This window comes from Aplidium turbinatum, chromosome 1 (genome assembly GCF_918807975.1).
Source record: "Aplidium turbinatum chromosome 1, kaAplTurb1.1, whole genome shotgun sequence".
NCBI lineage: Eukaryota > Metazoa > Chordata > Ascidiacea > Aplousobranchia > Polyclinidae > Aplidium > Aplidium turbinatum.
Genome location: NC_137472.1, coordinates 22373836 through 22518014, shown reverse-complemented (window position 1 = coordinate 22518014; position 144179 = coordinate 22373836). Strand labels below are relative to the sequence as shown.

Below are 144179 nucleotides of genomic sequence, written 5' to 3'. Positions count from 1 at the left end.
TGCTCGAGATGTTATTGTGGCGCAAGTTAGACGTCCAGATTTGCTATCATTTGTTGAAGAAAAAGATGAGTTAGATAGTTATTTGTTAAGATTTGAAAGATATGCTACAATAGCCAAATTGGAGAAGTCGACGTGGGCTACCCAGCTAAGCATGTTATTATCGGGACAAGCTCTTGATGTATATTCAAGACTTTCGCAAGAAGAGGCCATGAATTACGACAGATTGAAGTTAGCTCTGTTAAAACGATACAATTTTACCGAGCATGGATACCGTCAAAGATTCCGTGAGGCAAAGCCTGAAAAACACGAAAGCCCAGGTCAATTTATTGAACGTTTAAGAAACCTTTTGTTAAAATGGTTTGAACTTTCGGGGGCCGAACAATCATTGGACGGATTGGCAAACCTTATAGTTAAGGAACAATTCACAGATTCATGTTCAAAAGATCTGTCTGTTTATTTAATGGAGAGAAGTCCAAAGACTCTAGAAGACATAGCCAGTGTGGCGGAACAGTATTTAGTTGCTCATGATGAGAAGTTGTCGACTGAGGAGACGTTGTCATGCGATAATGACGAAGAGCAAACAAATAATTCTAAAGGAGGTGCTGTTCCAAGAGAAGTACGTTGTTTTAATTGTAATGGCTTAGGTCATAAGTCTGTTAACTGCCGGAAGAAGACTAAAAGAAATCATCAGGAATCGAGGAAGTGGTGCAATCGTTGCAATAGGCAAGGACACGAAGCGAAGGAATGCAAGGACAAGTCGTTGTCCCGATCCAATCAGTCTGGAAAAGATGAAGACACGGACGTTTATCGATGCGGTTGTGCGTTAATGATTCCTGAACCCACGCTTGGGGAGGAGAAACCGGATGAAGATGTTTGCGGAAAAATAATACCTGAAGATTACCTGCCAGTAGTAGATGGAAAAGTTGGAAACAAAAAGGTAAAAGTTTTACGTGATTCTGGTTCTACGGGTATAATAGTGAGGAGAGATTTGGTTAAAGATAATCAGTTAACGGGAAAAACTGGAATTGTGATGTCGATAAACAACACTTCAATCCATGGACCGTTAGCGAAGATATATATCGAAACTCCGTATTGTAGTGGGACTGTGAAAGCGTTATGTTTACAAAACTCTTTAGTTGATCTTATAATCGGAAATGTTATTGAGAGAAATTCTGAAGTTACTTGTTATTCTTGTGGCAAGAATGGTCACTTTGCTCGAGATTGTTCTGCAGATAATCAGCAACGATCTCACGATGACGGATATTACGAGCGCGAAGAACCGAGGAGAAGAGGCAGGCGACGACCATTTGGAGTTTGCTATAGATGCGGTAGACGCGGACACTTCGCCAGGGAGTGCGTTGCTGACGGCGGACATTCGGAAAACAGACGTTGCCGTGACAACCACTGCTACCGATGTGGGGAGATTGGACACATAGCCAGGAGCTGCCCTTTTGATGAAAAGGCTTGCTACAACTGTCACAAAGAAGGTCATCTCGCCAAGGACTGTCCGGAGAGGAGGTGTTTCCGATGTAGGAAGATGGGTCATCTCGCTCGCCGATGCGCTGAAGTTGTTGAGGACGTTGAAAACTTTCGCAGAAAACGTGACTATTGTTTTGAGAAACGCTGTCGTTGGTAGATCATGCAACGATGGACTTATGAGAACTGTTTTATTGAGTAATTAATTGTTTTGTAGTGTGTTTTGTATTGATTGTGTTGTTATATTGTTTGCAACAATATTCTAAGGGGGGGCGTATGTCACAATCAAGGTGCAATGCCTCGCGATGGCTTGCTTTGTATCTTCAACGAGCGTGTTGTTTTCATTATGGAATTTTGAGCGATGTGTTATTATCGGGTATTGACCTAAAGTAACCTCTGATGACGAAATCTGTATTATGTAACGTGTTTTCTACAACCTTCGGCCCAACGTGACATTCTAGAGACTTCTGTTGTTTACATCTCAATGCTACGTGACCGACGATGAGTTCGTGTGATGCAACACTACGTCACCTTCTCGAAGTTACTGGACTGAACAACCAACTATATAAATAGTGGTGTAGTTTGTGTAATGTTTTATTATTATGGTTATTATTATGGTGATTATTATGAGTTGATTATGAGAGTTGTGCTATGAGTTGTGGATTGGTAGTTGATGCAGAAATTAGAGTTTTTTGAGAAGCCGTTCGTTAAAGTTCTTCAAGAAGTCAGATTATCATTTCACTAGTAGAATTATTCGACATTTAATTGACTGCTTTTCGGTTTGACCCATTAAACTACGTCATTGAACCCTTCCAAGTCTTTTTCCTGGTAAGAGATAGAAAGAAATCGTGACAGTGACACTGATTAATGATGGTTGAATATTCTTTTTACATTATCGTAGTAGCCGTAAGCTTTCTTGGTCGTTGCCTCACTCGTGGCTCGCGACCGGGGCGTCTTGACAGCAGCGATGACAATGTGTTTCGCCCCCGTCTGGACTGTGGTGCCTGTAGGTAGCTTAGGCTTTGTTGCACATTCACTGTTTAGTTCGCCGTCCTGGGTACGACGTAAAACTGCATCCATCCATCCATTCCACCTTTCCTTAGTTAGCTTAGCCACCGTTCTTGCATGCAGTTATCGAATTAATTACAATAGCTCTCAACCACCTCTTAGTCCTGGGTAAGACTTGAAACTGCATACATTTCCTCAGTTAATCACTCCCTCGGTTAGTAGTTCTCTGCTCTGTAGTTGTCTTTAGGAGCTGCGCTTCCTCATATAGGCGTGCGACGCAGCACACTTCCTGTATATAGTACTTGTTATAATCCTTGTCTGACCACCGTCGTTTTGTTCACGTAGTGCCTTGTTGCTTATTTTTGTAGTCACTGTTGTTAGGATCTTGCTTGTTAAGGTGGTATCATAGCTGTAAGACGACATGCTGCTTGCGACTAGCTTGCCCGTCGCTTTCTGCCTTTTTGGCCTTGTCCTGCCACTGCTTCCGTTACTCAGTTGTCATAGATGTAAGCCGACATGTTGCTTGCGGCTAGCTTGCCCGTCGCTTTCTGCTCTATAGGCATTGTCCTGCTTTTGTTGCCCAGCTGTCATAGATATAAGCCGACATGTTGCTTGCGACTAGCTTGCCCGTCGCTTTCTGCCTCGTTGGCCTTGTTTCGTCACAGCTACTCGCAATCATCTGTCCACCGCTTCCTGCCCTGTTGGACTGGTTCTCCGCGCAGTCGCTTCGCATAGCTATCATGCTTTCAGTGTATCTATCGTTTGGTCCCTGTACCTGCAGCACTGCATACACACATTAAATGCTTCCGCAGTGCTCACCTGCTGTAACCGTTGTGTTTAGATTGTACCCTTGTTGTAGTTGTAATTGTAACCTAATTGTAACCTTGTAGTTGTAATTGTAACCTTGTCGTAATTGTAGGCGTCGTAATAGTAACCTGTATGTAATTGTAATTCATGATTGTTATCGCTCTCACTAACCGCATTTTTGTTGCACAGAATAGTCTTGTCACTGGTCGGATGTCCGCCGCACGAGACCTCTGCTTCTACCAATCAAGAGCCGACCAGCCGCTCTCTGGAATCAGAGGAACTGTTAGCTATCGCGCCGTGCGGAGGGGATCCGACCCCGTTCTTGTTTTCAGTGAATAACGTGTTGTAGATTTAATTTAAACATTACCGTGTTATATATATATGTAGCCTATTGTGTCTTGTACTGGTACATTTCTTCCGCCTCACATCCTCATCAGAAGTCAAACGGCTCCCCCCGTTTGCCTTCTTGCGGGGGTGTCTGTAGCGCCCTGCGTTTTCACTTTAGGTCTTTTCAATCTTCCTTAACGCTTGTTACCGCCTTGATATCATTGTTCTGTTGCATATATGTAATGTTACTCTGTAAGTCAACCAATTCATGTAGTTTGGCAAGTATGCTTCGGGCTTCCTGAAGTATGATTAGGAATTTGCTTGCCTCTGAAGAAATCGTTCGCCAATCAGCTAAAAGCATTCTTACAACCTGTAGCTTCAATCACATATGCGTAGTTTTCGTCTTTTCAACGTTATAGCTTACAGATGTTTCATTCCTCAGCGACTATGTATATCGCGTTTTGGCCGACCATTCGACAGACAGAGAATTTTAGTTTTGGTGTAAAGGATATGGTACTTGTAATCGAGAACTTTACTAGACCTTTACTGTAATAGATTTTACTTTACTATTCAACTATGTTATTCGAGACGATTCGAGAAGGTTCGCTATTATTTTCTGGTTGCAACCAAGCTGACTATTTGATTTCTGCAAGTTGAAGTTCTATTCTTTGAAAGTTCGGTGTTCTTAGTTCGCTATGTTTAAATTTCTGTTCTCCTGAAAATAGTGGATCAATTAATAAACGACGGAGCCTTGGAGAATTCAATCTCGTAGTCAAGCATTAGCTGTCAAGCCAGTTAGTAAATAGACAGTGTGAAGACCACCGTGTCCTGGTCATTCCTTGCCAGTCCCAATCTTGTTCTGCCCAGGAATGTCGCCGTCAGCACGGACGGCAGCATATGAGCGCGCGCACTAACCGACGCGTCCGCTACAGGCTATTAATAGGTCTAACCCGAAACATTAAAAGATTAATTAATCAGTACATACTTAACTTTAGGATGTCTTCTGAAGATTTGATTTGTGTGTCTGTGAATAAATAAATACAAAACTGTTGCCATTGATTGTCCAGACATTTCTTTTCCCAAATTGGTGTTTTGCATCATTGACGAGTTGAACTCTTCGCTAAGTAGTGAGTTACTCAGTCAAGGCCATGGATGATCCAGCAAAGTTTTTTTTTTGCTGAAATATATATAAGATTTCTTGTGGATTATCTGACAAATTTTATTATGATGGGTTATTTCATTACTATGAATAACAAATAAACAAAAGACACAAAGTTCCTACAGTACATGCTGCACATGCACTATGCAGGCTATAACTAGGGTGGATACAACTTAGGTAAACAGTGGGATAAACTATAAAACATAAGTTACTTACAAATAAACTGCTCCATATCAACTGGAACCAAGCTTATTTATAGACAAAATCCATTCTTCTTGTCTTCTTTTGAGCAAAAAGGTAAATGATTTTGTCGTTAATGTCTGGGAGACGAAAATTTTTTTCTCCGTTGAAATGACGGCAAGAGCATTTAGTGATTAGAGCCTTTCTTGATTGATGGTACTCCTCAGAAAAGTTTTGATTCTTTTTAATGTTGAAAAGCAGCGTTCAGGCTCTGCTGTGGTCATAGGAATGGTCAGGAGGATTTTTACCAGTTTGGAAATTTCACTGAAAGCATCATTTAAATTACTTTTCTGAATAAATGTCAAAAATTCAAATAATGCGGAATATTCATGCATGTCCGACCTGCTGCAGAATACTGCAAGTTCAGTTTCAAATTTTTCTTTTTCTATGATGACGGGATATGCTTCAACAGTTACTGCCACCTCATGTATGGGCAGTTTATTCTTAAAGCTATATATTGAAGCTTCCCTTGTTGAACAATTTTGCAGCTACTAATTGTTTGGTGAAGGAATATTTAGCCATTATGTCAACGCATTTGCAGTCACACACCTCCTTCGCTTCAGCCATAAGTGTTTTTGAAGAATTCTCACAGTACTTTTGAGTTTCTTATCACAGAAATTGCACTTTTGAAATTGCTTATACTTTCAACACATCAATATCTCGAAATTGCATTTGGTTGAAAATCACTTCAACATGAGGCATTATTTGATGAAACAGCTGCAACCAACAGAGCAATTTTTCGGTTGGTAAGTTAATGCAAAATACCTGTTGCTTCTGAAATGGTAGGCTATGATCAGTAGTTGATGTAGACTGTATTTCATCAAGGCAGAATTTTAAGGATTCCAAATGTTCATGAACTTTATTAACTGTTCGTATACAAAAGTTCACATTGACAGCACCACGTTGCAGCCTCCCATGTCATAACCTATCTTTCTACCAGTCTACAACTTGCTGCACAAGTAGCCTAGCACTTATAAACCATCAACACACAGCCTGAAAATAACAATGCGATGTGAAATTAAGGTAAATATGGCAGACCCTGCTCAGCAAAATGCTAATAAAAAATCTAGCCAAGTTGCGTTGTTCTTACAGTTAGGCTACACCCCAAGATTTTTGACCTTAACTTATTATCACAAGTAAACAATGAACCTAGCTTAAAATTTAAATAAGTAAGAACGATAATGATAACCTAGTCTAAGCATTATCTTTTAGTGTAGAAAGCAAAGCACGTTAGTCTAACCATGTAACAGCATCAGTCGCAGCCACCTAACATTGTGCTTGAAAACGATGAAGTCGCAACAATAGCTAGCCTGACAGGCAACTGCAAAATTTGCAGTTCGGAACAGGGTTGCCAGATCCAAAGTAGCTTTGCCTGCCAAATGTTTCATAAAAACCGCCCAAAAACTGCCAAATTTTTCAGGGTTTCAAAAAAAACTGCCAAAAAAACTGCCAAACTGTTAGTGTTAGTAGTTACTTGTCCTGTTAATCAGAAAGGTCATGCACCATACTATTTGGTGCTACATATAGCTCTGTCTGATGGTATATTGTCTTAATTTAACTTGATAGACCACTTAGTATGAATAATAAAACACAAACTGCATGTATCAAGCTAAATTAAAACAAACTTTCAAAGGTTGTATGCAGCCACATAGTTGGAGCTATCAAGCATCAACAAAGCGTAATCAGAGGAAAGTGATAAAAACCAATTGGCCTTGTAGTGCATGTTTTTACAAGTGGATGTGGAGCTATTCTGGCATCCGATGGGTTTTCACATGCATTCATAATATCAAACAGCTGTCTAAAACTTTTGCATCGCAAATATTCTGTTTGAATAAGCTTAACTGAAGGTGATCTACAGTGGCGTATATAGGGGGGGACCACCCCAGGCGGCACGTCTGGGGGCGGCACTTGCAGACTACAATTTTAGATTTTGATTATAATCTGATAAAAAAACGCATGTCATTTTCACATGCCATATATAATAGACTGCATGTACGGTACTGGTGAGGAACTTTCGGTACCAATTCAGCAGCTCAAGTCAACGAAATTCCTGGTAGGTTGCACAGTGACCGTGTGCTCTTCGAGACAGTAGCCTCCCGTATAGGTTTATAGCCTACCTGTATGTCAACGTGTTCTGCCCAGCCAGTCATTCATACACAGTACAGCATACCGATAGGCCAAATACGTTCCGGTTCAAATTTCTACAAAATCTCTGGCCTAAGCTATGCTTTCAACTCAAACGGTGCGACTGCGCATCATTAACCATACCCTGTTAACACTTACTATTGGCAAAAAAATAAATGTCAAAACCGCATCCCTCCAGCTGCCCGGTCCAACTCCAACTTTGGTTGGTGACTGGTGAGACTGGCCAGTGGCCTCTGGTCTGGAGCTTCCATTTCAATAAATCAGGAATTCGGAGTTTCCAGTCCATAAATTAAAGTTTTTTGATGGACTTTCATTAATAAGAGTTTTTGAAAAAACTGTAGTGGTGAGTTGTACCGGTACCGTAATAATTACAAAAAAATGCCAGACACAAAAATAAAAAATGCCAAACTGCAAAACGTAATTTTCTCCTGCCAAACGCTCTAAAAAAACGCCAAATTTGTGGAATTTGGCAGGAAAACGCCAATATGGCAACTTTGGTTCGGAATTGTGCAGTTTTAAAGCAACCTCAGCCAAATATGACGTCACCATTCCTGTTTGTTCTTCTTTTATAAGATCACAATTGCAGAGCTTGCAGTTCAGAGCTTCCAAATATAAAACTTGAAAAATCATAATAATTTTTAAAATTCAGAAATTATGAAACTTCTAGTAGGTAGGATCTATAGAAAAAAACAAACAAACGTAAAATTAATAAAAAAAAAAATTCTGAGATGTGCAGGGGGTGCTGCAGTTCTGCAGTTTCTATAGACGAGCCGCCACTGCCTTCTCTGCTGCATCATGCAAAATATGAGCACGGCAGCCGACTGAGATCAGATGCAATGTTTGCTCTTTGAGACGAAAGAAGACGTTGTTTTTTCCACTATGCTGTAATCCTCCAAAATTCACTGGTTTATTATCGGCACAAAAGGATGACAACTGTTTCATGTCTAGGTCATTCTCTTGAATAGAGGAGAGAATAAAGTTCGTGATCTGTGCTGAGGTCTCGTCTAGCATCGATCGCAGGTCAAGAAGACGCACTCGCACTCCAGCTTTGGCGTTGAAGAATCTGATGACTACAGGAAACTAATTAGACTAATTTTAGAATATTATGCAACACCGGATACCAGAGGAAACCGATCGAAGTTCTGTAATTGTTGAAAATAAGACAAAATAAGGACGCAAGTCGAAAATAAGGACATTTCTTAGAAATAAGGACATTTAAGTTTTCTAAGACCTAGCCCTTTAAAATAAGGACCAATTTTAGAAATAAGGACGGTATGGCAACCTTTCCTGTAACCCTAGTCCCTGGTAGTGTGTTCTGTGAAAGCAAAATGCTGTTGATCTAAAAATTCTGATAGACTTAAAATTCCTTCCTGCGTTTTTGTGTCTTTATAATAATAAGTGAGAATTATTGTCTAATTTGCTACAATAAGTAGGTATCCGTATGCAGCCTTTTTTTGCTTCTTTACTTGTGAAAATAATGTAGCCTACTTGGCCTAGTTTGGTAATTATTTTAGGTTTAAAATCGAAGCTACGTTTTAAACATTTTTTTTCCGACCACAGAAGGATTTCAATAATTTGATTGTTTACCCAGTTTCATATAGCCTACCCAGTAACGTTGACATGGAAATCACGTTTTTGTGCTCCTATTGCGACAACATACAGAGTACGCAGCCTACACTGCGATCACAAATGCAATAGCCTACAAGAAGAAGCAGCGAAGAGATATATATTTACCTAGTCTTCAAGACAGCTGCTGCCAGTGCTGTATTCGAGAGTATACGCAGTATACTCTCTGCTTTTTTCGAGCAACTATAGTATACCCTCTGGTTTTCCAAAGAGAGTGCGTAGCCTATATGCTATCCTTACTGATTCTTGACAACTACTAACTAACTATTAAACCCTTTGAAGACCAATAGTACACGGGTGAACTATGAACTTAATTCCGTACCGAGGTACAAAAACAATTTTGTACCTCTAGTCCAATTTTGATGTTGATAATTCATGTTATGGTAGTATGTAATTTGTAGGGTTTTTAACTATCTTTCTAGCCCCTTAGTGTAGGGTTCTGCCTAACTTACTGTCGTATGTTAATTTGTTTATAAAAATAAAATAAAAGGACAATTTAAAAGAATATTGAGAGACTCTAAGTCTCTATTTAAAAAAGATAATTAAAAGGATAATTTAGGCTTCTGGCTGTCTAGTCTAGGGGAGGGGTATGACCAGTGCTGTGTTAAGCCCTTGGTGGGCCCTGGGGCCAAAATAATTTTGGGCCCCTTATCGGCAAGCAGACTTATGATAATATAGTGTGTATTTTAACTGCGCTGATATGGAAAGGTGGTTCACTTCACTAGATTTTCTCACCAGTTGAGAAAACAATACAAATGTAAATAAGAGCAAACACAGGTCTATCAAGTCATAGCTACACCTTTGCTTGCAATGAAAGCCAAAAGTGTTAACGATTTCTAAACATACTGGCAATGGTCATGAAGCGTAGGGGTCATTCAACCCAGATCTTATATCACACAGTAGAAGTTAGCATAAAAATTTGACATGCTTATCACATTGAGTTCATACAATTTTTTATATCGAACAAGAATTGACAAAATTATGAGAATTTTAAATTGGTTAGTTACATTTGAAAGCAATTTTTTCCAAAAATTACAATTGGCATTTGAAATTTCACTAACCTATTATTTTTAAATGTATAGCCATAACATAGCAAAACAGTTTAGAAGTGCAAAAAAAAGTGAATTCACAAATGCTTTAACAAACAACATTTTAACACTTTCACCAAGTGGTAATTATGTTTTGCCTTATAGGATCACCGGGGTGGAGGCTGACTTGGTGACCTCATAAGGTCTTTCGCTTCCTTCCTCTCTCACTTTTATGTAATGTACCAGTGCATTTGGTGTAATATTTTGTGAAAAAACATAAACCAGTGATTGATTGATTAAACCACTCACCATTACAATACTTTCAAAAAGCTACCCAAGTACCCATTCAAAATGCTAACATGAAAACTCAAGTGTACTCAAAACTCAAATGTGCATAATCAGGAACTTTAGTATGATAAAAACAGTAGTTACCAATCTAGTGATATACTTTCAATTCACAACAGAACAGTGTTAATTTATAACAGCACAGAATGGCGTACATGGTTTATTAACTAGGCCTACTCACACAAGATACACTATTATTAGAAACCTGTTGTTAATCATGCTATATTTCACTAAAACATTTTTTTTTACTAATTGCTTTATTTTTGGAACATTGTGGTTGTTGAATTTAAGAAGCACAATTATTATGAGCAGCAGTTGCTGTAATCTAAGTGTTGAATTAACTTTACTTTACATGTAATTATTTTTTTCATATGCAAACACCATTGGTCATGCTAAAAACAGCTGTTATTGGAATGGTGCATGGGCATGAATGCTGACTTATGTAGATGAAGTTTAATAACTTTATCACATGTTGTAACTACTTCACAGGAATCACAGCATGCATAAGAAAATTACTATGAACTTTAACAAAACGGAGCAATATTTACAGTGCAACACTAGTTAAGAGATTTCTAGGTAAGGTCTAACAGCTTCATTACTCACTGACAACTTTGCAGTACTCAGAAAGCCTTTATAGGTTACTGGTGCTTAATGAAATGTTGTAATGCTTACTGCACAATAACTACTACCTAGTTAAACTTTTATAACTTCATAAATAACCATCAACCCAGCAGTGTACAGAACACAGCAGAAATATAACTTATAGTAAACACAGGTCTATCAAGTTATAGCTTCATCTTTGCTTGGAATGAAAGAAATGAAATATAAAGCAGCAACGATTTGAAATCACAAACAAAATCCTGGCAACTGTCATAAAATACTTATTATACTGGTATCTAAATGTATGCTGGTTACACTTGCCGATAGCTACCTCTGTAAAGTCAGGGATATTTATAATTACGGGATTGCAAATGCTAAAAATGAAATGCTAATTAATCTATGAGAAATGCTATTTTGTTTACTGTTTACAATTTTTTGGCAGTAAACAAAATATGGGAGCAAGTCTTTTAGGCGCAGACAGTTAGGCGCCGGTCAAATAGGCGTGCACACTGTGGCGTCTGGATATTTAGGTGCGGAGCACTGTAGCGCCCGTTCATTTAGGTGCTATGCCTAGTAAAGTATGCAGATTGTATCAGCTTGGCAGGTAAGGCAATGCTTTTCACACAAAATGTTATATTGAACAAAAAAATATGTCATGGCTTCCGTGAGTGACCGGCAATGCTTAAACCGGCAAATGCTGCTTAAAAACCGGCAATGCTTTTCCCACAAAATGTTATATTGAACAGAAAAATATATTGTATTTTAATGCGCATGTTCGGTATTTAGTTGTTGTTAGTCCAGGTTTGCGTCAGCGAAAGTTTTATCAATAAATTATTCAAGTTTCCAAACAGACTGAGTTCACTTTTAGTTAGGTAAGTCAAATAATAACTACGCTAAACATCAGTAAAAAATATTATAAAATAGCCTATATTCAAGCGGATGGTTGGTAGGCTTGAGTGAAGAGTAACTTAGTTTTCCGTCAAAACCCTGACTATGTTTAATAACCAGCGAAGTCGCACCATTATGCTTGCAGCCAGGGTTCACATGCCCTATAGAAATGTATTCATGTAGTAGAGCATTGTCTCATAAGTAGGCTACTCGCCACACGACCAATCCATCCCGAGTAGAAGTACCCTAATTGCGAAAGATAACAGATTAAGTAGAGTTCCATCTGGCTGCAACCGGTGTTCAGGATGAATAGCAAATATCCTGTGGAGATGTGCTAATATCAAGAGTAGTAGAGCGTTGTCTCGCACGTCATCTTCACACGCGCATTAACAAAACAATATATTTTTCTGTTCAATAAAACATTTTGTGTGAAAAGCATTGCCCTTTCTGCCAAGCTGATACAATCTGCAGACTTTACTAGGCATAGCACCTAAATGAACGGGCGCCACAGTGCTACGCACCTAAATATCCAGACGCCACAGTGTGCGCGCCTATTTGACCGGCGCCTAATTGTCTGCGCCTAAAAGACGTGGACCCCAAAATATGACTGCAGAAATGGAATAGGCTACAAATAAGACAAACATTTTTATGGCCTACATCTAAAGCCAGGTGAATTGATTATTACACTACTCAATGTCTGCTGTCCGCTTATTACTTGCTGACCTTTGAGGTCAGTTTTTGAATTGTTTGCCTTACTTTTGATGGTCGTTCTTCAGCTTGTGGCCTGCTGGTCACTTTATCTGGTTCTTACAACAGCAATTAAAGACATGGGTAAAGATCGCATTAAATGCTTCATGGTTTCTGGTACATTCAAGGTTTAACATTTGGCTCAACATAACTTTTGAAAAAAAAACTATGCAAAGAGCTTTGAGAAAAACATTCCCTTGTTTGGAACATCTGCAAAACTTTTGCAGCACGTCTGCACCATTGGTAATCATAGTAAACGAATGTACTTCAATGGCAATAATGGCAAAGCAAAGTTTGCTTGGTTCTGACAAACCTCCATGGTCAGCCATTTCAAAGAATTCCTCTTTGAGAGTTTTGTTTATAAATCTGAAATGTTCAAAGCAAGAATGTCGCTAGTTCAAACCAGACATCTTCTTTATGAAATGCTGAATGAAATCTTGGTACATAGCAATGTTACACCATTCTAGAACTAGACTACCAGTTGTAAACCAGTAACATTCACTTTGAAGTTAACTTAAGAAAACAAAACACCCTGTAAAACCAAAACGTTAAGCTAAAAGTGCAACAGCCTTAATGCAGCTTATGACACTTCAAAAAAGACTTTTACCTTGCAAGTTATACCAGTAGATGTAGAAAAATACTTTATTGTTAAAAGGGATATCAATAGACCAACCAAACTTTCAGCTAGTCCAGTATTACAAAAAGTATTTTATGTGTCTTGTTTAGTTATTGGCAGACTTCAAAATCAATCGTACCTCACTCTTAAAGTTTATGCTAAAGAGAAGCTAACCTACAAAACATGAACGCTTTCACCTTACTCGGTATGCTAAAGAAAGGTTTCAATCTATGCTTTTGCAAAATTTAGACAAGGCATTGCAATTAAGTTATGCAAATGTCTTACATAATTTTCCTATTTAGTGCAGGCCCTTAGGGGCAAAAATGAGCATCTTTAGGCTAAACGTGTTACACGTTGTTTTTTTGCATTTTTTTGTAGTTGATGAATCTAACTTCAATTTTAGTGGGTGCCGCAACTTTTTGGGTCACGTGATCACCCCCAAATCGGGGGTTCCCCCCAAGTCAATTTTGAGCTCTTTTTACGGCATTTTTATGCAATTAGATACATTATTTTTTTACATTTGGTCTGACTGCCACTACAAAATGCACGAGATAAAAATCACACAAAATTATGTTATTAATGACGTCATTGTGACGTCATGTATTAATTTTTTGCTTGTTTTTTTCTTATTGTAGTCGCTTGTTTGTTGTTGGTGTTACTTTTTTGGTTACAATAAGTTACCAATAGTTTTTCAACTGATTTGATTAGTATTGAGTGTCAGTACTAACATATTCAAAATGTTAAGGAATCCAACTTCCGGAAAGTGGTTATTTTCAAGATAGCTTCCAAGATGGCCGCCAAACCATTGAACAAAACAGTAAATTGACCATAACTCAGTCATCATATGACCAAAACATGTAGTTTTGGTGTCTATATCTAGGTTTTTATACCCTGTGAAGTCAATGAGACTATTCTCAGAATTTTTGAATTATCTGATAGCCTATAAATTCAATATGGCAAACCAAGATGGCCGCCAAACCATTAAAATAACAGTAAATTGACCATAACTAGGTTATCATATGACCAAAACGTGTAGTTTTGGTGTCTATATCTAGGTTTTTATACCTTGTGAAGTCAATGAGACCATTCTCAGAATTGTTAAATTATCTGATAGCCTATAAATTCAATATGGCAATCCAAGATGGCTGCCAAAACAATTAAAAATGTACAATAACAATGTATTGTTTATTAAACAACCCAGTAAATTTCTATCACAGGGATTTCTATATACAGGGTTATCAATATTTAGCGTTACAATCTATTTCATCCATCGAGGTTCTGGCTAAAGAGTCGAGAGTGTCGTATGGGACCATGTCAACTTTACTCCGAAAGGACCTGAAGATGTCTCCATTCAAGCATGTCAAGAAACAACAACTTTCTGCTCAAGTTGTTGATAAACTGCATTGTTGCCCTGGGCCCACAAGCACTTCAAAAAACGTCCCTGGTCTTTTCAGCAGGACTCTACACCATCACATGGGGCTAAAAATACTCAGGAGTGGCTTTCCGAGAATGTCTCGCACTTCATTCTCAAAGAGGAATGGCCCCCATCTTCTCCCGATCTGAATCCCCTTGATTTTGGGATCTGGTCATACCTTGAGAGCAAGGTCTCGGCCACTCACCATCAAAGTTTGGAAGCTCTGAAGGTGAAACTGCAGAAGGAGTGGGCCAAAGTCCCTTAGAAAGTAATTCGTGACACATGCAAGGCTTTTCCTAAACGTCTTCAACTAGTTATTGACGCAGATGGAGGACATATTGAATAATATTTTGTGTATTAATTCTCTATTGCTTTTTCCACAATAATACATTTGCCAAAATTCTAAATTTTCTTTCATTTCATAAATATAACCAATTTAAGTTGTAACGATAAATACTGATGACCCTGTATAGCCTATTTGTGTTAACTGAGCAGGCATAAAGAGCTCATACGATGTGGTCATGTAGACTCTTGACATAATCAGCGTAAAGAAAGCAAATGGATCAAGTATTACTGATGCTCATCGCTGTCACTCTCGATGTCATCGTCTGTAATTATGTGATTGCTGTATGGACACATGAACCAGTTTGGCATGGTCCACATCCAGCATGGTATGGTAGCACATATCTCCGGCAACTACAGTGAGGTGAACACGATTCGCAAATGCAGTGATCATTTTCAGTAGGTTGTCCGGGGCAGCTTTCATGTCCGTCATGATTGGAACCATCTGATTATTGTCTACTTTCCATCCCCAGTCTAGAGCATCCATACCATCTTCAGTAACCTACCCATCCTGACCATAATCTGGTAGTAAACTCTGAGGCAGTGGAATTTGGTAAAGGATGATGTAGGTGGCAAAAGTTCAGGGTGAACAAAGGATTTGGCTGTTTTAATTTTCTTGACCAATGTATTGTATCGCTGTGTTTCTAGGTTACTACTGCCATCGTTGCCAAACGTAACGGTCATAGCTTTGTTTCCAAGATGATGTGGTCTGTCTGATTTGGGAGAATAAAGCAATTTGCACATTCTTTGATTATTGGTTGACTTTTCACTAGTTTCTTGAAAGCGTCTTTTTCCCGATACCAAATATCCTTGACGTTGAATCACAACCGGTGAATGCATGAATGAAGAGGAGTTGTGAGCATAATTATGTCTGGTCCGATGATTGCTTTAAGTTTGTTGATGATGATGATGGCGTATGAGCGATCTTTCCAGGCTAGATTGGAGGGCAGGAAATCTTCAGCCACTCGGCAGTCTCGTCGTCCAGGATTCTCAGACCATGCGCACCGTGTGGAGGCCGGTGGGTTAGGCAGTGGTGGATGACATGGTCTGCGGTCTGTTCCGTGGCACCACACTCGCATTCTGATGAAGGAGCCAGGCCCCATTTGTGCATGTCCGAACGAAAGCGGCCGACGCCAGTTCGCAGGCGGTTAAGCCTGACCCACGCAAGCCTTGCGAGGGACATCCCTGGTGGACGGGGATCGGCGTTGGGTATGAAGTCACGGAGCGTGGAGGTGTGATTTTGCCACTCCGTGTTCCACATGTGGTTCGTCCAGTGTGCCGCACTTAAACTAAGCTCTTCTGCGTTCTTAAGGAGTTGTTGTGCGGCAGGCACAAAGGGGCGTCTTGATTTCAAGCGCTGCTTTATAGGTGGTGGTCTCTTGAGTGTTGCATGGAGGAGATGGTCGGGGTCCAAAGCGCGGCGAGCGAGAGAAATCGTGGCTCCTTTACGGCGTAGCTCAGCGGGTTGAATGCCTGCTAGGATGGGTAGGCAGTCCGTTGGAGTGGGACGCAGGCATCCAGTCACAGTACGCAGTGCGTCGTTAATGGCGGTATCAATCTGGTGGGTGTGAGAACTACGACACCAGACCGGCGCGCAGTACTCAGCGGTGGAATGAACAAGGGCTAGGGTAGCTGTACGAAGAGTTTTAGCACCAGCTCCCCAGCCGGAACCCGCCAATCGCCTCAAAAGTGCGACGCGTGTAGATAGTTTTTTGCGCAGTGACTTTAAGTGCCGGCGGTACGTGAGTGACCTGTCCAGGGTTATGCCGAGGTATGTAGGTTCGGCACAGTAGGGCAGGCGTTCCCCATCAATCTTGATGTTTATCTCACGCTGTGCCTCCCGGTTGTTAAGGTGGAAGGCCGCCGACACTGTCTTTGGCTTGCTGAGCTGTAGCTTCCATTTCTGGAGGTATGCTGATAGTGTTTGCATGTCTTGGCTGAGGTTCCTCTCCACTGACTGCCAGTTTCTCCACTGACTGCCAGTTTCCTGCTGAGTTTGTTGATGTCGTGTATCTTGGTTGCGTAAGCCTTTTCGGAGCGGAAGTAGAGGTCTTTAATGTCTGGGTCAGTGTCAGCATAGCGTAGTATCAATATTAAAAGGTCCGTGTCTTCACCAATTAAAGTCGTACTATGTCGATGAGGGCTGTCCATCTGCCGTCTTGACGATGTCAACATCTGCATCACCTGGAGCGTTCCTCACATTGCAGCTTCTATTCCTCAGTTGAGCAGAAGTTAATCCTTCCTTGTTGGAAGCTCGAGGCAAGAACTGCTCCTTCTTTCCAATGAACTTGGTGTCTACAGTAAAGTGAACAACCGGGTGGACGTTCATGCCGCGTCTTTGATGGGTATTGTCTTTGATAGACGGACCACCATATCCACCACAGACCACCGTTGCTAAGCGATAATGACGAATGGTAAAATCTGCATACGACTGTGCAATAGACCCATAACTGTCTCCAGTTTCAATGGCACTCGATGCAACAAGAACCCTCCATCAAGGACGTAGTGATCGGTTTTCGAGGCAGATTCTTTCACTACTTCATAATCAGCTGACATCACACTGCTGGCATGTTCTGTGATGGCAGTAGGTATTTGAGGCTTATCTTCTGCAAGAAACAGGGTCTGGGTGTTACGTGGCTGTCACAAGTAATACTCGTCTTCCTCTCAACTGGCCTGAGTTTTTGGGAAATGACAGCAACAAAACTACGTGATATCAACTGGTTCAACAAGCTGTGATAACTCCAGTCGATCCAAACTTGTTTACGATTGTTGTAACATCGTTAGATACAGCTCTTAACAATCAAACATTGGACATGTTTGAGGTTTCCCCATGTGATCACGAAGAGGCAGACACCCGTATGTTTCTCCATGTGAAACATGAAAAATCCGATGCCGTAGTCAAAACAGTAGATACTGATGTGGTAGTTATTGCAATTTCGTGTTTTGACAAGTTAGAAATCTGTAAACTATGGGTTGAATTTGGAGTTGGGTAAAAAACTCGCTTCATTCCAATCCATGATATTGTTTCATCTTCACCTCAATCTCCGATGATTTGCGCTTCTTTACCTTTGTTTTATACTAGCACAATCTGTGATACTGTTTCGTCTTTGGAAAAAAAGGCTTGGGATTGTTGGAAGCTTAATCTTACCGCAATGTGTGGCTTATTTAACTCTCTGAATTTCTCAAGCTCACCTAGTTCTATAAATGACATAAAAAAGTATGTCATAGCTCTTTAGGCAATAGTCCTACTATCACGGATGTAGATGAATGCCGTTATATGATGTTTACCAATGGTTGCACTATTGAAAAGCTGCAACCAACGTCAGCTGCTCTGATGCAACATACACGCAGAGCGATACATCAAGCTGAAATACGGAAATCAAGCCTCGTAAATGTTCAGCAACTACCTTCTCCTTTAGCTTGGGGTTGGAAGCATAATGATGCAAATCAGCTTGTTCCGTTTTGTCAGTCTACTTGTGGCTCTCGATGTTCCTGTAAGAAAAAATCCATAAAATGCACAAGTCTTTGTTCATGCGAGTACGAAACATGCAATTCGACCACAAAATATCCAATCCTCTCTGATGTTTCATCTTCAATCCACATTGACGTTTCATCTCCAATCCACACTGATCATTCAAGAAATGCTTTTGACTTTCTAAACTCTATCTTGTAACTTGAAAAAACTTGTCGTACACGAATTTTTTTAACATCAAATTACGTATGGTAGAAATTTAACATCGAAAACCGCTAGTTTTTTCATCTTGAATTAACAGTGTTAAGACTCTGACATTGCATCATCTGGGGTCGTGTATTAATTTGATTTGTAGATCATAATTAGGCCTACATATTATTTTAACTTTTAAAGTGGCATGACCAAAAGGGAAATTCACCCCTGGTAGCTGCTCTTCTGGTTATTCCCTTGATGACGTCGTTATTGCGTCATACTGTACTGGAATTATTGTTATTGCTTGCAATTGTAAAATTTTAAGCATTTGCAAAACTTATAATGAGAGTATTTGATCTCCTTTTTCGGAATAAACTTACCTTTGGTTCCTGAATTTGAAGTTGTCTAGTTTTAATAATGTAATGATGACGTCATAAAAGATGTAATCATGACGAAACTACTTTTAGGAATTGTGAAATGGTTTTAGTAACCGGTACTCCAACTAAAACCAACAGCAAACGACCAAAATAGGTTAAAAAAGCAAAAAAATATATGTGATGACGTCACAATGACGTCATCAATCAAATTATTTTGTGTTTATTTTGTCTCACTTATTTGTATGTGCTTTTTAAGTTAAAATATACAAAAATCAAATATGTAATTGCACAAAAATGACGTAAAAAGAGCTGAAACGTGATTTCTGGGGAAATCCCCGATTTGGGGGTGATCACGTGACCCAAAACGTTGCGGCACCCACTAAAATCAAAGTTGGGTTGATCAACTGCAAAAATATGCAAAAAAACAACGTGTAACACGTTTAGCCTAAAGATTCCCCTAAGGGCCTGAACTAATTTATGACAATCATTTTAAAATGAGCTGTCTACTTCGTGGTTTAACAGTAGCTTACAAAGTATGGTGATCCTACTAGTGTATAAAGTGGTTTCAGTTCAACAGTTGCCAACTCCAAAGTTCTACCACAAAATACGAAAAAATAAACAACCAAAATAATTAAAACACATTTATCTTAAACACACCTTTGTGGGAATTGGACCCGTCTTGACTTCAAGTATTCAATTGCAACCAACCTGTTTTATGTCAAATATATACACTACAGGTAATTTTACTAATGTTGTCATATTTTAACTTTTCTTTAAGATAATGTGGTGTTTTTAGAAATGTTTTGGTATAAGGGCCCAGCATCTTATTGGTACCGGGCCTAAATTATCTTCTTAATTGACAAGTAGGCTACACGCAGTAAACTTTAACAACTAAAAAACACATTGTTACTGAAACGCAAAAGTCTATTACCTGTGGGCCCCCTGAAATTCCATCACAAAATAACTACAACACATTTATTTTAAACACACCTTTGTGGGAATTGGGCCCTTCTTGATTTCAAGTATTCAATTGCAACCAACCTGTTTTGTTTCAAATACAAATGATTTTACTAATGTTGTCGCAGCCGACTTTAACTTTGATTCAAGATAATATGGTGATTTTTGAGATATTTTGGTACAAGGGCCCAGACCCGGCATCTCATTGATATTGGACCTAAATTATCTTCTCAATAGAAGTACACGCAGTAAACTTTAGCAGCTAAAAAACATGCCACTGACGTGCAAAAGTCTATTACTTGTGGGCCCCCTGAGATGGTGGGCCCGGGGGCCGGGCCCCCCTTGGCCCCCCCTTTGACACAGCACTGGGTATGACTTCCTACAAAAAAGCAAACGTATTAAATAGAATGAATCATTTTTTATTAAATCAAAGTTACAAATTTGCTATTCGGGAATTGAAAAATATCTCTAATCAATATAATTTATTGCGACCGGTGTCAGAAGAGCGACATTCCCCAGTCGTGAATTTAACCTTCTTGTTCTAAAGTTCAGTCCGTTCGCTTTGCAAGTCTAATTTCGACTGCCTGTCTTTTCAATTCCCCGCTTACTTCATAATATATCGGTAGAGCCTTTTGATCAATAATAGCTATCGTAAGAATCAAGGGAAAAGCTATACCGGTTTCATAGTTATGTCGCATTAGAAATACAGATGTGTTGAGCTAGATTCTGTGTGAGTGGCGTTTGTTAACAGGAAGCTTGACTTATGTTCTGTGAGAACGTTAGGTTTTGAATTTGCAGCATTGAAATGCATTTTGCAATAATGATAAATTTCGGTCAAATGTTAAAATATAATTTTGTTAGTTAAAACATGGTACATGTTACACACTTCCCTCCTTACGGCAAAATAACAGATAAATAATATTACAATAACTCGGTTATACATGATGCAATAATATACAGGTGTGTGGTTATAAGATATTTTACAAAGAAAATTAACAATTGTAGGCTAACAATTGCTAGGGGAAGACACATGACCCCCCTCCTTTCGTGGGATGAGGAGATTGGATGCACACATAATTTAACAAGTAGTCGATAACGTGATTGCAGGGATAACAGTCGTTTATCATAAGAGATAAGGCGATGTCTTAAGTTCCCTGGGAGCCATTTTGGCTTAGTAGGCTACGATATAGGCTACAATAATTGCAGGACTGTAATAGGCTACAGTAATTGCGGTTACAGGGGTAACAGTCGTTTATCATAAGAGATAAGGCGATGTCTTAAGTTCCCTGGGAGCCATTTTGGCTTAGTAGGCTACGATATACAATAATTGCAGGACTGTAATAGGCTACAGTAATTGCGGTTACAGGGGTAACAGTCGTTTATCATAAGAGATAAGGCGATGTCTTAAGTTCCCTGGGGTCCTTTCGGCTTAGGATGATATACACAAATTGCACTTGCAGGAGTAACAGTTGTTTATCATAAGAGATAAGGCGATGTCATGTTCCCTGGAAGCCCTTTGGCTTGTCTAGGCAAGACAGCAGTGGCTTAACTAATGGCTTGGGTACAGTTTTACCTCTTGTCCAGGAGGGATGCAGTTTCACCTCATGCTCAGGAGGATCTGTGAGTTGGGTACAGTTTTACCTCTTGTCTAGGAGGGATGCAGTTTCACCTCATGCTCAGGAGGAGCTATGGTTTGGCAGCTGCTACGTTGCTGCGTCATTCTTGATTAAGCATTACGAATCATTTTAAAAATAAAATACACGAATATACTAGGCTATATAGGCAGGTGAGTGTTCTTGACTGTCCATTCCCCGCGTCCGGGGAGATAAGCTTGACACTCATAGAAGCAACCATAATAATAAATTGACTTAGCCTATGTTCTGTAAGAACGTTAGGTTTTGAATTTGCAGCATTGAAATGCATTTGCAATAATGATAAATTTCGGTCAAATGTTAAAATATAAATTTGTTAGTTAAAACATGGTAAGCTACATGTTACAAATTCATGTTGTTCAGCCCCCATCTCTATGGAGATGCCTCAACGCGGTGTAGAGGTGAACCCAGGCTGAAAACTAGGCTCACTCCTAGAAACTCCTGGGGCTAATAGACACACGTAAAAGCCCCAACGGCAATTTTTTGGCGGAAGAGGGCAGTGTCTGACGGGCAGGCATCCTGTAAGGCGGGCCTCGATGGACAGAGCACCCGGCAGCCCGTTGCAACCAGTCCCCTGAAGCTGCACGTTTCAATATAATTGGACGACAGTGGACATGGAGCTGGCCAAGAGTGTGAGCGTAGCCCTCGCGTAGTCACGACCACCTTAAACAACCAAACAAGCGAATGGCCTCTGCCTCAATTTGGACTTGGACCAAACAAAGCCCAATGACGATGATATCACGAGTAACGAGAGCAGGCTTGGTAGAGTTGGAAGCCTCCAGCCCGGTTTCACACATTGGCGGCGGATCTATGATGATCGTCTCCCAATGAACTGCGTGACATTGGGTTCCGGTATCAATACCCGTGTCTGGGATGGCCTATCTAGGATTTCCCGCAGCCCACCCCACATGGGGAAGCCCCTAGAAAAAGTGGGGTAAACGATGTTTTGGTAGAATAAAGATTAACATTTTGAAAGATGTGTATTATTTATCATTTCGGCAAATCTGACAGTATACCCTGTGCTTTTTTTACGAATACAGCACTGGCTGCTGCTAATCTTATTCAGGAGCAAACGTTCTCACCACACAACCATGCAGTCGCTACATTACTATCAATTGTACAGTAGTTAATTAGAGTTTTATAATGTTAAAAAGTTTACTAAAAATTTAGACAACGGTGAGTAGGCTAATAAGTTAATAAAATTGTAGTAGCCTAACTAAAAAGATGGTATTTGGTGGTTCCACCTGCGCTGCGGTCAAATTTAAAATGAAAGCGTGTGTGTTGCAAACACATGTTGTGATTGTTTCTATTTCGACAGAAAGTAATAAATGCAAAAAATACAAATTCTGTTTGATTCTGTATTAATATATTAGTTCCATAACAAAGAGCAAAAAGCTGAACCAAATACAAACCTGGAGTGACCCTAAAGCATAGGGCAACTGGGCAAGCTATAGGACAAAAACATCAAGTAATAAACGGAAATGCTGCATGAAAACATTATAAGTGTACATAGATTCTAAATAAAATAATAACAAGTTTAGACTACCGTACCTACTTCAGTTGTTAACTGGACTCGCAAGTGAGTCATTCCAATTCTTCCACTTTGCTCAAGGAAACTTCTAAGGATCCGGTTTCGTCTAAAATCATTCGCTTCACACAAGAAGGATGGCCTGCGAAGTCAAATTCTAACGATCCAATTGAACAGTTCAGAAGAGTTGCTGATTCTCTAACAACATGTTATGATTGTTTATTGTATGGTTCCATAGTAGTTATTCCATTTAAACCCCGCAGTGATATTCTTTCTCTTTTACACGATCAAAGGTCATTTCGGCATGCAGCGCATGAAACAGCTGGCCAGGACGCGAAATATTTTTCCCACGAACTTCTTGTTACTTCGCATAGAGTTCGTATTAATACCGTGTGATTGCAAACGGACTTCGTGTCTGGTTCAGTGATTTCATCTTTTGCCTTATGTTCGTGAGGACAACGGTTCGACGCCCCATCGAAGTCGATTTTCTTTAAATTAATTTTTGCGGTGCACAAAAGCTTTTCAAAAAAAGTAGGGTTAATTCTTAATCAATTCGGAAAATCTTACTTTTACAATGACCAGAATCATATTCTTTTCTCAACATTTTTTTTAACTTGACTAGACTATAGGTGCGTCTCCAGGCTACGATTTTTTTTTAAGTTCAATGTTAGATTAGGACCTGGAGGGCGAAAATTGGCTGCTAACTTTAAAAACCACGCGAAAAAAATAAATGGGTAAAAACAGTTACGCGCGCCGCGCTGTAACCAGTAGGCCAGGGGTTCTCAACCTTTTGAGATTCAAGGGCGACTTAAAAAATTGTCTCAGTCACGGAACACTACTCCCCTTCCCTTCCTCCTCCCCTTGTAACGAACAAATGTCACTTATTGCTTGCTAAGTCATAAACAGCAGCTAGTATTAGAAAAAATGCTACATTTAGAGCTAGCCTTGAGCTTGCAAAATGCACATTTGAGCACAGCATATCCAAACGAGGTGTAATACTTGAAAGACTCAATCGGAGTTCATCTTCGACTTCAAGTCGTGAACGCTACTTTTGTTTTTATTGTAACCAGTGCAGAAAATCCACATTCACAAAGATAAGACGTCGCAAAAGGTAAAATTAGTTTTATAGCTTTCTGAGACAGTTGTGGATTCTCGTGTGAAGCTTGTATCCATAATTTCATCAAGCTCACTCTCGGATGCAACATATTCAAAGTACGGTAGTGTCACAGGTCAGTTCAAATAATTGGTTCAATTCCAATGTTGGTAACTTTAATGAATCAATGTGTGCAAGAAACGGACAGAAAACTCACGAAAAACTCTGAACGTTCAAATCACCTAAGTAGAAGTTAAATTGATCCTGCAGTGACTGACTATGGTCAGAAATAAAATTCATCAACAGTTGTTTATTGATTTCAGCATTTTCTGGTTTCTCAGTGAATTCGTACAAATTCAACTGATCAAACATGTCAGTTCAGTTCAGTTCAGTTGTTTTTTTTATTTCTGACCATCATATCAAAACAATACACGTCAACATAGCAAAGGTCAAGAAAAAGGTAGAAGCGACAAAACGCGAACGTTAAAACGTGCTTGTGATCGAAGTAAGTTATTGAGTTGAAAAAAATTTGGCACGGTCGCAACACCTTCAGAAAAATTTAAGATATAAAGGGAAAATAAAAAATAAAAAATGTTACAAAACAAATAAACATATATATAGGCTATAACTTTATTAGCCTACATAACTTTAGCTGATATATTGAAGATTTGTATGGACAGTTGCTATGAAGATCGGCCATGGTGCGTTATCAAGAGTGCTGATGGTCGTAAGGGGAACACGTCTTGATGCGTTTAGCTCATAGCAAAGAGCAAGGCAGGCAAAGAAAACCCCACAAAGAAATCCTACCACGGGCAAAGCCATTTCAAGCGCAACGCACCAGGCCTTGCACGACTCACAAAATAGATAGGCTATAACTTGACGACATGAAACAATGACAAAAACAAATAAATCAAACTAGCAAAAAACAACATCATCATCTTGCGGAAATTCAATTATACCCAGGGAAGTTATGTCTTAAAGATATCAAGCGTGCTTTGATAAAAGTTGCGTTGATAAAGCGATAATTTTAGACCCCTGTCAGCTAAACTCGCCACTTCCACACTGATCCAACGTTGGTTAACGTTGAATTAATGCAAAAATGACAGTCATCGCCAGCTGGGATGTAGTAGTGGTATGTCCCAGTAATATGATAAATTTGGGTTACCGTATGTTTTACACGTTAAACCATATTAAAGTGACAAAAAAATATCCAATTTGGCATATTACGTTAAAAAAATAGATAAACAATCAGACAATAGCATGACGATCCAGTCCAAGATATTGAAATAAAACAACTGGTTGGAGCACATGGCCACCGCTTCACCGAAAGATGGAGATTGGTCAAAAAGGATGGAAAACTTCTGCAGACTCTGTAGAACTTCTGTGGACAAAAAACACAAGAACCAGAAGGCCAGTAGGAGTACTTACAATCTTACTATTTTGCTAATAAATCTACAAACATCGGCTAATCATTGCTGGGCAATAAAATATATATATATATTAGTATGTTTGGTGCATGATGTAATACTTAGATGGGATTATTTCAAGGAAGATTTAGCTTGTTTATTTTTGATTTAAAGCCTTTTACAGTTTTACATTCATTTCTTATAGTAGTTGTAAGCTTGTTCCAAACTGTTGGCCCCATGTAGGGGAGAGTGGGGTTGGTTGAATCGGGGGTTGGTTGAATCACGGTCGACTGCGCTGAGACTAAAAGCATTGAACCGAATCAGATAACTTGTTTCGCAAGGCATGGCCATCATTTCAGCATGCTGCAACGCACAAGTTTCGAAGTTGGTGTTTAGTTGGCGATTTTGAGTACCCCCATATTTTATAGCTGTTTGTAACATTTCAGTGTTTTTGTATTTTTCGTTTAGCTTTAGTTAGATAGTGTGCAGATGAGAAGGTGAAAGTTATTTTTGTAGCCAGTTAGCTAAGTGTTAAGAAATCAGTAATGACGGCCAAGTTCAAACTCAGTATAAAATAGCTTTTACTCTTATTTTCTGTGATATCTTGGTGGGGTTGGTTGAATCACGTGATTCAACCAACCCCGTTATATTTTTACCTGATGAAATCATTAATCAGAGATGAGTCAAATAATCTATCAAATGAATCTACTAACCAATGTAATCGTGTTCAAACGTCTATGATGTCACAGACCATTGGCGTTGCTGATGAGTCACCAGCCTCGAACGAAAGCTCAATTTCTGAGGTGCAAGGTCTGTTAACCGCCACAAGCGATGAGGAACCGGTCAATACACCTTCAATCTCTCGTTCATGTAGGAAAAAACTCGTATTGACAAGTCCCGGAGTTAATTCAAGGCCATTCAGCTCTGAAATGGTGCATGCGTTCTCCAAGGCCCCTGTCAAAACAGGTAAAAGAAATGGAGGAAGAAAACGCCTCAAGTGTGTGATACTGACGGACACGCCAGAAAAAAAGAGCACAAGAAAAAGGAAAAAAGACGTTCAGCAGCTACTGCAGATGGAAGAGCATGGCTATGCATCCAGTGTGGAGAAAATTACAATAACAGTGTTGACAGAGAAGCTTGGGTGAAATGTATCCTAATAGGCTCATGAGCTCTGTACAGATGGGCTGTTTATTTGCACAAAATGTGTTAAACTGTTTTGCTTGTTTTTTGTGGAATGCTGTAAATACTTTGCCATTAAGTTAGTTTGTAGTTATTCGAAATAATGTGTTATGTTATACAAAACAACAAGGAATTCTTTGATATGATTTTATGAATGATTCAACTAACCCCACCATGTGATTCAACCAACCCCGTTGTCTCAAAAAATAGTACTTTTTTGAAATTTGCACCAATTTTAACTGCTTTGTAGTATCTATATGAAACCATTTTCATCTAGTAGAGTATATGTCCAAGTATCAGCATACCAATTTTCACTATGATCCGTAGTCTGTGGCGCCCACAAGCGGAATAAAACCTAAAAATGATTCAACCAACCCCACTCTCCCCTACCGTATTGATTGTTTGCAAGTGTTAATTCTGCAATATATCGGAATATAAGGAGAATTACTTCTTGTTGTTAGGCTACTTGATTGTTTACACATAAGTATATCATTGAATGTTGTGGGAAGCAGCTTTTTTGAATATTTAAACATGAAAGTTGCAATCTTTGTAGTTTTCATGTGGTTAATTGATTTTAAATTATTGAGTTCCATTACACCTTTTATGCTTTCTCTGCGGTCAATGTCAAATACAGTACGAAGAAAGTTATTGCATGTACGTTGTAGCTTTTGCAATGTAGTTTTGTTTTCATGACACCACGTTGAGATACAATATAATATCTGACTCTCAACTAGAGAATGGTAAATGGAGAGAAGTGCTTGTTTGTTTAGGAAAGGCTTAATTTTTTTTGTCACGCAGAGTGTTGATCTTATTTTTTGAAGCAAGATTTCCATATGAGATTTCCATGACAAATGCTCGTTTACAATTATTCCCAGAAACTTTATTGAGGCAACTTGTTCTATGTTGCTTTTTCAAATATTCAAGGGTGGGTGGTATGATAGTGTCTTGCTTCCTTGACTTGAAAATAATATATGTTTGGTTTTGGTGACATTTAGAGACAATCGATTTGTTGATAGCCATTGATCTATGCATACAAGCTCTTGATTTGCCGTATCATATACCGTAGAAACGGTTTTATTTTTATATATAATGGTGGTGTAATCTGCAAACATAATTGCAGTTCCGTGTTGAAGGCAGTTAGGAAAGTCATTTACATAAATCAGGAATAGAAGAGGGCCTAAGATAGACCCTTGTGGGACACCCAAAGATATGTTGTTAACATTAGAAGATAGTGTGCCATTGAAAACCACTCTTTGTTTTCTATTACTCAGGTAACTCATGAACCAGTCATAGGCCACGCCTCTTATTCCGAAATGATATAATTTAGCTAGCAATATTTTATGGTCAATGGTGTCAAATGCTTTAGATAAATCAAGAAAGATTCCTAATGCAAGGTGGTTGTCATTGAGTATACTAGTGATACTATCTATTAGCATTGAAGCAGCATGGCTTGTGGAATGATTTTTTTTGAAACCAAATTGATTGTTATAGAAAAATTTATGTCTAATTAAAAACGAGTATAATCTGTTGTACATGAGTCTTTCTAATATCTTTGAAAAAACAGGTAGTAGGCTGACTGGTCTGTAGTTGTTTGAATCTTTGCAGCTACCCTTTTTAAAGATAGGTATCACCTTCCCCAACTTAAATGAATTTTCCACTCGTTAAAGCATGCAGTATGTTGTTTGGGGTTGACTTTACAACTATGGATGGTATTTCATCGATGCCACTGCTAGTTTTTGCTGGCATAGCATGAATAATATTGTTTATTTCATTTAAAGTAGTTTGATAAATATAAAATAAATTGTCTCAGGGCAATGTCAAAGTTAGCTTGCAATAATCTTGTCTTCCAAAGATCAAGTTTTTTCGTAAAAGCAGACACTTTATCAATGAAGGTAATTAAATTTGTCTGCTTTCCTTGCAGCGATGAATTAAGTTTATTCAGTTGTTTAAAAATATCAGCCAAGTAAGCCAGAACAGCAACCTAAAAGCTATCGTTGAAATGAGCAACAAGCTTGGATTTTTTTCTCCAAGGAACTCTCTCACAGTAGGCCTATCACGTGACTCAAACAGTCTGTTAAAACACTTTTCCCCTTGAGAACTTGAGTAGGGGAGAGTGGGGTTGGTTGAATCACGGTCGACTGCGCTGAGACTAAAAGCATTGAACCGAATCAGATAACTTGTTTCGCAAGGCATGGCCATCATTTCAGCATGCTGCAACGCACAAGTTTCGAAGTTGGTTTATAGTTGACGATTTTGAGTACCCCCATATTTTATAGCTGTTTGTAACATTTCAGTGTTTTTGTATTTTTCGTTTAGCTTTAGTTAGATAGTGTGCAGATGAGAAGGTGAAAGTTATTTTTGTAGCCAGTTAGCTAAGTGTTAAGAAATCAGTAATGACGGCCAAGTTCAAACTCAGTATAAAATAGCTTTTACTCTTATTTTCTGTGATATCTTGGTGGGGTTGGTTGAATCACGTGATTCAACCAACCCCGTTATATTTTTACCTGATGAAATCATTAATCAGAGATGAGTCAAATAATCTGTCAAATGAATCTACTAACCAATGTAATCGTGTTCAAACGTCTATGATGTCACAGACCATTGGCGTTGCTGATGAGTCACCAGCCTCGAACGAAAGCTCAATTTCTGAGGTGCAAGGTCTGTTAACCGCCACAAGCGATGAGGAACCGGTCAATACACCTTCAATCTCTCGTTCATGTAGGAAAAAACTCGTATTGACAAGTCCCGGAGTTAATTCAAGGCCATTCAGCTCTGAAATGGTGCATGCGTTCCCCAAGGCCCCTGTCAAAACAGGTAAAAGAAATGGAGGAAGAAAACGCCTCAAGTGTGTGATACTGACGGACACGCCAGAAAAAAAGAGCACAAGAAAAAGGAAAAAAGACGTTCAGCAGCTACTGCAGATGGAAGAGCATGGCTATGCATCCAGTGTGGAGAAAATTACAATAACAGTGTTGACAGAGAAGCTTGGGTGAAATGTATCCTAATAGGCTCACGAGCTCTGTACAGATGGGCTGTTTATTTGCACAAAATGTGTTAAACTGTTTTGCTTGTTTTTTGTGGAATGCTGTAAATATTTTGCCATTAAGTTAGTTTGTAGTTATTCGAAATAATGTGTTATGTTATACAAAACAACAAGGAATTCTTTGATATGATTTTATGAATGATTCAACTAACCCCACCATGTGATTCAACCAACCCCGTTGTCTCAAAAAATAGTACTTTTTTTGAAATTTGCACCAATTTTAACTGCTTTGTAGTATCTATATGAAACCATTTTCATCTAGTAGAGTATATGTCCAAGTATCAGCATACCAATTTTCACTATGATCCGTAGTCTGTGGCGCCCACAAGCGGAATAAAACCTAAAAATGATTCAACCAACCCCACTCTCCCCTATGCATCAGTAGCTGCTCATGATCGATATATACACCTTGAGCCAGGACATGCAAACTCTCTCAGCCTATCTCCAGAACTGGCGACTGAAACTCAGCGAAACCAAAACTGTGGCAGCAGCTTTCCACCTCCATAATCGTGAGCTACACGTCCAGAACATCTCTGTCCTTGTGCCCCGAACCAAGATATCTTGGGGTGACACTGGATAGATCGCTCACATACCGCCACCATTTGGGTGTCACTGCGCAAGAAACTCACATCCCGCGCTGCGCTAAAGCGCCTGGCAGGCTTTAGCTGGGGGGCGAGGGCTGACACTTTGCGTATAGCAGCCTTAGCCCTTGTTTACTCTTCAGCAGAGTACTGTGCACCTGTTTGGTACCGAAGTGCTCACTGCCATAAACAGCGCCCTGCGCACAGTGACCGGATGTCTGCGTCCCACACCATTGGACAATATCCCCATTCTCGCTGGCATCCAACCTGCTGAGCTTCGTCGCGAAGAAGCCACTCTGTCCCTCGGTCGACGGACACTGGAGCCTAACCACCTTCTCCACCACAAGATCTCTGCTCTCCCAAACGAGCACCCCAGTCGACTGAAATCAAGACACCCATTCGTGCCAGCCGCTCAACTTCTTATCAACGAAGCTGATGTACAAGACATCTCTGTGGCTGTTTGGGCGGACCATAAATGGAAGTCAAGCGCCACCAGACTCTATTCGTTCATCCCCGACATACGCCCCATCGGTCTAACACTACCAAGACAGGCATGGGTGCGCCTCAACCGTCTCCGTACGGGCGTCGGGCTTTTCTGCTCAACCATGCACCAATGGGGAATGGCCTCTTCCTCCTCCTGTGAATGTGGTGCCGAGGAACAGACCGCAGACCACATCATCAATGACTGCTCCATCTTCAAGCCACCTAACGGAGTGGAAGGTCTGCGTGTCATGGATGATGAAACCAAAGACTGGCTGCTCTCTAGTAGCCTTCCAGTGTAGTCCGGGAACATCGTGAATCTGGGGTGGTAAAAGGATAGACCCTCGGCCCCAGAGGCTCACACGACGACGACCGCCTAGAAGTGCGACCACTCTATTCTTGATGCAGTTTCGCCGTACCCCTAATGCCAGTGGTTATTTTCCAGTGAGTTATTAAACCACCGCCAATTACGTACTAAACTAGATATCTTACTTCCTTCTTCCGCTCAGATCACGAAAACGTCGACGAGTCCTCCGCCTCGGAAACAAAACCGGAAAACAATTGTTCGATGTTGGTGATCCTTGGTATGCTTTGTACTTTGGTCCCAGGCAAAGCCGAAGCCCTCGTTGGGTTCCTGCCCGTCGTGGTGAAGCGACATGGGAATCGTAGTTTACAGGTTCGAGTGGACACTCGAGGTCCAATATGGAGACGCCATGTCAACCAGCTACGTCCGCGTTACATCTCGCCGGAAGACGGGGATCCAGGGGAGACTACCTTCACGTCGTCAGTGTGGATTGCCGATAGCCTTGTCTGATGAACATACTATACCAGTGGTCTCCAACCTTTTTAAGAAGCGACCCCAATTTAAGCAAAAACGAAATCAGCATTTACATGCGACCCCATTTTGTTTTCCAATACGGAGAAAAATATTTTTTAAGTAATGCTGAAACTAAATAGGCCCAATACGAGTAGGCTAAGTATGCACAATTACAGAGAAATGTGGCTACACAAAAGTATTCCAAATGATTGTTTTTAAGAAGTTTCACATAACACATGAACGTGATTTTACGAACACAAAATTGTCAATTTGTTTCAACATTTAATTTGCACTGTTAATGCGATGGTTTCAATTTGGTCAAGAACGTCATTGGACATAATCTTCAATCCTACGTTTTACTGATAGTGAAATTGAATTCAAGAGATTGCAAATTACGTTCAAACAACTAATGGTTTATCCATGCAGGCAGCCTGGATGATTTTTTTTCAAAATGACGTTTGAGTTTATTTTTCTTCGTCGATTCTTCTGCGAGAAATTTATGACACTTTGGTTTGTGATTTGAATCAGTAAAACCAAGTTTTAATGAAGCCTCGTCATATGATCTTTTTCTGGTATTTTTTGCTGCCATTTTTGTATAATATGTAGCTATACTTACTAGCTACAAATTACCATTACTAACTGCAAAGTAAACCGAAAACAGCCGATAAAATGTCTGCACACTACACCTGCATAAATAACTATTCGCTCGTTCTAGAGTCACCATGAATAACAAAAAGTTAATCTAAACTAGCATCGTAGTCTTTTTTTTTTCATTAATAAATTGAATATGGTGAGTTTTGGCGACCCCAGGAAAAGTTAAGACGACCCCACTTGGGGTCGCGACCCACAGGTTGGAGACCACTGTACTATACTGTACCAACGCGTCTTGTAATTGATGAATTGTTAGCAAATGAGAAGCAGCGGTGACAACAAGGGCAAGATTTGGCTGGGCAAAGTTCAGGGAATGTGGGGAAATGTTGCATGGCAGAAAATTTTCACTAAGGATGAAAGGAAAAGTATATCGGAGCTGTGTGCGTCCTGCAATGCTATATGGTAGCGAGGCATGGGTATTGAGAGAGAGTGAACTGGCAATCCTGAGAAGAACGGAAAGGTCAATGGTGAGAGCAATGTGTGGGGTGAAAACGAGAAGGGAAAAAAGGACTGAAGAATTGTTGGATATGCTAGAGATGAGAGAAACCATAGACCAACTGGCAAAAGCAAATGGAGTAAGATGGTATGGACATGTGATAAGGAGGGAGGAAGGAAGTTTTCTTAGAAAGGCACTAGATCTAAAGGTGGATGGGAAGAGGAAACGCGGCCGTCCAAGAAGAACGTGGAAACAACAAGTGAAGGATGAATTTAAAAAAGTCGGACTGAAGGAGGAAGATGCAAGGGACAGGGTGAAATGGAGAAAAGGGATTAAAACAATTGCGGCGCGGAAACAATCGGCCACCCCCACTAGTGGGGAACAAACCGACGATGGATTATGATGATGATGATGAGGGTTGAAATTTCGTAGCATAATCAATTTTCGACAACGACGTTTACAGAATTTTGCAAGATAATAATACTGGTAGAAACAACATCAAATAGCTTCAAAGTTTAAAGACTACTATTTTGTCATAAATTTAATTTAAAAAAAGCAAACGTTTGCATAACTGTGAGAACTAAGCATATAGCGGAATAAATGATGCTGGGTAACCGGAGGAATCGTCGGTAAAGTGGGATTATCATTAGAAAGTGCTGCCGAGCGGGTTTGGTGCTTGGGTTCGTGTGTAATGTAGAGTAGACTACATCATTTGCATTGTAGACGAAGAAATAAATTGCGGATAAGTTACATCAGAAACTATCATGACGATAAATATACGTAGCTAGCTCATAGAAGACATTTGCATTCTGCAGAATGTGTTCTTCAAAAAGTTAAAACCAAAGCAACCAAAATCAATAAACAAGTGAAAAGTGCTAAGATCTGCATTCAAGCTAACGCACAAATTTGTAAAGATGTGTATAAATGTAGCCTATATAGAAGAGTACGTTATGGAATAACCCAATACAAAGCTGTAAAAAATATTGCATATGAGCAACAAAAAACAACGCAATGCACATTACAAACCTCTGTAACTTTATGCCCACCTTGTACATAAGCAACTACGACAAAGCATTGAATTATATTGATTGGTATAAACCGACTTTACAAATTCAAGAAATGGTCTGTTTCGGAGACGTCATTTCATGGATATCCCATTACGGTGAAAAAATTCTCGAAAATCACATTTCTGTGTTGCATTTGTTTATTAACAAATATTGCAATGATAAATTCGGTGCAGGCGGTTTCTATGTTTATGTTCGAACTGTGCTACAGTCTGTGTCATGTGCTGTTATGCTAATTACGCTGGAAAACGGTAAACTTTATATCAAAAATACCAAACTTTATAATCTTCATACAAACAAATGCATTTTCAAAAAAACTTTTCTAAATAACAGAACATTTCACATATCGGTTTAGTAAAATAATAATATATCTTGAATGCATTAATTTAGACTACACGTTTTTCCATTGAATTAAAATCTACATCGCACCGATTAGGTATGTTTGTATTAAAGCAGCGTGATATTACGCACCGACTGGAGATAATTAAATTGCTGGTTGCGAATGGGTTAGTACAATCGAACATTCAACTCACTATAACAGTTTGAACATAAACATATAAATACAAATCTCTGTAACTTTATGCCCACTTTGTGTACAAGCAACTCCGACAAAGCATTGAATTATATATATATATACCGCTTGCCCCTAAATGATCTCAACAACACCTGTTAAGCAGCACGACGATGAGCAATTTAAAAGTGGGGGTTGGTATGTGATCATGCTATCATCCAATACAGCTACTCATATACGATTTAAACACTATTTAAACACTACTAGATTCTGTCACCTTCCCGGTGTGTTACAATATTGTTGATTGTGAAAAGTACATTAATTTGTTTTTTTTGTCCCAACCTGTTGATGAGGAACAATTAAATTATATCATAAGGTGGTGGGACACACCAAGTAGCGTACATACTGCAAAAGCACACGACGAATCAAGAAAGTGATGGGGCAGTGCATATCAAAAATGCAGTCAATATCAGCATACTACATCAAAACTCAAAAGCTGTCGATACACAACAAACACCACAGTCAGCCATAATCAAACACGAAATCGAAACGAGATTCTAGACAACTTTAAAAAAACATGTCAATCCAACGTTTTGTAACTCGGAAGAAAACACAAGATTAGTTAAGCCGATGCAAAAGCGCATCTAAACAATGCTTTTTCTGTTAAGTATTGAAAAAAATGCTGAAAATCAAATAAAACAGTTCATCGGGAATTGTTTTTTCTAGAAGATAACGATCAGTCAGAAAAGAAATATGATTTCGTCATTGAGCTTCATGATTTGGAGGATCATCCAAGGGCCATCATTCAGACTCATCAGTAGTCAGTAACAATTCTCCTTTCGGCTCTTGCAAAAACTGAAAGTGCATTTATATTACGCATCGTTTATTGCTATTACAACAATTGCTCACAATGAACATTGGAAATATGAAATATTAGCAACTTCAAATAGGATCATAAAATATAACGTTTTTAATAAAAAAATATATATCTAAAACTGCACGTACTGCACGATGAATGCCAAGACGTTTAAGAAATTTGCAAAGCTATACAATCCGAAAAAAAAAAGAAACTACAGTGCTGATTATGGAAAGTGAGAAAATAATATGAATTAAAATTTGGGCAAACTGTACAAGAAAATGAATAACACGAGTAATCAAACTAAAAATCGAAGCAAGAAAAGTTGATGCTGCTTATAGGCTGTTTGTGGTTATGGCAGACAAAAGTTTTCCTCTAAGAATTTTACGTCAGCTTTCGCTTGGCAGAGCCAATGATGCATCACTTCAGCAGCAAACAGTTCGAACAGGAATAGTGGTTGGAAATGCAAGAAGAGGAAGACTTAAGCAAACGTGAAATGAAACAGTAAAAGACGACATAAACAGCAAAGCTTAATCAATGATTTATTGTTACTGATGGAGAAAAGTTGAGGTTGCCGACGTTACCGTCCCTAACAACTAGACGACCCTGGTGATTCGGGATGATGTCCAGGACCTTGATGGCAGACGAAAACAAATGAACAGCCAATAGTTACATTGTTCATGGCTAGGCAACTACAGTGATCTTCAGAAAACCGAATATTTTCTTCGCTGTCATGCCTACCTTGCGAAGCAGTAATCCAGCTCCAATCAAGACAAGGAACAACCCGATGCCGAGCACTGCATAAGGTATGGCGTGAACAGTTGTGATAAGTGATATCACTTGAGACTTGAACATATCTGCTGTTGATGCGTCTAATGCCACGCTCTAGAAACAATAAAACAATAACAGCAATTGAACGATACACTGAAGAGAGAATCCGGAAACAGTTCTGCTTTCGGCAAGTTGACTGAGTTTTTGTTTCCGCTTTGAAAAGTAAAGATAAAAACATAAAGCTTTGGTAGAGAGTTTGCTTTGTTGAACCATAGAGAAACAAAACAAAGTAACTTCAGCGGGTTTAACATGATGTATTACATACACAGCGGTGGGATGGCGCAGCAGGTAAGGCGCTCGCTTTCCAATCATGCAACCCTGGTTCGACTCCCGGCTTAAGCTGGTTGTTGACAAACACCGCTCATCTCTACCCAGGGTGTAATAAATTGGGTGGGCGTAGTTGCTGAAGGAAAGGCGGCCGAGAGAAAGGAACTGGCCACCCTACTCTCGCTAGTGCCGAAGGCTTAGTATAATGAGAACCTTATCTTCTCATCCCCGATGCTTGGATCAAGTATGGGACTCACCTTTTACTTTTTATTACATACACAAATATAACATAGGCCTAATTAAAAATAAACTCTAACGTTTTCGACAAGTACGTGTGTCCTGATCAGGAATTATATCTGCAATACACATAAAATGAAAATTGTAAGGTAAATTTGACTTTGCACTATAACTGTATACTAACGACACTCCAGACTGAAAAGCGCAAACTGAACGAGTGACACAGGAATGATTACAAGTAAATTATACGGTGGAAAACAGATGACATGGGGTGTTCACTACAGGCATTTGACAAACAATTAGACACACGTACGTGTCGAAAACGTTAGAGTTTATTTTTAATTAGGCCTATGTTATATTTGTGTATGTAATACATCATGTTAAACCCGCTGAAGTTACTTTGTTTATTTCTCTATAAAAACATAAGATGAATACAAAACCATTCAGCAACAAAACTGTTGAGGCAGTTCGTGTGCTCGCTCGCACTTTCGCAAGGCTTAAACTTCTTTGGTAAAACATCACAGTAAAAAAAATAAACGTTTACCTGGTTAAGCCAAAGAGTTGGTAAGATGACTTCATTGACATGTTTAGTTTGTTCAACAAGTTCTGAACTTTTGAGATGTACGTTGAGTTGTAGACGTTTCATGGCAGCAAATAAAAATCCACTCATCTACAGAAAAAAATTTTAGTTACTTTTAACTGAAACGTTTTTCATTGATGAACTGCCTGATCAAACTATATATCAAAGTACAATATTTGACGATAACACGTACAGGTTCAATGTCAAGGAATGTTTCGTGTTCTTCCTTCACAGGGTGAACCCCGTTGACTCCGTTTTTGTATTGATCAGCTGCCAGATAAAAGTGAGGTGATGATAATATCACAGGCGCTCCTTGTTTGCATGGTCCAAGGTTGAGCACGCCAGAGTCAAAGCAGTTTTCTGCAACGCATCGGCCATTAGAGCTACTTTGGTAACTTTGCTATCAAACACCTTATTCAACAGTACTACAGTTATCAGAACTTGCGCTACGTCATCGTGACGTATTAACGGCATTTTTTTGCGAAAATTTTTGCCGGGTTTTGGGCTTTTTAATGGGCTTGTAAACTCATGTAAAACTAGTTTAAACAGCAGTTTTATACTTCAGACAGTAAATCAGCCTCTTTTACATAGATTCAAGTCTGGAAATGTACTGTACCGATGTATCGGTATTGGAAAAATTTGGTCGATACTAAAAGGACTTTGTGGAGTGGAGAATTACCAGGTCGTCCACATTATGTGTATTTTGCGGAGACCGTGGTTGGCAGGTCGTGCGTGTAGAATTGTAGATGTTGAAAAGAAGTGGAGCCAGGACTGATCCCTGTGGGTCGCCGTTTTTCAGATGTCTCAGTCTGCTTCGCCATTACCGGTGGTGAAAGTAAAGCTTCGACTCCTGACAAGTGCCATAATCATATGAACCATATTATGTCCGTCAGGAAGCATGCGAAGCAGCTTGCAAGTAAGGCCGCAATGCTATACGGTGTCATAGGCAGCTGTGAGATCTAGAAAGACAGCGCCACCTTCTTTTTTGCCTCAAAGCAGTCCTTGAGGTCTTGGGTCAAGAGTGTGACCTGATCTGGCAGTGGATTTACCCCGCCGAAACCCAGCTTGCTCTTTTGGAAGGAGCGGGTCGATGATTGGGTTGATGCGGGCATAGATCAACCTTTCAAGGATTTTGAAAGGCACACAGAGGAGGGATATCAGACGATTACTTGGGTCCTCTGGTGGCTTGTGAGGCTTAGGGATCGCAGCTAGTAAAGCTCTTCTCCAGATTTCTTGAAATTGTGAGGTGGTGCAGGCAGGAAGAGAGGAACCTACGTAACCAGGACCAGCGTGGCGAACTCTTCTGGAGTGAAATTTCCAGAGATTTTTTCTTCTTGTGGTGCTTCCACTCACCACAGAGTAGATACTTCCTTTGCGACAAGGCGGGATGCCCTGCGGTCCTTTGTCTTGTAGACTCCATTTTGCACTAGTTGGGAAGCGATGGCATTTGCAGAAATGGGGTACCGGCGATGGGAGTTTGCTGAGCGCCCAGTGAGGTTGTTGATGATGCTCCATGCTTTGCGGCTTGAGTGTGAGAAGTCGACGGTTTGGACGGCTTCGTACCATCGCTCAAGCTTCTTTGCATCCAGCCGCTTAAGTAGTCTGGTGACGGAGGTGTTAGAAGCAGTACCAGGTGTGCCGTTTAGGTAGGAGTGATAGAGGGCCTCACACTCATAGTCCCCGCATGGTGCGTAGCTGGTTCAATGGCCATGTGGTATTGTGGCCTTAGCCGCAGCTATTATGGCATTGCAGAAGTCCTGGTATGCCTCGTCTGCGTTTCATGTTTCAGGTGATTTTAACTTTGCAGTAGACTCATTGGTCAAGAGACTGTATTGATTCCAATCGACATTTTTTGGAAGTTCCATTGCTTCACCGGTGAACTCGGGACAGGGACCATTAGTTTTGGGGCGATGATGAGGGACGGCCGGTGTTGGGCCTGTGGGAACTTCTCAAGCACATGTCCTTCTTGAAGAAAGCTGTGGACACTCGCGAAGGCCAAGTTAGGGTTTGTTCCTGTTCCCCAGCGACCGTAGTGGAAACAGGCTGGTTCCTTGGGGTTGAATAGGAGGGCACGATGGTTTGTAGACTGTAGAGGCCAGTCATCCATCAATTATCCGCAGCTGCTTGTGTTGTTGTAGCCCCAGTCAGTGTGCTGGCAATTGAAATCACCTACGTAGAGACTGGGGGATTGTAGATATTGCAGTCTGAGATACAAATGTACACCAACTCAATCTCGGCATCAGTAGGAGATTGGTCGACAAAGGTCCACTTTAGGCTCTCATGCACAAACGTGGCAATGCAGTGCTTCCTGCTTAAGGTAGACCAGCTAGCGTGTAGCTGGGAATAGCGAGCCTATCTGCAGTGAGTCTCTTGGAGGGTCTGCTACTATTCGGTGAGAGCCTTTTCGGTGAGAGCCTTTTTCGGTGAGAGCCCTATTCGGTGATTTTTTTGAATTTTTTTTTTTAAATTATCGGGTACCGTAGCCTAATTATCATTGCCGCTTTTACATCGTTTTAACGTCGCTAAACGTTGAAATAAGACCCTAACCCGTAACCCCAACCCATAACCCCTTAACCTCTAACCCTAAACCCCTAACCCCTAACCCTTAACCTCTAACCCCTAACTCTACAACGGCAATGATAATTAGGCTACGGTACCCAATAATTAAAAAAATAATCACCGAATAGGGCTCTCACAGAAAAAGGCTCTCACCGAATAGGGAACTCACCGAATCGGACTCACCGAAACGGGCCATTCCGCTCTTGGAGGAGGATGACAAGTGCCCGGTTGGTATGGGCAAGCTGCTCCACAACTTTGATCTAGCTGGTTGTGTAGCCTTCTATGTTGATCTACAGAATGGTGGGGCGTCTGAACTTAGCAATTGCTCCTTGGTTCTTGCAGCTGGGCAGTGCGGGTGGGGGCTCTTTGTTGGCAAGTTTCGTTTCTCATCTGCTTATGTGCAGATGATACTCACAGGATGGGGCACGAGGAGCTACTTGTCGTCGATTGTTCTTATTACATTTACAAAATCCTGGTTTGTTCATTTAAAAAACTTTTAAAAATGTTCAGTCGTGGACGCCCTGGTGCTTCTAACCAGGATGTCACCTCGTAATCACCGAATGTTCAATTCTGCGTTCAGGCATACTGTATTTAAAAATTGCATTTAGTTTAAATACATAACCATGCATACATAACTCAGCAACAACACAGCCTTTAACATTATAAAAACCAAAACATAACAGCAAACGTTTTCGTCTATGCATCTAGCCCTTATCAAAGCCTTTAAAACAGTGGCTCTTAACTTTTTCCATAGCACCCCTTTTCAGAGATTTTTATGGCCTGGCGCCCACCATAATCTATGGGATGTACTAAAGATGATGAATGCCATATTTACGCAGAACGGACAAAATAGAAATTGGATGGTTTGTAATCAACTTTAAGCAGCTTAATGTCTGCAACAGGACAAAAACCCAATACTTTATTCAAAACATACTAAGCACTTGACTTCACCTATAACTATTGATGTATATCCCTAATTGCTCAATACACAATGTTGACAAATGTCTGAATACCTGGTGGGACGCAAAAGCCGGCATTCTCGGGATTGATTGTTGCATTGGCAAAAACCTCAGCAGGTAAGTGGAATCGCAAAGTTTTAATGCCTCGCACCGTTGTGTGATTAGCAAACTTCAAGTACATTGACCTAGAGATAAACAAGGGAGAAGCTTTTTTAACTAGTTCATCTACGAAGTTCCGCCAAAATAAAGTGATATATTCAGTATTCCTGCATGTTTTTGTTTACAGTAAGTAAAACAAGATTAACCTGTGAATCTTTCCCAAACTCATTACAATTTATCAAAACACTGCGCGAATGCGCGTCAGAGGTTCTTTCCTCAGTACCATAGGCTTTCAATAAAAATATATACAATACAGTATATTGAAAATACAGCAATCAGTTTCATAAATAAATGATTAACTAAAGCTTTGGTAGAGAGTTTGCTTTGTTGAACCATAAGAGAAATATAGAGAAATACGCAAACCAGACATACATTGGTATGTCAACCAGACATTTGTTGACAAGGGCCGGGGAGCACTTAAACCCAAACCTAACAACTAAAAGTGCAATTAAAGAGCACATCGCCTCTTGTGAAACGTGCACTGACAATGTCTCAATCGACCAATTTAAAATCATCTCTCGAGGCAGATCTGATTTTCAGACTAAGATCATGGAAGCCTTAAGAATCAAACGTAACAATCCATCTCTCAACCGGCAGTTATTCGCCTGTGGCTCATCGTTCCTTTTGTGTGTGTTCTAATTGTTTTGTCCAATGCCTGTAGTCTACACCTCACGTGATCTGTTTCCCACCACATAATTTACTCGCAATCATTCTCGTATTATTTGTTCAGTTTGTGCTTTCAGTCCAGAGTGTCGTTACAGTTACAATGCATAGTCAAATTTATCTTACGATTTTTCATTTTATGTATTGCAGATTTAATTCCTGATGAGGACACACGTACATGTCGAAAACGTTTGAGTTTATTTTATTTAATTATGTTATATTTTGTGTGAAATAAAGTATGCTAAACCCGCTAAAGTTAAAATGATTAACTGCTGATCAATCGCAATGTAACAATAGAACAATAATATATTTTGCATAATAACTGTCACACTATAAGTTAATACGGTATGGACAAATACGACTCAAAAAAAGTGCCAAAATTTTAAAAAGAAAAGCGGGGTTATTGGCTACTAAGGCTTTTCGGGGCCAACTTTTTCAAGTCGAAACAGAATTTCTCAGTCCGAGGAAAAAGAATCAAAACCAACCAAAAAACCACAGAAAATAACGTAGTAATTGAAATCACTTTAGTTACAGTTGCAGAAAATATGAGAAAAAGCAAGGACTTGTAGCAACTGAATACTTGAAATTAAAACTAACCTGCAGACATCAGTCGAATAGATGTACAGAGTTTGGGAGGAATCAACCTTTGGGTGCATGAATAGTCCATCTGTTGAGCATAATTAAAAGGATAACCTTAACACCAATTCAGAATGAAAAACGGTCCAAACAGCTGTCTGGAGTTAATCATGCTGGTCACAGTGCATCGCTGATATGCATATTGCACATACATAAGTATCAGCTTGTTGAGCCGAAAAGCCCAACAACATATCAAATGCAACTTTGTCTGATTTAAAATTATTCTTTTCATGTCTGCAAAAAAAATAAAAACATGATTAATAAGCCTAAACTCAGAGTATTAAACCCAAAGCAAAAAAGCTTAACATAGCTTGAGTTAAGGAAATTATTCATGATGCATTTGCATAAAATTGATAGGATTTTTCCAGGATATTACTATAATTGAAGAATGGTACAGGGAACGTGGAATACCACAATGATGAGTACACGGCATTCTGTCATGGCCGATTTGTCGCGAGACAACTGACTGCTACCGACCAGTCGCAAAAACATTTCACCGCAGGGTAAATCTCACAACGAGACCACTTCGAGCAAATTCTACTTTATTCTTGCATTGAGCAGATATTTCATGCAACATCTAGACCAGGGCTACTCAACTGGCGGACCGCGGTCCAAATCCGGACCTTCTGGGTGTTGAAGGTGGACCTCGGGCTTCTGGAAGAATAACCTCATTGCCACATTTTAGGGCCTCTTTAAGCAGATTTCCATTAGGGAAAAGCAATTTTTTGTGATTATCCATGGAGCTGGGGGCTTTGCCCCCGGACCCCCCAACGCTTTGCGTCTTCTCTGATGTGCGATCAACACAGCTACACTACAAAGAAACACAATACATTTTTTTCCTTTTTTATTTCTTTGATTCTGTCAGACAAAAATCCAAGTCGTGTTACATACTGCCTGAAAAGTGTTTCGGTGCTCGTAGGCTACTGGTCGTTTAATTTTCGTGGTTGCATATGAAATATTCACCGGACAGCAAAAATATTCAACTTGTCAAAATGGACCTTTGCTAACATTAGTTGAGTAGCCCTGGTCTAGACATTTCGTTGACCTTACAAATTAATGATACAGATTAATGCTTCTTTGTCACATGCCAGTGTCTTGTTTGACTGAGACCTTGCACATCTGTTGATATGTTTTAAAAAACAGCAACAGAGTTATCTTAAAACTTCTCCAGAAATGGTGGGTTGCTCATGTTTTTAATATTGGTATGGTAATACAATTTTTGTTACCGATCAAAAAATATAATTAGCCACCGAGTGCGAACGGCACAAATGATGACAAATAAAACTTTATAAAGCATGATTTACAATCGAGTAAATACAATATGCTATCAAACGTACATTAACATTGGTCTTAGTTGCTTAGGCTAATATTGTAAGTTAAAATTTTTCCTTATAACTCTTCTATATACAAAATGCGCGTGATGTAAGTTTCCGTCAACCCTTATTTTACTTTTGAACCACATAACGTAAACTGATATTTGGTGGCATAGTGCTATCATAATAAACAATTCTGGTAATTATTTTACGTGCAATCTGTGTGAATCATTCCCATACGAATAGACACCTCAGATGACTTGGGATTTTAAAAAGAGGTTATTTTATAAGGAAGACTTTTTATATAAACAACGACAAGACGTTTTAAAAGTGTTGAAAAATATATATTGCCATACGTATCCCTCAAACGTATCTTGCTTGCCTTTGGAAATATTTGGTTTCAAACTGTTTGTTGTTTCAAGTACATGTTGGATAACTTTTGCGTTACAGCAAGTGCCCAGTGAAAAAAACCGTGATAGGAATTAAACATAGGTGAAAAAAGTATCTGTAAAAAGAGAAAGTTCAACGGATAAACGTATAAATTCGTGCCAAGTAGTCTCGCGGTGAGGTGTGCCCTGTGACAAGTCAGTCACGGGCAGTTGTCTTGTGACAAGTCAGCTGTGGCAGAATGTTTTGATCACTAATTTTGCTTCTGTTGATGATTTCCAGTTCTTTCTATTTCTTCCAGTCAAGATTCGTTCTTTGCAATAACTACCGTACAGCTTGAAGCAGCAGTGGTTATTTTACACTGACAATGATGACATAGCTGAGTCATTCCATGTATAATCAACCAGGCCCTGTAATCACTACTCTTGGATTTTGATAATTTCAATATATGTTATAGACCTTGGAAAATCCTGAAGATTAAAAAAAAATTTTTTTAAATATCTCCAGGCGTTTTCGAGTTATTTAAAGTTGAATTTTTCGCCACATGGTGGCGTTTGGTTAGTGAGCACTGGTCACGCTACATGATTTTCTTTAATATCTTTATTTCTGAAGGTAGAATCATCATCATCATAATCCATCGTCGGTTTGTTCCCCACTAGTGGGGGTGGCCGATTGTTTCCGCGCAGCAATTGTCTTAATCCCTTTTCTCCATTTCACCCTGTCCCTTGCATCTTCCTCCTTCAGTCCGACTTTTTTAAACTCATCCTTCACTTGTTGTTTCCACGTTCTTCTTGGACGACCGCGTTTCCTCTTCCCATCCACCTTTAGATCTAGTGCCTTTCTAAGAAAACTTCCTTCCTCCCTCCTTATCACATGTCCATACCATCTTACTCCATTTGCTTTTTCCAGTTGGTCTATGGTCTCTCTCATCTCTAGCATATCCAACAATTCTTCAGTCCTTTTTTCCCTTCTCGTTTTCACCCCACACATTGTTCTCACCATTGGCCTTTCCGTTCTTCTCAGGATTGCCAGTTCACTCTCTCTCAATACCCATGTCTCGCTACCATATAGCATTGCAGGCCGCACACAGCTCCGATATACTTTTCCTTTCATCCTTAGTGAAAATTTTCTGCCATGCAACATTTCCCCACATTCCCTGAACTTTGCCCAGCCCAATCTTGCCCTTGTTGTCACCGCTGCTTCACATCCACCACTTCCATTTATCCGATCACCCAGATAACAGAAGTCTGTCACTGTTTCGATGCCATGGAAGAACTCATCATCATGGAATCATCATCATCATCATGGAATAATGAAACAAATGTCGAATCCAGCATTTTTGGGGTCAAGGAATTCGTTTAAGCACATAAAAAATCTATAACACACCTCCTTCATGGAGTAAATTAAGTTTTTTTCATTAATGTCAAAGTTCAAGTTTACGATGCAATTACAAAAATAGCAATTGCATTGGAAACATAATTTTTGCACTTTTGTGTAGCATGGTTCATGTATTTTCATATATCCAAAAATTGGAAACTTGTTTTTTGTGCTTTAGGAGTAAAGTTAGTTTTAACAGCAATCACTATTTTCATGATTCTTATAAGATATAAAATGCAGATTTGAACAATATTGTATAACTGGTCATACATTATATGCAAGGTTGCAATTCCAAGGCACCAACTGCCAGTGTTTAAACATTATTTACCAAAAACATTAATTACTGCCTGCTAAAGGTGCACTCTGAGAGAGGTTACAGTGAATTCGAGTTCCTTTTTGAACTTCAATTTGGCCTACTCCAAATTTGATTCTTGACCTTAGTATCATACCCAACCAAAGATCTGGCACACAACAGTAAAAGTTATTGCTCAAGCTAGTAACAAAGCAAATTGTAACAATCATTTGCATGCAAGATTGGCCCTTATTTAAATGCTTTATACCAAGTTATCAACCCCCACAACTTTTAATATCAGTGGCTTTTCCTCCTCCCAAAGCATAATGGGTACACCTTTAACATCTATGCAGTTTTCACACATTAAATGTAAAAAGAATACCTTAAAATGAAAGCAAGACAATACTTAACACAATATAAAATTACCCAGTCAATATGTAGGCCTAGTAACATAACTGTACAAAATTGTACATACTGCACCACTGTACAAAATTGTACATACTGTTCATAAAATGCCTAGCCTATGTCACCATACCAAAGTTAAAGAATTGTCATTCTCTATTGGTGTAGGCTTTCATCACTGTTTTTAAATCTTCTGCAGTGATACTGTACGATCTTCCAGTTGTTGTAATCGGTGCAGCAACTTTGCATAGAATTTGCTGGAAAGGAACCCAGCATACATCGTCCTTTGATGGCCAAAAAAATGTATTTGTGGGACCTGGTGGGTGCATAAACTTCACATGAGCATCCAACTGAGCACTGTCGACTTCGTCGATTAATCCCATCCACCACTTTCCATCATAGTTGCAAGCTACATAGTCATTCACAGCAACTTGCAAATCATCTCTGTTGCAATGTGAAAAGTAATGAATGCCTGTGAAGTTGTTATCATCACTTGTTCGCTTGTATCCTATTGAAGATTTCGAAAGGGGTTGAAAATAGTGGAAAGATCGTGTTCCAGGTATTGTGCTTCCTAATAAAAACCTTGATACCATTGCAAGCCTGTCCTTTTGTAAATCTTCTGAATGCAAAAACTCGAATGCAATTCCATTGATGTTGTCACAACAATATTTATAGAATGCTTGTGTGGTTGTAATCTGGTCAGATGTAGGTCTTTGTAAGCTAGCTCTCTTAACCAGTCGTTTAACAGTACCTCCAACACCATCACATGGAGATTTCCCGTGACTGGTTGCAAAAAAGGACCAACACGCTTCCAGGTTGAAATCACACTTGTGATGGCACAAATTCAGCATATTTTTATAATTTTTATATTGTCCAGCGCAACCGTCCGAGAAATATTCAACTTTAGTAATGGTGCTGGACAAGCTTGGAATCAATGCAGTGAGTTTGTACAAAAGCCCATGCACAAAAGCTGTGTCATGTGTTAAGTCATCTGAAACAAAGCAGAATGACTGCTGCATCAAGATGTGATCTTGCATATAATACACAACAGCGGGGTGGATTGTACATTGCTGCTGGTTCCAGTGATAGCTTTGTACTTCATCTTGGATTGTGAAAGTGTAATTCTCAGCGAAATCCAGCAAAATCACACAAGTATCATCTGTTAAAGAACTTTTTCTGGAGTTTAAGTATGTAGATTGGCATTTAGCTATGAATGAATGCTTTGTAAGATCATCCAAAACTCTTACAATTTCTTGAATCCATTCATGTCTCGTCATTAACACTGTGATAAGATCCATCCTGTCTGTAGACTTCCATTGTTGGCATTGGACTTCATCATCAAGTTCCTCATCATACTGTGCAAGAAAAAAGCCTTCTAGTGCTTGAGACCCAGGACATTGTTCACAACGATGCAACATGCACATTTTGTTCTCAGTGCTGCACACTATTTTGTCAATCAATGTTTTGTATGTTTCATTGTTGTTGGCAGCATCAACCAGAAGGATTGCATTTTGATGTTGGATGCACACACAGACAGAATGACTGCCTTTGGATGATACAGGGACACACCATTTGGGACGGAGTGAACAAAACTTTGAGAATCCAATCTTCAGCTCGGGATTTTTTTCACAAAATGTGGCATATAATTCCTTTAAATTGCACAAAATGAGCCTCTTTTGCTTATGAACATTTTTGGAAACACTTATGTAATCTTTAATTCCAGGCATTAAACGGGTAAATTCATCATTTTCATACATAGATAAAACAGCAGCTTTTGTGTCATCAGATATTTTGTTTCTTCCAGGAATAGTTGGTTTGGACAAAATCCCAACAGATTCTTTTTCTTTCATTGCTCGTTTAATCAAATACTCAGATTCACCAAAATAGGCAGCAGCTTGCTTAATTGACCATAATTGGGGTTTCAGTGTGAGGAGCATTACTTTTTCATTATATGAACTTGCACCAGCAATCTTTGTTTTGACATGTTCCATTAACAGATCTTGGTCTTTTGCTTTTTTCTGCAACAACTTGATCTCATTTGCAGTGATGGTAGTGTTTCCATGAATTGTAATATTTTCTTCTTCTGTGCCAATAACAGTTGCAAAAGAGTTTTCTAATTTTCGTGCCACCTTTGATACTTTATCTTTTGCTTTTAGAATACGCTGTCGTTTTGGTAGACTATGTGAAGGTCCAACTGGAGACATGCCAACAGATTGAAAAGTTTTATTTAACGTTTCTTTTGCTAAATCTTGGTGAAACTGCGATTTTGGATCACAATCAAAGCTGGAATTTAAGCTGTCAGAATCACTTGTAGATGGATTTGAACTTGTTTGTGAATCACCCAAACAATTATAATCTGTTTGAAATCTTTTGTAGCATGTCGCAAAAACGCGCCATCCAGGTTTAACGCAGATTGAGAGTTTTTCCATCTTTTTGGCAATTTCAAGTGTAATTAAAATGCTACCTTTGGCTTTCTTCTTGTGAGATTTATAAATGTCACAACAATTTTTGAACCTGTGCTGAAATCTTGACGTCAAAAAGATCTCTTTGTGGTGCATGCATAAATTAGTTACTTCCTCTGCTTTGTCTTTCAAAGCAGTTCTCCATAATAGCAACTCTCGGTCTGCAGAACATAAACTTCCCAAAGGTATCAATTCAATTTTCGCTGTGTAAAAAGTTTTATGACAGTCTTGCTGCAACAAAACACCAATAGTGCAACACTCCATTTATATTATAACAGATAAATGCTTTATTATTTTTCTAAATCTAAACAGAGTATTGTTGGTTAAAAGGAGGAGGCTATAACCATTATAGGCCTATAGATGCTACCATATTTTTTTCTGTAGGCAGGTAGGCCTATCCAATACATGTATTTCTAGCCAAATTGCTCATTGGTCCCTTATATCATTTTCAACTTGCAAAAAAAATATCTAAGCCATTTCATCAAAATCAAATTGACTCAAACTTGATATCATCAAATTGGGGCTTGCTGTTAAAACCAACTTTATTCTTAAAGCACAAAAAACAAGTTTCCAATTTTTGGATATATGAAAATACATGAACCATGCTACACAAAAGTGCAAAAATTATGTTTCCAATGCGATTGCTATTTTTGTAATTGCATCGTAAACTTGAACTTTGACATTAATGAAAAAAACTTAATTTACTCCATGAAGGAGGTGTGTTATAGATTTTTTAAGTGCTTAAACGAATTCCTTGACCCCAAAAATGCTGGATTCGACATTTGTTTCATTATTCTACCTTCAGAAATAAAGATATTAAAGAAAATCATGTAGCGTGACCAGTGCTCACTAACCAAACGCCACCATGTGGCGAAAAATTCAACTTTAAATAACTCGAAAACGCCTGGAGATATTTAAAAAAATTTTTTTTTAATCTTTAGGATTTTCCAAGGTCTATAACATATATTGAAATTATCAAATTCCAAGAGTAGTGGTTACAAATTTAAAACAAATTGGTTGATTATACATGGAATGACTCAGCTCTTAAACTACTTAACATTGGATAACAATGCAATAATTAAAGTATTGCAAATACTGTAATTTTGAGACGCAATGTACCTACTCGATTTTGGACATTTCTGTCCGGAAGCACTATGCATTAAGAGTTAACACTGATTACTTTTTTTTGCCACGAATGAGTTCTATTTTGTGGAAAACCACAAAGGCTTTGCCCAGGGGACTGAGTTGTAGCTTCAGACTGGTTTTGCTTGTAGCTGTGCAGTTACTTTCGTTAAGTCGTTGAATCCTTTTGTAGAAGGTTTGTTAGTTAACCTTATTGTGTTTAAGCTTATGTGAATTCTCAGTTGATTAAAGCTAACACCATTTGGGTGTCTGAAGGTGTGATACAACAGTACATTTGTGGTAAGTTTAAATTGTTTTGTAACCCAGAGTGAAAAGTCTCGTAACCTAAATTTGGACCCCTGGCCTAAACTACTCCGAGCACTCGACTACTTTGAAGTTGTGTAAAAGAATTCCGGTCTCAAGGTACTCGAAAAAATTTGGTGTCACAGGGTATACCATATCTCGAAAACCAGAGCTAATGAAAAAACACTGATTAAACTTTTCAAAATCAGCGCCCAAGTTAGGTTTAACATTTCAGACAACAAATCATGTGTTGACCAGTCTTATTAGTATAAAATTTTGGTAAATTTTAACGTGAATATTATTCCCGTATATAAAACATTTAAAGTGGGTTATTATTTTCAGCTTAAATCTGGGACTCCCTCCTGCTTGTGTTCAAATGTCGTGTACAAGTTCACTTGTTCGCATGATGCGAACTGTACAATACATTGATATGTCCACGCGGCATTTGGCCACGAGAGTGAGGGAGCACTTAGATTTAACTAATTTGAACAGAAGAAGTGCCATTAAAGACCATATATTCGATTGCCAATCATGTTTAAACAACAAACCATCCTTGAAATCTAGAGTTTTGCGTAAATGTTTCACCGAATTTGACACTAAAATCCACGAGGCTTTGCTAATAAAATCATGCAATCCTCGCCTCAATACGCAGTTGTTTGCCGCAAGTGCTTCTTATTTGCTTAACGTCTTTTCTTAATTCATCATGTGATGCGTGTTTGCCTCGTGAAATTAATCGCCATGTGATGTGTCTTTCTCCTCTGCTTTGCCGTTTCATTCTTATGTATTTCGTTTTCAATTCATTGTGTAGATCAGTTATTTATTTCAATGTAGATGTAAAATTTAAATTAATTTCAAAAAATCAGTTATTTTTTCGTTACTTGAAAATGGCTAACATGTGTATGGCCGAAAATGTTTGTAGTTTATGTTCAGTTTAATATATTATGTTAAATGCTGTGTGGTTGCTTGGTTTTATCTGTTTATAGTCTTATTATTACTGCATATTCTTACAGCACTAAGGTAACCGTCATAGTCACTGAGCGGTTTCTCTCTATTGAAAAAACTAATTTATTTTCACACGAGATAGCTCAATTTTAAACAGCATACAAGCAATTGCAGTCTGCTAGATTATTTTCAGTTAAGCTTATTTTGAACTAGTTGATAGCTACAAAGCTGATTGTACAAATGATGTGTTATTTGCCCTTTGTCCAGCCGACGCTGCCGCATACGTTAAAAACAATAGTGTCAACAGCAAGTCATACCCCAAACATTTTGATAAGTCATCATTGTTTGCAAAGATCTTTTTAGTGCGGTACCAAAATTTGTCAGCAAAACTGTTGTTTATATTGTCAACAAAAATCAATTGAACATGATCGCATTGGGTAAGGCCACAGCAAGATTTGATTGGTTGTTAAAAATAGAACCTTTGAGAGGTTTGTGTTGAGTTTCGCTTTTAGCAGCATGATCGTTGCTTTGTTGCTTATTCCACAATGTAGATACTAACGACCTGTTTTAGCCTGATGCTGTGATTGGCTGTGGTAGTAGCGGTTAGAACTAGCGTCGTTCAGAATACAGTTGCCTAGTCATGTGCTATGAAAAATGATTGTCGTAGCATAGGTCTTAAGTAGTGTAGTTAAAGTAACTAACTCCACACAAGCCTTTCAAAGCTTCTACTTTCAACAACTAATCAAATCTTTCATCTAATTCTTGCTACAGTTAGTGCGCTTAACAACCAGCAACTCACTGCTCAGCAGCACGATTTTTCACAAACACGTATATTACATGAATAATAATCTACTTAACCTTATACCAATAACTAAACTCTAATAAAAAATTCTTTCTTGTCTAATTTTCCATGATAAAACTCATTTGTATCCATAAAACTTTTTTTACCAAAAAACCCAGGATGGGTTGGGTTTTATTAAAAAAAAACGATTTTTTTGCAACCTTGATGAGGTTGCAAACTTTAGATCTCTTTGAAGGTTCGATTTCTTTAAGTCTTACTGTGGTCTATTCTCCAGCATGTTTGTGGGACATGAACCTTCACCGCAAAAACTAGGCCAAAATCAAAGCAGTTGAAACAGAGTTTGGCAGAATAACGCTCCGGATTTCATAAATAGATGCTAATGCAAATGCAGAAGTTTTAAACCGCGTAGAACAAAATAAGGAATTTTTAGCATAACCCAGTGGTTCCCAACCTTCTTTATCCAGTGGACCCTTTTAGTCGATATTCAAATCTAAATTTCCCCCTATAAATTTTGTTTATTAAAAATTCGTTTAGATTAATATTTTAATCTAAGTCTTGTAAGATCAACTAAACTTTCACTAGTAGGTTAATTAGCTTTTTAGCCTGCAGGCTAATATTCCTTTTCATACTAAAATAATTTAATTATTGAAGGACTTTGCTGAAAAGCATATTATTCAAAGAATACATTAAAAACATAATAGTCAATGCATTCAACAGTCTGTGTGAAGCTTGTAATTTTTTTGTTTCGACAACACAGGAATGTGGTGGAAGAGTATTGGAAAGAGCACAGCGAATATCATTTTCCACGTCCAATCTGTTTCTCTGTTTTGTTTTGCAAGAGCTGAAAAACCTGATTCGCATAGATAAGTGAAAGCAAATAGAAGGATACTTCGAATAGCTGTCTCTGCCACTGTGAGATAGGAATTACACATTAATGGCCAAAATACGATGATTGATTTTTCGCTGAAGAAATCTCTTGCGCAAGAATCCGTTTTGAGTTCTAAAAATTCATTCCTGCAATTTATCGGGAAGTTTTTCAATCAACAAGGTGAATGAATTTGGTATTAAATCAAGCTGTCATAAATATCACAAAAATATCGAATGAGTTCTACACACGAAATCGGTTAATCGAATCACCTATTTGCCAGACGTTTTGATACGGTTATACGATTGATTCGTTTAACCAATTTACTAAAAAAAAAGTTTATTGTGAATGGGCGTAATTGTTGGGAAGATGTCTGTGCTGACTAGGCTGCAACGCACATTACAACTGATGCTTCCTACAACTGTTTACAATTCTGGTTAAACTTTGAAGAATTTACTAGTTCTGTGTTACATAACACTATGCTGTATGTTCCAGCCAGCAAAACTGGTCCTTTTTACATTGAATTATCATCTGCAGACGTTGAAACAATGTAAAAAAGACCAGCTTTGCTGACTTGGCTGAGCAGGTAAGATCAAAGCATTTTTCTGCAAACTGGGGCAATCGGACTTCTTTTAATCTCACCGATCTCTGTGACATCACAGCGCGAACTTTGACGTTGACGTTTTTGATTCAAGCGTGCTATTTTTAGCTCGTACTAGCTGTGTAGTTTTGAGTATGGAACGTGGCCTACGAAAATAGTGGTATGGTAGAAAAACACGGCTCACACACATTGTTTTGAAATCGCAAAGTTTTTTTTCAAGTCTTTTGCGCTGTCTTGTAAAATAATTAATTTGCAATGTTCTTCAACTGAACGAAACTGCACAAATGAAATTATGCACTGCATTTTACAACAGTAGGCTACTTTTTTTCAGCAATTTAAAAAAAATTCTCCAAAGTTTTCTGGTAAAAACTTTTGGACATGCTTTCCAACACTTCCCTCTTCGGCCGAAATAATTTGTCCATGTCCATTCCTTGGAAGGCTAGTCGCCGACGGATGACATCAAAAGCATTTAAACTTCTTTAGTGTGATTATTCCTTTTGTGTGCTCTTCTGTTTTAATGAAGCCCAGCTGTGCGAAAATTGGTTCTTTGTAGTGCGATGTCTAGCACATAAGATTATGGCCTGGGATTACAGACACTTGTCTTTGTTTTGAGCGCAGGCGTCTGTCTCACCCTTGCTTCATTTCGCGTTTGAACATTGCAGATGCAGACAATAATGCGAAGCAAAGAAGAGACATTCTCTTTTCGCTAACGGGTATAATTTTACGATTAAATGAATGAAGTATGCAAACTAGAAGCAAATCCTGATGCTTTTATCTGACTTATTCTTTTAAGCGGTATTGGATTTGGTTTGGGATTTTAGGTTTTGATTCAAATAAACGATTGATACGTTTAAGCAGTATACTATTAACCGATTTCGTCTGTAGTTCTAATGCTGTGAGATGTTGCAAAATCAATTATTTTTCCAACTCTGAAAGAACTTGTTCTTGTCGTCAACAACCAGCACCGATGATAATTCTTTAAACATGGTAACATGTTCAATTGTTCATTCTAATTCTTCTCTTTCAATTAATTATCAAGCTAGCTGGTGAAAGCATCTTTAAATGCTGAGCGGTAGCCTACTCATCTGCTCCTGGAGGGGCCACCCAAGCCAGGCTAATCGAAAGATAGAGGCCAGACAAAACGTTGTCCCCTCGCGACCAGGACAGCAGAGCCTTCTAGTATCTTAAGACAATCTCCAAATGACAGTGACATAAATCAATCACACTCTTCCAACCTGCCTTGAGCCAGCATGGAAGCAGTACAACTTGTAAATTCACATGGTGTCAACATGTCAATGGCTCATAGATACAGATAACCCGTTGATGCGCAATCTGCTTTGAATGGAGATGGCGATTGAATATATACCGTATATTGGCATTTTTCCCTTGCATTTTCAGATTTAGTTTATTCAATGGACCAAACAAATCAACCAAATAAGCAAGGAATCTAATCATTCAGCAATGAAACAAATTCCAATTTTATTTCAAGGTCAAAAATTAATTTAAGCTCGTCTCTGAGCTCAAACACTCGCTTGGTTACGTTTCCTCTTGAAAGCATCGAGTATTTGTATGAAAAAGAGGTAAGCCTACGTGATGGTCTGCATCCATGTCAGTGCACAGTTGCTTAAATAATTGAGAGTTAATCTAATAATAATTTCCTCTTTAACGGTCTTGTCTAGGCCAACTTATTAGGCTTAAAAAGGTTTACAATCCTAAAACTAAATTCCCCCCTGGTGGGGAATTCCCCCCTGGTTGGGAACCACTGGCATAACCGAAAGTCAACTCAAATGTCTCGGACGATTTTAGGACAAAATGGCACGAATGCAAAAGAAAAAAATGGCACAAATTCCTTCTTGCAAACTAAATTACAACAAAAAATGCTAACTTGATAACAAACACATTTTTTTGTAATTTTTTTTCAAAACTTTTTTTTATTTTGCCATGTAAACATTGCATGGCTTGGCTTTTTTGTGGGAGGGGGGTTTGTGGCCATGCTACATGCCAGCTACAGACATATAATTACTACATAAACTACTTTTCAGGCATGTCTTAAACCTTTCAAGGTTTTGCCACCTTTTTTCGTTCATTGACGAGCTGGTATTTCGACTATTGTAGCTAGTAGTATCATTTTTGTTCCGGACGGGTTAATGACGAAAAATAAAATGATTGATGGCTATGCAAAACGAGATGGTGAACCTATATTTAATAACTATTCATATGTCCATCCAGAATGGCCAACTGTTCACATAATTTACACTAGGCATCTCCAAAGCGAATACTGTGACCGGCACCAGACAAGAACTATGCAGATGTCTTGCGCCTTGCAATGTAGTCGTTACAGAGGTTCTTCAGGCGTTGTTGTTCAACGTAGACCCTCTTGTGCCAGCATGGCAAAGACTCTAGCTTCTTCCTGCCTAAGTGCCTTATACACTTCCAGATGAAAGGGTGGCGGTGGTCAATGAGATGGAAGAAACGGCAGTTCCATCCCTCACACTGGTTATTCGTACTGGGGCAGCGGCAGCCGTTGACAGTTGCCTGATGCACATTCCAGACCTCAGGAGGGTAACGAGGAGTTACACGGGGAAAGTTGACCATGGTATCATCTTGATGACGTTGACGGCCAGGGCAGTAGGTGCCGCTGACATAGGTTGCATCAAAGTAACATGTCTATTAGATCTCCAAATTTAGCAAAGAAGGAAATGTCATTGTGCCATTTTTTCCTCTTTTGCATTTGTGCCATTCTTTCCGTGCACTGTCTCGGACATATCAGGAAAGAAGAATACGAAGATCTGTCTAGGCCAGTGGTTCTCAAAGTGTTTTTATATTTCTCTCTTATAAAGCCAAATGCTGCCAATTCCTCCTCAACAAAATTGCAAAAATGACGAAGTGCTTTCTGGCAAACGTGTGAATGAATTTTTCTAACATCTTTGAGAAGATGGTACTGCTAATTTGCATTCATCAAATGCTGGCATTTGCACAACAATCTAACCTCTTAGTGTAATTTATTAAGTTAAGAATCGATTTCGCTATAGTAATAGCATCTTCAGCTAGCACATGTAAAAAAAGAAAATTTGAAAAATACGTAAAACGAACAAATAAAGCAAACTCCGATGTTATCAACACGCATAAAAATTATATTTTAAATAGATGGTTACATAATATTAAAATCAAAACCTGCAAGCCTAAATCTTAACTGGTGTTCTCCCACGATTTCCAACAATATACTGGTACAAAATTCAAGAAATACATTAACCTGATCATCCGTCTAGTAAATTACAACAGTTTAAGAAGGCGAATACAAAGAAAAAACGCAATTTAGTTTCAGTCCATTACCGCAAGTTTATATCGATAAAGCGTCAATAAAGAATAAGTGTAAATGGGCATCCATCTAGTAAATTACAACAGTTCAACAAGACGAATACAAAGAAAAACGCAATTTAATTTCAGTCCATTGCCATAAGCTTACATAGACAAAGCGTAAAAAAAGAATACGTTTAAATGGGCATAGTTGAAGAATCTACACCACAGGGGTCGGAGGTTGCTGATGACATGGGATTTAAGTGGTTGGTCGAATCAATTTCTGTATGTTTATGGTGGCTTTGATTGTATGTAACCATTTATCTTCAGCGATGTCTAAATAATGTTTGCTGGGTTGTTCGGCGAAAGTAACGACAAGGCAGTCTGCCAGAGCTGGTTTCTTTTTGAGTTCAATATTGTGGAGTTTCGCATAATGTTTCAATAATGCTGCTTTGTCACCGGATTAATCAAAGTAATTAAAACTGTTCCAAATAGATCTATGTGTGGCCCAACGTGTGGAAAATTTTGTCATGGTTTGTCCTACATAGTGTTCGTGACATATGGTGCACGTTGCAATGTATATCCCGTAATTTTGGCAAGTTAATTTTTGTTTTTGTTTTTTTTTTGTTTGAGACTGTATGTTTTGTTGAGTTTACATTTAATAGAGGTGCATTCTTTTACCATAGGCTTATGCGCTCCATGGTTACCACACAGTGCACATTTGCCGCATGGTTTGGAGTAGCCATTGGTTGGTGTTACTGTATTCAGGGCAATTTTTTTGTATTTTGTGAGTAAATTTCCCAGCGTGCTTGGCTTTTTATATGTCATCATTTGATTGGGCTGTAGTTTTTTCTCTGCGTTGGTGGTCTTGAGTAAATTAGGAAAAGATGTAGGCCAGATTACTCTGTGGGCTTTGGTTGCATTTTTTTCTGTGGGTTTAGGTATTCGTTCTGTCCATTTTTCAGCAAGTTGAATTTTTTCTTTGATAAGTTTTTGGGGAAAATTTGATTTCAAAGCCTTGTTTTTAAGATGTTTAAGTGCTGCAGTGTAGTCGTGTTGTGTTTCATTCAATCTCCTGAGTCGTAGTGCTTCTCCATGTATGATTGCCTTGAATGTAGATGTGGGGTGATGTGATTTACCATTGAGGTACAAGCGATCAATAGCTGTTTCTTTGGTGTAGTTGGTGGTCACAAATTTAAAGTTCAAAGTTTTGCAAGTGCGGTGGTTAACATCTAGGAACTCAACATTTTTATCAGTTTGGGAGGTGTTGATTTCTCTGAAAGTAAGTTCCAAGTCGTGATTTTGAAATGCTGTAATTAAGCTGCGTTTTATCAATTCTGTGGTCTTTTGGCCAAATGATATCCACATTATGTCATCTATAAAGCATTTGAATATTTCTGCTTGTTTCAATGTGTTGGAAGCTGTTTTGATGACGTAGTGCATGGCAATGTTGGCGATTGATACAGAATGGTTGTCACCTGTTATTATACCCTCTGGTTGCTTATAGAAACTCTCACCGTTTTGCGTGATAACATTGTCAAGACAATACAACGTCAAATCTGTGAGTGTTTCTATTGCAATCCGAGGATATGTGGTGTGTTGATCTAAAGCATATTTCAGTGCCTCTTTAATTAATGATCTTTTGACGTTAGGATAAAGAGCTTTGACGTCAGCGGCAACTAAATGTAATTGATTGCTTTCAAGCTTTTCTGTGATTTGGGTCTCTTTGTCAGATTGCCATTGCACGAGTGTTTCTACGTAGTGTTTACTATCTCTACAGAATTCCTTTATTTCACTTTGACAAAAAGTTATGCTGACGGGTTTAAGCAAATGTTCAATTAAAGCGGTGATTCTGGATGTTGTGATGTGGCCAGATGCCTGTAGCAATCGTACAGAAATTTCAGTGACATTGATGGTTTTTAAATTGTCCTGTGTGAGTTTGTGTGTTTTGAACAGGGGGTAGGCAAATGCTGGGTCTTTGGTCGAAAAATATTTTGCTTTACTACCTGTAATTTTGGTGTATATCCCTTGTGCAGATTTTTTTCTTCCAATGGTATGGAAGAGTAAATCGTCGTCAATAACATTTAGTTCGTGAAGTGATATTATTTCCTTTTCACATGTTTGCAGGATCAAGTTCAGTTGTGCATCAATTCCTTTCTGTGTAATATCCATTTTTTTAAAAGAGTTTAACTCTCGTTCCAAGATTTGTTGGTAGTCTTTGTAATTTATTATCAAAATTTTCCCGTCTTTGTCCGCTCTGCAAATGACTATGGTATTGTTTTGTGTCAGATTGGTTAGTTTTTTTAAGCTTTTTCTTAATCCTGTGTCCAAATTGTTCTTGTGTTTAAAGTTATGTGTCACCATATCTCCTAGATTTCTTAATTTTGAAGTAGCCATATCCGTGTAAACTTTAATTTTTTCGTCAATGAGATCTGGGTCTGGTCGAGAGTGTTTTGTTACTTTTAATTTGGGTGGTATAGTTGTTTTTTGTTCTTCCTCTTGTTCGCCATGTTTTAAAACGTTGAACCACTCTACTCTTCTAATGTGTTGGTGCAAAGTTAACCATTCATTAGTTTCCGTTTTATGAGACCATTTGGGTGTGGGGACAAAATTTAAGCCATGCATCAGCAAGAGTTTGTCTGTTTCTTCTAATTGTATGTCTGATTTATTTAAAATCATTGTTTCTGCTCTTTTAAGACTGTCTTGTTTTCTTTTGAAGATCTTTCTCATCTTGTATCTCTTTCTATCTCGTTGGTTTTTAGAATTGGAATTTTGATGTATCAAATGTCCAAATTCTTCTCGGTTTCTTTTTTTGCTTATTCCAAAGCCATTGAAACCTTGTGATGTGCGTCGATTTTTCAGCTTGTTTAAAATTTAGTAAATTCCTTTTTTGTTCGTTTGATAGCGTCTTCCAATATCTGTTTGTTTCAATGAGGGTTTGTTTCATAGATAACATTTGATTTTGTATTGATCTAGTTTGCTGTTGCAAAAGCAAGTCGAAGTCCATTCCTTTTCTGTCATTTGAAGGTATAAGTATTCGGCATGTGATGCATCTTGCCAAAAACACCATCAAAGTTTGCAATTTTATTAATTTCACGCATTCTTTAAAATTCTTACTCCAGGTACTCGCGATTCTAGGTATATAATCAAATATCTTGTTTTGTCTGTTCATGCCGGAATCTGCTTTTCCTGAAGTCTAACTGAGGTGATTGTTGATCTTCTATAAAGATGGTACTGCTAATTTGCATTCATCAAATGCTGGCATTTGCACAACAATCTAACCTGTTAGTGTAATTTATTAAGTTAAGAATCGATTTCGCTATAGTAATAGCATCTTCAGCTAGCACATGTAAAAAAAGAAGAAAATTTGAAAAATACGTAAAACGAACAAATAAAGCTCCGATGTTATCAACACGCATAAAAATTATATTTTAAATAAATGGTTAATCATTGTCTGCCCCATTGGCTCAGTGGTTAAGCGCCCGACTCAAGATCAAACGGCGCTGGTTCGCTGTTGGGTGTGTCCTCAAGCAATGCATTTCCGAACTGCTCTCTATTCAGCGGTACCTAGTGGATGAAATAATTCCTCGGCAACAATACTTCAACACCTATTCGAAACTCCATTCTGTCAATGTCGGTGACCAGACCTGCGCCAGTGATTCAAAGCATCTACCAGTAAAGAAGCTTTCCCAGTCCAAAGATAAAGATCAAATCAATCAAGACAAATGGGATTCCTGGCAAAATCTATGAACTCAGTAAGTTTATCTACTATGCAGTCGCACTCAAAAGTTTAAGACCACCTGTCAAAATTGAGGATTTTCACAATATGGCAAAAAAATGATCTCAAATGCTATGTCATATATTTTATGGTGTAACTATACTATTATGTAACAGATGCTTCTGTGCAAATAGTTATAAATGAGCTGTTTCTTTTGGAAACAAACAACTAACAGAAACAAAAAGTTCAACTTTTTTCAAAATTTGTTGCCGAAAAATATGGGCAAAAAGAAGGCTTATGAGTCGTAAAAAGGTCAAAAAAATGTGATGTTGCACAAAGAAGAGTACTCACAAAGAAAAATATCTGAGAGGTGAGCTGTTGCACAGTTGAATCATCAGTAAATGCAGTAATACTTTCTAGTTCCTTCCACTTTTCAGGTGTTCAATCAAGGTGAGATTTTGCGAATGCACATTTTTTAGGTTCCATAAAGGGTAAAAACATCGTTTTTATTAGCTACTTTCTAGATGTTGAGGTGAATTTTATCGCTAATACAACATTGTATAGTAGTAGCCTAGCTGCATTTGTGTCTGTGCACAACAGTCTTTGTACAATCTAGTCTTTTGCCGGAACACATGGGTGAGCGCACCAGGCCTTAAAACTCGTGTTTTTTTCCGGCAGCCATCGTGGCCTACCGAGATCTCCTTCTCGGCGGCCAAATCTGCGTGCTTGGAGGCCAAAATACAATAACGATAGCACAAGTAAATAGCATTAAACTTGCAACAATGTTAAAATGATCACTTAGCGTTGTTGAAGTCTGGGCGACGTCCTGCAATAGAATCGTTGTACCACGCATTAAATGCTTTATCGGGATTGTAATCCGGTATTGCGGGACCATCTAACGACCTTAAATTGTTTTAACTGCTCGCAGCTCAGTAAATTGTTTCAACTGCATACCGCCTTTCATAAAACCTGACCATTTATTCCGTTATGATGTCACCATTGAGGGAGTGAAGTCACAAACCCACAGCGTTCTCAACTATGAAGACACTTGTTTTACCCACGGATGTCAACTAACCTAGTTCTCCTTTTTAACAACGATTCAATGTCCGACAACATTGAATCGATATAAAAATGACAATATTGCCAGCTGATGTAAATTAGCACTTCGGATTAACACTTCATTAAAATAAACATCGGGAATTGCAAACAAGACTTACAGCGTTGGTGATCGCAGCTGGATATATTCAATACAACAGTAGTGACTATGATGCGCTGACCTAATTCTGCGTCACTCTTTGATACTACATATTTTCGACATTTAATCCACGATCATTCTATTGTGAAATTAAATAATTGGCTAGAAGAAACCGGCGGCCAAACTTGGCCGATGGAGGAGGTAGCACCGGCGGTCATTCAAGCACTACTTAGCGGCCATGGCCGCCGGCTGCTTTAAGGCCTGGCGCACTCTCATCTTTCTCATCATGTGATCATCTGTTGGGGTTGGAACCATGGGTCTTACCAACCCTTTTCAAATACACTAGACTTTCAAACATGACTATTGTCTGATGCATTACTGTCTTGCAGAAACTTAGTTTTTCAGATATTTTTCTGATTACCCTTCTTTGTGCAATATTACAAATTTTTGACCTTTTAGCAGCTGATAAGCTCCTTTTTTGTCCATATTTTTCAGCAACAAATTTTAAAAACATATGTGGTAAAATTCAAAAAAATCACCGAATAGGGCTCTCACCGAATCGGACTCACCGAATAGTAGCAGACCCCTTCTAACCAATGGTAATATGGTAAAGTAGGCTCGCAAAGCACACACTCCACTTGTGTAAGTGCAGGTCTACTGCAGGGTGGTCCTTATAAAGTGAATGCCACACTTGATTCCACGCATTGGGGGATTAGAAGACAAGGTTTTTATTATACTAAGACTTCGGAGCTAACGAGAGTAGGGTGGCAAGTTCCTTTCTCTCGCCTCTTTTCCTTCAGCAACTACGCCTACCCAATTTATTACATCCTGGGTAAAGGTGAGCCGCGCTTTACAACAACCATCTTAAGCCGGGATGAAACCAAGATTGTATGACTGGAAAGCAAGCGCCTAATCCACTGTGGTCCCTAATGTAATATGAACTAAACATTTAAGTTAGAGGAAACTGTATTGACGCTCCTTGCATTGGTTCCACTTGATGTAAAAACACTTACCGGTACTGTAAAGTATTTTTGTTTTAATCAATTAATGTATGCTCATCCTCAATGCAAACAAAATTTTACCGAGTCCATTGACATAACACAAAATGTGAGCGGTTATAAAATAATAATATGATAAGTATATCTTTTCACATGTTCAAATTAGCCCGCAATTTAGTGAGTTGTAACTGAATTTGAGGCACTGTAGTTTTCGTTTACAGTGTACTGTATGAGGAATGCAAGTATATGAGGAAATGTTAGAAACTTTGTCACTACTGCTGTTTTAGTTGAAAATTTTATAGTTGTAACAAATTACTTTAAGGTTTCAAGCAATTGAAATGGTACAATGGATGAATAGTGAATAGCCATAATTATAATTGTGTTACGAGTAAAACAAATTCTTCTCTGACATGTATCTAACTGAATTTATTTCACTTCAAAGTATGAGAATGAGATCAGCAATTGACGGTGTTCACTTTTTGAGTGCTGCTTAAAATTGGTTCCCAATTTTCTATTTTGTTAAAGTCTGCAATGAGAACTTTTTATTATGGTGTGTATTAACAGCAACTTCCTGAACATGGTGCTGCTTCAATACTGCTTAGTAGACAAATACGTACTCGTAAATATCACATGGTGTTAAATCCCGTGATGTTACAGTAAAAGTTGATACTTCCTGCTTTCTATTCAGGCTAGCAATTCATTCAATTTTTGTGCTTTGACAAAGGTTTTTACAGTTTAAGGTAGGTCTACCCTGAAAAAACTAAAATGTGGATTTCTCAACATACAACTCATTTATTGTTTTTAAAATGATGCATGAAGTACAAATAATTTTAAAATAGCAAAAAAAAATTTCAAAATGTGGCAGTTTTTCCCAAAACCGCCACTGAGTGGTGAAAAATACACAAATTTTAAACACAAATATTTCTAATACCACTTACTGAATGTTAATCAAATTTTAACAGAATGTTTGTAAGTATCAAGACTGAAGCTTTATGTCAGGAAATTGAGATATTTTGAGAACATAAAAATTTATTCAAATTGTTGCATTTTTTCAGAAATTTTTGATCCTTGGACATGAAAAAAATAGTTGTCGACAGCAACATGGACAAAATTTCCAAAATTCTTTGACCTGAGGCTCTGCATGTTTGCTCTGTCAGATAGTGTTAAAAATTTGAAAGCGATTGGCAAAGAAATAAAAGAGATATCTGGGATTGAAATTTTGTATTTGGTCAAAAATCACATTTTACGTAAAACGACAATGAACATTTTCAACACATTAATAGCCTCGTTTATCATAAGTAGACCCTTCTTTTGCCTCTGCTTGGGTTTGGAATCCTTTCTTAAGTGCTTTTAATGTTTTTCTCCTGGTCTTGGATGTGTCAGAGCTTCTTTTTCTTGATTTGTCAAGTCAAAGCTTGTCGAGTGTTTGGCAGATTTCTGAATATTCAGATATTTTGCCACTTAATTTTTTTGCTGCAGTAGAAGGTTGGCATAAAGGGCTTTGATCTTCTGTTGTTGGATGGCTTTCTGGTGTTACAGGAAAGGTCACACTTGTGTTACATCTTATCATACAGTTCATCACTACCACCATTGTTAGACTTACAACCAACCTTATTCAACTTTCTTTGTTTAGCAATACCACGAAATTGAACTTTCTTCTTTTCATGTTTTTGTTTTATTATTTCCTATTTTTGATGACTGAAACTTGCCCAAAAGTGATGCAATAATCAATTAAATATGAAAACTAAAGCTTTGTTCAATACTCAATAGTCTTGGAAAGTTTGCTTCAAAATGATGATCTTAAGTTACAGACAAAGCCAGCCAGTAGTTGTTGCTATGGGCGTTGCTAGGGAAGATGCCTAGGAGTGCCCACTTTCAAGACCCTATTTTAGCCCCAAACCTTCCACCTACCAGTTCAAAACTTCGCAAATCTTAAACTAGCTATCTCAGAGTTTCCAAACAAGTTTAAAAAAAAAAACGTTTTTTTTTTAGTTTTTTTCAGGGTAGACCTACCTTAATGATCGCAATAATACAGCTTTCACAATTCAACTACATGTTCATACGGTTCATATTCTTAAGAGTACATTTTTGAAACTAACGATTGTTTTGAACAGGTTTTGTTTTTCGGGATTCGACGAAACACTTGACAAACTTATGTTGAAATAAAAGTTTGCTTATTGGGCATACAGTACTCCATAGGGAAGTTAACAATTAATTGCTTTTCTCACATTACCAAGATTACCTGTCCCGTTAATCATGTTGGCTTCAGGTGATGACCAGTATGACAGCGACCTGAAACAATGATGTGAAGTTACGAAACTATCCATTATCCACGTTGCAATAACATTGAATACACGGAAACTTGTTTCTCGGCAGCCGATTTGTAGCAAGAATTGACAGCGATAGACACGTGTTTTGCCCATGAGGCTGGGCTCATCAGTATCGCACCATATTCTTGCCACAAGGGTATTCGACCGCCGCTTTACCGGTCAGAAACTTCTAACATAAAAAAAATTTTAGACAGATCCAATTTAATTCGAAAGAAGTTACTTTCAGTTTGCTAGGAAGATAGTAAATAGCTAAACGATTAAGCCACCGGCCAACAGTAGGAGCACGTTTAACGGTTTAACACATGTTCCTACTGAGCACTTTTGTTGCCTGTGCAATAAAAGATGTCTGCGGCCGGGTGTTGCAAGGTTGAGTTTTGCTGATGAACGTTGAAGAAACGTTTGTCCGTTCTAACTTTTCTCAGATATAACACGACATTTCTCAGCGACACTTAGTGTTGTAGCTAGTCAGGAAGTGCAAATTTTGGTTTGTAACAGCTACTTGAAAGGAAATATTTTCATCAGAAAAAATGGCCGAAATAAATAAAAAATGACCGAATTTTTTCAAGTCATTTTGGACAAATGACCGAAAAGTCTCAGCAAAAAAAAAAAACACGGGCAACCAAATCTTACCATATGTAGGCTACAGCAGATCCACATACTAAAATGAAAAGTTGCATAGACGCAGAGCTAATCGGGCATTTTAACGAATATTTCTGGAAACAGCATCCAAAAATACGCCACAATCAACTGTTTTCATCTCCAAAGCAAACAACTTTTGAAAAATTGTTGACCAACTGTGATCAAACTAACTCTGAAAAACTTAGTCTAGTTTTACAATCGATTCCAAGTATTCCTTCCAACACCCGCAACTCTTATAATCGACTTCAAGGTACGGTATTTCAATCAGCACTTTTCATATAACTCTAATCTTGATTACAATTTCTAATCATCATACTTAAACTACGCAGCTAGTTACAACAGGTTTACTTTCACTAGAAGCATCCAGAAACTACGGCAATATTATACACTAACCAAGCCATACTTGTATCTAAAAGCTGTACAACACTTTGGATAAATTTAATGTGGTAGCCTATTCTCTATTTCTTCAATACAGAGTATGTGTATGTTTGGGACGCTTTTGCACATGCACGTCATGCGCACAAATCGAAATGACCACTTTACCGTGTTTTACCATAAAAACTGTTTATGGCTTTCTTGCAACATAACATTATTAATGTATTTTAGAGCAGTAACAAATAATATTTGAACTTTAAATGCCGTAAACAAAGTCGTCGTTGTCATCGTCTAGTAAGCCTCTGCGGTCGAGGGCTATCCTTTTACCGCCCCAGATTCTCGATGTTTCCGAGCCAAGCTGGAAGGCTACTAGAGAGCAGCCAGTCTTTTGTTTCATTATCCAAGCCACGCAGACCATCGACTCCATTAGGTGGCTTAAAGATGGTGCAATTGTTGATGATGGGGTCTGCGATCTGTTCCTCAGCACCACATTCACATGTAGAAGAAAGAAGCCATTTCCCATTGGTGCATGGTTGAGCGGAAAAGCCCGACCACTGTACGGAGATGGTTGAGGCGCACCCACGCCTGTCTTTGTAGTGTCAGGACGACGGTGGGACGGGTGTCGGCATCGGCGATGAAGATTGAACAAATGGAGTCTGGTGGTGTTTGACTTCCATTGAGAGTTGCATTTATAACCCCCCCAATTAGTGACAATAAACAAAATGGCATCAAAACAATAAGAGCCAATTTTACACAAAAGTGGGAAGAGGGGGTTTGGACAGAAATTTCAAAAAATTATACCAGAGATCTTAGAATATATTGTTGCATCCTAAAATCAGAGCTTAAGTAAAAATTACACTGCGTCACAAAAAAATATGACATGTCGGTAACTGAGATGCCAATACCCATTCTAGACGTAGTTTGGGGCGCTGATTCCGAATCTGAAATCGGTTTTGCTCTATCACGTCAGGTTTTTGAGTTATTCACAATTTTTATTTTCTCTAAATTGGCTTATAGTTGATTATATTGGCAATTGCTAATGTGCCTCTAAATCGCTTTATTGCCTGCAAAGTTGCTTTTATTGATTAAAAAAACATGACGAAAAAAATCGATTGAAGATACCGCAAACAAAACAAAAAAAAAATCGTGGAAAGAAAAAAAAATTGTGGAAAAGTTTACATTTGTGGAAAGTTTACCCCTCAAGACCTTCAAAAACCTATCACTGCTGGACTGAAACATGCTTACAAACTTTATTTCGGAGTTAAATTGGGAGATGAAGATAAGTCGTGGGCTCCCCATTTAGGCTGCTCGTCTTGCTACACTTCCCTAACCTAATGGATGAATGGAAAAAAAGAAGGAGATGCCATTTTGTGTCCCAATGGTTTGGCGAGAACAGAGAAATCATTTCATGGATTGCTATTTTTGTATGACAAACATTGCTGGGTTTTCTAAGAAAACAAAATCAAATACCCCAACTGCGTTTCAGCAATCAAACCTGTTCCTCATAGCCACGAATATCCTATTCCAGAACCTCCAGCAACAGTAACTTCATTTGATTCTGAATCCGAAACAAGCACTGATGTGGGAACAAGTAGTGCGTCTGAATTTGAAGAATCCACAACTGAAGAAACTTTCCAATTCCCACACATTTTATCACAAGGAGATTTGGTTAGAGATTTAAATTTTTCAAAAGAAAAATCTGAGTTACTTGGGTCACGACTGAAGCAATGGAATTTATTGCAAAAAGGCGTCAGCATCACATCTTTTCGAAAAAGGCATGCAAACTTGGCTCCTTATTTTTGTCTTGAAGAAGACATTTGCTACTGTTCGGATATCAATGGCCTTATGCATTCCATGGATGAAAGATATGAAGCCAGTGAATGGAGACTTTTTATAGATTCCAATAAAACTAGTTTAAAAGCTGTTCTACTACACAATGGAAATGAAAAACCGTCAGTTCCAGAGGCCTACAGCACCAAGACCAAAGAAACATATGGAGCAATGAAGAATTTGCTAACATGCATCAGTTATAAAAACCATAAATGGCATATATGGGGTGACCTAAGAGTTGTTGGACTCTTACTTGGTTTGCAGCTGGGTTACACTAAGTACATGTGTTTCCTTTGTTTGTGGAATAGCCCGGCAGATGAACAGCATTATAGTACAGAAAAATGGCCCACGCGTGCAAATTTCAACCCAGGCAATTTCAATGTGCAACATCAGTCATTAGTTGATGCAAACAAAATTTTCCTTCCTCCACTCCACATAAAGCTTGGTTTGTTCAAAAATTTTGTGAAAGCCATGGATAAACAAAGTGATGGATTTAAATATATTTGCGAGATATTTTTTTACAAATCTGACGCAAAGCTGAAGCAAGGAATCTTAATTGGACCAGAAATAAGAAAATTGTTGAAAGATGAAATTTTTGAAAGCAAATTGACTCTACAAGAAATTGCGGCCTGGGACAGTTTTATTTTGGTTGTTGAAAATTTTCTTGGTAAGCACAAAGCAACCAATTACAAAGTAATTGTCAACAAAATGCTAAAGTCATATGAAGCGATGGGGGCTCGGATGTCGGTTAAAATGCATTTTTTGCATAGTCACCTAGATTTTTTTCCACCCAACAATGCTGATGTCAGTGATGAACAATTGAACATAGAGAGAGGTTTCATCAAGACATTAAAATCATAGAAGAAAGATACCAGGGGAATGTCAGTCCTGCCATGATGGCTGACTTTTGTTGGTCTCTTCAAAGAAACACCAATGAAGACCATCGCAGGAAGAGAAGATGCCCACAGCATTTCTAAAATGTTCAATGAGAACCTTTTTTCTGCAAAAAATGACTGATATCTTGGTCTTATAACGTAGCCTTTATGCTAAAAGACGACTTTTTAAGCTAACAGAAGTTTGTTAATTGTGATATTTGTTAAGTATTTGCGATTGCATTTAATTTGTTCGTATATGCTGCATATCAATTAACAACAAGCTTAAATATAGCTGTCAATTGATGCAAATATTCGTAAAGTTAGGCTCTTTATTACGGCATATTATTTTTCATGTTGAATTGAATTTTTGATTGGCAGTGATTAAAAGAAATTTCCAGACTCTTTCATGAATTTTAAAAAGACTTTTTTGACTGCGGCAAAAAAAACAACATTATAACAAAACTGACCCAATTTTCAAAAATTTAAAAATAAAAATTATAAATAGCTCAACAACCTGACGTGATAGAGCAAAACCGATTTCAGATTCGGAATCAGTGCCCCAAACTACGTCTAGAATGGATATTGGTATCTCAGTTACCGACATGTCATATTTTTTTGTGACGCAGTGTTATCCTCCCCCCTAATTAAACTAATATTGATAGCTACAAAGCTGATTGTACATGTGACGCGATATTTGCCCTTTGTCCAGCCGACACTGCCGCATACGTTAAAAGCAATTAGTGTCACCAGCAAGCCATATAACCAAATATTTTGATAAGTCATCATTGTTTGCAAAGACACTCAATCTTTTCAGTGCGGTACCAAAATTTGTCAGCAAAACTGTTGTTTATATTGTCAACAAGAATCAATTGAACATGATCACATTGGGTAAGGCCACAGCAAGATTTACCTCATCTCACAAGAACTTATTATTTTGGTCAAACTTTGCTACATGTAAGTTACATGTTTGTGATGTCATAACAGCATACAGCACATCAGAATGTTGTTTCAAGCTAAGCAAAAGAGCTTTCTAGAAATATAGTAGCAGTTGCGCAATTAAAGGTTTCTTCCAGACAAATAATCAGCTATAACAGCTTGTAAGAATTACACAATCAAATAGCCTGTCTATTCTAGGACAAGAATGTAGCCTGCAGTCTAGGCTATGCTTATTGATGGTGACATTGCCCGCTAATTCATTTGCCCAACACTCTCATCAGTGTTGTAGTAATGAATACAATGCAAGACTAACAGTTCACTCGGTCATAGTATAATGTATAATTGAGCTACTGATAAAAACGGATTTTCATTTTATGGGGACACTTTCTCGAAGGAAAAAATCGTTCACCAGTGCTTTGAAACAATGTTACGGCTTACTTTTCTCCATTCCATCTATGAATCAGGTTGGCATTAATAACATCCCTTCCCCCTGTATCTGCCAGGTACAGTCCATCATAGGAGTTGTTATACTGCAAATAAATGTTGACATATGACCTTTGCTCCAAAAGAAATGTGCTGAAATCAAGCCGATTGTCAATGTGCAGCACAAAGACTGTGGTGAAACCTCAATTGTTTTTGTAATACAACTCAGCACCTAGTTACTGTACAAATTTTTTGATACTTTAAGCTATCATAAATATTTCGTCCTAATAATAATGTATTTGTAATAATAATGTAATATAATATTTGAAGTGGATACAGTTTGCAAGGTTACAGCATAATTTATGCATGTCGGCAGCATTTTCATTGGCTAAAGTCGACTGAAAAGAATAAAGCTATATGTTCAGCAGCAGTGCTGCCAGACCTTTTTTTGAATAAATTGTACTGTGTGTGGTGTCGTAAAAATCACTTCACTTCGGTAGCTTTGTTTTTTGTTCAAACTGTGACAACTTGCCATACTGTTTCTTCTCAATTTGCTTTCAAATACATTTTGAACTTTTTTCTCACTAAAGGCTACATTTTAATATAATTAAAAATGCATTAAAATCACCAAAAACTTATTCATTTTTGATGTTTGTAAATGCTTTGAAAAATTAAACTGAATAATCAAAATGTATCTGCGAAAAAAGAGTAGTATATGTATGTATTTTTTTATTTATTTAATCGTATTCTTGCTTTTGATTACTTTTTTTTCGAAATTTGTACGGTCACACGGCAGTGCTTCCCAACCGGTGGGTCACGACCCATTGGTGGGTCGCGAAGCATTTCTAAATGTTAAAATTTTCTAAAAAATATTGACATTACTATGGATCTCGCAAGCCGCAGGTTGGTCTTGAACAGTACTGCGCCTTCGCCATCGCTACTCTTATCTTCACTTCATATGTTGACTTTCCATTTTCATGAATTGTGCACCCTGTTTTCTATTGGATCGGAAAAATATTGTATTATGATTACGTAACAATGTAACAATTAGAAGCGTTTGTGTCGCATTAACTATTTCAGTATGCCTGTAGTAAAGATGCCGTAATAAAGATGTCATATCTCATTGTGGGTCGCACAATAAAACTTGCAGTAAAAGTGGGTCGCGAACTGAAAAAGGTTGGGAAGTAGGGTGCGGTGAAAAATTAAAATTTTTGAATTTCAACAAAAAGTATGTCTTAAATGGTGGCCCTACACCTAAAAACATGTATGATGGTGTTTTGGAGTTGTTGCACCCCTAACTGTCCGTGCAACCTTGGAAAGCTGTATGCGGGGGCCCCAAAATCATAAAAAATAGCATAACTCATGATCCATGTGTCGTAGAAAGTTAGTTTTTGGCTCTATGGAATCAGAAACACCATGTTTCTATTTGTTCCAAGAGAACTTTTAACTCTAAGAGCAATAGAATTTAAGTTACGCGTAAAAATCGAATTTCAGTGCCCAAGAGAACGAGGAAAGTTCAGAAATCAGAGTAAACGAAGAGAACTTTTTTCAGCTGGTTGATGCAATTTATTTTGATGGCAGAAAGGATTTAACTCTAACCTTGGTAAAAGAACAAACCGGAAAAACTTCAATGTCTACAAAACTGGAAGAACACTACGTTGTTGTGGGTGAGCCAGAGGAAGTTTATTTGACACACTTTACAACAAGCAATAGTAAAGGATAAACACTTGCTGAAAATTTGTATAATGTCTTGTCAGGAACTGATCTGGAGCATAAACTGAAAATTACTGGTTCTGATGGAACTGCTGTGAACACTGGCAATATCAATGGCTGTATTGTAAACCTGGAGAGACACCTTCAACGCCCATGGCAGTGGGTAATTTGTTTACTTCATTGCAATGAACTGCCATTACGACATGTTTTCTCCTTACTAGATGGTTGCACAAAAAGTCCTGACAGCTTTTCAGGTGCAATTGGAAAAGAAATTGGCGGTTCAGTTTTCGAATGGCCTATTGCAGAGTTTCAGCCACTTCCATATTTCACTTTCCCGACTTTACCAAATGACGTTACTGATGATCTAAGTTCAGACCAATTCTACGCTTACAGAATTTGTTGGTGCATCATTTTAGGAGAAGTGGATGAAGATTTGAGATTTATGAAAGTAGGACCTATCGTGCACTCTCGGTGGTTAATTTTTGGATGTAGAATTCTTCGAAGATATGTTTCAACTTCAACACCATCCAAGAACCTTAGAGTTTTGGCTGAATTTTGTTTGAAAGTATATTTTTCTTCTTGGTTGGACATCAAACTGAACAACAAGATTTCTGATGGCAGCAAGAATATCTTCAGAATGTTGCAGCGTGTTATCAAATTTTCAAATCAGCAAGTAAAAGATGAGGCCTTGAAAACTCTTCAAAGAAATGCTTATTTTGGCCACCACAAAAACATCTTGCTTGCAATGTTGTGTGACGAGGATGATGATATTCGAAGATTGGGTGTAAATAAAATACGAGCATTACAAAATGGCTCTACATTGGGAAAAGTTTCTGAATGGCATCGAGAAGAAGAAGATGTGATTGTTGAAGATGTTGATAATTCCAAACAAGCAATTCGAAAATTTGTTTTACCAAAACTTAATGTCAAGGCAAAGTCATATCATGAACTTACTGATTTGGCACTCGAAAGCATCACAGAGCCACCTGCTGTCAAGGACTTAAGTGATGCTGATTTAAACGTGCTGTTTGACAGCCCTTTGAGTTTAAAGCATCCCTGTTACAATCAAAGAGTAGAGAGACATGTCAAGCTTGTTACTGAAGCTGCTGGAGCAGTAGCTGGTTTTGAAAAACGAGATGACATGATACGCCAGCGAATCAAATCAAGAAAACTTATGAAAAAGTTTCATACTAAGCATCAATTTACTGTCGACAAACTCTCTTAGAAAAAAATTTGACAACACATCGTATTGTGTGTCCTGATGCACTGCTTCATCATCATCATCCATCGTCGGTTTGTTCCCCACTAGTGGGGGTGGCCGATTGTTTCCGCGCAGCAATTGTTTTAATCCCTTTTCTCCATTTCACCCTGTCCCTTGCATCTTCCTCCTTCAGTCCGACTTTTTTAAACTCATCCTTCACTTGTTGTTTCCACGTTCTTCTTGGACGACCGCGTTTCCTCTTCCCATCCACCTTTAGATCTAGTGCCTTTCTAAGAAAACTTCCCTCCTCCCTCCTTATCACATGTCCATACCATCTTACTCCATTTGCCTTGCCAGTTGGTCTATGGTCTCTCTCATCTCTAGCATATCCAACAATTCTTCAGACCTTTTTTCCCTTCTCTCACCTCACTCCACTTCTCTCACCCCACACATTGCTCTCACCATTGACCTTTTCCGTTCTTCTCAGGATTGCCAGTTCACTCTATCTCAATATCCATGTCTCGCTACCATATAGCACTGCAGGCCGCACACAGTTCCGATATACTTTCCTTTCATCCTTAGTGAAAATTTTCTGCCATACAACATTTCCCCACATTCCCTGAACTTTGCCCAGCCCAATCTTGCCCTTGTTGTCACCGCTGCGTCGCATCCACCACTTCCATTTATCCGATCACCCAGATAACAGAAGTCTGTCACTGTTTCGATGCCATGGCAGAACTGCTTATGATTGTGTAATGTATTGCTTATGATTAATGTCCCACACGTTGATTAGTCAAATGACATTTAAAGAGCTTAGCTTAAGTACTGGTAATTAGCCCAAACTACAGAGTTTCTTGTCCCAAAGTATTTGAGCGCATCATACACAAATTTGCATCATTGTTTTGTACAGTATACTATAAGCCAATGCTCCATTATCGAAATTTGAAGTGTAAGCTCAACAGTCAAGCACTGACACATATGACAAAAATGAAAATTTTTCTTGTTTAAATTTAGTCATTGGTTTGTCCAAACTTGTTGGCAATTTTGTGATATTTTTGCCCACAATATGTCTCAAATTTAGATATTTGAGCATAACTTAAATTTTATTGCTCTTAGAGCTAAAAGTTCTCTTGGAACAAATAGAAACATGGTGTTTCTGATTCCACAGAGCCAAAAATTAACTTTCTACGACACATGGATCATGAGTTATGCTATTTTTTATGATTTTGGGGCCCCCGCATACAGCTTTCCAAAGTTGCACGGACAGTTAGGGGAGCAACAACTCCAAAACACCATCAGACATGTTTTTAGGTGTAGGGCCACCATTTAAGACATACTTTTTGTTGAAATTCAAAAATTTTAATTTTTCACCGCACCCTATTGGGAAGCACTGGTCACACTGAGCCGGTTTCCTGTAATTTTTGAATTGCTGGTCTTTTATGACGTCACATTTCCTTTTTTTAAAAATGCCTTTGAAGATTCTCAAAGCAAACGTTCAGGAAACTTGTTACCTTTTGAATTTCTTTTTTGTGTAACTAAGTTCAATCAATCAATGTTTTATTTGTCAGTAACGGGAACATAGGTACATGTTTGAAATATGCAATTAATATACACAATGCAAAGTTACACAAGTTCCCACACCGACATGGAGACAACGAGACGACCATACGGTCTACTAGTCAACTGCCACCCTACGGAAATGACGATTTTGCCATTTAAAAAAAGCTTACAAGAGAAAAATAAAATAAAACGTTAAAACGTTCCCGCGCTTCAACATACGCACCAAAAATAATAATAAAAAAAAAAAATATTTAAGATAACGTATCGCTCTTGCACTTGCAAGTGTTAATTGTAGGACTATTATAAAAAAACAAAAAAAAACAGGTTATTTTTTCTATCTCTCTTCCAGGTTTGGTGGCTGTACAATTTTAAGATAGTGGTAGTCATGGGCTCCGTTAGAGGGGGACCGCGGGGGTGATTACCCCCACCAATCAGAGTGGGGGGGGTAACTAATGCAAAATTACCCCCCCCCACTAATGTAGAGATAAAAATTTCATTTTTAATATATTTTTTACTTTTGTGTTTTATTTTCCTGTTTTTATTTTGTTGCACAACTTTTGAGGTTTTTGTTTGGAAACTCCGACTCGCAAGGCAACGCTAAACTACGTATCCTGTCAATAATATATGCATCACAATGCGCTATGTGTGACGTCATAGTTTCTCACTGCTACAAACTGTTTAATTTCGCTTTTTCCACTCACGAACGAAACCCACTACAGTTGCACTATTTCAATGTCTTTATATTTTCGGTTGTTGTAAAAGTTAATGCATGTTAGCTTTTATTTTTTTCTGAATTGAATGTAGGCCTAGACCAGCGGTACTCAACCGGTGGGCCATGGCTCACTAGTGGGCCATGGAAAGATTTTGAGGTGGGCCACAGACCTATTTAAAAATTTGCCAGAGTTAGTGAAAAAGTTAGTTTCATTTGTATTACTATAGTTAATTTTACACTTGTGTGTTTTGTTTAGTTGTTCTGATTGTAGCAACAATGAATGGTGCTGCTATAATTTGCTGCAGAATGGTAATTTCAATTCTAATTATTAAAATAATAATTTTGGTGGCGTGATGTAATCAATGCCGTCTGTTCCAAAATACACAAACGTTGATTTTAAGCAACTACAACAGTGTGCTTCTTATAGGGATTAGGGAGCCACTTGGCTTGGTAAAGAGAAATTTTTAACTTAAAGGGAGGAATAATCGTGTTGAAAGGAATTGGGAAGAAGTGTAAATCAAATGTAAATTTATCTAAATAATCTATTGAAATGGTTAATTTATGACTGAGCACATAGTTTTAGAATTAGATCAACTTTGAGTTTTTACAACACTTGATGATATAATGAACCACTTTGTGTTTACCATCAAGTCATAACCTAACTGATAACGGTAGCCTACTGAAATTTGTGCAGATCTGTCTTAGTTTTTTTGTGAATTATTGTGGGGAGAAATTGACAATAGTTGTGTCTTTCAAAGAAGGAATACGGCATTAATGTTGAGAACCATTGTAACTACAAGTTGGTCAATAACGTTCAGGAGCACGCATCTCATTGATACACGGTATAATCTGTTTTGGAACATTTTCTGCTGTTTTTTGGTTTTAAACTTTATTTTGCAGTTTTTTTTCTTGCATAAACAATTAATGGGCCATAAGAATTTTTGTGCAAAGAAAATGGGCCACGAAAGAAAAAAGGTTGAGAACCACTGGCCTAGACCCTAGATGCTGAAACTTTTTCTTTCACTGAAGATGTTATGGCACCGGTTACGGCACAAGTACTTTTCTTCTGCAGTGGATGATGAGGTACTTTCTTTCAACTGCAGCAAATCTATCCATAGCTTGACAAAATATTTTTGACAACTATTTAGCACAATACTACTTGAAGCAGATTAAAATTTGTTATAAGGTTTTTCATAAATCTAAAGGTGGTGCGACGATCGGTCAGAGACCATTTGGATACGACCGATTCGGTCCAGACGTTTTAAATACAAGTTTTGACATTTTGATGTCATTACAAAATAAGAGTCCTGAAGACATCACCAGACAATGCCCAAGAAACACGGTCAACGGTAAAAAAATTACTGTGTCATCTAAAAAACTTATATTGAAAACAAACAAAAAAATATCATTTTGTATGATTCGATCTCCAATAAAAAGTAATCAGACACAAATTTTTATGTCTTTCACTCCAAGTTACTGTGCTTTCCACTTTCACAATTCTGCCAGACGGGACACATGTCAAGTTTATTTGAGCAAACGTTGTACTTCAATAGTTTAAAAATAAATTTTAACTTACATCTTAATTTTTGCTAAATTTCTTTTAGCTAATTTGAGAAGAATTGAAACTCTCTAACTTATATGAAACAATAAACTCCAATGGACTAAAGTTGAAGAATGTGATTGTTCTTCTTCCAGTTTAGCATTGTTCATGTCTGCTTGGAGAGTATATGTCAGCTACTTTCAAAGTATTGATCTAAAAAACTGCAAAGTCACATCGACTAAATGCAATAAAATTGCTGATTGGAAGCATTCCAGGTCATATGAAGTTGAAACCCAATTATTCCGTACTGTGATCCCTAATGACAGCAATAATATGAAAATGGGTTTTACTTTAGTTGATAAATCTCTGTTGTAATTCATTTGAATAAGCACTAAGCAGATGCCGCTGTGGATTTTAGGATAGCGAGTCTACATTCGGTCGTCTCCGATAAAGGCTGTCTCCCAATCGGAGCATTCTGTGCGACGATACCGGTAATTTCTTTGGCAGATGAATACAACCAGCACAAAAAATGCATAAAGTTTCAGCCATTTTTTTAAACAGTTTTAAAATTATATAAGTAGCCTATGCTACATTGAACTACAAAAACTTCAATAAATGTTACGAATCCGGTTCATTTGCTCAACTAAATTGTTGTGCAGCGCCTTTGGTAGGGATGCTTAGAAACGTTTTTTTAGTCGTTGTTTCTTTTAATCGTTTTTTTTTAAGGTTTTATTTGTGTTTTTTGTTTTTTATACTATTTCCAATCGCTTCATACATTTTTTCAAATAACAACTGTGTTATCATAACAACGAACTGCAAAAGAAAGTGTTGAATTATAGTTGCTAAACAAATTATCTTAGAGATAATGGAAGACTTTAGAGATCAATTATTTTCGGTATGTTGATGATACCATTACTATTTTCGACATTTTCAACAAAGACTACTTGCTTACCATAAAATTTAGTAACGTAATTTAGCAATTTAAGTGCCACTGCCACATCGTTATTTTACAATGGATAAACCAACCCCAAAAAAGAAGCCAAATTGAGACGGAATGTCCACGTGAATAATTTTCATGAAAGCATGAAGGAGCTTGAACACAGGATCCGGGTATCCAAACAACCATTCATGCACAGTATGTTCCACAAACAATTCTGTTTCATCCAATGCTTTAAGAACCAAGTGGATCCAAGAGGTTGAAACCCAAGAAGGAAGTGTCGTTATTATGGTTTCAACTACCTATAAGTATAAAAACTATTCATTACATACATACTATATTACAATATTCAGATCTATCACAATTAAAACATCTGCATCTTATTATGAAGATGACATAGCCTAACGTAGAAACAAACGTTTGCATTCAAGAAAAATCAACACTTATACTTTGTATATTAATTAATTAATTATTAATATTAGGGTGGAGATAATCTTGATTTCAACTTTAGCCTTGATTTTAATAAGATACAGCAGTATATTCTAAGACTTCTGGTATAATTTTTTAAAGTTGCTGTCCAAACCCCCTCCTGAAAATTACCTTTCATGTAAAATGAACTCATATTGTATCCTGTCACAATCAAGGTGCAAATGCCTCGCGATGGCTTGCTTTGTATCTTCAAAGAATGTGCTGTTTTCATTATGGAATTCTTGAGCAGTATGTTATTATCGGTTATGACCTGAAGTAACCTCTGATTGAGAAATTTGTAACGTATTTCTAGAATCATCTGTAAGCATGCAAATCTAGAAGGTTCTGTTGTTTTTCATGATTTCTGAGCGTCGTTTGTCATGACGTCATAAGGTTGTTTATCAGTAAATGTCCGATTGCGAAATCGTTATTATGTAAGAATCTTCTTGCGAACGTGACCTTCTAGAGACTTCTGTTGTTTACCTTTTAAAAATGCTACGTGACCGAACGATGGTTCTTTATGATGTAACCTTCTCGAAGTTACTGGACTGAACAGCCAACTATAAATAGAGGTGTAGTTTGTATTCTGATTATTCTGATGATGATTCTGAGATTCTGAGTATTATGGTGATTATTATGAGTTGATTATGAGAGTTGTGCTATGAGTTGTGGGTTGGTAGTTGATGCAGAAATTAAAGTTATTTGAGAAGCCGTTCGTTAAAGTTCTTCAAGAAGTCAGATTATCATTTCGCTAGTAGAATTATTCGACATTTAATTGACTGCTTTTCGGTTGACCCATTAAACTACGTCATTGAATCTTTCCAAGTCTTTTTCCTGGTAAGAGATAGAAAGAAATCGTGACATTCTGGGGGCTCGTCCGGGATTTTAAACCGAAGAATACCGAAAGATTTATTGAAAGAATAATAAATTAATGTCAAAATGGCGGATACTGTCAAACATGAGATGATTGAAGACTTAGGGAGCATGGCTGAACGAATGGGGCTGACTGGTAATGAGAAGTCTCAGTTTGTGATGGAAGAGTATCACAAGATAATGGACCAAAAAGCTCAGCGAGAAGCTGACGAAAGAGAAGATAGAAGAGCTGCTCGTGAAATAAGGAAAGCAGAACTTGAAGCTGAAGAAAAGCGAGCACAATTTGAAGCTGAGGAAAAGCGAGCACAACTTGAAGCTGAGGAAAAGCGAGCACAACTTGAAGCTGAAGCAGAGGAGAAGCGGGCGCAGCGCGAAGCAGAGGAGAAGCGGGCGCAGCGCGAAGCTGAAGCTGAAGAAAAACAAGCTCAACGAGAAGCTGAAGAGAAACAAGCTCAACGAGAAGCTGAAGAGAAACAAGCGCAGCGCGAAGCAGAAGCTGAAGAAAGAAGAGCGCAATATGAATTGGAAAAGTTAAAACTTGAATTAGAAAGACAAAAGCTGGACATTGGTGAGCGATCTAATTCTACTAATGATAATGCTCGAGATGTTATTGTGGCGCAAGTTAGACGTCCAGATTTGCCATCATTTGTTGAAGAAAAAGATGAGTTGGATAGCTTTTTGTTAAGATTTGAAAGATATGCTACAATAGCCAAATTAGAGAAGTCGACGTGGGCTACCCAGCTAAGCATGTTATTATCGGGACAAGCTCTTGATGTATATTCAAGACTTTCGCAAGAAGAAGCCATGAACTACGACAGATTGAAGTTAGCTCTGTTAAAGCGATACAATTTTACCGAGCATGGATACCGTCAAAGATTCCGTGAGGCAAAGCCTGAAAAACACGAAAGCCCAGGTCAATTTATTGAACGTTTAAGAAACCTTTTGTTAAAGTGGTTTGAACTTTCGGGGGCCGATCAATCATTGGACGGATTGGCAAACCTTATAGTTAAGGAACAATTCACAGATTCATGTTCAAAAGATTTGTCTGTTTATTTAATGGAGAGAAGTCCAAAGAATCTAGAAGAAATAGCCAGTGTGGCAGAACAGTACTTAGTTGCTCATGATGAGAAGTTGTCGACTGAAGAAACGTTGTCATGCGATAATGACGAGGAGCAAACAAATAATTTTAAAGGAGGTGCGGTTCCAAGAGAAGTACGTTGCTTTAATTGTAATGGCTTAGGTCATAAGGCTGTTAACTGCCGGAAGAAGACTAACATAAATCATCAGGAATCGAGGAAGTGGTGCAATCGTTGCAATAGGCAAGGACACGAAGCGAAGGAATGCAAGGACAAGTCGTTTTCCTTACCTAATCAGTCTGGAAAAGATAAAGACACGGACGTTTATCGATGCGGTTGTGCGTTAATGATTCCTGAACCCACGCTTGACGAGGAGATTCCGGATGAAGATGTTTGCGGAAAAATAATACCTGAAGATCACCTGCCAGTAGTGGATGGAAAAGTTGGAGACAAAAAGGTAAAAGTTTTACGTGATTCTGGTTCTACTGGTATAATAGTGAGGAGAGATTTGGTTAAAGACAGTCAATTAACGGGAAAAACTGGCCATGTGACAAAAATAGATACCACTTCAATCCAAGGACCTTTAGCGATGATATCTATCGAAACTCCGTATTGTAGTGGGACTGTGAAAGCGTTATGTTTACAAAACTCTTTAGTTGATCTTATAATCGGAAATGTTTTTGAGAAGGATTCTGAAGTTACCTGTTATTCTTGTGGCAAGAATGGTCACTTTGCTCGAGATTGTTCTGCAGATAATCAGCAACGATCTCACGATGACGGATATTACGAGCGCGAAGAACCGAGGAGAAGAGGCAGGCGACGACCATTTGGAGTTTGCTATAGATGCGGTAGACGCGGACACTTCGCCAGGGAGTGCGTTGCTGACGGCGGACATTCGGAAAATAGACGTTGCCGTGACAACCACTGCTACCGATGTGGGGAGATTGGACACATAGCCAGGAGCTGCCCTTTTGATGAAAAGGCTTGCTACAATTGTCATAAAGAAGGTCATCTCGCCAAGGACTGTCCGGAGAGGAGATGTTTCCGATGTAGGAAGATGGGTCATCTCGCTCGCCGATGCACTGAAGATGTTGAGGACGTTGGAGACTTTCGCAGAAAACGTGACTATTGTTTTGAGAAAAGCTATCGTTGGTAGATCATGCAACGATAGACTTATGAGAACTGATTATTGAGTAATTAATTGTTTTATGGTGTGTTTTGTATTGATTGTGTTGTTATATTGTTTGCAACAATATTCTAAGGGGGGGCGTATGTCACAATCAAGGTGCAAATGCCTCGCGATGGCTTGCTTTGTATCTTCAAAGAATGTGCTGTTTTCATTATGGAATTCTTGAGCAGTATGTTATTATCGGTTATGACCTGAAGTAACCTCTGATTGAGAAATTTGTAACGTATTTCTAGAATCATCTGTAAGCATGCAAATCTAGAAGGTTCTGTTGTTTTTCATGATTTCTGAGCGTCGTTTGTCATGACGTCATAAGGTTGTTTATCAGTAAATGTCCGATTGCGAAATCGTTATTATGTAAGAATCTTCTTGCGAACGTGACCTTCTAGAGACTTCTGTTGTTTACCTTTTAAAAATGCTACGTGACCGAACGATGGTTCTTTATGATGTAACCTTCTCGAAGTTACTGGACTGAACAGCCAACTATAAATAGAGGTGTAGTTTGTATTCTGATTATTCTGATGATGATTCTGAGATTCTGAGTATTATGGTGATTATTATGAGTTGATTATGAGAGTTGTGCTATGAGTTGTGGGTTGGTAGTTGATGCAGAAATTAAAGTTATTTGAGAAGCCGTTCGTTAAAGTTCTTCAAGAAGTCAGATTATCATTTCGCTAGTAGAATTATTCGACATTTAATTGACTGCTTTTCGGTTGACCCATTAAACTACGTCATTGAATCTTTCCAAGTCTTTTTCCTGGTAAGAGATAGAAAGAAAACGTGACATCACTTTTTGTTTACCGGTATAGTATTTAAAGTTGAAATGTTATATACTGCAGTAAACCACATTATTTAAAACTGTTGCAAGACAGTGAGACACAGTTTTACTGGTCTTTTTTTATCGTAAAACGGTAAAGTGGTCATTTCAATTTGCACGCATGGGTATGCGCATGCGCGAAACGTACTGAAAATACAATTATTCTGTATTGAAAAAATACTGAAATAGAGAGGAAGCACCACAATAAAAACGTCGGCTGCATTGCCGAGTGGTGAGAGCCCTGGAACGACGTTCGAAAGGGCGCCAGTTCGACACCGCGCAAGAGCATGCGGCTGTGTCTTTAGTAAGACACTTAAAGGCATGCCTGAAGGTGGTCACGAAGATTGGCTTCCTTGCCTTCCCGTCCACTTAATCTAAATCTTCAATCCCTGGGCGTAAGCCTGGATACGACAAACAATAAAAACAAAATGATCCAAGGTATTGTACAGCTTTTGCCACACAACTATAGCTTCTTGGAACTTGAAACCTTTTTTGATAAGATAGATATGTAGTTTTTTACTGTTTTTACAGCTTTTATGTTTTATACTGTTTTAGTTTTTTTACCATCTCCTAATGAAGTCAAATTTGTTGGACAAAAGCTTCACAATACATTTAAATTGATCAATTTAGTGTGGTAGAGTCCAGGGCTTCTCCAACTTTTTTGTTCTGCGACCCCATTTTGAAAAATATATTTCTATGCGACCCCATTATGGGAACATCCACGTTAATGGCATTAAAACGGGGTTAGTTCTTTTGTCTCAATTTGTTTTGGTTCTTTTTGGCTTACTTTATAATTCTCTTACTGAAGTAGTAAAACAATATCGAAAGGAGCATGAAAACAACAATGAAACATGAAAAAAAGCAACGAATGAAAACAAGAAATAACAAACGAATAATCCGACCCTAATTAAGACTATAACAAAACAATACAAATGCACCCAATTCAAGAATCACAAAAAAATCCGCTAACATGATGAAAAGTGAACAAAAACAAATCATTTAATGGGATGGATGCGCTTGATGTTTCTTGCACAAGTGATCCATTCGTGGAATGATACAAGACAAAGCAGAGCGAAGAGCATCTTCAACAGTTTCCAGAGGGGATCGTTTTTTGCACGTGATGGTGGTGAGTTTTGAGAATGCCGCTTCACATAAATATGTTGTGCAAAAGAGTAAGAGTTTGTCAAGGGCTAGGCCAGAAAGGTTTAGGTATTCATTCCTTGTGCTTATCCAAAAACCACATAAAGTCTGTTGTGAAAATATAAGTTCCAAACTTTTGTCACTTGACAAATCTGCAAACTCTTCCTGGGCTTTTAATGGCAGGTGTGTGACATCTGACAGTTTGCTTACGAATGGTTCACGAATCCAACTATCTTTTCCTGAATCAATGTCGGTAGAAAAGTATTTCCGAAAATGTGCATGAATGAAGGTTATTCAAATGATCAACTATGACCTTGACAATCAAAAGATTGGACAAGTTATTGTCAGCTAAATAATCATCTGTAGCAGCAAACATTTCCAAATTACCATTTCTGCCTTATTTTTCCACATTGTACGCTTTTTATAAAAGCTTCAATTTTGTCTTTATAAGAAAAATGTTGCAGCTTTTTCCTTGAAGAGATATGTTCAAATCATTCAATTTTCCGAAAATGTCAGACAAATAGCATAGCTTAAGAACCCAAGCATCATTGCGAAAAAACTCCACAAAAGCAGACTTATGTTCTGTCAAGAACATGACAAGTTCATCCTTCAAGTGTAATAGCCTTTGTATACTGTATTAAACTATTTCATTACGACCCCAAAATTTCATTACGCCACCCCATTTGGGGTCGCGACCAATAGTTTGAGAACTTATAAGAAGCCCTGTGGTAGACTACTCCCTACTTTTTTGGTGAGTATTTACGCACTACGCACCCATTTGGGTCACTGGTAAATTCAAAGGAAGATCTTTAATGAGAAGTTCATTTCCGAAGTTTTATTTCGAATTTTATATTGAGCTGGCCATATTAATAAATCAATTAATATAAAAATATCCATTTAAAATGTATTTCGAAACTTTCACAGGCTTCCGCTCTTTCCTGTAGCAAAGTGCATGAATATTTGTAATTATGTTTACGAGCTAATTTACGTAGGTTAAAAATCTACTTCAGGTCAATGTCCCTGATGACAACATGTTTACAATAGACCGAACCTAAGTAGATTTTCTCCCACGTTAGAAATAGCATACCTTCGGATTATAAATAATTTTCCGAGAAAACATTCACATGAAAGATTTTTTAAAACTACGCAGCCATTTAATCATGTTATCTGATGTATCATAAATTACTTTTTAGACACTGTTAAACATACCCAATTCTAAGGTATTTTTATCATTGCACATTTTCTTAGAAAACAGTTATATAATGCCATATGGCAAGGGTCTCAAACTCAAATTGCTCTGAGGGGCAAATAAATACTTGTGAATTAACGCGAGGGCCACAATAGGTCTACCTTTTTGCATAGCGGAAAATTAAGCCTGTCTTTCTGGCTCGTTCCGCCATTCCAAATTTTGCGAACGGGTCCTACACTCTACGAATTTTCGATCAACAGACTCCTTCCACTGGCGCCTTAACTCTACAGCCTGACCCCGCGACCTAAGCTGGTGGACATTTCCCCGGGTGCATCGGCACCTCAAAATTACACCGCTTCCCGTTGCCGCGGGCTTAGCAGGCCAGTTCTTTGTAGCCTCTGACCTTGCTATGTTGATTGCGCTCTTCTTGTAGTGTCAATTCTTTTGTACCCGTACGTTGTGGATGCTGATAAAGCAGTTCAATGCCGTTCAATAAACAAAACAACATAGTGAGGACTAAGGAGGTAATAAGAGGTAAATTAGTAAGAACGCACCGATAACGTAAGATCGCAAATAAAGAAATAGTAGTCCTAGTAAGAACAAACAGATAAAAAAACTCTGTAAAAACAAAAAAAAGCAAACGGAACAACTTGAATAAAGTAAACAATATCACACCAAATCAGAAGAATCGGTTTATTTAAATACAGAGCTTTCGCCACACAAGTGTGGCTTCATCAGTATAAACTGCAACAATAATAAAGAATGATATACTATTAAGATGATTATAAAATTTAATGAAAGTGTTAAAAAGTAGATAATGTAGTAAAAGAATAGAAAAGATCAAATATTATACATAACTATAAGACTTTAGGTCAATACATCAGATAATAAGTTGATAATCAACATGTAAAAATTCAAATCTATTAAAATTGTAATTGAAGAGAACTTTTAACTATAAAACTAGTTTCTACGTATTATAGCTCCTATCATTTGTCTGACTTGCCTGACTTCTAACGATGACATAGCCTACACTATTTATTATCGTGATAGTAAGGAATAAAAACAAACTGAACCGCTAATTCAAACAGAACTAAATTCAAAGAATGTTGAGATGCAAACAAACTGAACCGCTAATTTAAACAGAACTAAATTCTAAGAATGTTGAGATGCAATGACATTGGCATAGCAACGATAGGTTAAAAGTAAAAATGCATTTCAATAATGATGTCATAATGAAAATTTTATATCAGAAATGAATTAAAAATGAACAAGGGAGTAGTAAAGAAAAAAATGTATTGAAATGTTTAAATCAATTAGTGAAAGTAAAGAACATCTAAAAAGAGAGAATTAGGAAAATAGACAAAACAAGAAGGTCTAAAAAGTAGTTAGTAAATAGATCGTTAGTAAAAGAGTGAAAAGATTGTTTATTCTCTAATGTTTATTCCAGTAGGTTCTTGTGAGTGAAGTGTTTTAATCCAAAATTGTTCTTTAGTTTTTCTATATTCACACGTTTTGTTAAGTTTGTCAATGGCAATGGCGTGAAAATCAACAGTGGTATAATTTTGTTTGTTGAAATGTAAAGCTACAGCAAATTAATTATGTAAAATTATAAATTATATATGTTTAAATTATGTAAAGAAATGTAAAGCTAAAGAATTTAGTTCTGTTTAAATTAGCGGTTTAGTTTGTTTGCATCTCAACATTCTTTGAATTTAGTTCTGTTTGAATTAGCGGTTCAGTTTGTTTTTATTCCTTACTATCACGATAATAAATAGTGTAGGCTATGTCATCGTTAGAAGTCAGGCAAGTCAGACAAATGATAGGAGCTATAATACGTAGAAACTAGTTTTATAGTTAAAAGTTCTCTTCAATTACAATTTTAATAGATTTGAATTTTTACATGTTGATTATCAACTTATTATCTGATGTATTGACCTAAAGTCTTATAGTTATGTATAATATTTGATCTTTTCTATTCTTTTACTACATTATCTACTTTTTAACACTTTCATTAAATTTTATAATCATCTTAATAGTATATCATTCTTTATTATTGTTGCAGTTTATACTGATGAAGCCACACTTGTGTGGCAAAAGCTCTGTATTTAAATAAACCGATTCTTCTGATTTGGTGTGATATTGTTTACTGTATTTAAAATGTTTTGTCACACCGTGCATCCCAGTGGATCATCAGTCAAATTATAGGAAAATTTGATGAGAAGTTTAGGAACGAAGTTTTGTTTTGGAACAACTTGAACCTGAAGAAACAAAATCTTGCAACCGACACTCAAAAACCGCGGAAAAAACAAAATCTTTGAAGAACTGACTGCCGCAAATAGGCTGCCAAGGGTGCTATTGCGATAATGGCACAAGTGAACACAGAAAGTCACAATGTGATTGTGATGCAACAACACGGCTTTCTCGCACGTAATAAAATGGCGCGACAATAAGCTAGTGCAGTGCTTCCCAACCGGTGGGTCGCGAAGCTATTTCAGGTGGGTTGCGAAGCATTTCTTAATGTTACTAAACGTTAAAATTTTCTAAAAAATACCGACATTACTATGAATCTCACAAGGCGCAGTTTGGTCTTGAACAGTAGGCTACTGCGCCTTCGCCATCGCTACTCTTATCTTCACTTCATTTGTTGACTTTCCATTTTCATGAATTGTGCACCCTGTTTTCTGTTAGATCGGGACATTATTGCATTGTCATTACGTCACAATTATGCAACAAATATGTAACAATTAGATGTGTTGTGTCGCATTCACTATTTCAGTACGTACGCCAGTGGTAAAGATGCCATAATAAAGGGTCCTCGTCTTTTAGGCGCTGACAGTTAGGCGCTGGTCTATTGGTCTAATAGGCGCGCACACTGTGGCGTTTGGATATTTAGGTGCGGAGCACTGTGGCGCCCGGTCATTTAGGTGCTATTCCTAGTAAAGTCTGTACATAGGCGCCAACTTTTCAAAAAACCTTGGGGGGCGAGAAAGGTGATGACATCATAACCATACCGCTACTTTACTTAATTAAAATAGTCTTTGGCTAAGCTTACTGTATTGTTTATATTGACACCCAGGTCGCAAACCGAATTTATTAGAACCGCTGCTTGAAACGATTAGTTTTACGCATGCAATACGCCTAGTCGTAAAAATTTTAATTGAAACAGTTGAAAAACAAGCCAATTCGTTTCCTTTTCGTGCGAGTGAATAACAACGATCAAGACAGTGAAGTTATCGAAATAAAACGCAAAAAATCATGATCTCAAGCAGATTGGAAATCGAGATCAGTGTTACTACCTTTATTTCGCTTCTTTGCTAATTAGATACCTTTAAAATGTTAACAATGACGAAGTGTTTTCTTTTCTGGAAGTGGTGAAAATGTGAACATATACCGTACACATTACACATGTAGCCTATACACATATCTTGGACCGAAAAGATGAGTAATGACGAAGTTATGAAATTGGCAAGAGCAGAAAGGAGATTAATAACAGTTAGTAGGCGCCAGATGCAATTTGTAGGTCATATTCACAGAAATGTAGATTTGGAAAAATTAGCACTACTGGGGATAATACAGGGAAAAAGAAGCAGAGGTCGACAAAGATGAACATATTTAAATAGCTTGAATCAATGGGCCACAAACACAACAGTCAAAACGAACTATTTTATACGAATGGCAAATGACAGAGAAGTTTGGAAGACCATGATCGCCAACGTCTGTACCAGATCAGGCACATAATCATCATACACATTAACAGTTTTTTTTTAAGGTTTGGTTTGGGTGACCGCTAAGTAGTTTTAAGAGACCGCAAGTGTTTCGTTTCATTTAAATACCAAAAAATAGCCATATTTGCTTAAACGAATTATTTATTAGGCTACTGGCAGGCTTCTGCTTGTTATGTTTCCACACGTAAAAACTGATCATTATGCGCCATAAATCAGAAATAAACATCAACGAGTATCGAAGGTGCACTTCTTTTGTGAATAACTCTTTGATTCAGCTGTTAGTTGTAGGGGAAGGTCAAGTTAGTTGAGCCACTTTTTGCATTTTTTTTATATGAGTTGCTTTTATTTCTTCATTCACAGTGCTCTACGTTCTGTGTATATTAAACTATACTTGTAGGAAGTACAAGCCTTATCGAACGACGACAACCGGGTCCACAGGTGTTTAAAAACTAGTAGCTAAATGGCTCAACTAACACCACGGTAAGGGTTAGTTGAACCACAGACTGGGGTTAGTTGAGCCTCATTTATTATTTTTGAAAACACAAATTTAACCACGTTTCTTTTCCAAGCCTTAGTTTATATTTAAAGTAATAATATCAATGTATGAAAACAGGTTAACAATTGTTTCAAGAGTCGCTCATAACTCAATGTGCATATAAAATAATGAAGGTATTGCTACGGCATCCAAATAACACCATTTCATTATAGCTTGACCACGTTTATGAGCTTTTGTTGAGTTTTATGTAGTTCAAAGATATTTATTGGACCGTAAACAGACTTATCCAACGGCTGCAATCTATGTAAGGTGTGTGACTGGAGGTATTGTAAGCATTATAACGCCCTTTATACACTGGCTCAACTAACACCGAAGGCAGTGGCTCAACTAACACCTTAACTATACTGCCATGAAAATGTTAAAACTACAGCAAAACTTCATGGCACACCATGCCGCTTTTTATTCAGAACGTAGCTTGTTTGGTAAGCTACCAAACAAATTAAATGAAACTGTCTCAGTAACCAAGTATAAAAAAATATTATTGGACATACCTCTATTTTCAAAATCTACCTTCCAAGGTCAAAACACAACTTTTTAACTTCAGCACCACATATAATATCAATCGTCAACTCAAACCAGATGGGAGACCACGAGATGAGAAACTTTAAGATCACGTGATGATAAAATGTGGTTACCTCACCACATTTAAGAATTAAAATGGGTGGATCAACTAACCCAGTGGCTCAACTAACCCGAGCTTCCCCTACCTCCACTTATTCTTTTTTCCGGACGTGAACTATTGATCGTAGGCTATATTCGTATTATCGACAAGACATAGCGAGAAACTAGCATTACTTTTCTACTGTAGTTGCAAGTCCAAATTTTGGGAAACCGCTGGAGAAATTTCGCTGCGAAAAGATTTCCGTTTCGGTCTCCAAAACACCTTCAAAAAACACTGCACATTAATACAGTGGTTATTGAAGCTAAACACAGATGACAGTTTTAAAAAATGCATTTTTTCTTTAAGCTGTATTCACGTAACTGTTCGTTATGTCGTAGTTTTAATTCGATAAAGTTTGCTAAAATCGATTTCATGTTTGAAGTCACAGAAAACCTAACAGACGTTTGGATAACTCGTAAAATGAGAATAAACATTCAACATCGCATTCACTTTTTCGCTACCACGCGTTTTGACTTTGAAGTTGCGCCTCACGCGTGGGAAGAAAAGCAGTGTGTGACTGTGAGCGTGCAATTCACCTTCCCAGAGAAAGCCTTGCGATCAGCGGACAAGAACAACGTAGGCTGTTTTTCGCTTTCGGCATTCTTTTAGTCCGTTTAAATGATCTAAATCTATTTAGCAAAATATTTTATCTTTAAAACACCAATTGTAATAGCGATTTTTTGTTGCCCCTGAATCATAAATTTATGGGGGGCACCGCCCCCCCCCCCCCCCCCCCGGAAGTCGGCGCGTATGAGTCTGTAGATTGTATCAGCTTGGCAGGTAGGGGCGCAGGGCAATGCTTTTCACACAAAATATTGTATTGAACAGGAAAAAAAAATGTTTTGTTAATGCGTGTGCGACTGTGCGTTGTTGGTCATGGCTTCAGTGAGTGAAGTTGCTTAAACCGGCAATGCTTTTTCACACAAAATGTTATATTCAACAGAAAAAATATATGGGTGAAGCTGCTTAAACCGGGAATGCTTTTCACACAAAGTGTTATATTGAACAGAAAAATATGTCATGGCTTCAGTGAGTGAAGCTGCCTAAACCGGCAATGATTTTCACACAAAATGTTATATTGAACAGAAAAATATGTTATGGCTTCCGTGAGTGAAGCTGCTTAAACCGGCAATGATTTTCACATAAAATGTTATATTGAACAGAAAAATATGTTTTTTTTTTAATGCGCGTGTTCAGCATTTATTTGTTGTTAGTCCAGGTTTGCGTCGGCTAAAGCTTTATCAATAAATTATTCAAGTTTCCGAACATGTATGAGTTCACTTTTAGTTAGGTCAAATAATAACTAGGTACACTAAACATCAGTAAAAAATGTACCGTAGCCTGTATTCAAGCGGGCGGTAGACTTGAGTGAAGAGTAACTTAGTTTTCCGTCAAACCCCGACTAGGTTTAATAACGAGCGAAGTCTCACCATTATGCTTGCAACTTGTAGCCAAGGTGTAGCCTATATGCCCTGTAGAAATGTATTCATGTGAACAGTAGTAGAGCGTCTTACGCGTTCTCGTCACATGGGCAATCCATCCCGAACAGAAGTAATTACGAAAGATAACAGATTAAGTAAAGTTCCATCTGGCTGCAACTTATGTTCAGGATGCATTGCAAATGTCCTGTAGAGATGTGCTAATATCAAGAGTAGTAGAGCGTTTTCCCGCACCTCATCTCCACACGATCTCAAGTAGAAGTAATTATTAAAGGTAACAGATTGCACAAAGCTGCGCCTTTAAACCGGCAACTTCTACTCCAGAAGTACGTATCCTGTGGAGATCAGGTGGTCTACTGCTCTAATTGCCCTGCATATTAGCCGATGTTGGATCTGAGCCCTTCATTTGCACCGAAAAGTTTGGTAAGTTTGCTACATCATAATGCAAAGATTGATATGGCAGCTTCGACTATTTCAACTTCACGCTAATCGTGAAAAAATTGCTGCTGAGTGATGGCTTCATGTATACATTTGAAAAAACGAGTGTCGATAAAACTAAGACGTTTTGGCGTTGTGTTGGTCGAAACGAGGGATGCAAAGTTCGAATTCACACGGATACTACAACAAACGAGGTAATATGGCATGGGCTACGTAACTATTATTAAACAAAGTTTTGTCAATGTTGCAATTTTCTCGCTAGAAATTATTCTTGAAAAGGCGCTGAAAGTTGATTCGTATCAACAAAGATATTTTAAGCTAAGCAGTACCACTAAATAAATTGCTGTGAACATAGATTAGCCTATTAGCAAGAAGACATGTTGCAATCGTAGGCTACAAGGATTTCTAGTATGTAGTAGGTTACGGGATGCGAAATTGCCTTCTAGGAGTAGGTAGCGCTGAGTAATAGTGCATTCAGGTAGGCTATTTTTATATATATTTTTTTAATTAGCCAAAAAAGGACAGGCAAAGACTATGGATCTGCCATCATTTACATTTTTTTGCTTGAAATAGGCTACCTTTTAACCTTGGACGTAGGGATAGGCTACTTCCTTGGTCATCATGGCAAAAATCCCAAGGCGTGTGTATACGTCCGTTAGGGTGCGGCTGGTGCCCCTTGTATGGATGTTTCACCCTTACTTTTTTTTGGTGAGGAGGTTAGGGGTATAAAACAATCTGTTAAAATTTCAGGAAAAATAAACAATGTTTAGGGGTAGCAGGTCACTCCCAAACTTTTGAACCCCCTCGCTCACCCCGATAATCACGATTTTACAGTATCTATAGTTATACTTGGGCTAGAGAGTTTATTTGTAGCTCAAAATGACCAGAAACCTCACATTTATATTAGTCTTTCTAACATTATATAGGTCTATTTCCGTTAGAAAAAGAGATATTGCCAAAAATGGTGTTTTAGGGTTTTTATAGAACTTTGGAGTTCCAGCACTATTTCAAGGAATGGAACATTTCAAGGAAATGGAATTGCACTGAGTGTGTTGGAGGGATGGTGTTTGACACAACGGCTTCTAATACCGGTAGTATTATATAGAATAGAAAATTCAGTCAGGCATTTATAATCAGAATTCAGTAAAATACAATTCAAGAAAGGTTAACTCAATACAGTAATATCTATACAATTGGAAAAAGATTATGGTGTTAGAATCGGATGCTGGAATGTGGGAAGTTTGTGTGGTAAAGGAACTGAAATATGTGAAGAACTAAGAAAAAGAAGGGTGGATATATGTTGCCTAGAGGAAGTAAAATGGAGGGGACAGTCAGCGCGATTTTTAGGTGTCAATGGGAGGAGATATAAGTTATGGTGGTCAGGAAATAACACAGGAATCGGTGGTGTTGGTTTCTTGGTAAAAGAGGAATTATGTGAGAAAGTAATAGAAGTTAGAAGAAGGAGTGACAGAGTGATGACAATGGTACTTGCTTTTGAAGAGGAGGTAGTGAGGCTAATCTGTGCATATGCACCTCAAAGTGGTAGGGATTACTTAGAAAAGGAAAGTTTTTATGATGTTTTGGCAGAGGAATGGGATTTACGAAGTTCAAAAGAGTTGGTGTTTGGATTAGGAGATTTTAATGGACATGTTGGAAAACAAGCAAATGGGTTCGAGGGCATTCATGGAGGGTATGGTTTTGGGGAGAGAAACATGGAAGGAAGAATGCTACTTGAATTTTGTGATGAAAGGAAACTTTGTATTGCCAACACATGGTTTAAAAAGAAAGAGAAAAGGAAGGTGACTTACAGCTCAGGAGGACATGAGTCGGAAATTGATTTTATTGTGGTTGGGCAGGAACAGAGAAAGTACTTGAAGAATGTGAAAGTAATTCCGTGGGAGTTGCAGCATAGACTAGTAGTAGGAGACTTAAATATGAAAAAAGTAAAGAAAATTGTGAAGAAAGAACGAGTTTTTGTGAGAAATGTGTGGAAACTGGAGGAAAAAGAAACGAGAATTAAGTTTGTGAAAAGAGCAAAAGAGCTGGTAAACATGAGTGCGCAGGACTTGTGGGCTTCATTTCAGAAAGGTGTCCTAGCAGCATGTGATGAAGTATGTGGGAAAAAGAAAGTGAGGAGGGATCGTGGAGACACATGGTGGTGGGATGAAGAGGTGAAGCATGCGATTTCACAGAAAAGAGATGCATACAAAAATGGGTCAGAAGAGAATAAAAAGAAGTATAAGAGTATGAAAAAGAAGGCAAAGAGGGTTGTTGCAAGAGCTATGAAGAATGGTGCTGAGGAGGAACTTAATAAAATGGGGGAAAGCCAAAACAAAGTATTCAGACTCATAAAGCAAATGAAAAAAGATGGGAATGATATTGTAGGGGGAAGATGTATAAGGAGTGGAGATGGGAAGTTGCATTTCAGCCCGGAAAGCAGAGGAGAAGTGTGGAAGGAACATATGGAAAATGTTATGAATAAAGAGAATGTATGGGATCATATGACAGAGGTTGATCTTGTGGAGGGTCCAGTGGGAAAGGTTACTTGTGATGAAGTGGTGGAGGCAATGAGGCAAATGAAACTGCATAAAGCAGCCGGTCCATCAGAAGTGAGCGTAGAGATGATAAAAGCAAGTGGAGAGTTGGGAATTGAAGTAATGCTACAACTTAGCCAAAGGGTATTAGATGGAGAGGGAATGCCGGAGGAGTGGAAGCATAGTACTCTTGTTCCATTGTTCAAGAGAAAAGGGGATGTGAGAAGTTGCAGTGCATATAGAGGTGTAAAACTACTAGAGCATGGAATGAAAATAGTGGAGCGAATACTAGAAAAGAGGTTGAGAACATTGGTGAAATTAAATGATATGCAGTTTGGATTTATGCCAGGAAAAGGTACAGTGGATGCTCTGTTTATATTGAGAAGAATGCAGGAGGAATACCGAGAGAAGCAGAGAAAACTATATATGTGTTTCGTTGACTTAGAAAAGGCATTTGACAGAGTACCAAGGAAAGTGATGGAGTGGGCAATGAGGAAAAGAGGTATACCGGAGGTATTAGTGAGAGCTGTGATGTCTATGTATGAGGATGCAAGAACAAAAGTGAGAGTTGGATCAAATTATTCAAACGAGTTTTTTGTGAAGGTTGGTGTACACCAAGGATCAGTTTTGTCACCTCTGATATTTGCTATTGTGGTTGACGTTGTAACTGAAGGAGTGAGGGAGGGCTTATTGAGTGAAATTCTGTATGCAGACGACCTGGTCTTGACAAGTAATAGTATGGAGGGACTGGAGAGAAAGTTTGAGAAATGGAAAGAAGCATTTGAAACCAAGGGTATGAAGGTGAATCTTAAAAAAACAAAAGTGATGGTGAGTGGAGCAGAAGGAACAGTTGTTGAGAGCAAAGTAGATCCCTGTGGAATATGTGGCAAGAGAGTGATGAGAAATTCAATGCAATGCAAGGAATGTGGAAAGTGGGTACATGCAAGATGTGCTAATGTCAAGAGAGCCGCAACAAAATTGGCGAAGTGTTTTGTTTGTGGGAAATGCAGTAAAGGAAGGAATGAAGTGGAAGGCAATCATGATGAGTTCTGCTATGGTATCGAAACAGTGACAGACTTCTGTTATCTGGGTGATCGGATAAATGGAAGTGGTGGATGTGAAGCAGCGGTGACAACAAGGGCAAGATTGGGCTGGGCAAAGTTCAGGGAATGTGGGGAAATGTTGTATGGCAGAAAATTTTCACTAAGGATGAAAGGGAAAGTATATCGGAGCTGTGTGCGGCCTGCAATGCTATATGGTAGCGAGACATGGATATTGAGAGAGAGTGAACTGGCAATCCTGAGAAGAACGGAAAGGTCAATGGCGAGAGCAATGTGTGGGGTGAAAACGAGAAGGGAAAAAAGGACTGAAGAATTGTTGGATATGCTAGAGATGAGAGAGACCATAGACCAACTGGCAAGGCAAATGGAGTAAGATGGTATGGACATGTGATAAGGAGGGAGGAAGGAAGTTTTCTTAGAAAGGCACTAGATCTAAAGGTGGATGGAAAGAGGAAACGCGGTCGTCCAAGAAGAACGTGGAAACAACAAGTGAAGGATGAATTTAAAAAAGTCGGACTGAAGGAAGAAGATGCAAGGGACAGGGTGAAATGGAGAAAAGGGATAAAAACAATTGCTGCGCGGAAACAATCGGCCACCCCCACTAGTGGGGAACAAACCGACGATGGATTATGATGATGATGCAGAAGGCAGACCAGATTAATAAGATTATTATGAATTATTCTTGTAAAGCTATATTCGTTCACTTGCTAATTGGCATATTTCAATAGCCAATATTGAATTTTTCATATAATACTTGTCATTTCACTACTTCAGAAACCTATTATGCACCGTTCATGAAAGAAAAAACTAAGCAGGTGCTTTTTTATATTACTTTTCACTGCAAACCAATGTTTTTCCTAAACAGTTTTCTTCAACCTCGTGCTGCTTGCACTAACTTAATCTATGAATGTGAAAAAAGCAATACCGTACCAATAGTCAAGCATACTTTGGCAAAGCAAAAACTGATAAAATTTTTGGCAATCTTCTTTAGTCGAATGTGGATTAAGTGATATTGCAAATACGCTGCATGCTATGAGAAATCAACTAGGAGTCACCAAACGTGGTGATTTAAAACTGAAATTGATTAAACTAGAACTTCGAAGCAAGCAAATATAACCTGCATCAGTACAGACTATTAAGCAAAAAACTGGCCAAAATGAGATGGGCTTCAAACAAACAGCAGCTCAATGGTGGGTTGTGCCTGAGGTAAAAAATAATGAAAACAATCACACAAACAAATGGCCCGTTTCGAAGAATCCAATTTGGAGACAGCCTTTTTCGGAGAAAGCCCTTTTCGGAGATTTTTTGAAAATCCTACGACGCCTTCTGTTTATTTAGAGAATTTTGTATTTTATTCCACAATATCATTTCTTTTGCATTCCGACAAAGAAAAATAAATTGAATTGAGATTTAGCGAAAAATAAAAAGCGAATTAAATTTATTTTTGAACTATTAAATAAAAATGTTTGCTCACATAAAATTGACATGTAACCTGCGTCGCCGACTGTATGCATACTTAGAATATATTCAAATCCTCAACTATTAGAAAATTCTTTTCCCTAGTTTCGTCGTCGTCGTCGTGTGAGCCTCTGGGGCCGAGGGTAGAGTGCATCAGTTGCCCCTTTATTTTTGAAAAATTGGAAATTCAACTCGGCCCTTAGTAGTTTTGTTCCAATTCACCAAAACACGTCATAGCCAATTTTATTGAATTTGAACTTTGTTAAAGGGGTCAACAGTGAACTCGAAATTTTGGAAAATTTACGCATCCGTTATCACATAATGTACAGCAAGGTAAGGAAAGAAAAGTGGTATAAATACACAGTTACACTGTAACTTCCATATGGTTATGTGTCATAGCAGCTTCTCAGGTTGTTTAAATCGTAAATCAGTGTGTACATAAAACAAAATATAAGAGGTGGAAAAGTTGAAGTGATGTCATCAAAATTAGAGAATTGGATGTCAGTGAAGCACTTGACTACTGACTATGCTCCAGGCCTGTGAATGCGTTACATAGACCAGACTAAGTTTTAGTAAAGTCGTTAACTAAGCTCAGACATGCACATATTTCAAAGCAAACTTAAAAGTTCACACCAACGTAGTTACCAAATTCATCATTTTTACAACGATTTAACATTGTCGAACGTTGAATTTGTGCAACTATGGTCACTTCTCTCAACTGAATCGATGTAAAAGTTAAGAATGTCTTATAAAAGTTAATTTACGTTGCTGTGGATTTTCTGAGATTTGGTTTCTCTTTTCTCTGAAACTCCACTACTTAAAGAATGCTTTGATAGTTCTCTTCCTTCTTCGCAGCTGAAATGAAATCGGCTCTGAGTTGAACGATCCAAAGTCATCATAATTTTTTAGTTCCAGTGTGAAGAGGCACGCATTGGCGATGTCCAGTTGCTTTTAACTGATGCAGCGAATTCCTGTCCAACTAAACGTCGAGCTCTGTCAGCACTCGAGTACGAAGTGGCAACTTGTGACGAATCTCCTCCAGCTTCCTCTATAAATGCTTTCGCAAAACCAGCTTGCTGAGACAGTGTCATTTTTAAACGAGTTGCAAGAGATGCCAATCTGGTTCAGCGAAGGATGTCATGTGGTATATGAGAAATGGTCCCTTGTTGTACAGTACGATGATGTCTTCTTGTGGATGAGCTATCTTCTGATGAAGTTGCTCCTTTCAGGGTAGTATCTTCGTTAGTGTCGTCACTACTACTATCAAGCTGCGCCTGTGAAGAAGCAGCTTCGGTTTCTTTCATACTTATCTCTTTTCTCCGAAATTCATTATCCATCCGTGCTTGTTTGCGGGAAATCTTGCCAGCTGAAGCTTTATCATAGGATCCAAACGATGCTTTCCTGTCGCTTTTCATCGATATAAAAAAGCAAGATCTTCAGAATTTTTTATATCACGTTCCACATTAAGAGGCCACAGCTGACACGTTTTTTTCAGATCAACTTGATTTTTCTCAAGTTCAGCGATAATTGAAGGCTTTGAGCGACGTTCTAAAGGTATTTCACGCAGCTTCGCATTACACTCAGCCAGTGCAATTAGCTTTTCACATGCCTTTTTGTGGGTGATCATTGGTACACCAGCTTTACTGTAAAAAGGGATGATTTTGTCAACGACAATCTTAGCAATTTCTCTTTTAGTCTTTAATGATGGCAAGCCTTCACTTTGGTGAAATCTATAACAACGAAGCACTTGCTCGTTTGTGGGTAACCTTGTGCCGGATATCTCTTTACCAGCTTCAGTAAACTTTGCTCCAAGCCCAAATATAGCAGCGCCATTGCGTGTTTGCGGTGCTGATGAAGATGCTGATGGACTTTTTGACATGCTTCTCATCATAAGTAAAAAAAATCACTGCTTCAGAAAACTAGCTGTTTCAACAGCTAGCTTCTTATATCAAGCTTCTATTTAGCTAGCTTCGAGAAACCATTAAGTAAGCGTATAGTAACTCTGAGTCTCTGACAGCAAACGAATCAAACAACGGTTATTTCAACTGCATATTACACAGCGACTAGTTTGTTGATTGTTCAAAGACAATAAACCATTGTGATGTACAATGGACCAGATTGCAGGGAAACTCTACAACGTGACCGACGGATATTCACAAAATAGCTTTAAACATCAAACTTTGACTTGGATGTTGACCCCCTTAACCTACTCCGATTGACAAAATAATTCACATCCTGTGTTTTTTCATTATTTGGAACAAAATTACCAAGGGCCGATCAAAAATTCCAACATTGGGGCAACTGATGCACTCTAGCCGAGGGTCTATCCTTTTACCATCCCAGATTCACGATGTTCCCAGACTACACTGGAAGGCTACTAGAGAGCAGCCAGTCTTTGGTTTCATCATCCATGACACGCAGACCTTCCACTACGTTAGGTGGCTTAAAGATGGAACAGTCATTGATGATGTGGTCTGCGGTCTGTTCCTCGGCACCACATTCACAGGAGGAGGAAGAGGCTATTCCCCATTGGTGCATGGTTGAGCGGAAAAGCCCGACGCCCGTACGGAGACGGTTGAGGCGCACCCATGGCTGTCTTGGTAGTGTTAGGCCGATGGGGCGTGTGTCGGCGTCGGGGATGAACGAATAGAGTCTGGTGGCGCTTGACTTCCATTCAGAACTCCATTTATGGTCCGCCCAAGTAGCCGCAGAGATGTCTTGTACATCAGCTTCGTTGATAAGAAGTTGAGCGGCTGGCACAAATGGGTGTCTTGATTTCAGTTGACTGGGGTGCTCGTTTGGGAGAGCAGAGATCTTGTGGTGGAGAAGGTGGTTAGGCTCCAGTGCCCGTCGACCGAGGGACAGAGTGGCTTCTTCGCAACGAAGCTCAGCGGGTTGGATGCCAGCGAGAATGGGGAGATTGTCCAATGGTCTGGGACGCAGACATCCGGTCACTGTGCGCAGGGCGCTATTTATGGCAGTGTCGATGTTGTGGCAGTGAGCACTGTGGCACCAAACAGGTGCACAGTACTCTGCTGAAAAGTAGACAAGGGCTAAGGCTGCTATACGCAAAGTGTCAGCCCTCGCCCCCCAGCTAGAACCTGCCAGACGCTTGAGTAGCGCAGCGCGGGTTGTGAGTTTCTTGCGCAGTGACACCAAATGATGGCGGTATGTGAGCGATCTGTCCAGTGTTACCCCAAGATATCTTGGTTCGGGGCAGAAGGACAGAAATTTTCCGTTGTTCTGGACGTGTAGCTCATGATCAGCTTCCCGATTGTGGTGGTAGAAAGCTGCTGCCACAGTTTGGGTTTGGCTGAGTTTCAGTTGAGTTCCCTAGTTCCTTAGTTTAACAAGTCAATACAAAAACGCCGGAGATGATTCGATCGATGTTGAATAACAAAACATATATAACAGTTGATGCGTCCATTTGGAAATTATGGCTGATACCACATAGGAAGTCCCACATGGACTGAGGTGGAACATTGCTATGCCCAATTGCCCATCGAAGCGAACGACAAGTTTCTTGATGCGGTCGTCAGCATCTCTATATTTTTTCAACTTTTGTGGCGGACTATGGCCGGCTATCACCGTATCGTATGCTATTATCAGGTAGGCTAGGTTATAAAAACACCTTAATCTTTATGTTAAGCAACAGAAAGCAAGATTGTTAAACCTAACTTTTAAATTGGGTGATCATTCATTTCTCTATTGTAAGCTAATTCCTTTCAATATACATATGCCGCTGTGATTTTACATAATTTACAATTCTCCGAAAAAGGCTGTCTCCGAATAGAGATTTCTCGGAATCGGATTCTCCAAATAGTAGCAGACCCAACCTCTATCAGGAAGAACTTTTCTTTCTAAAGGCACAGTGGATAAACTAAAGATCAGGCGGGTACTTGGTACTACATAGATCAGCTTGATTACATGTTTGCTGTGCAACACAAAATCCATTTAAAAGTCACTTGAAATTAACTTAACACCTTGGCTTACGCCGATTGAGCACTTTACTGGAGGCACCTTGCTATGCATTGCGCAAAGCTAATTGCTTGCAGTTTGAGCACTTTGGCAAGGTTGGCAGTAGTGCCATTTTTTGATGTTTAGGTACCACAAATTGAAAAATGTCACATGGAGATTGGAGGTATATGGGTAAAAACAAATGAAATCAACACAGCACCGAAACCCGAATCTCTCAGATTTTAATGAAAATTACATGATTTGAAGCCCTGTAACAAAAAATCATTTTCCCAAAATTTTGTCTTTCTACGTCGAGTACTTTTCGAGATAGAGTGGTTTGAAATTTTAGTCATTTTCAGCACTTGATGGCGCCATTTTTCACATTTTAACCCATATCTCGGCCAATTTTCATTGTAGACACACGGTTGATGGCTCATTTGAAAGGTAATTTTAAGCTCTACCAATCTATCTAAAAATAATGAAACTTTATTTAATAATGAAAAAGGAATGTTGTGTTCTTGGTTGTAAACTTCCGACAAGCATAGCAAAAATATATATTTTCAAAATCAAAATTTTTTTTATTTTTTTTTAAATTTGATTCTTCTTCTACAGCCATGCAAAATATTGTGTTGTGTTTTGACCATTCTGTGTGTTTTTCAATCAATTCATTTTCCTTGCTCTAACAATTCACCATAGTTTGCTCTGCATGACATTGTAGCCTATTAAGATGCATTGTATAGCCTATCTTGTCTGTACTGTAGCTATCTTGAAAGGACACTAGGCAAGGGGCATGCATGGCATGTGGATTTCAGGTTGTCATATACAATGCAGTGTGCCTTCTAGATTCTAGAATCTTGATCTACTGAAACAATGTTTGCTTTCTACTACAAAACTATCAGTCAGATGTAAAAATATATTACCTATTGGCTATTGGGGTCTGCTACTATTCGGTGAGTCCGATTCGGTGAGTCTGATTCGGTGAGTTCCTAACTTCTAACCCCTAACCTTAACTCCTAACCCTAAAACGGCAATGATAATTAGGCTACGGTACCCGATAATTAAAAAAAAAAATTGAAAAAATCCCCCGTTAAGGGATCAGACTCACCGAATCGGACTAACCGAATCGGACTCACCGAATCGGACTCACCGAAACGGGCCATTCCGGGCTATTGCATAGTTTGCGCTGGTTAAGCCAGCATAAAATCGATAGCCATGATGTTTGGCAACACATTAAATACGGTTGTGTTCTTTCCATCGTGCAAACAATGCTTCAAAAGTTAATTTGAATCATTTCTTTACAATAGTTAACTACAAACACCTACTTGCCCGCCTAGCTTGCAACCCTGCTCAGTGCTCAACCAAAATGTTTTCTTGGACTAGCCTATGCGATAAATGTAGTCATATCAATGACCTTAAACGTATGATCACGGAAATATTTGAAGAAAACCTGCTCGTTGATTCAATCACATACAAAGCATGGTTGTCTGTTGAAATAAATAAATAAAAACAACTGAACTGTTGACCGCACACATTTGGAAACCTTAATAGACCCCTAGACAAATTTGTAGAGAGCCTGTTGGAAAAACTATGGATCCTTCAAAGACATGATTTTATAGCTAAGCTAAGCAACAATCTGCAAGTTTAAAGCGAATGAAACAACAAATTGATGGCTCTGTTATAATTTTGGGTGTTTTTGCTGAAAATTACTCTTTTTTTGTGCAAGATGCTGCTCAAAGTTATCATTGGACATGGACAAATATGCAGGCTACCGTTCACCCATTGTAATTTACCACAATTTCCCTACTGCTGAAGATCCATCTACGGTACTTCTCTGAAACACATTTGTTTGGCCATAATTTCTGATACTCTTCAACACAATGCTGTAACTGTTCACACCTTTCAACGTCATCTATTCAAATATTTGCAATCTTTTAAGTTTCTTGTAAAACAGGCAATCTATTTTACCATCACATGAAAAAGGCCCCTGTGATGGAGTAGGAGGTACCATAAAACACTTGGCTGCCAAAGCCAGCCTACAAAGAGTATCTGATGACCACATTCAAACACCAACGCAACTTTTTGTTTGGGCAGAAAAGAGCTTAACAATAAGTGAAATGTTTGTATGTTGAAGATGAAGAAATTAAACGACATGCATCGGACCTTGAAGAAAAGTTTTCCTATGCAAACCCGATTCCAGGTACACAAAAATTACATTTCTTTGAACCACTGACGAAATCTACTGAGAAGCTGATAGTCAAAGAATATTCATCGTCATCCAATTTTTCCACCGTAACAATCAACAACAAACACAGTTCAAAAATTTTACAATGGGAAGAAATTACCTCATATGTTACATGTGTATTGTGTGTATGAGAAGAATTGGTGGCTAGCATATTATGTTTAGAAGAAGTTCATGAGTAATGACGAGCTTGAACTAAAATTTCTGCATCTACATTCCACATGGTCCATTGGTCCTGTATCATCATATTCATTGCCAAGAAAAGATGGTGTTCTGATAGTGCCACGCAATTCTCTATTTTCATCAGTGGATCCTTAAACTACTGCAAGCTCTGGAAGGACATATTCCCTCACCAACAACGAGTTGTTGCATGCCGAACAGATGCTAGCTTTAAAAATTCAATTGGAACTTGAACAGTGAACTAACGTGTAATGCAGTGTTCCCACCAAAGTCAGTTATTTAGGTAAAATATGTATTTTAAGCAATATTCTAGGACTACATCTAAAAGTTTTAAAGGTTTTGTGCAACTTAGAACTTTCATTTGAAATCAATCAGCAAATCAATTCTGTTGATTAGGAGGTGTGTCTACGTCATTTGGTGGGCATAGCCCTATACAGTACCGGTACTTTCTACTTTGCATGCAAATTAACAGTACGATCACGATAACAAAGATTCAGTGTTCGTACTTTTGGCATACTGGTACTCGATTTTCGTGGTTTAAAATGAAAGTTAATGCATTGCTATCAAATAGCTGCTGCTTGGAATTTGTGCCAGAACTTTTGTTTTTGCGATAATGTTACAATTTTGCATGCAAAGTATAGAGCCATGCCCACCCAATGATGTAAGCACACCTCCTAATCGCCAAAATTGATTTGATGATTGCTTCCAATCAAATAAAGTTGCATAAGTTTCATTGGCATGTTTGTAAAGTGTGGATTTTTTGGTATTTTATAAACTACAGTTAGCTTTGAGTGGATTTCCCCTGTAACAGAAATTAATATTATTAAAACCTTGGAGGGAACACTGATGTAATGTATGTATATTGCACATTTTTGACTTGTTCAAATAAAGTGACCAGCTTTTACTGTTTGGATATTTTATTAGTAGTCTAGTAGCGAGTTATGTCCACTAAAATTATTTATATTTGCTTATAGTTAACCTCTGAAGGTAACGGTGGACAATGTCATTGCTTAATCATGAATTTTTATCATTATATCTTGGCTATTGGATTTCATCTTTAGAACCTACAAAAAGCTATGTTGTATAATATTATTTAAAGATTTCCTGACACACGCAATACAAACTGCTACAGTAGCCAACTTCATTCCTCAAGCTGAATTTGTATTTTTCAAAATGTTGCAGCATTGCGAAAATAAAGAAATAATTTAAATCATCTGCATCTGTATAACTCCCAGTCTCTTCTTGCTTAATTATATCAAAGACACACTGTATGAAGAGTTGAAGACCTCCTCTTCATCGAAGCTGTACTTATTTATAATTAAGATATCTCAGCATTTAGCTTGTTACTAATTCCCATGGAAGTTATCCTGCAGATACGTATAAAAAATTTAGTAAGGATAAACAAAACAAAAAAAAAATTGACTAAGGAAAATAAAATTATTAAAAAACACACAGAATGGTCAAAACATTTTGCATGGCTGTAGAAGAAGAATCAAATTTAAATTTTTGCTTTAAATTTGAAAATTTATATTTTTGCTGTGCTCGTCGGAAGTTTACAACCAAGAACACAACATTCCTCTTTCATTATTAAATAAAGTTTTATTATTTTTAGATAGGTTGATAGAGCTTAAAATTACCTTTCAAATGAGCTATCAACCATGTCTCTACAATGAAAATTGGCCGAGATATGGGTTAAAATGTGAAAAATGGCGCCATCAAGTGGTGAAAATGATTAAAATTTTAAATCACTCTATCTCGAAAAGTACTCGATGTAGAAAGACAAAATTTTGGGAAAATGATTTTTCATACATTTTTACTAATGATGTGATTTTCATCACAATCGGTGTCGTCGAGGTTTTAAAATGCAAAATTTTGTGTTGATTTCATTTGTTTTCACCCATATATCTCCATGGCCATTCCAGTGTACCAGAGTACCAACTGCACTGAGGAGACCGGAAGGTCGAAACGATGTGCACTGTTTGCAGTTAATAATTAATTATATATAATCTCAATTCTTAAGCATAAAACATAAGTGTGCAAACTGTGCATAAGATATATATATATATTGAAAATTCACAGCGCAACTCTACGAACCAGTAAAGGTACGTTGAGCTGAGTAATTCTTAAATCCACATCAGAATAAGACATGTTTCGCTGAAAGACAAGAGTATGGTCGTATTTGTACATCACAGTGTTATTGGTGAAGAACGCAACATCTTCTTTTGGTTGGTAAAGCCTAAAATATATTGAAAAGCTTATATATGTATATGTAAATTCTATGTAAAATGATGTAAAAAAACAACAACTTTGATTGATTGTATTGTAGGCTACTATACAGAAAATGCTGCATGAAATTCCTTAACCTGAAGAAAACAGTTGCACAATAAATAGTAGGTATGTTTTTCACAAGTGTCACATGATGGCTTAGATCAGGTATACTCGTAGCATTGTGAAGTCATTTGACACCTCATGATGCCAAAATTCCTCAAAACGGCCTGCTATACTGCATCTAATGATAACGGCCTGACAGATACCGTAGCTTTAATTTTGAAAAAAAAAACATTTTCAACTCTTGATCACCTTTAAATTAAATAGAAACCAAAAACTCCAGTAAGTGTGAAAATAGCCAAGATCCATATGTGCAATCAAGCTTAAAATGACTTTCCTTGTTAATATTTTGTTACTGGAGCTAGCTAAAATTCTTGTAGCCTAAAGTAATTGATGGCAAGGAATCAAAATCAACAAAACGTTTTTCTTATGAAGATAGGCTATGACCAGTGACCACGTTATGATAACATTGTTAACAAAATGTTGTTAGTGGATAGGAAAAAGTTTCGAAAGCCATAAAAACAATGCACTATAATTATTTTACGTTTTAACTGGCAAAGTTCGTGCCCTAAACAAAACCTTGACTTTAGTTTGTGTTTGTTTCACTATTTTCGTTGAAAATATATCAAATCGGATTTTATATGATGGATTTGTTATAATTATTCTAGAATAGATTCGATTTCTCAATTCTCAACTATATTTAAAATGTCCATTCCTATTTGCTTCACATTCTATGGTTTCTTATAGGCCAAGTGATAATTGCTCTTCATGACCTCTCTTGCATTACTTGATTTACGTTGATGTAACGAAATGCTGGTCAACAAAAAACTGCCAAAAACAAATCCATGTATGCTAAATACGAAATGTTGCTTCAAATGATGTATTGTTATTTTAATACGTAATGTCTTATAATTTTAAGAATAAATTAAAAACGAGTCTAATTACTCAAAATGAAACCAATGGGACCATGAATCCTCACTGAACCAATCAGTAAAAGATCTTGTTGCGCCTCAATCTTGTTTTTTCTGATTTGCGGAGCTGATGTAAACCTTAAAAATAATATGGACTTGTAGCAGACAAGGCGTACTGCATAATGAGACTCCCGCTCATACACAGCCGTCGTTAGGACGACACCTCTGGGCACAATGGTGGCGAGAGGTGATCAGAATCTGGTGGTCTTCAGTGTTTATTTATTTACATTTACGTCTACATTTATTCTAAGTCCAGGTATGGGAACGAAGGTGTAACACAGCAGGCATAACGGAATCCAAAAACTTGATTACAAATAAAACATTGAACAGAAAACACCAGAAATAAAGGCTAACAGCCCCGATACCAGAAGGTGTAACACAGCAGGCATAACGGAATCCAAAAACTTGATTACAAATAGAACATTGAACAGAAAACACCACAAATAAAGGCTAACAGTCCCGATACCAGAAGATAATAACAACGCTATGATGCGATACAACTACATTACTGAAATCTGAAGTGACTTTTTTAGTATTATATACCGTAGTTAGTTTCGTCAGATACTATTATTGCAGCCACTTAAAAGGAACCTCAGTTTTGTTTGGAAAAGCACTGCTGGGAGCAATGCAATCACTATTCACGAACACACAATGTAAGGAGACCGCAAAACTACGTATGTGTGACACAATTGCCAAGGTGCGAATAAGCATTCTTAAAATTCCAGTGCTTTGAATTCCATTGCAAAACGCGAGAGTGCACTTTACGCGGGTCTGCTACTATTCGGTGAGTCTGATTCGGTGAGTCCGATTCGGTGAGTCCGATTCGGTGAGTTCTTAACCTCTAACCCTAAAACGGCAATGATAATTAGGCTACTGTACCCAATAATTTAAAAAAAAAATTAAAAAAATCCCCCTTTAAGGGATCGGAATCACCGAATCGGACTCACCGAAACGGGCCATTCCGGCTTTATGCCTACGATGTTGCACAGATTACATAGATTCCAGAATTCTAAAGCGAAATGGGAGCTACACTTATTCTTGATATGAAATTTGACTGCGTATTAGGGTGGTCCTCAAATGTATGCAAAAATTTTAAACTTAAAAAATTGTAGTGCACACACTTCTGTTTGGTTCCTTTTTATATAAAAATATTTTCCTGAAAGTTTCAAAGAATTTGATAAAGGTTTAGAGGTGCCAGATTACAGGTGAAAATTTAATAAATTGAGCGATTTACGAAACCCACCCAAGATAATGTAACATTTGTAATTGTACCTCAAAAAGATATAACATATCATGGCAGAACGGACATTAACCATGAGAATAATGATATGTAAGAATACTGTACTCTCATCCAACTCTGCAGTAGGAAACACTGATATAATTTTCTGGTACTGTGCTTCGTGCATCATTAATATAATTCCAAAGTATATTACTGGAAAACTAAAAGTTTCACTTGCAACAAGATTAACTAGTGCATTCTAAAGATAAATACATAATAAATTCAGTCTGTAGATTGATACGCTTTCTGAAGATTTTTTTTTGCTGCAAGTCGGAAGAGCATGCCGGTGCTGTTGAATGTAGAACAACTTGTAGAATGTATTGAAATTTCTCTTCATCTTTCGTTAATTCGTTGTTAAAACTTTGCATCAAAGCAACACCTCTTTCGGCAAAGTCATTGATTACATGGAGCCCACCAACAATGGCTTGCGCTTTCTCATAATTGTCATCAACATTCCATGATGTGATTTCCACCTTCAGAAAGTCACATGGTAAGTTGAGAATCTGGAAAAATCTCATGGTGTTTGATGTGACAAAGTGCGACAGATCTTTTGATGAAATATCATCTGGTACTCAGAAAGACGCTTTGAAGGTGTACTGCTTTGATGAGTTAACGCGGAAACCATGGCTTTTTTTGAGTAACAGAAACAGCATCATTAAAAAATGCCAGGCCCACAAGTTCACTTATAATATACCATAAGTGCCTCGAAAATGTTTTCATGGCTTTTTGCGATAAACCTGCATCATGTTGCTCATACTCATTTACCCTTTTCAAGAGCTCCAGGTCATGTCGTGGTGCACATTTAGCTGAAGGTGCTGTGAACCATGATTTTACATATACACCTTCAAAACAAACAGAACAAATCGCTTTAAACCACGTTGCTCCTGACTTGACAAATCAAACTGCATTCGAAATAACCAGATTTTGAGTGCATATACACTATACAGCAGTTGCCATCCATCTGGCGCGATGAAGGGCACCAGGATGACAGAATCGAATTCCATGCGGTGGTGTTCCATTGAGCATTATGACCGATACTTCTAGAAGTTCTTGGCAGTCGTCTCTTGGTTGATTATTGTTACGCAAATGGTGGATACAGAAGTGTATGATTTCATCAGAAAATCTGCTGTCATCTTTTTCCAATGTCACATACCCATCTTTATTCAATGAACTCCATTTTGATTTAAATTGCTTAAAAAGGAGAATGTCTAGCCCAGATGATGGCCCAAGGCAAGTCAAGAAGGTTTTTTGTAATATTAGTTCCAGAATATGGTTCAATTCTTGTGAAATTAGGACACAAGCACCAGACTTCTGACCAGAATTGCTGAAAGGAACTAGCTTTAGCTGAATCTAGAATATTTGCTCAACTACAGACAAAGCTTTTGTAGCTGGTGTGACATAATTTTATCTACTGTTAAGACTATCAACAATCAACATGGCAGCCAAGCAATGGTGGTCAGTGAAATGGAACAACATCATGCTGATAAAAACAGATTTAAAACCCAGTTTAAAAGAGGACATTGCCTACAACTATATCAACAGTTAGATAATTACAACTTCAGTGTGTCAAGTATGGTTTTACAGACTGTAGCTTCCCAATTCCCATATGTTTGCACAGGGAAAAAATCTTAATTTTCAAGGTAAATCTGGCACCTCTAAACAAAGTTCAATCTCTCTGAAATTTTTACAGGGTTCATTTTTGGTCATTTGGAGATGTTTTGGGTAGTGTCACATTGCATACCAAACCATCTGTGATGATCGACTTTGTTGATTCATTATTATATTCTATAAAATATTGAGATGATGTTACTTCATTACGTCGATTTGAGATGTAATTTCATGATGTCGTATGGACGAAAAACTTAGCAAGTTCTGTTGGGAGTAAAAAAGAAACACAGATGATAAACATTGAAGAAATTGAGTCTCCTTTACAATTTATGATTAAGAATGAAACAACGCAAAACTGCTGAAACAAAACGTTTTGTTTTAATGAAAGAATCACTGGAAGTAACCAATGCCTAAAGGTGCGGGCAAGAAGTTATCGGAGTGTGAGGTATCAAACATTTAAACAGGTTGTTATTATTCTACATGATCATCAGTGTGGCGTTAGTTAGTAGTTACTACCTCAAAAAATCCATATCTTTGTTGACTGAAAAATCAGCAGCAAATGCATTTTTTAGTAGCAGAACGCATCATGTTATTTAATTAAATGTCTGGTGATTGGTGAACAGCCTCATTCATTTTTTAAATCCATTTTTTTTATATATTTAATATCGGCCAAATTTTGCCGATACTCATATTTCAAAAATGGCCGATATCACTGATATATCGATATATACATCATTAGTTTTTATATTGAAAAACCTCAAAACTGGCAACTGCGATGCCTATCAGTGTGTGCCCTTTCTGTAACTACATGTTGCGGTGCTTGCGGTAGTCCATCAGTGATGAATAACGCAAATATGAAGCTAAAAAATATATGACATACAGACTGGATTCGAATTGTTCGAATCCAATATTCTAAATTTTCCATCCCTAGTGACACAATATCTCCAAAATATTTTTCCAGCAGTCCTACAAGAAACTTTTAAACAGCTTAATTGTAAAGAAAAGAGAATCAAAATAGACTGTAAAAAACCAATCATTTACATTCTGATGATGATATAGTTTTAATATATATTTGATTAGCCAAACAAACTACAAACAATGATAAAAGAATTTAATGCAAAAAGCAGAAAAGATTGGTCTTCAAATGAAGAATAACGAAACAAAAGTCGTGTTTAATACAATAATACATATTCAGAAACAAGCAGCAATATCACACTAGATGGAATCACCATTGAAAAAGTTGATAAATACACTCATCTTGATCAAAAAGTTATAACCAACTCCAGTGAAGAAAATGGCAAGAATTTTCCAAGGTATGGCAGCAGTTGTTTAGCAAGTTCAAAACTGTTTTCAAATCAAAATTGCCACTTTTTTACAAAAAAGAAGTCAATAACCAATGCAACCTTCTTAGTATTACATGTGGTGCAGAAACTTGGAAGCTTAACTCTAGAACTAAGGTCAATGCAAACAGCACATAAACGAATTAAGATGAGTTTGAAAACAAGGTGAAAAAAAAACTGCTTAATGGATGCAAAATCAAACAAACTGCAAAGCAATGCATCAATGTAAAGCTTCTATTAAGCATAGCAATAAAATATTACCTGTACGTGAATGGTCCAATTTCTTCTACAGTCGGCTTTTCTCCACGAGATATATTTTCAGGGTTTGTAACATTGAACAGCCAATATTGCATGTATATTGGTGGTTTTGGGTTGATCCATTGAGAAAGCAATGATGAACTCAAACTTAAAACTAATTCCTGTCAAAAGTAAAAATATTACTATAAGGCTTCAGAGTTGACTTTAAGATATTATATAAGAAAGTTTGTGTGCCAAATAGAATCATGGAGTGAACTGCTTCATTTTAAATGATTTGCTAAAATAAATTGAATTGCTTAAAAGCACTTCCTGAATCCTGATGGTATCATACTGAAGTCCTATAGACCTTCATACAGATGCTTTGCAATATTGCCTTAAGTAATTGTAGAAGAAGGATTTATTGTGACTATTAACTCTGTTTTTGTTCCTTGTTGACCAACAGGCAACTCAAGCAGCTAAAAAAGGCAAGCTTCTTTTTTAAAAGGCAGTAAATATTATAGTCATAGACATTAGACAGCAAACTATGATTCTCTTGTATGGTAATTATCGTGATTGTGTTAAAATTTTACATAAAAGTAGAAAAGTTTATATAATATATAATATCATAAGTTGTAAGCTGCATTGGTGATTGGTAAAGGCTCAAACGCAACATTCGAAAGAACACCGTTTCGACACCGCTCCAGAGCATGCAGCTGTGTCTCAGCAAAGACACTTGATAGCAGGCAAAATAAGGGTGGCAGCTGACTCGAAAACGATATTTCTCTTCGCTGCTTCTTGTTGTCTTGCATCTGTTATCGCAGTGTGGGCCTACTGTATGTTGTCGCAAAGGGTGCAAAATATAACATGATTGTTATATGCAGTGGCTATTCTTAACATATATTGTAGAGGCTATATTCACCTGTTCACTCGAGCATGACATATTTGTTTGTTTAAACAATGAAGAACTGTGTGTATTAGTTATTCTTTTCGACAGAATTAGTGGCTCGTATGTTGTGTCTGTGATTGAGATCAGTCGACATCCTGGAAGAGCTTTTTTTTAAATAAAATTTGATTTAGATTAATGCGACTTGATGTTAATGGCTTTTTTGTGGCACATTTTTAATTTGAGCACAACCCAATCTTTTACGCCTTTTCAAAAGTTTAGACTTTTTTATTTTTTTTAAATTGAGCTAGAATTTCAGTGAGTAAGTTTTCTTTCCTCAAAGGAATGTGGTGAACGTTTGCCAAACAAACTTGCACGTCATATGATCACACAACTATTTTTTCCATATCAATGAGTCAAATTCTCTTTGAAACTTGCTAGCCTAGTGTAGGGAAATGACTGTTTCGACTTATTACATTTTTTCCATTAATAAGTAACTTTGGTGGCTGTAAAAATTAACAATAGCCTGCTTGTAAAAATTAACAATTTGAAAAAAAAAATAGTTTCATCAATATATTAATTTGAGGGTTTTCATTTTGCAATATTTTTGTTTTATTGCTACCGCCTTCATACGTTTAGGTATTACATGCAACATGCAACTTTACGCTTCACTAAAAAATAAGGAGTGTATACTATACACTATACAGTACGCCTGAACACATATTACGGTCAAACATCTTCCTTTAGCTTTAGCAAACAGGCAAATATAGCCTCAGAGGCTATATTCACAATATATAGAAAATATAGCCTTTACCGTAATTATAACTAATAATAGACCTATATAGTACCTTGTCAACTTGAGTGTTTACAATTTCATCAGCAACTTTTAAACCAATGAGAAGACTTCCTGCAATCACTAAAAGAATTCCAATTGATCCAATGATAGCATGGCATACCACTAACTTACAGCAATTTTTCATGTCCTGGGCTTACTTTCAATGCCTATAGCCTACAGCTACTGCATATTAAAGAGAAAAAAGAGTATTCAATTCAATTTATTTTTCTTTGTCAGAATGCAAAAGAAATGATATTGTGAAAAAGAAATACAGTAACAAAACCAACAAAAGAAAAACGTGGCAAAACCTTAATGGTTTAAGACGTGCATGAAAAGATCTAATATTGCGGCATATGCATCGATAAATATAGTTAATTAAGCACGGCCACCAAACCTGATACTTTAAAACAAGTAGATGAATTGGTTAAGAATCAGTCGCCTCCTCGTTCCAGAAACAACTGAAGCACCAATTCTTAAAGCAATGAGAACACGACTGAACCTAACAACATCACAAAAACAAACTACCGGTAATACACACACTCATATTGTAATTAGGTAACGGACTATCAAAACAAGGACTAACTACAGATTTTATACAGAAAATAAAGTGTTTGCAGCAAAGATATTAAGTAGCCTATAGATTGCAAACCAAATATATACACAATATGGCAGCTGATTATCAAGATAAAATAATTAAAAAAGCTTTGTTTTTTAAATTAACTTCCTGCACATGTAAGAGCATAAGAAGTATGATGATATAGCAGCGTGTTTTTGGTATCGCCAATAAGAGTTGAATCATCTTTTATAGCGTCAGTGAGGGACGTCTGTCTTGCAACATCTTTTTAAGTTGTCTCTATATTTCAGAAGATTATAAATAACAAATTAATGGTGAGTTTTCTTATCAGTGTTATTTTTGCACTACTACACATTACACAACCAAACAACATGAACTACGTTCTTGGTTTTGAATCTTTATCGGGTCATTTCATTATATTTCAGGTCAAAATTAGAGGAAATGCCACCCACCCTCTCCGATTTGGTTTATTTTGACATATGTAGAATTGTAGATGGCAAGAGATGGCAACCCACTGAGCTCAACAAAAAAAAAATTTCGAAATTGGTCAAGGGGTTTTAAAGTTACATCATTTTCAATTTTAACCACACGGTGGCAGTATTTCAGCTCCATAGAGTAAAAATGCCCCAATATCTGTTATACTGAAGCTAGGAAGTTGATGAAAATATGTAGAATACCATTATGGGGGATGAGGAATCCAAATTTGCTAACAGAATATAAGAAAAACATGTAGGTTAGTTTTGGAGTAATTCGATTATAAATATTTTTTGAGGTATATATTTTGGGGAGAAATTTGCCCATGTAGTCGAAGAAAAAATAAACATTTTTTTGGGGGGGGATGTTAAGTTGGACTTATATTTTGATAAACACACTCCAATTTTGTTGTTCCATATTGTTCCTTGCTTGGACTGGTGGTCAAAATTCTTTCTAAAATTTTGCAAATTTTAAATGCTTTTTTAACATTGTACACTGTACAGTGGGGCATTCCACTTTTAATCATCCGATTTTTTTCAAATTTTGTAACCACCAGTCACAGATTTTGCTTATTTTGACATATTTTTTACATACTAAAAAATGATGAAAGTAGCAAAAAAAATTTTGAAGTATCTTCATTGGGGCCGAGATAGAGCACTTTGAATTTTTGGCCACTAGTAGGATTTTGGAAGCTGAGCACAGTCATTTTTTTATTTTGCGTCTTCATTTTTTGACAATAACTCTTTACCTTGAACGATTTTCGCACTGAAAACATCAGGGTTGCACAGAAAAAAGATGCAAAAAAGGTAGATTCATGCTTATTTCACCTTAAATACTACTTTTTACCAATGAAGTGCCTCTCACTCACAGTACATGTTGGCATAACTCAATAAAATAATGCACTAGGGCTGATTAGGCCTTCTTGCATAAATGAGTTTTAGTGTAGTACAAAGTGGCATTACTTGATTTTTGTGTACAGAAATATCCACTGTGTTTTCAATTTATCCTTGGAAATTTCCTTCACAATCACATCCTTAAGTCCTAATTTGAAGTTTGTTTATCTGATAAAAATTGGACAAATATGATGCTCTGGTTTTTTTTATGGGTTTTTTAAGTGGGTTTTTAAAAAAAAACCACCCGGGTTTTTTTGGGTCGGGTAAAATACCGACAACTCTGGAAAACATGCATTTTACCAATTTAAGATCCAAAGAATTCATTTACCATAAATTGTTATTAAAAATATGCTAAAATAAACATTTCAAATGGTAATTTAGGTTTAAAGTTTTTCTTAATTTATTTTTGATACGCTAAGTTTGGGGGAATATTTCGGAGCGTTGAGAAAAAGACCCCAAAAAAAAATTTTTTTTCAAACAAAGCAATTGAAGTATAATATTTTCACGAAATTTGATTGATGTAAGTTTTGCATAAACCAAAATATTCAACTTGGAAAATATCAACCCATATATATCGAAAAAATGAAAATAATTGAAACATAACTGATGCTTTGTCACAATATTTGCAGGGTTCAGCCATATTATGGTCCATTTCTTTAAGAATTGTTTTATGTGTCAAACTACCAATGTTTTATTATTCAGCTGATATCACACAGCTAGTCTGATCAAGATTTTGCTACCGTTTCTTATCAAACCAGCACATGCACCCTTATCATTTCTGAACTAACTTTTCATTGAAGAAGAAAACTGCCTGGCCATGATAATAATAAATAATAATATGATAATAATAAAAACATCAAACCAGCACATGCACCCTTATCATTTCTGAACTAACTTTTCATTGAAGTAGAAAACTGCCTGGCCATGATGTTTTTATTATTCAGCAGGAAAGGAGTTGTTAAACAGTTTGGTTTGGAAAAGACGATATGCTGGATGCTACCCATTTCTGCACTTTTGAAACTAACTCCACCTTCTACATCCAATGGTAGACGTTACACTTTTAGCTCGCAAGAACTGAACAAACTTGAAAAACTTTTTAACTAGACTGATGTGCAATTTGGTGTTTTTTTATTACTTGATCGTCACTCAATAATTTCTAAGCTGTACCTATGGGATTTAATTATACTTTTAACTTTTTTGATCATATGGATTGAAACAAATCACTGTCTGATGACAGATATTGCAATTTGCTGTTTCAAAAATGCCAAAACTTCATGTCAAAGAAATTGGAATTTTGCCAAACTGAGTATCAGTTTTAAACTGCAGTCCCTCTCAAAAAACAGATGGAACAACTAAAATAACTCATCATAAAGTCATAACATGAACAGGTAAATGATTTCAGGAAAAAAATTTTGAGTTTGGTCATGGCTACATGGCCAAAGCACCCCCCAAAGTTATCCCCCCCCAAATTTTTGAAACGTTGTTTTCATCTATAAATGATATATTTTCACCAATTTTGACAAGAAATTCAGATTCCTTGTCCCCAAAAGTGGTATTCTACATATTTTGGTTGTTTTTTTAGCTATAAATTACGAGATATTAGCAAAACTTGAATTTTGGGGGGCACGATGCCCCTGTCAGGTGGTGAATTTCAAACCCCCACAACTTCTAAACCACTTGGTCAATTTCAAAATTTTTTTTTTTTGGTATGCTCAGTTAATGATTGTGAACTTACTGCCAAAGTATGAAACATTTCCAAGAGTACATATTGGTTTTTTCATGACCTGAAATATAATGGAATGACCCTATCCTCAGACTGACAAAGCCTTGATAGGTTATTCCTGGTAGTTTCGCATACTTGCCAGTTACCGAGATTGGCAGGGTGAAGTTTTCCGATTGTTGAAGTGTTGTTGCCAGGGAATTATTTCATTCACTAGGTGCCGCTGAATGGAGAGCAGTACTGAAAGGCGTTGCTTAAGCGCACACCCCGAGAGTTGAACTTGCTCCGTCTTTAAATATAGCAAACCTCGCAGTCGCAAACCACAAGATTGCCAGATGGTAGGGTTGCCAGAGGTTAATATAAAAAAGAGCCCAAGCTTATGCCAAAAGTAGCCCAATTTTTTTTCGGGTTCTAAAATGGAGCCCAAGCAAAGAGATAGGCTACTATACAAACTTCTTCCAGAACGATTGATTATATCAGTCCCAAATTGTAAGTGTTTTTACAGTTCTTCACACCTTTCAGACAGATAGCTCAGTGGATACGCGCCGGGCTCAAGATCAAGCGACGCTGGTTCGACTCTCGGAGTGTGCGCTTGAGCAACGCATTTCAGGACTGCTCTCCATTCAGCGGCACCTAGTGAATGGAATAATTCCCCGGCAAGAACACTTTAACAATAGGAAAACTTCACTCTGCCAATCTTGGTAACCGGCCCTGCGTCAAGAGCCTCTACAAGTAGGCTACGCGAAACTACCAGGAATAACCTATCAAGGCTTTGTCAGTCCGAGGATAAAGATTCAAAACCAAACCAAGATTGGCAACCATGCATTCACTCAACTATTTGTTAAAATAACTAGGCTACAAACAAGTAGGGCCTACGGTACCGTACCTAAATAGAAAAAAGGGTTTAATTGCTTTTCGTGATGAGCTAAGGTAGCCTATTTTCCTACAATGGCTTTGGTATCTCTAACATTGACTATGAGTCTGGTATTCTAGTTGGAAGACCACATGGTGGTACTGCTATCTTGTGGGATAAATCCTTACAGGCCTCTACAATTTTGGTAAAGAGGTCACTTTCTTCAACCACAGACATATATGTCTGTGGTTACAGGCCTCTGTCATCAAAAATAAAAATGCCAATATTATTGGTCTAGATCAGGGGTTCTTAACCTGTGGGTAATTACCCACTAGTGGGGAATTTGAGGATTTCAAGTGGGTAATTTGAAGTTGGGTTTGTTGTTCTATGTGTACTCCAGTGCAGTGGTTCTTAAACGGTGGGAAATTTCCCACCAGTGGGAAATTACTGAATATCCATGCAGTGGGAAATTCTTTCTGGTCTGGAAGTGGGAAATTGTTTTAAGTTTTACTCGAATATCCAAGGATGTAAATCTGATTAGTTAGTCACAAAAGTAATATTTTTTAACAAACACCGAGTCCTAGTGCATTGTTTTACAATTCATCTGGAATCAGATTTGCGTTGTGCAATCTCAAAAATAGAGCCTGACATTGACTCGATCGTCACTGAAAAGCAAAAACAAAAATCGCATTGACATTAATGGACAATCTTTAATGTTATTCTTCTCATTGAAATTGTTCTTTTTGTTAAATACCATTGTGCTATGACAGATATGTCACACAGGTTACTAGGATTCATTTTGATTTTTCAGTCAGTTTTAAAAGTATGTGGGGAATATAGGTTTATTAAGTAGCGGAAGTGGGTAATGAAAGAAAAAAGGTTAAGAACCCCTGGTCTAGATGTTGATCATTCCACTTGTAAAATTTCTTTCATTAATGTGTATTTACCTTATTGTAGTACTTCCAATACAGATGCTTATTTACAATATCTAAGCATAAACAGACATAACTAAGCAACAACACTACATTTAACATTATAAAAACAAAAAACAACAAGCGAACGTTTTCGGCTAGTCATATAGCCCTTTTCAAGCCTATAAGAAAAATACATTGTTGAAAGAAATGCTAAAGAATCATATAGTATCACAGCAAAAATATGGTCAAATCTAAACATTTGAGAAACTGCCTCGCTCACACAAAATGATAACTGAAAATTACACAGCGCAACGGGTCAAGTATTTCAGAGGTAAAAATAATTGATTGTTCAGACAAGGACTCAGGCAGATTACGCAAGAAAGACAGAAGCACAAGAGATAGTGGCACAAAACAAAGTAATGCGAAAAGCACAAGACGTGATAATTTAATCAAAAAACTGTTAAAAGGTAAGAAGCTCCGCAAGCAAATAATTGCCTGTTGAGCCCTGTCAAGCTTTAATTTTACAAGTTTCTTTCCAAACGTTTCCAATTTCCGAAAATCCTTAATCGGTATTCCTTCTCTGTTGCTAACTTTATAGTACAATTTGGGTAGAGAGGTAACTCTTTTAAACCATAAACAGACATAACTAAGCAACAACACTACATTTAACATTATAAAAACAAAAAACAACAAGCGAACGTTTTCGGCTAGTCATATAGCCCTTTTCAAGCCTATAAGAAAAATGTATTTTTCTAAGTTGTATTTTTCTAAAAATGTATTTTTCTTATAGGCTTGAAAAGGGCTATATGACTAGCCGAAAACGTTCGCTTGTTGTTTTTTGTTTTTATAATGTTAAATGTAGTGTTGTTGCTTAGTTATGTCTGTTTATAGTTTAAAAGAGTTACCTCTCTACCCAAATTGTAATATCTAAGCAGTCTACAATTTATGTGTGATAACCTTGCCAACTTTAATCTCTGTATATTAGGTAATTTCAATGCTGGAGAATCAAATGCATTTGGAAATTTTTTGAAAACCTTTAGTATGAAACACAGCTAGGCTATTGGGTGCTCTTGCACAAGACGCCCTGTTGGTCAACTGGACAAAATGATGACGTCAAAAACGTCACACACATTGGAATATACTATTATGAAAGAGGAAGGGCGGAATGGAAATCGATCGTCTTTCAGTTCACGCCCTGCGTGTTCACGATAATTAATTGTCTCCCATTTATTCATTTCTTGCTCAATTTCAACAGATTTGCTATCCTTGAAAAGCACAAGCATACATCTAACCAACTAAGTTAATACCAAGTCCCAAAATACTACTAGCTCCATCTGGTGGCCACCTAAACTTGACCAAATTCAAACCATTATCAAAAGTTTATTTGCAATGATAAAAACATTAAACGACAGCCAATTAAAACAAAATGTTACTGTTTATTGAAGGGCTAACTTTCATTCTTATATCTTGTTTAATATGCGAGCAAGTTCACGCCCTGCGTGATCACGATAATTAATTGTCTCCCATTTATTCATTTCTTGCTCAATTTCAACAGATTTGCTATCGTTGAAAGGCACAAGCATAGATCTAACCAACTAAGTTAATACCAAGTCCCAAAATACTACTAGCTCCATCTAGTGGCCACCTAAACTTGACCAAATTCAAACCATTATCAAAAGTTTATTTGCAATGATAAAAACATTTAACGACAACCAATTAAAAGAACATATTACTGTTTATTGAAGGGCTAACTTTCATTTTCATATCTTATTTAATATGCGAGCAATCGTTGTTCGAAGACAGCCCCCCAACGAAGCTTTTGCCCAATGCATTTCAATGGCGAATCGATCGTCTTTCAGTTCACGCCCTGCTTGATCACGATAATTAATTGTCTCCCATTTATTCATTTCTTGCTCAATTTCAATAGATTTGTTATCGTTGAAAAGCACAAGCATAGATCTAACCAACTAAGTTAATATCAAGTCCCAAAATACTACTAGCTCCATCCAGTGGTCAACTAAACTTGACCAAATTCAAACCATTATCAAAAGTTTATTTGCAATGATAAAAACATTAAACGACAACCAATTAGAAGAACATGTTACTGTTTATTGCAGGGCTAAATTTCATTTTTATACCTTATTTAATATATGAGCAATCGTTGTTCGAAGACAGCCCCCCAACGAAGCTTTTTCTCAATGCATTTCAATGGCGAATCGATCGTCTTTCGGTTCACGCCCTGCGTGTTCACGATAATTAATTGTCTCCCATTTATTCATTTCTTGCTCAATTTCAACAGATTTGCTACCGTTGAAAGCACAAGCATAGATCTAATCAACTAAGTTAATACCAAGTCCCAAAATACTACTAGCTTCATCTGGTGGCCACCTAAACTTGACCAAATTCAAACCATTATCAAAAGTTTATTTGCAATGATAAAAACATTAAACGACAGCCAATTAAAAGAACATGTTACTGTTTATTGAAGGGCTAACTTTCATTTTTATATCTTGTTTAATATGCGAGCAATCGTTGTTCGGAGACAGCCCCCCAACGAAGCTTTTGCCCAACGCATTTCAATGGCGAATCGATCGTCTTTCAGTTCACGCCCTGCGTGATCACGACAATTAATTGTCTCCCATTTATTGATTTGTTGTTCAATTTAAACAAATATGCGATCGGTGAAAAGCACAAGCATATATCTAACCAACTAAGTTAATATCAAGTCCCAAAATGTTACTAGCTCCATCTGGTGGCCACCTAAACTTGACCAAATTCAAACCATAACGAAAACATCATTTTAAATGATAAACAATCTAAATCAAATCCAATTAAAAGAACATGTTACTGTTTATTGAAGTGCTAACTTTCATTTTTATATCTTATTTAATATGCGAGCAATCGTTGTTCGAAGACAGCCCCCCAACGAAGCTTTTGCCCAATGCATTTCAATGGCGAATCGATCGTCTTTCAGTTCACGCCCTGCGTGTTCACGATAATTAATTGCCTCCCATTTATTCATTTCTTGCTCAATTTCAACAGATTTGCTATCGTTGAAAAGCACAAGCATAGATCTAACCAACCAAGTTAATATCAAGTCCCAAAATACTACTAGCTCTATCTAGTGGCCACCTAAACTTGGCCAAATTCAAACCATTATCAAAAGTTTATTTGCAATGATAAAAACATTTAACGACAACCAATTAAAAGAACATATTACTGTTTATGTTTACGTGCATGTTTACGCACTACAACTAGGCCTACGCCCAGGGATGGAGGAACCACGTGGGCTTGGCCCCACCTACTTTATTTTCTGGGTGGGCCTGGCCCACCCACTTGTGAAAGCCAAATTTCTTTGAAAAGGTAGTGAAAACGGCAAATTAGAGAAGGAGTTCCAAAAAAAAGCTCTTCATTCATTTGATACATACTAATTTGATTACACAGACCAACAAAACGATTTTGGCCCAAAAGGTGAGAGTCATTTTAGAGTATTTCAGTGCTCCTGATTCCAAAAATGCACTTACTTTTTTCGAATTGTCGAAACTACCAGGAATTGAATTTCGAACCAAGGTTAAATTCTTCCGTAACAAGGATAAAATTTTAAGCAGCTACTTTATTAAAGAACACAACTTTGTATTCTGTAATTAGGCTATATAAATGGCCTTCGTACCTTGATGGGTGTTGCTCAGTATAGTAAGCCTACAATAATAAAGAATTGTGTTTGTTCATCGATGGCTTTGTTTTGCTTAATGCTTATTCGTCTAGTTTGTTAAGCAAAACAATGTACCGCATGTATTTTATTTGTACTTAGTAGCTTAGTTAGTAAACCTGATATTGTTGAAGACTTGAAGTCAACAAATATATTAAGGCAAAGCACAAGTTATATATTCTACATCTTGTATCCTAAGGCTTGCTTCAAGTCGTATTTTGATTGTTACTAAGCCAGTAGCCTAAACGTTAAATAGCCGTTTGTTTGGGTTGTAATCAACGTGATTGGTTTCAAATGGCGTTTATACAACTCAGAAATGTGCCTGGGATTACTTTCAGTTTTGTTTATGTAATAAACGACACGATGTTAAATCTATAGGGGCTCAAAATTGCCAAAAAAAAGTATTTGCTGTAGGCTATCTCAAAAACTAGAGCCAATTCGAAAAAAACAAGTGCGGAATCAGGGGCCTCGAAATACCCTAAAATGACTCTCACATGCCGTGCCTTTAAAAAAAATTTTTGTTTGCCTGTGTTATCTTTGATAGCTCAATGATGAAATCTAATCTTCAAACTCTTCTGTTGAGCCCACTGTTGATGGGCAGTGGATGTGGTTGCGTGTGATTGGTGAAGTAATCTATAAATCAATCTAATTGTTCTCCAAGGTTAAAACAATGATATCATTACATATTATGCAGTGCATGCACGTAGGCCTACTGTATAATGCTGCAGATTATTTCTCCCAGGTTGGTATTATAACTGTGTGTGTAGGCTATATTGCCTTTTTATTTGTGTGTAGCCTACATCGCCATATTTTGTACAGCGCTACAATTTAACAATTTTGTAATTTGTTTGACCAAATCGGGCCTAAAAACGCAATTTTTTCGGTGGCTGGCACAAAAGGCAATCATGAAAACACAATGCATAAGCGATTTGAAGTATCAGGAATGCAGCAATGCTATGGGAGGTCTGGGAGGCGAAGCCCCCCAGAAGTTTGAATAACTTTGACTACTACGCCTTTGGGCCCACCTACTTTTAAAATGGTTCCTCCATCCCTGTACGCCTAGTCAACTACGTTGGAGCAGGTGAGCAATATCACTTGGGCTTGGGATTTGAAGGAATATTTGACAACACTTTTATTTAACCCACCCTCCTTCGGGCACGTTCCTTTGCTTCTCAATGCCTGTAGATATCCCTAGTAAAATTGTGCTATTAGAGAATGCTTCATCGTAATGGTACCGTGGCGGGACAGGGCTACACTGGAGGCAGAAATTCTACGCCACATCGCACCAGGAACAGAGATTTATTCCGATGAATGGGGTGCATACTCTAACTTGTCTAGTGAGTGTTTCTTGTAGTTCTATTTTAAAATGACTTACACTAACATGTAAACACTTAACGTGGATTATGTTAAACATTAAATGGATTGGATGAAGTACATAAATTGCATGTAGATTAAACATTTGTGTAGACTAGGTGTACTGAGAGTAAAAATATGTAGGGGAGATGTGGCACCTATGGGACGAATATGACATTATTTCTAATAAAACGTTATTTTAAAGCAAATCATGAACTAAAGCAATTTTATTGCAAAGTTTAGTCATTGTTTCATAACATGAAATCAAAACAGTGATGACTGTAGCCTAAATATTCTTTATCGTTTTTTTCATCATTAAAAAGTGTCAGACAACTGTCCCATAGGTTGCTTACATACATGATCAATGGGACAAGGGTCTATGTGCCAGGGGACACTTTGCTAGATACATCAATTGATTGTCAAGGGTATGATGGAATGAAAGAGACTCAAGAGAAGAAGCAGAACTTGTTTTCTTGGTTTTCATCAATAAATAGACCCGCTTTTCTTTTCAGACATGATAAAATAAGACACTTTAAGGGTTCAATGAATTGAAGTCTAAAAAGGTATATACTTTTGCCATGATCTATAGCAAAGTCTAGTGTAATAAGGCTTTTCAAGATTGTACAAAAATAAAGCAGTAGCTCTTATCTACATTCCTAGCGAAAAATACTTTTTAAGTGAAAAAAATTCCTTTCAGCCTTAAAATAACCTAAGAATATGTGCCAAAATTGATTGCTTGCACAGTCCCATTGGTCATTCAACCACCAGTTTGTGTTTAGCTTGTCTGAAGACATATCACAGTACATTGTGTACTTTTCTGTTGTGATAGCATCAGACCCAACCATATGGCTTAAACTGTCATGCCAAGTCCCACTTGATACAACTTATTCATAGTGTAGAAACTGTTAACAACAGTTAACCATTTAAAGCAGTGGTTCTCAACGTGGGCGGTACCGCCCCCAGGGGGCATTTTTGATTTTGCAGGGGGGCGGTATGATCACTTCGGATTAAGGGGGCGTTTTGATTACTAGGGTGCATTTTGGTTTAACCCATCTACCGCCCAGCGTAACGATTTTGTCAAAGAGCACGTATCTACGTGGTAGCATTTCCTACCTCATACCTGGTGGAAAAGGGATTCATGTTGTTCTGCTACATACCAAACAGCGAATCCCACTTGACATATCCATAAGAGGTGATCTTCGAATGTTTCTCACTGGCTTTACACCGGATGTGAAGAAACTGACACTTTCTCACCAAGCCCAAGGTTCACACTGACTACCAGTAGGCCTATACTATTTTCATGCTCGCAAATATATATTGCTTTTCATCAAATATAGTTACTAGTCTCTAAAACCCTTACAGCCTGTTTCACCCTAAAAGGGGATCATCAAAAGGTCCTTATTCTAATAGAAATATAATTCTATTTGAATAAGGACCTTCTGATGATCCCCTTTTTAGGGTAAAACAGGCTGTAAGGGTTTTAGAGACTGGTAACTATATTTGATATAATTATATCGCTCTGCTTGTCTTTTTGCTTGGCATTGAGCACTTTTTGTAGAATAAATAATATTTATTGTTTTATATTCGCTTTTCATAATTAAACGTTTTTGTTGGGGGGCGGTAAAATTTTGCCAGTTCATGAAGGGGGCTTTGGGCCAAAAAAGGTTGAGAAACACTGATTTAAAGTTACTTTGGGAGCAGAAAAAACAATCAACTGACCTCGCCACTTAATTGCACAGCTCCTTTTCAAAAAGCACGATGGCTCATGTCAAAAGAATTATGCATCCATTAAAAATAAATTTACCAATTTAACATGTTTTTGTTATTTCTATTTGGAAACCATTGCAGCAAGCATTTTACGCTGAAATTTATTTAAAGTTGCTTTCGTATGTTTTTAGATCTTGGATATCGCCACCAAACGGTCAACCATCACCATCATTATGTTTCGGCCACATGGGTTCATACGAACCACATTAAAAACCTGTGGTTGAATTGTAAACGGAAATTTAAAAGAATGGGTGGCACCACAAGACACATGATACCTGGGTATCTTGATGAATTTATGTGGCGACATCAGTTTCCACGGGGACGACATTTTCCGGAAGTTCTCCGCGCCATAAGGGAGTCCTACCCATTACTGTAGCCGCCACATCGTCCATTTGCCAAAAAACAGCCCTTTTCAGGGCTACCTAATGATAAAAAAGAGTTGCTGCCCACATACTTTGTGATGTTTATTCTATTATAAACAAACTAGGCTAATAAAAGTGCAATGTCGCATGAAACAAAATTATTTTTTTAACTTAATAAAAGTTACGTTTGTAACATGATTTTTGTGTGTCAACGTTTAAGGTTTGGACCTATGAATCATTTTGTTTACACACACGAATGCCTTTGGGAAAATGACTTCATGTGGTTATGAAAGAACACGAGAATGCAAGCCTAAGTCATTTCATTACGGTTTCGTTACTTACCTTTGATCCATATTTAAGCCTAGGTTTATTCGGCTTAGTCTATGTGTTGTGAAAAAATTATTTGGCTAAGCATTGAACAAAACATAAGTATCCGCACCCACTGTATCGCTGGTTGTTGTTTCTTTTTTATTATTTGCAGAAGTTTCTCCATCCAAATAGGAACAATTTTCTGGTTCCTGCACTTGGAGCTGACATCAGCACTTGCTTCTGTAGCGGCTAGTTTCCTTTGCTCCCTTTTTTGTTTTGTTGGTGCTCTCTACCGCCTTCCGCAAGGCACGCCTGACGCCTTGTAGATTTCGATAAATCTAGTTTTTTGGTTTTTGTCCGCCATGGAAAGAGTACTGTAAGTAAATGTGTGTTTTAATCTTTTAATATTGTTTTTATGTTTCAGCACTGGAACATTGTTAAGTTTAAATCAGTTTTTGATCACCTGCTGAAAGACACAATTAATTTGTCATAAACGCCATTGTTGGCTATTGTTCTCTGATTCCTGTTTGGTGTTACCTGGTGATTTGGTATTTGCTTAGGTTTGAACCTTTTGTTTTTCATCTTTGTTTGTGTACTTTCTTTCCTTTATGCTTCTCGGCCATGTACGACCTGGGTGACCAAGTTTTTGCCTTTGTTGCACATATTTGCTAGCTCCCTTTCATAAACTGCATTTTTATACAAGTTTGCTAGTGCTCATTTCAAATAGTCTCTGTAGACAGGGTTTCTACATCATTTAAATTTAACATTAGGACATATCCTTTGTTGGTTTAAAGTTTAAACTACTTCCTTAGGTCTGAATTCATTTAAACATGTATCAGACAACTCCTAATTGCCTCTTTGGTAGTAGACTTTCCAAGTTAGAAGCAATATACAATACTAAAATGAGGGGATTGCTCGAATCTGAAAGAAATGTTTTAGCTGCCATAGCTGATGGCTTTAGTGCTCCTAAGGTCAGAGAACTAGAAAAAGATTTTTTCGATAGTCATAGTAACACCATGTGTGCTTGCTTGGATCTTATGAGTGCCATTCCTTCGGACAATGTGCACATGGAAAGGAAATCCATTGTCAGAGCTCAGTGTGAGAGGTTGAATTCACTGAAACTGGCAATGGATAACCGGTGTGCGACATATACAAAACAATATAAGGCTGTTGGCCCTAGTGCCATGCACTCATCTCTCAATCAGGTAGATAAACCCTTTTGTCCCTCTAGCGGCACCAGGGAAAGAATGCGTAGATTGGCTCGTGAAGCCATACTAGAGTATGAGCTAAGTGCCCCTAACCAAACCCAATCTACCTCTCCATCAGTGTCTGCGAGTCAAACAGATCCAAAACAAGTCTTTAAAAAATCCCCCAAAGCGACCGATAAAAGTGACTTTATTACTCTCGACCAAACAGGGGGGAGGCCTGAAAGTTGGACTTCTTGCCGCGACGACCCAAAGTCTCACCAAAACGACAAGCAGCTGCCAGTACATGCAACTGGTGAACAGTCGTCAGGTGTTTACCACTCATGGACACCAGAATCTGTCAATTCTGCCACATGCGGTACGCCTTGTGGGTCAAGCTTACAAGCACCCAGTCTTGGTGAGTCACATTCCTTAGCCAACGCTATTTACAGCATGGCTAGTTCCATGCAATATCAAAGCCAATCCTTGCGTGTGGAAGAATTGTTTGATGGTACGCCTACTAAGTACCATCAATTCATTTCTCATTTTGATTCCTTTGTCATACGAGGTGTGTTGGATCCAGCTATTAAACTGGATCGACTTATATCTTCCTGTACAGGTGATGCAAGAGATTGCATTGCGAGCTGTGTACTGTGTTTCTCTTCTGAGCATGGCTACCAAGAAGCAAGGAAGTTACTGGAGTCCCACTATGGCCAACGGCATACCATTGTTGGTGCTTATGTAAGCAAGTTAACTGAAGGTCCACCAATCAGGGCCAATGATCCTGCTGGTATAAACAGATTGGCCAGGGAGATGAGAAATTGTGAAATGGCTTGCAGGGGTTATGAGATGTCTGATCTGGATACACAACAGACAATTGGAAAGATCTTCAGCAGGCTTCCAGTCCATCTGCAGCAGGCTTTTGCTAGCAAAGCAAGTTCGCTGTTAGGAGCCGGTCACCGGGTTAAATTCTTCGACCTCATGGAGTTTCTTCAAGCTCGCGCCGAAGTTGACCGAAGCTTTCTTGGCCAATTAATTGGCCAAAGGAAAGATAAAATGAAGCCGGATGCATCTAACTGGCGGAGTACAGGGGCATCCTCATACTTCACCCATGGCGCACCAATAGAGAGATCTAATTGTATGGTTTGCAGCGAAAATCACATGTTAGCTGACTGCAAAACATTCCAGCATATGCCCCAAAGATCAAAATGGAAGTTGGTGTTGGACCATCGGTTGTGCTTCAACTGTCTAGGAGACCACTTCGTTCGCCGTTGCCAAAGCAATAGCAAGTGTGGGATTTGTCCAGAGAAACATCACTCCCTGCTTCATAACGGAAGATCTCATGGGAGAGAAGGAGAGCAAGGCCCCTTGCATGGTGGAAATGAAGGACATCCAAGGGTGTCCACAAACATGATTATTGAAGGTGATACTGAAGACGTAGCGGTCACTTGTGCAAGTAGAATTGTGTGCTCCCGAGGGGATGGTATGGTGAAGTTAAAGGTTGTTCCTGTCACAGTGTATGGAAGTGATAGCCAGCATTGTATTAACACATATGCGTTTTTGGATGAAGGGTCTAATACCACATTGTGCTCCACTAGTTTAATGGATCGGCTGCAAATGAAAGGACAAAGTGTGAAGTACTCTCTTTCTACTGTAAGTGGCACTTGTGTAGAGCAAGGATACAGGCTTTCCTTTTTGGTTAAAGGTATCAATGAGAGCACTGTGGTGCCCTTGAAAAATGTACTTGTTGTTGCGAACCTACCAGAGTTGCGTGACAGCATCCCTACAATGAGGGACACGGAAGGACGCGCATACTTGAACGATGTTAGATTCCCAGAGCTTGTGGGTGAGAAGGTGGAAATCTTGATTGGTGCAGATGTGCAAGTTGCCCACCGTTCACTGCAGCGCAGAGAAAGTCCGCTTGGAGGTCCTGTAGCATTGAAGACTGAACTTGGATGGACTCTGGTAGGCCCGATTAATGACCAAGTTCCTAACAGTAGCTTGGCACATGCTAACTTCATTCATAAAGATAGTTCTTTTCTCCATGCTCAGATGGAACGTATGTATAACCACGACTCCAATGATGGCCCTGACGTTGATGATTCTTCTCTCTTTGTCAATGACAAAAAGGCTGTTTTGCTAATGGAGACGTCAGTGAAAATTAGTGAAAACGACCGGCCTTCTTTTCCCAATCTGGTGTCTTCTGTGGCAAGCAAATATCCTGAGTTGAAAAAACAGTATCGCATAAATGCATTAACCCAACAGTCTGATAGTCAGAGTTCTAAACTTGCTCAGCTATTGCACCACTTTTCATCATACCTTCGCCTTAAAAGGGCTGTGGCTTGGATGCGGCGCTTCAAGGAATTCTTGAAATTTAAGGTCAAGGGAAGTGCGGTTGATGAACCCAGTAAAGCAAGCTTGACCGCACTGGAGCTAAACGAGGCAGCAGACGATAAAGTGAGGCTTGTGCAAAAGCAGACCTTTGCAAGGGAGATAGCGCAATTGCCTGATCATGAGACCCTTAATGCTTCCTCAAGTCATACACATACGGTGAACCTTAAGTTCTCCCCACTACGAAAGCTTTGTCCCATCCTTTTCGGCGGTATTTTACGGGTTGGGGGTCGTCTGCAGAGATCACCTTTTTGCTTGGAGATAAGACACCCCGTTATCTTGCCTAGTGATCATCATGTCACAGGCCCCATTGTAGATTTCTTCCATCGCAAAGAAGGACACTGCAGCACATTACACACACTCAGCACCACTCGCGAAAAATTTTGGATTGTAAAAGGCCACTCCACGGTAAAAACGTTTTCAAGGAAATGCTTAAAATGTCGCAGCATTGGCGCCTCTGGTGGCCAACAGCTAATAGCACCCCTTCCTGGGTTCCGCGTAGCTCCCGGAAATGCGGCATTTTCGTGCACTGGGGTAGATTACATGGGGCCTATTATCGTCAAACGTGGTCGAAGCATGGTTAAGCGTTACATCTGTGTTTTCTCCTCTCTGGCCACTAGAGCCATTTACTTAGAAATCTCTCATTCTCTTGAAACTGCTTCCTTTCTTCAAGCCTTGCAAAGGTTTACCTGTCGCCGTGGTACTCCAAATCAGATTGTCAGTGACAATGGCAACAACTTTGTTGGCGACGACCGTTTGCTCAAAGAAGGTCTGAAGAAGATGAATGCAAACCTAATTGCCAACAAGCTGAGTTGCCGTGGGATCGAATGGAAGTTTAACACTCCAGCTTCGAGCCATCAAGGTGGCATATGGGAGAGAAGGATAAGATCGGTTCGTAAAATCCTAAGGGCATTAACTGATGAAAAGGCTTTAGATGATGAAGAACTTCTGACGTTTGTTACCGAAATGGAGCGAATTCTAAACGGGCGGCCCTTGACACCAGTGAGTTCCGACTGGGACGCCGAACGCGCTTTTGCTTGGGAAGATAGACAATTCTCTACCACCAGACGAATTTCTGGTTGGAGGCCGTGGAGTAATTAAGAGACTATTGTACAACGGATTGTTGTTTTTCATTGCTGTTTCCCATTAGGCCTATGTGTGTGCATGCGTTTTTATTGTATTCCAAACTTTTGTGTCGTTGGCCTGTTTTGATCTTGTGTGTCTTCTATCACACAGTCGTAGCGCTAGAGCCTGTCTCGTCATCTTACATTAATGTTTTTTTTTTTCTTGTAACCTTTTTTTGGATGTTGGCCACACTTCTGTGCGTGTACTTTAACTTTAATATAACCATTTGATGGCATGGTTACATTGGGGCGGGTGTAGCGGCTAGTTTCCTTTGCTCCCTTTTTTGTTTTGTTGGTGCTCTCTACCGCCTTCCGCAAGGCACGCCTGACGCCTTGTAGATTTCGATAAATCTAGTTTTTTGGTTTTTGTCCGCCATGGAAAGAGTACTGTAAGTAAATGTGTGTTTTAATCTTTTAATATTGTTTTTATGTTTCAGCACTGGAACATTGTTAAGTTTAAATCAGTTTTTGATCACCTGCTGAAAGACACAATTAATTTGTCATAAACGCCATTGTTGGCTATTGTTCTCTGATTCCTGTTTGGTGTTACCTGGTGATTTGGTATTTGCTTAGGTTTGAACCTTTTGTTTTTCATCTTTGTTTGTGTACTTTCTTTCCTTTATGCTTCTCGGCCATGTACGACCTGGGTGACCAAGTTTTTGCCTTTGTTGCACATATTTGCTAGCTCCCTTTCATAAACTGCATTTTTATACAAGTTTGCTAGTGCTCATTTCAAATAGTCTCTGTAGACAGGGTTTCTACAGCTTCCTCAACCGAACTTTTCCAGTTGATGTCGACTGCGGGCCGAGTGACAAGAATTCTTCCACGACCTCACAAAGGATCAAAGTTCTACACCGCTCTAGAGCACACATCGCTTTCCTATTGATCAGTGTTTGTTACATTACTTGATTCGGACAAGCCATTACACCACCAATTAGGCTATTTGTGTGCCTGATCCTAATCCTTTCTATGACTTTAGCATTTTTTCAATATAAATGTGAGACAATTAATTATCGTGAACACGCAGGGCGTGAACTGAAAGACGATCGATTCGCCATTGAAATGCATTGGGCAAAAGCTTCGTTGGGGGGCTGTCTTCGAACAACGATTGCTCGCATATTAAATAAGATATAAAAATGAAAGTTAGCCCTTCAATAAACAGTGACATGTTCTTTTAATTGGAATTGATTTAGATTGTTTATCATTTAAAATAAAGTTTTGGTGATGGTTTGCACTTGGTCAAGTTTAGGTGGCCACTAGATGGAGCTAGTAGTATTTTGGGACTTGATATTAACTTAGTTGGTTAGATATATGCTTGTGCTTTTCAACGATAGCAAATCTGTTGAAATTGAGCAAGAAATGAATAAATGGGAGACAATTAATTATCGTGATCACGCAGGGCGTGAACTGAAAGACGATCGATTCGCCATTGAAATGCATTGGGCAAAAGCTTCGTTGGGGGGCTGTCTCCGAACAACGATTGCTCGCATATTAAACAAGATATAAAAATGAAAGTTAGCCCTTCAATAAAAAGTAACATGTTCTTTTAATTGGCTGTCGTTTAATGTTTTTATCATTGCAAATAAACTTTTGATAATGGTTTGAATTTGGTCAAGTTTAGGTGGCCACCAGATAGAGCTAGTAGTATTTTGGGACTTGGTATTAACTTAGTTGGTTAGATCTATGCTTGTGCTTTTCAACGATAGCAAATCTGTTGAAGTTGAGCAAGAAATGAATAAATGGGAGACAATTAATTATCGTGAACACGCAGGGTGTAAACTGAAAGACGATCGATTCGCCATTGAAATGCATTGGGCAAAAGCTTCGTTGGGTGGCTGTCTTCGAACAATGATTGCTCATATATTAAATAAGATAAAAAAATGAAGGTTAACCCTTCAATAAACAGTGACATGTTCTTTTAATTGGATTTGATTTAGATTGTTTATCATTTAAAATGAAGTTTTGGTGATGGTTTGAATTTGGTCAAGTTTAGGTGGCCACTAGATGGAGCTACTAGTATTTTGGGACTTGATATTAACTTAGTTGGTTAGATCTATGCTTGTGCTTTTCAACGGTAGCAAATTTGTTGAAATTGAGCAAGAAATGAAAAAATGGGAGACAATTAATTATCGTGATGACGCAGGGCGTGAACTGAAAGACGATCGATTCGCCATTGAAATGCATTGGGCAAAAGCTTCGTTGGGGGGCTGTCTCCGAACAACGATTGCTCGCATATTAAACAAGATATAAAAATGAAAGTTAGCCCTTCAATAAACAGTAACATGTTCTTTTAATTGGCTGTCGTTTAATGTTTTTATCATTGCAAATAAACTTGTGATAATGGTTTGAATTTGGTCAAGTTTAGGTGGCCACCAGATGGAGCTAGTAGTATTTTGGGACTTGGTATTAACTTAGTTGGTTAGATGTATGCTTGTGCTTTTCAACGATAGCAAATCTGTTAAAATTGAGCAAGAAATGAATAAATGGGAGACAATTAATTATCGTGAACAAGCAGGGCGTGAACTGAAAGACGATCGATTCGCCATTGAAATGCATTGGGCAAAAGCTTCGTTGGGGGGCTGTCTTCGAACAGCGATTGCTCGCATATTAAATAAGATATAAAAATGAAAGTTAGCCCTTCAATAAACAGTAATATGTTCTTTTAATTGGTTGTCGTTAAATGTTTTTATCATTGCAAATAAACTTTTGATAATGGTTTGAATTTGGTCAAGTTTAGGTGGCCACTAGATGGAGCTACTAGTATTTTGGGACTTGATATTAACTTAGTTGGTTAGATCTATGCTTGTGCTTTTCAACGATAGCAAATCTGTTGAAATTGAGCAAGAAATGAATAAATGGGAGACAATAAATTATCGTGAACACGAAGGGCGTGAACTGAAAGACGATCGATTCGCCATTGAAATGCATTGGGAAAAAGCTTCGTTGGGGGGCTGTCTTCGAACAACGATTGCTCATATATTAAATAAGATATAAAAATGAAGGTTAGCCCTTCAATAAACAGTGACATGTTCTTTTAATTGGATTTGATTTAGATTGTTTATCATTTAAAATGAAGTTTTGGTGATGGTTTGAATTTGGTCAAGTTTAGGTGGCTGTTCCAGACGGTTGTTCGCCTGGTCAAACGTCATGTAGAAACCGTTCGGGTCTACTGAATATTACGTCATGGAAATTCCTAAAACATGAGCCAAAATTGCACCATCGTCCGTAAGACCGGTTTAAACCTGTTTCAGTTTGAAACCGGTTTAAACATGAAATGTTGCGTCGCGCTACTGCTGGCGTGCCTTTGAGTTATCACAAATTTTTCTGATTCATTCTCGAAGTTGTTTGTTGGAAGTCGGTCGCACATTTAACTGGTTTGTTTGGTGCTTGCTAGCTGGACAAATTCTCCGTCTTTTATCCAAGTAATCTGTATCGTAGTGACAGTTTTAGAGGTGTAGCCATTGCATCTCCATTTCGATAGCCGCGGGCTAATTTTACAGGAATACACTTATTGAATAGACGTTTCAAGAAGTGTTTCTTTTTCGGTCACTATATGCAGACTAGGGACAGTGGAATACCGGGACCACTCACTTCACAGATTTTTCTTGCAAAATGGACAGCTGGAGGGTCACTAAGAGGTTCAAAAATTAACAGAACTGCACAACGTTTTCTTTGATTTTAGGTAAATTCATTCTCATCAAATGAATTGCTATATTTGGTTAAAATTTTGAGTGCTAGAAAACCTGCAAAACCTCACTGCAGCAGTATGAGGCTACCTACTGTTACCGGTGTTGCATGAAGTCTACCCCTGCATTATCATGACTATAATACTATTAAATAAAGATGATATCACATATTTCCTACATTTATTTTGGTGATACACACTTTGTACACACGTGGGGCAGGTCATATAAACTGCACCTGAGTATGCGACATATGGCAGTAGACTTCAAGCTGTAGTTGCATTAAATTTTGTCATAACATTATGACCCTCCAGTTGTCCATCTTACTTTTGAGTGAGCAATCCCCTACTTCTACCATCCCTAATGCAGACAAACGGATCCGGGAACTTTATGTTACAATTTTCCCACGAAGAGATTATGGTTTACCGCTGTGACCATAAAAAATAAAAGACGAGTTCTTGTCAGTTGGTAGGTCAAGAAGAAATTAAAGCAATAAACAGACATAACTCAGCAACAACACTACATTTAACATTTAACATGTTAAATGTAGTGTTGTTGCTGAGTTATGTCTGTTTATGGTTTAAAAGAGTTACCTCTCTACCCAAATTGTATAAATTAAAGCAAGAAAAATAAACGACGAATTTGTTAGCTGGTAGGCCAAGAAGCACTTGAAGGCATAAAATTAAACGACGTGTTTGTTGTCAGCTAGTGCAGAAGAACTAATTAGAAGTACAAGAAATAATAAAACAAGATTTGTTGGTTGGTAGTCTACACTCTTACAGAAGCAAAGAAAAGTGAAGACATTTCTTCTCAGTTTGGTACAGAAGAAAAATAACTTTGACAATCATTGGCAAGAAAGAAGATTAAAAGACAATCCATCTGTGCTTGTAGATTCAAGTGGAAGAATCCAAGCAAGTTTGTGGACTTTAGGACTTCATACTCGTACAGCTACGGTATCGTGCATTTAAATTCTTTTTTGTATTTTTACTGTCTTTGCAGTTAAGTTTTTTATAACTACTGTAGCCTAATAATTTTGTGTGTTTGTGTAACTTAATTTTTTTAATTGTTAAATTTAGCCCCAACATTTAATATGTCTACACTCGGTGGCGACAAGGGCTCGACCGCCGTAGACTCGACTGAGTTTAAGCCTGATGATGTTCTTTGCGGTCGGGCAGGCCATTCTGGGGAGGGACCCATTAACGATGAGGCTAAGTCAGTTCGAGAGGCCCGGCATCTTAGACGGGATATTTTGACTCAAATTGGGAAACTTTCTGTAGCCCTAGGTTCTTTGAGTGATAAGCAGGAACTGTTAATTTTTAGATCTAAGTTATCTACTTTAGAAGAGGAATTACGGCATTTCCATGCTCTTTTGACTAAAATCTTTAACTCTGCGATCTTGGCAGAACTTCGTGATAGGGTAGACCCCGAATTTAACTCGTTAAAAAATAACTTTGAACAAAAAGAAAGTGAGTTCTCAGATATGTTGGATGCTGACATACATCCTGAGGATAGCGCCTCAAATGTAAGCACTGGGATGTCTATGACTTCGTCTCGGATAGTGGCACAAATTAACCTGCAGCTAAGACGAGAGGAGCTCCAGATACAAGCTGAGGCCGAAGCGAGAGCTGCTGAGGCTGCCGCGAGAGCTGAGGCCGAAGCGAGAGCTGCTGAGGCCATTCGAGCTGAAGCTGCCGCGAGAGCTGAGGCCGAAGCGAGAGCAGCTGAGGCCGCCGCGAGAGCCGAAGCGAGAGCTGCTGAGTTCGCACTCAAAGACGCTCAGTTGAGGGCTGAACAACGTAAAGAGGTAGTTTTAGCTGAATATCGATCAGAGGTGGGCTCTCGGCGTAGCTCTAAGAAGGGCTCTTCTAGGCATTCCAGAAATGAACATCAATCGCAGTTTAATTTACATAACCTTTTCCAAACGCCCGTTCAACCTGTGAGTGGACCAGGGCAATCCACACGTTTTCCAGCTGTTTCAGGAGGTCTCGGGGCCGCGGCTAAGGGTCTTCCGAATGCTGTAGAGCCAAGGTCTGCGAATTACAACCGAACTCCTCCCCCAGAGCGTACAGGTCACGGGGCCGCCATTAGTAGTAATGCTTTGCCCCCTTCACAGTTTTCTGCGCCGCTAGGTTTTGATCGCCCAGCTACACGTAATTTGGGTGGTTGTGAGAGGCGTATTGCGTCTCCTGATTTTAACGTGTGTGAGGATCGTGGTCGGGCTGTGCATGTGACTGAGCCCACTCAGCCTCTTAAGGGATATAGCTTGTCTTCTCCCGCTAGAACGAGTTCTCAACAGCAGGATTGCTTTTTTGAATACCAAAATAGTAGGACGTTTTTCGATAAGGCGGCCTTGATTGGTTACGATGGTAATAATATGCCATTTATCTTCTTTAAAAATCGTGTTACGGCCTTAATGGCAGCTTCGCCCTTTAAGGGGACTTGTTTGACTTTGTTACAAGCAGCTTGTGTTAGAACAGCTGCGCAAACGATTGCTAATTTGGTTTCTGACACCCCTGGCTTGTCAGAGGAAGACAGGATAGAAATGTCGTTAGCTCGCTTGTCCCAGCGTTTTGGGGTTCGTGGAGGTCTTTTTGCAGAACCGGAAATTAGAAAGTATCGCTATGGTAGCAAATTGACTTCGACCTCTTCCAGTGATCTGAAAGAGTTTAAAGATGAATTATCGCAGTGTTTGCTTTACGCGCAAGCTTATGGTCAGCGTGACAAATTGGAAGGACGTTTTGTTTTGGATTTGGCTAAGCGACTCCCGTTTGACACTAACCCAGCAAACATTGATTGCTGGGCCAGCGTCGGCTATATGCTGGGTATGTTGGCACAAGGCTGGCAATTTTGTCCAACATTTTGCCAACATTACGCCAACAATTTCAATACTTCTTATTATGCGTTCAAAAAGGTCTTAAAGATTTTGTTTCAGGTTTATTTGTTTTAAACTGTAAAAATACTAACACAAACCTCTTTTCATGTGGTATTGCTTCAAAACACAGTTGTGTGATTGGCTGACATCGGTCAGAAGCATTGCCAGCGTTGTGCCAATTCATAACAATTTCGGTGTTTTCTTCAAAATTATGCAAATGTATACCATCATTTTGCTACAATTTTACATTTTAATAATAGGCTATCAATGCTGTTATTATTTTCTGATACCGTACAAGTATACTATGAATACTTAAGACCAGCGTTGGTCAGAAGGGTAGCCAACAGTTTGCCAACAAAGTAGTTTCATTTTAGTTTGTTTATGCCAAACTGAGCAGAGGTCTAGAAAAAGGCTGGAGCAACAAAACGCGAACGCGATAACGTGCTTGATACCCAAACAGTTTAAACTTTCCATTAGCCCTACACGTTTCCACAAAATAAACAATTGCAACGTCGGCTATATGCTGGATGTGAGGGCACAAGATTGGCAATTATGTCCAACATGTTGCCAACAATACGCCATCAATTTCAATAACTTATTTCTTATCATGCGTTCAAAAAGGTCTCAAAGATTTTATTTCAGGTTTATTTGTTTTAATCTTTAAAATTACTAACGCAAACCTCTTTTCATGTGGTATTGCTTCAAAACACAGTTGTGTGGTTGGCTAACATCGGTCAGAAGCATTGCCCGCATTGTGCTAATTCATAACAATTTCGGTGTTTTCTTTAAAATTATGCAAATGTATACCATGATTTTGCAACAATTTTACATTTTTATAATAGGCTATCAATGCTGTTATTATTTTCTGATACCGTACAAGTATACTATGAATATTTAAGACCAGCGTTGGTCAGAAGTGTAGCCAACAGTTTGCCAAGTTTGTTTATGCCAAACGGAGCAGAGGTCTAGAAAAAGGTAGGAGCAACAGAAACGCGAACGTGATTCCGTGCTTGATACTGAAACAGTTTAAGTTTCCATTTGCCCTACACGTTTCCACAAAATAAACAATTGCAATGTCGGCTATATGCTGGATGTGAGGGCACAAGATTGGCAATTATGTCCAACATGTTGCCAACAATACGCCATCAATTTCAATAACTTATTTCTTATCATGCGTTCAAAAAGGTCTCAAAGATTTTATTTCAGGTTTATTTGTTTTAATCTTTAAAATTACTAACACAAACCTCTTTTCATGTGGTATTGCTTCAAAACACAGTTGTGTGGTTGGCTGACATCGGTCAGAAGCATTGCCAGCGTTGTGCCAATTCATAACAATTTCGGTGTTTTCTTTAAAATTATGCAAATGTATACCATGATTTTGCTACAATTTTACATTTTTATAATAGGCTATCAATGCTGTTATTATTTTCTGATACCGTACAAGTATACTATGAATATTTAAGACCAGCGTTGGTCAGAAGTGTAGCCAACAGTTTGCCAAGTTTGTTTGTGCCAAACGGAGCAGAGGTCTAGAAAAAGGTAGGAGCAACAAAACGTGAACGCGATAACGTGCTTGATACCGAACCAGTTTAAAGTTTCCATTCGCTCTACGCGTTTCTACAAAATAAACAATTACAACGTTGGCTACTTCATTTCAGCTTCACTGGATTTATTCTTTGAAAATATTAATAGCCAACAATAAAATGACTCTTTAACTAAATGACTCATGTGGTTTAGTGGAAAAACACAGTTTCTTTCGCATACCGTATTCTTGTACCAACAACGCCATGATAAAAATCGTTTGTTCATATTCAATTGCTTCAGATAATTTAGTGCAATAAATGTCTTGTGATTCAGAGAACACTTCCAGAAAGTTTAGGCTTTGGCGCCTCCAATACCCAACTAGCATAATCCGTTCTTTTTACATTGATTCAACGTCTGCAGACGTTGGTAAGGTAACTAACAAGCGATAAACTTAAAAGCGTGGTTGCTAATCCAAGTTGCCAGGTCTTCATTTTTTTCTTGTGTTCAACAAAAGCTTTTTTAATTTTCAAGTTTAACTATACTAAAATGTGTTGTAATATTTTTGAAAACATTTTTTCAGGACTAACCTCAAAATTTGCGTGCAGTTCAAGAAAATTTAAAACAACTTGTAAGCTTAATCGAATTCACTTGTTGATGTTTAGTAGCGCTCGACACAGCAGCATGATTGTGGTGATCATGTAATCATTGAGTTGCGGCTGCACTGCCGCCGCGCTGCTGACCTGTCTGCAGACGCTGAATCAATGTAAAAAAAAAATCGATTGATGCAGCATCACTTGTTGATTTTCTTCTGAGAGCAGTCTCGCTCACTGTCTGATTTTGACCACGTGGGTGAGATTCTCGTGTCGCCAACAAAGGGGCGTCTTTACTTTAAATGTAGCAAAGCTTGCACAATAGGCCAGCTTCAGGAGCAGTCATGTTGCGTCGAAATCTCTCCTCAATTTCTTGAAGCGAGATTTCACAAAACGATCGCTACTTTTACTTTCAACGATCCGGCGAATCGTTTTTTCTCCTCTCGCGGTGCATAGAACAATACTGCAGGCACAATAATTGTTGTGAAAACTCCATTATGACGTCACTACTTAAACTTTGACTGGGCAATATGACGCGTTGAAGTGAAAGAGGCAACAAAGCTTTAGAATGCGGCGATGTGTTATATCAACGTGAGGAGATGCAAGTTAGCAGAAGAACTTGGTTTGTTTTGATGAAGGAAGACAAAGGCCATGACTTAATCCTTTGCTAAAGGGATTATGACGTCACTCGATTCACTTCGACTGTTCAAGCATGGCGGTTGTGCGCAATACACAATTACGTGGAGACTGGAGAGCCGAAAGCACAATGCTTATGTGAACAGCGCTAAGAGGAATTTTCGCTTCTTGCATCGAAAATATAAAAAATCGAATTCAATTGAGATAGGCCTATTACGGCCGAAAGAAGTTTTAGAAATGATCAAAATGAAACTATAGGAATGACTTACGACAATGTTTATGAAAACCTGGTAAGTAAATGTCTTTTATTCATTGAACCTGAAATAATTGTGTAAAGTCGTTTTTGTCACTAGGCTACGTTTACACAATTTAAAGAAAGTTATAAAACTCAATTTAGAGAAAGTTATAAAACTCAATGACCAATGGAAAACTTTCATATGAAATATTCTCGTGACAAATTTAGTGCCAGTGCTTCTAGATGAGTGCTAAGAAGATATCAGCAAAGTAGCAGAGCTTGTGATGTCCCACAACATGTGTAGGGTTCTGCTCAATCTTTGATTTTGCTGCTCCGGCAGTGTTTGCCTGACTGCTTGAATGTGTTTGTATTTTTATGTCGTGTGGATAGGTCTGTGATGGTTGTAGAGTATTTGCAAATGTAGCTTTCATTGCCGTCAACTGAATAATAATAATAATAACATGTTTTATTTTGCGTCCATTTCGACAACATAGCCTACACTGCGACCTACATACGCAACAAAACAGACGACTGGAATCCAAAAATAAACTTTAAACGTTGGCTGTCATTTGTAACAGTCGAAAATTTCTGTAACAACGATTTACATTTTGCAGGTGGCAAATTTAAGTCAAGCTGTTGGCAAAAATGCAAGCGATTGTATCAGTGGACTTATTACCAACTATTATTATCGAACACAACACAGTTCAAGTCATGTCGAGAAAAAAGAAAGAAAAAAAAAACGTCGTGAAGTCTAAGCACTCGTTTGATTGTTTAAAAAAGAATCTGAAAAAGATTGTTCTTGGTGAGTACGGATAAATGTTTTTACTACGACTAAATGATTATGTCATAACTATGCCATTTTGTTCTTTTGATGTATGATGTAATTGTGAAGAGTATTGAGTAATGTATGAAAATGTTTTAGTGGTGTATTCGCATTGATGTGAACAACGAACATGGTGGTTAGTAGGCTATGTCGGCATTTATATACTGATTTAACACTTCTTTTTTTACTTTCATGATTAGACATGGTGATGGCGCACGACAAAGCTGCTGCCGTGCAGCAAATTGATGAAGAGTTTCAGAGTGATTTCGAAATTGGAAAGACAGGCAAGGTGGCTGAAAACGGCAAAAACTAACTTTTGGTGAGCTTGTTATATGTTTGAAAGACAACAGCGCATGTGTTGCTTTAGTTGTTGAATAACTACTGTACACGCAATTAGAATGTATTGGAACTTGATTATTGCTCTGCGTGGCGCAGAATCGAATGATAAGTTTTTTGTCACGCACGTTGGAGAGAGGGATATTACATTGATATTGCAGATTGTCAATTAACTTCGTAGTATCCTGAACGACAACTGATCAAAATCCTACACAGTGGCGTAGCCAGAAAAATGTTTTGGGGGGGGCCAAATATTTGATGAATTGAAGAGAACAACAAAGTGTTTGATTTAAAGCCATCGCCACTTGATGTGCAGTGGCGTATCCTGGTGGGTTGAAGCAATAAAACTGGTAGTGGAGTTAGAGCGTGCCGAAGGCACGCGTAACCCGCTCCCCCCGAAAAATTTTGAAAAATTACACTCAAATAATGGATTATAGCGCTTTCTGAAAACACTTTTACGGTAATATTTGTATGAAATTTATTAGCAGATAAACAGCTATTAACTTATTAAAGATAGCTCTTACACACGAACTGGCAAAAACTGCGGCTAAATTAGAGAACACCAAAAACACAGCTAAACAAAACTCAATAACTACAGAAAAGCCCAACAGAGTAAGCCATTCTGAAATTGCTTCCACAAATTAGTTCAAAGAAACGTAAATCGCGTAAATTTTGGGCGATTTACGATTTGGAAAATTTATTGGTGTCTTTCTGTGTGTCTAAAACAAGTCCTTGGGGGTGTTAATAGCCAGATGTCTTGGAAAACGATATAAATTTCTACAAACTTTATTGCATTTTCAACAAAGGGCTCAACTTCGGAATCCAAAGTTTGAAAATTTGGGGGGGCATGGCCCCTTTTGCCCCCCTGGCTACGCCTATGATTCCTACACTGTTGCCAAACAGCCCTCTTGAATTAAATATTTTTGTTTCATTCGCAGGAATTCACAATGATAAAGATACACAAGAAAAAGCTGGTGATGTGCAATGAATCTCCATCTATCAATACGATTTGATGTGGCTTGTTTCTAATAAATGTGAAAATATACGAAGCTCGGCTGTTACTTTGCTTTGTCACAAAAGGAGAAGTGTTGCTTATAAATCCGTGTTGCTGCTGTTTTTTCGCCCAAGGATTAGCTAGGTTCAACAATAAACTTTTGGTGATGAGCGAGGTTTAAGTACAGAGACGTTTGGCAAATGTAGATGCCAATGCTGTTCAGATGTTTTATGCACCAGCTTGCTTCGCATGGCCAACCTTGGTCAATGCGCGGGCATCACAATAGTCAATAGATCAGATAAAGCAGCATCATGGTGCATAAAAGTCAACCAGAATTTAGGCGCCAGATGAAGCAAAATGGTGCACAAGCCATCTTGCCATCGTTGGCCAGATACAGATGCCAACGTTGGCAAGATGAAGCAAAATGGTGCATAAAACATTTTGCCAACGTTGGCAAGATACAGAAGCCAACGTTGGCTAGATGCAGAAGTCGACGTTGGCTAGATGCAGACGCCAACGGTGGCAAGATGCATACGCCAACGCTGGCCAGATGCATCCAAATGGTGCATAAAACAGTTTGCCAACGTTGGCAAGATGCAGAAGCCAATGTTGGCTAGATGCAGAAGCCAACGTTGGCAAGATGCAGAAGCCAGCGTTGGCAAGATGCAGAAGCCAACGCTGGCCAGATGCATCCAAATGGTGCATAAAACATTTTGCCACCATTGGCAAGATGCAGAAGCCAATGTTGGCTAGATACATAATCCAATGTTGGCAAGATGCAGAAGCCAACGGTGGCAAGATACAGACGCCAACGCTGGCCAGATGCATCCAAATGGTGCATAAAACATCTTGCCAATGTTGGCGTCTGCATCTTGCCAATGTTGCGGCCAACTTCTTGCCAATGTTGCCCCAACAATCAATGTTTACTGGGTAAGCAGCGTTATCTTGACTTTTTAGGTGATCAGTATGGTGGCACTAATGAGCCTACTTTTCAGAGTTTGTTCGATTTTGTTGTACGAGAGGAAACGCGTAAGTCGACTGATTTTAGCATTATGCTAATGGGCGATTCTGGTGAGTCGCAGCATTTTAAAAAGTTTGGCAAAGGAAAATTGCCTTCATGTCCGGTTAGGCAAACGTCCGTAAAACCCCACGATGATGTGATGTCAGGGAGTTCGCAGTACTCGACTGTTGTTGGCGCACCGCGCGGTGGTGAAGCCAGACGTAAAAACCTACCGGCATGCATTTGTTGTTCGTCACGTGGTCAAGTTGAATATCATTTTTTGTCTAATTGTAAAGAATTTTTGCGCTTGACACCTAAAGATCGGAGAGATGTCATTGTGAAAGCTGGCAAATGCTTGAATTGTTTGCGCCAGCATATGGTTAGGGATTGCGTTCATGCAAATAACTGTCGTAAGTGTGGGCCTAACAACGATAGGAAACACTATTTTCTTCTGCATGATTTTTATGTGACGTCACGTGATTCTCTGGATTCGGTTGGGAAAGATGATGCTCGTGCCAGAGTTCCTGTGCGTAATGTTAAGATTGGAAATGTTAAAGCAGCCTTTAACCGCGTTACTGCTGCTCGTGTTTTGAATCCAATGACTGGCAAATCGAAGTTGGTGTATTGTCAGCATGATCCTGGTTCGCAGTTGACGTTTGTTTCGAGTGACTTGGTGTGTGAACTTGATCTTAAACCGTACGATAAAGCGTCGTTTAAAATGGATACCCTGGCTGGTCAGAAAGCTACTTGTGCTGACCTTGTCAAACTCAACACCCAGTCGTTAGAGACAGATGAACTGTTTTGTGATATAACTTCGGTGGTTAACCCAGCTTGGGCTGACGATGTTAAAACTTTACCGCATAAACAAGATTTAAATGGTTTCCGTCATTTTCATGACGTGAATATGTTTCATTTGAATGATTGTAGTACTGTAGATGTACTGATTGGCAACGACAACGCTTATTTGATGTGTGCAAAAAAAGAGCGTGTTGGTGAAAATCGTAGTGAACCACATGCTTTGCTCACTCCTCTCGGTTGGTTGGCTTGTGGTGGTAAGTCACCCTTAGATGAAAGCGTTGCTAAAGTGTGCAGAGTGCAGACGTCTTCAGAGTCGGATGTCATCTCTGGCTTTCAGCGTAAAATTGAGTCTCGTGATATGGAAATAGCAGACCTGAATAAAGTCATTCAGGATTTGACGTTGCAAAATGAAACCTGTGAATTGTCTCGCAATGATAAGTTGGCTAGAGAACTTGTTGAACCGAATATTGAGTTGAAAGATGGTCGATTTGAGATACCTGTTCCGTTGAAGGAAGATATTGATCTACCTAACAATTTTGTGTTGGCGTCAGATAGAGCTGCTGCTTTAAGAAAGAAAGCTTTAAAACAACCTGAACTTCGTGATTTCCTTACTGACACCATGAAAGATCTTAAATCAAATGGCTATATTGAGCGTACTGGTGAAGCAGGAAATGTCAAGGGATTTGAATGGTATTTACCATACTTTGTTACGTCACAATTAAAAAAGCGCATTGTTTACGATGGCAAGTCTGAATTTCGAGGAACTTGTGTTAATGATGTAATGTTTTCGGGTCCTGACTTGTTAAACCCTCTGGTAGATGTCTTGGCTAAATTTCGGCTTGGTAGATTTGGTCTCATGGCTGATGTGACTAAATGCTTCTTTCAAATAAAGTTACCTGAGTCGCAAAGGGATTTGTTTCGTATATTGTGGTTTGAAGATGATGACCTTGAAAATGGTAGGATGGTACCCTTTCGTTTTTGTGTACACCCTTGGGGAATAAAGAGTAGCCCGTATATCGCTTGCTTGGCTATAAAGAAAATGATCGAGCAGAATCCCAGCAGTGCTGGTGAATTGACTCTCTGCAATATTGCAAATAATATGTACATGGATGATTTTATATTTTCGGCTGATAGCTTAGAGGAAGCTCAGCAAATCACTCATGAATCAATTGCTTTGTTTGATAGCCGTGGGTTTAAACTTGGTAAGTGGAGTGCTAACAAGGAGGCTATGATTGTCTTGTCAAATTTGGATAATGAGATGCTTTCACCTTTGATTCGTGACATTGACTTTCAGACTGAAAATATGACTTTGCCATCAGCGAAGACATTGGGTTGTGTGTGGCAAACCGAGTCTGACGAGATGCGTATCGCATGTTCCTTAAAGCCCTTAGCTAAACACACGCGCCGAAGTATGCTCAGTCAGCTTGGACAAAATTTTGATCCGCTAGGCTTTGGAGCGCCATTTTTTCTAAAAGCACGCCT

The 144179-nt window shown here is 38.2% G+C and overlaps 1 protein-coding gene and 2 long non-coding RNA genes across 3 annotated transcripts; 1 reads left to right on the top strand and 2 right to left on the bottom strand.

Annotated features, from left to right (window-relative positions):
* Positions 1-33155: 33155 nt before the first annotated feature.
* LOC145770030 (lysosome membrane protein 2-like) lies at positions 33156-111758 on the bottom strand. The gene is made up of 12 exons (XM_082581616.1): positions 111593-111758; positions 109886-110043; positions 104193-104334; positions 77191-77403; positions 69454-69545; positions 64273-64322; positions 41916-41985; positions 40551-40681; positions 37172-37338; positions 36943-37068; positions 35805-35948; positions 33156-35062 (listed from the first exon to the last, which is right to left on the bottom strand). The coding sequence occupies exons 1-12, from the start codon at positions 111722-111724 to the stop codon at positions 35009-35011; spliced, it is 1479 nt and encodes a 492-aa protein (XP_082437742.1). The 5' UTR covers positions 111725-111758; the 3' UTR covers positions 33156-35008.
* A 4-nt stretch (positions 111759-111762) lies between these two features.
* On the bottom strand, positions 111763-117180 carry LOC145770039 (uncharacterized). The gene is made up of 2 exons (XR_014289125.1): positions 117041-117180; positions 111763-112432 (listed from the first exon to the last, which is right to left on the bottom strand). It is a non-coding gene; the product is annotated as an uncharacterized LOC145770039 (long non-coding RNA).
* A 21485-nt stretch (positions 117181-138665) lies between these two features.
* On the top strand, positions 138666-140952 carry LOC145768932 (uncharacterized). The gene is made up of 4 exons (XR_014288981.1): positions 138666-138801; positions 139361-139548; positions 139770-139888; positions 140844-140952. It is a non-coding gene; the product is annotated as an uncharacterized LOC145768932 (long non-coding RNA).
* Positions 140953-144179: the final 3227 nt, after the last annotated feature.

Excerpts from the sequence above, each read along its gene's own strand:
- LOC145770030 (XM_082581616.1), bottom strand. The coding sequence starts at position 111,724 with ATGAAAAATTGCTGTAAGTTAGTGGTATGCCATGCTATCATTGGATCA. Across the intron at positions 110,044-111,592 it reads TAAACACTCAAGTTGACAAG|GAATTAGTTTTAAGTTTGAG; the intron begins GTACTATATAGG and ends TACTTTTGACAG. Across the intron at positions 41,986-64,272 it reads CAACATGATTAACGGGACAG|ATGGACTATTCATGCACCCA; the intron begins GTAATCTTGGTA and ends TATGCTCAACAG.